General features: G+C 40.1%; 3 protein-coding genes across 5 annotated transcripts; 2 read left to right on the top strand and 1 right to left on the bottom strand.

The window, feature by feature from the left end:
* The first annotated feature begins 13,864 nt into the window (after nucleotides 1-13,864).
* On the top strand, nucleotides 13,865-36,997 carry Psmc6 (proteasome 26S subunit, ATPase 6). Its single transcript, XM_048429996.2, has 14 exons — nucleotides 13,865-14,022; nucleotides 14,818-14,897; nucleotides 14,990-15,029; nucleotides 15,589-15,641; nucleotides 19,210-19,277; nucleotides 19,710-19,824; nucleotides 22,629-22,716; nucleotides 25,328-25,389; nucleotides 25,472-25,595; nucleotides 25,938-25,999; nucleotides 29,005-29,125; nucleotides 29,235-29,315; nucleotides 34,353-34,424; nucleotides 36,508-36,997. The coding sequence occupies exons 1-14, from the start codon at nucleotides 13,896-13,898 to the stop codon at nucleotides 36,624-36,626; spliced, it is 1,212 nt and encodes a 403-aa protein (XP_048285953.1). The 5' UTR covers nucleotides 13,865-13,895; the 3' UTR covers nucleotides 36,627-36,997.
* Nucleotides 36,998-38,842: 1,845 nt separating this feature from the next.
* On the top strand, nucleotides 38,843-73,465 carry Styx (serine/threonine/tyrosine interacting protein). Its single transcript, XM_048430056.3, has 11 exons — nucleotides 38,843-39,190; nucleotides 46,671-46,703; nucleotides 47,946-47,999; nucleotides 51,331-51,428; nucleotides 57,813-57,873; nucleotides 58,790-58,826; nucleotides 61,603-61,642; nucleotides 61,714-61,764; nucleotides 64,955-65,027; nucleotides 67,363-67,456; nucleotides 70,225-73,465. Exons 1-11 carry the CDS (start codon nucleotides 39,134-39,136, stop codon nucleotides 70,296-70,298), a joined length of 672 nt encoding a protein of 223 aa, XP_048286013.1. The 5' UTR covers nucleotides 38,843-39,133; the 3' UTR covers nucleotides 70,299-73,465.
* A 714-nt stretch (nucleotides 73,466-74,179) lies between these two features.
* Nucleotides 74,180-86,566, bottom strand: Gnpnat1 (glucosamine-phosphate N-acetyltransferase 1). 3 transcript variants are annotated; one of them, XM_048430059.3, is made up of 6 exons: nucleotides 86,469-86,566; nucleotides 82,119-82,286; nucleotides 80,539-80,601; nucleotides 79,053-79,180; nucleotides 78,279-78,340; nucleotides 74,180-75,249 (listed from the first exon to the last, which is right to left on the bottom strand). In XM_048430059.3, the coding sequence occupies exons 2-6, from the start codon at nucleotides 82,270-82,272 to the stop codon at nucleotides 75,102-75,104; spliced, it is 555 nt and encodes a 184-aa protein (XP_048286016.1). In that variant the 5' UTR covers nucleotides 82,273-82,286; nucleotides 86,469-86,566; the 3' UTR covers nucleotides 74,180-75,101. The 3 variants fall into 3 exon arrangements, with proteins under 3 accessions (XP_048286016.1, XP_048286015.1, XP_048286017.1); XM_048430058.3 differs by having other exon boundaries at nucleotides 86,464-86,552; XM_048430060.3 differs by lacking the exon at nucleotides 80,539-80,601 and having other exon boundaries at nucleotides 86,464-86,552.
* Between the last annotated feature and the right edge of the window lie 16,666 nt (nucleotides 86,567-103,232).

The raw sequence follows: 103,232 nt of genomic DNA, 5'->3' as shown, positions 1-103,232 counted from the left end.
ATCCTGATTGCTATGTAAATAACAGCTATTGTTTTTTTAATGAGCAAAGCAAGAAGTGGCTTGAGCCAGTCTTTCAAAATGGAATCTGAAGGCATCTACAGGAAATTCAGTGCCTAAATCATTTCCAGCATGAAACACACAAGAAGAAAGAAATGAAAGAAAATGATATCGCCAAGGAAGAATGACTAAGCAAAACCTTAGACTTGGTACCACACGACAAGACTCTTTTATCTAATCTTTCCTGAACACAAATGTCATATTGTCAGGCCTTCCTTGCCGTATGATTAGAACTCTCTGAGTGGGAAGGCCTAGCCACTTAGGCTGTCTTTATGTATAGTTCCTGAACAAGCAAGCTATGGATTATGGTCTGACATCACTTCTTAATTTCCCATTCCTGTCTCCACCCCCACTCTGGTTTCCAGGTTAGCAGTCCTGCTATGCCTCTTTAAGTGGCATTATCACTAAACCCAGCCACAGTTTTCCAGGAAATATAGGCTACCTTTCGGCAGTCCTAATTTCTCTCTCTTCAAATTCAATGGACCATATTTTTTTGCTTTTGTTTTGGTTTTTTGTTTGTTTGTTTGTTTCGAGTCAGGGTTTCTCTGGGTAGCCCTGGCTGTCCTGGAATTCACTCTGTAGACCAGGCTGGCCTTGAATTCACAAAGATCCGCCTGCCTCTGCCTCCCCAGTGCTGGGATTAATGGCGTGCACCACCACTGCCTGGCTCAATGTACTATGTAGGAAAGCTCTTCATGACTTCCTCTCCTTTGTGTGTCCCACCACATAGCTCAGGCTAGACTCCACCATCCTCCTTCCCCAGGCTGCCAAGTGCTGGGATTACAGGCCATCGCACCCTGCTCTCCTTATAGCTTCCTGATTCTGTTTAACTATAACTTCATGGTCTTCCCCCGCAGTCCGCCTTTAAGATGTGGCCCCTCCTTAGGATCCCATCTATCTTTTAGGATCACCGCACTCTCGTCCCATAGTTCTAAATGCTTTCTCCACACTCCAGACCCCCAAGCGCATATTTCTAGCTCAGATCTCACCCGTGAGCTTTTCAGTGGTCTATTGGACGAGAACGTTTGTGGCCGGGCATCTGGAAAGCAGAAAGATGCTTTGGGCTTCTCTTTGTTTATCTCTCACATCCTTTTGATACGCCTTGCCTGTTCTCCACATGCATCTTCAAATTGTCTTCTCTACTCTCTTGAGGAAGAACTGAGCTCTGTTCCTTATTGGTTTTTTTTTTCTTTTTCTTTCTTTTTTAAAAGCGGTTTTTTTTCTCTTTTCCTTTTATTTACTTATTTGTTTATTTATTTTTCCTGAAACAGGGTTTCTCTGTAGCTTTGGATCCTGTCCTGGAACTAGCTCTTGTAGACCAGGCTAGCCCTGAACTCACAGAGATGTGCCTGCCTCTGCCTCCCAAGTGCTGGGATTAAAGATGTGCAGCGCTGCCGGGCCTGTCCTTATTCTTTCTCACCTACTTTATTTCCTCATTCTCCTAACTAATCAACTAGCTTGTAGATTTGTATCCACCCCCCACCAAAAAAGAAAAAAAATTCTTCACCCAAGGCCAGTTTACAAATTACAAATGTAAGCTTTCTGGTGGGAAGTTAAGTTCGAGCCCCTTAACCTGACATTCAAGGTCCCTTATGACCTCCAGCTTTGTTTCCAGCATTTCTCTTTAAATTGGTGAATTGTTAGCAGTTTCCCCCCCAAAGGCCTTGTCTCAAGTTTTACATCTTTTCTCACTTGAAATGAATTTCCAGACTTGTCATTTTCCTTCTGTCCTATGTTTCCATAATTGTTCTTACTATATGGGATGAAATACACCTGTTGATGTATAGGTTTTCTGCATTCATCAAAAGGTAGAGACCTTGACTTGATAATTTTAGCCTCCTCAGCCCTTATTGCTTAGGAGAGTGTGTGTTTCACAAGATGACTCCAGGGTGAATTGACGAATGTACAAGTAAATTAAACAAATAACAAATCTAATGACAGCTTAAGCTATCACAGGACAATGTGTTGTTTAAAAAAACAGATTAGAAATTCCACAGGAGTGGCTCTGAAAGAGCTACCTAGGACAGACAGGGCCTGAGGAAACAAGCTCCACCAGGAGCAGAAACCAGGAGCAAATCCAGTCCCAGAAGCCAACCCAGTCCTGGGACACTGGCTGTCCAGGATTGAGTCAGAGATCTGACTCAGAGTCAGCAATCTCCACCAGAACTAGAGTGGGACAGAACCTAGGACAGAGAGCAAACAAGCTCCACCGGGAGCAGAAGCCAGGAGCAAATCCAGTCCCTGGGAGCCAACCCAGTCCTGGGACATTGGCAGATCAAGACTGAGCTAGCAACCAGATCCAGAGTCAGTGATCTCCACCAGAACAAGTCCAACTCCAAGCCAGGGACTTCTGCAGAAGGGGATCCAGAACAGGATTTACAGAAACAAGGCAAAGCCAGCAACCTAGGACAAAGCAGGCCTGAGAGAGCAAACTGCAAGGGAGCAGAGCAAAGCACAGGAGCACTGAGCTGTCTCCAGGAACACAGAGTGACCAACGGGGTAACTAGAACTGTGACACTGACTGTACCATGAGGAACAACCATCTGAGCTTTGGATTCCCTGGCACCTAGAAGATTATTCAACAGAATCTCAGACAGCCCCAACCACGCCTATCAGAGGAAAAGATGAGTAGAAAGGTAAGATCACTCAATACACCAACAAAGAGCAACACAACAATCTAAAGACCCTACAACAGCAAGACCTGAACAACCAAATATGGATGAACCAGAAGAAAATGACCTAAAAAATAACTTCAAGAGAATGTTTTTTAAAAAGATTTATTTATTTATATACATTGGTGTATTGCCTGCATGTGTGCCTATGTGAAGCTGTCCTCAGGTCCTCTGGAGATGGAGTTACAGACAGTTGTGAGCTGTCATATGGGTGCTGGGAATTGAACCCTGGTCCTTTGGAAGACTAGCCAGTGCTCTTAATCCCTGAGCCATCTCTCCAGCACCCCCAAGGGAATGTATGAAATTCTTAAAGATGAAATGAGAAAGTCCCTTAAAGAAATTGAGGAAAAGACAAAGAACTGGAAGACATCAGGAAATCACTTACAGAAAAAGAAATCAAATATATGAAAGAAACTATTCAGGACTTGAGAACTGAAATAGAAACAATAAAGAAAACACAAGCCGAAGGAATTATAGAAACAGAAATCATGAGAAAAAGATCAGGAACCACAAACACAAGCATGAACAGCAGAATACAGGAGATGGAAGAAAGAATCTCAAGTGTTGAAGATACAATAGAGGAAATAGACTCATTAGTTAAAGAAAACATTAAATCTAACAAAAGCTTAATCCAAAATATCCAGGAAATAAGGGATACCATGAAAAGAACAAATCTTAAAATAATAGGTATAAAAGAAGGAGAATAAGTTCAACTCAAAGGCACAGAAAATTTATTTAACAAAATCATAGAAGAAAACTTTCCCTACCTAAAGAAAGATATGCCTATGAAGATATAAGAAGCTTACAGAACACCAAATAGACTGGATCCAAAAAAAAAAAAGTCCTCTCGCCACATAATAATCAAAACACTAAATATACAAAGTAAAGAAAGAATATTAAGAGCTGCAAAGGAAAAAGGCCAAGTAACAAATATAAAGGTAGACCTATCAGAATTACACCTGACTTCTCATTGGAGACAATGAAAGTCAGAAGGTCATGGTCAAGCATTATGCAGATATTAAGAGACCATGGTTGCCAGCCCAGACTACTATACTCAGCAAAACTGTCAATCACCATACAAGGACAAAACGATATATTTCAGGACAAATCTAGATTTCACCAATACCTAGCCACAAACCCAGCCCTACACAAAATACTAGAAGGAAAACTCCAACCCAAGAAAGCTGGCTACACCAACAAAAGCACAGACAACTGATGATCTCATAACAGCAAATCCCAAAGAAGAAAAAGAAATGCACAAATTAACATCACCAATGATGAAAACTAAATTAACAGGAGATAGCAATCACTGATCATTAATATCCCTTAATGTAAATGGACTCAATTTACCTATAAAAAGACACAGGCTAACAGAATGGATACGAAAACAGAATCCATCCTTCGGAAAACAAGAAACACATCTCAACCTCAAAGACAAACATTGTCTAGGAGTAAAGGTTGGGGAAAAAATGTACTAATCAAATGGACCTAAGAAACAAGTGGGTGTAGCTATTCTAATATCTAATAAAATAGACTTCAAGCTAAAATCAGTCAAAAGAGACAAAGAAGGTCATTTCATATTAGTCACAGGAAAAATCCATCAAGAGGAAATTTCAATACTGAAAATCTATGCCCCAAATACAAGGGCACCCTCATATGTCAAAGAAACACTTTTAAAGCTTAAATCATACATTAAACCCCACACACTAATACTGGGAGATTTCAACACTCCCCTCTCACCACTGGACAGGTCAGTTAGACAAAAAATGAACAGAGAAATAAGAGAATTAACAGATATTATGACTCAAATGAACATAACAGACATCTATAGAATATTCCATCCAAACAGAAAAGAATATACCTTCTTCTCAGCACCTCATGGAACCTTCTCAAAAACTGACCACATACTCAGTAACAAAACAAACCTCAACAAACACAAAAAAATTGGAATAACCCAATGTACCTGTACCTATCAGATCACCATGCTTTAAAACTAGAAGTCAACAGCAAAACTAATTCCAGAAAACTCACAAACACATGGAAATTAAACAATGCTCACCCGAATCATCAATGGGTCAAGGAAGAAATAAAGGGAGAAATTAAAGACTTCCTAAAATTCAATGAAAATGACCACACAACATACCAAATTTATTGGACACAACGAAAGCAGTGTTAAGAAGAAAATTCATAGCACTAAACACATACATAAAGAAGCTGGAAAAATCCCACGCTAGTGAATCAACAGAACATTTGAAAACTTTAGAACAAAAAGAAGCAAACTCACCTAAGAGAACTAGATGGCAGGAAATAAAGTGAGAGCAGAAAAAAACAAAATAGAAACAAAACGATACAAAGAATCAGTGAGACAAAGAGCTGGTTCCTTGAGAAAATCAACAAAATAGACAAGTCTTTATCCAAACTAACAAAAAGGCAGAGAGAATATCCAAATTAAGAAAATCAGAAATGAAAAGGGGGACATAGCAACAGACACGGAGGAAATACAGAGAATCATCAGATCATATTTCGAAAACCTGTACTCCACAAAATTGGAAAACCTAAAGTAAATGGACAACTTTCTGGATAAATATCATTCACCAAAATTAAATCAAGTCCAGATAAGCAAATTAAACAGACCTATAACTCTAAAGAAATAGAAACAGTCATCAAAAGTCTCCCAACCAAAAAAAGCCCAGGACAAGATGGTTTCAGCACAGAATTCTACAAGACTTTCAAAGAAGAACTAATACCAATACTCCTCAAATTATTCCACACAAGATTAACTCAAAAATCAGTAGCCCTCCTGTATACAGATGATAAAAAGGCTGGGGAAGAAATCAGAGACTCAACATCCTTCACAATGGCCACAAATAGCATAAAATATCTCAGAGTAACTCTAACCAAACAAGTGGAAGACTTGTATGACAAGAACTTTAAATCTTTGCAGAAAGAAATTGAAGAAAACACCAGAAAGTGGAAAGACCTCCCATGCTCTTGGGTAGGCAGAATTAATTCAGTAAAAATGGCAATCTTACTAAAAGCAATCTACAGATTCAACACAATGCCCATAAAAATCCCAAAAAAAATCTTCAACAATCTCAAAAGAACGGTACTCAACTTCATTTAGAAGAGCAAAAAACCCAGGATAGCCAAAACAATCCTACGCAATAAAAACTTCTGGAGGCATCACAATCCCTGACTTCAAACTCTACTACAGAGCTACAGTACTGAAAACAGCCTGGTATTGGCATAAGAACAGACAGGAGGACCAATGGAACAGAATAGAAGACCCGGATATCAATCCACACATCTTCAAATACCTGACCTTTGATAAAGAAGCAAAAAAATACCAAATGGAAAAAAGAAAAGCATATTTAACAAGTGGAGCTGGCATACCTGGATATCAACATGTAGAAGAATGAAAATAGACCCATATCTATCACCATGCACAAGACCCAAGCCCAAATGGATCAAAGACCTCATCATAAAGCCAGCCACACTGAACCATATAGAAAAGAAAGTAGGAAGTACACTTGAACACTTTGGCACAGGGAGCCACTTCCTAAATTGAACCTCAGCAGCACAGACACTGAGAGAAACAATTAATAAATGGGACCTCCTGAAACTGAAAAGCTTCTGTAAAGCAAAGAACACGGTCAACAAGACAAAACGACAGTCTACAGAATGGGAAAAGATCTTCACTAACCCCACATCAGACAGAGGTCTCATCTCCAAAATAAACAAAGAACTCAAGAAATTGGTCATCAAAACAACAAATAATCTAATAAAAAAAATGAAAAACAAACCTAAACAGAGAACTCTCAACAGAGGAGTCTAAAATGGCTGAAAAACACTTAAGGAAATGTTCAACATCCTTAGTCATCAGAGAAATGCAAATCAAAACAACTCTGAGATTCCATCTTATACACGTAAGAATGGCCAAGATCAAAAACATTGATACAACTTATGCTGGAGAGGTTGTGGGGAAAAGGGAACACTTCTGCATTGTTGGTGGGAATGCAAGCTGGTACAACCCCTTTGGATGTCAGTGTGGCAATTTCTCAGAAAATTAGGAAACAACCTTCCTCAAGACCCAGTAATACCACTTTTGGGTCTATATCCGAAGGATGCTCAATCGTGCCACAAGGACATGTGCTCAACTATGTTCATAGTAGCTTTGTTTGTCATAGCCAGAACCTGGAAACAACCTAAATGCCCCTCAATCAAAGAATGGATAAGGAAAATGTGGTTCATTTACACAATGGAGTACTACACAGCAGAAAAAAACAACAACAGCTTGAATTTTGCAGGCAAATGGTTGGAGCTAGAAAACATTATTTTGAGTGAGGTCACCCAGACACAGAAAGACAATTATCACATGTACTCACTCATAGGTGGTTTTTAAACATAAAGCAAAGAAAGCCAGCCTACAAACCACAATCCCAGAGAACTTAGACAACAATGCAGACACTAAGAGAGACTTACATAGATCCAATCTACATGGGAAGTAGAAAAAGACAAGATCTCCTGAGTAAATTGAGAGCATGGGGACCTTGTTGGAGGGCTGAATGGGGGGAGGGGAGAGGCAGGGAGGGGAGCAGAGGAAAATGTAGAGCTCTATAAATAGGATTAAAAATTTGCTATTTTCATCGTTCATAATTACAACATCTAAAAAAAAAAAAAACCAAAAACAGATTAGAGGAAATGCTGTAAACTGAAAAGACAAGAAGTGAATTGCAGGCCATTAGAGGACAGCAATAATTTTGGATGAGGGTGAGAACACAATACGATTAAAATTAACAGGAAAAAATTTACAAAGAGGTATGGATGTAGGAAAATTATGGCAAACTCGGACTTCAATTACTAGCTTATTCAGTATGTACAGCCACTCAAGCTCATTCAGAGAACATCTCAAAGCCAGACAGTGCAGTGAAGAGTTGCTACAGACTCAAAGACTATTGACTCAGAACGGTTTAGGGAAAAGATGGAAAATTGTGAACCAAACAAAAATGGATTTGTGGAGACACTGTTAAGCTCCACCCAGCACACCTGCAGGGTTCAGCTTAAGAGAGCACTTACTCACTTCCCACTCCCCTCATCCTACTCAACCTTTATCCAGCTCTGGAGCCAGCCCTGGCTGTAGAGTGCCGCCCTGCCTCGAGACAAAACAAACAGAAGAAGCTAGGCATATAACAGACATAGAAATCTTCAAACTTGGAACCTAAGAAATGGTTTTACAGTTAAGCCTGCATACTGCTCTTGCTGAGAACCCCACTTGGTTCTGTACATCCACGTCGACTGGCTCATAGTTACCTGTAACTCCACTTCAAAAGGTAAATCTGATCACACAACAACTTTAAAATTAGCAATACTCCCAGTTTGAAAGTTCAGGACTCTCAGCATTACAAAGTTCCCCAATATCTGACCCCACCTACTTCCAGCTTCATTTCTAATACCTTTCTCTTTAAAACAAAGGGTTGCTACTAATTATCCCATTTAAAAAGGTGAAGAGGGGCTTCACACATTAAGAAACAAACATTTAAGAAGTGATATAAAAAGGCAGAGGGAGAATAAATAAAATGAGAGGGCCAGGGAGATGGCTCAGTGTGTAAAGGCTCCTCCCACCAAACTTGAAGGCCTGAATTGAGTGCCCAGGACCCATAAGACAAATGAACTAGGGCACCACACACATACACACACTTACACACACAATAAATAAAATATAATTTTAAAAAAGAGAAATGAAGTCAGGCAGAAGTGGTGCGTGCCTTTAATTCCAGCCGAAACAGGCAAATCTCTGAGTTTGAGGCCAGCCTGGTCTACAGAGCGAGTTCTAGGACAGCCAGGGCTACACAGAGAAACCCTGTCTGAAAAAAAAATGACAAGAGAGAGGGGTGGGAGGAAGGGATGGAGATGAAACGAAAAACTTAAAGAACAGAATCTAATCACCAAGTGAAAATATGAAGACAGAGAGAATGATCTTAGAACTAAGCAACAAGAAAGACAAACTGGAAGGATGTTGACTACCTAGACTCAGGATCCACTGGGTACCCAGCGTATGGACTGGAAAATGTCTCTATCAGAACCAGCGCTTAGAGGGAAAGGCCAGAAGCCTGTTTCCTTATAGAGAACCGAGTATCAGAACACTCTAGAAGCCATAGGACAATGAACCAGAACCTTCAAAATCTTGACAGAATTATAAACCCAGATAGACTGTTAATCATATTTGAAGGCTGACTTAAGATGTAACTTTTTTTTAAGTCAGGCGTGGTAGACAGGTGTGCAACCGTGGTCCTCTGGGAAGCTGAGATAGAAAGTTTGAGGCCCGGTGTCATGGTGCATGCCAGGAACACCATAGTGTAGGAGACTAAAGCTCAGGGATTTCAGAAAGTTCCAGGCCAACCCACACCATGTATCAAGACATGTCTAGCTCTCTTCCACTTGAATCTTTGTAGCATTTTTGAAGATTCTCTGCATTTAATACTTTGATGAAAGCAAGAACTATGGCATACTACTGTTTGCTGATTTAAATAAGGATATTTCTCAGAAGCCTGGGAACTTAGTTTACATTCCCACCTAAGCATCGTGTTGCTTAGCAACAGACACATCTGTTTAAGGGCACTGTGGCAGATATTTGGAGTACATGTATGGGATGAACACCTTTTAAACACTTGAGAGTGTACTGGTCACCCATGGCATATCCCAATGGTCCTGGCTATTGTCAAGTAACTTAGGAGGCTGACGTATGAGGAATTATTTGAGTCCATGAGTCTAAGAAGAGATACATCCTGGGGGGGCATAAAAAACATGGAACAAGGGGCTGGAGAGATAGCTCAGCGGTTAAGGGCATTGCCTACTCTTGCAAAGGTCCTGAGTTCAATTCCCAGCAACCACATGGTGGCTCACAACCATCTGTAATGACGTCTGGTCTGCAGGCATACACACAAACAGAATATTGTATATATAATAAATAAATAAATATTTTAAAAAAACATGGAGCAAAACCTTGGGGGTCACATGTGATATGTGAGCCAAAGTAGTTGCTACTTGCCTATCTGGTACTATCTCCTGATTTCTCTCTCTTTTTTTTTTTTTTAAAAAAAAGCAGTTTCTATTGTACCTATCACTATGCAACAATTTACTCCCAGATTTAGTGACTTTAAACCACAAACATTTCATCTCACAGTTCTGCTGGGCCAGCAACTAGGAGCTGATGATTGAGCTGAGCTATGTGACTCAGTCTCGTGCTGTTGCAATCAAGAGTAAGGTTGCATTCTTCTGAAGTCATCCTAGGGCTGGACATCTTCAGACAACAATTCACTTGTATGACTGTTGGCAGGAGGCTTCGGTTCCCTGTTGACCTTTCTTCCCATGTGGGACTTTCTGCTGATGTAGCCTCGTGGTATCGCAGCTGGCTTCCCCCTGAGGGAGTGACCCACGGGAGAGTAGAAAAGAGGCCCAGGCTCAGGAGGTGTATGCTGGCTGTCACATCCACTTTAATCATCAGGAGGAAGTCACTGGTTTGGGGAAGAGGAATTAGGCTCCATTTTCTAAAGTAGTAAGTGTCATGGCTATGTACACATGCTAAAATCATCCTACCCATCAGTACTAAATTATAGGATGCAGATTAGAAGACTATGTGTGATTTATGAGGTCTTAAGTCTGTTACTTAATTTAAACATTTAAACATTTTTATTTAGTATTTTTTACATATGGGTGTTTTGCCTGCATGTATATCTGTGTACTATGTGTATGTGTGCAGTACCTTTGGAGGCATGAAGACAGTATTGGACCCCCTGGGGCTGGACTATAGATGGTTGTAAGCTGCTATGTAACTGCTGAGAATTGAACTCTGATCCTCTGCAAGAGCAGTCAGTCCTCTTAACCACTGAACCGTTTCTTTAGTCCTCTGTTATATTACTATTAATGACTCTCAAATAAACTAAGACTATCCTATATTTTCATATTCCTTCTATTTTACTCTGATATTTAAACTTCTTTGAGTATTTGTGACATTTCTTAGACTATTTTTGAGATTTATTCTTCTAATCATGGTGTGCGTGTGTACATGTGTGTGCGTACTCACATTCATGCACATGCATGAATGCAGTTGTCTGTGGATGCCAGAGGAGGACAGCAGATGCCATGGAGCTGGAGTTACAGGATGTTGTGAGTCACCGGTGTGGATACTGGGAAGCAAACTTGGGTTTGCTCTTAAGTTGCTGAGCCAACAAAACTGTGGGATGTAACGTTTATGGTTCAAAGTACAGTATATACTTCTGAGACATCTCTTCAGTACCTAGACATTTTTGTTAAATATTTCTGCTCAGCAGTCACAGTGATTAACATACTCATTTACATATTGTCTCTATAAAAGTATACATCAATTCATTTGTGGGATTACTGTGGGAAATTAGAACTTTGCCAAATGGGTAAGAGAAAAAAGAATCAGGAGTTGAAAAGGTTGAGGAGAGTGATGTTAAAATTATGCTCCAATTTATCCTCATATCTCTTATTAAAATCAGAGAATAAACTTGTACTGTATCTTATGTGAATGAATGTTTTGTCTGCATGTATGTCTGTGTATGTCTGTGCACCACTAGCATGCCTGGAGCCCATGGAAGTCAGAAAGGGGCATTAGATGGAACTAGAATTATGAAGAGGGTTGTGAGCCACCATGTGGAGGCTTGGAATTGAACCCAGGTCCTCTGGAAGAGTAGTCAGCTCTCTTAAACACTGTGCTATCTGTCCAGCTCCTGTGAGCATATATTTTTGTTGAACTGTTTTGAGTTGGTCTGCCTTTCATACTCTGCCTTGGTTTTTCTTTTCCTTGATGCTAGAGTTGACATTTATTGGTATGGACCCACTCATTTGATGAGAATAGTTATATAATGGGGTGGGAAAAAGGACTTCCCATGCCTAAGTTATCTTTGTTTATTATCTACTTCAAGAATCATATTTAGAAAAACTACAACAGAATACTAACATAATACCCACACCATCTTATTCTATTAAATTTGGAGGCCTTTGTCATTTGGGGCATTAATTCATATAATGCTGTATGTATTTATAAAGCATATTCATTTATTTTTAGGGTGCTGGGTATTAAACCCAGTTATATGCTAGACAAGTGCTCTATTAATGTTATACTCCTGGACTGAGAATAACAATTTAAAAGAACACAATACCACATGCCCTATGTTGGATTAATATCTTTAGTTATGTTGTCTATTTAATATTGATGATGACCTTCTAAAGTATGTACAATTATACTGATTTTACAAAAATATCACCCCACCACCACAGGAAACCTAGTCCTAGCAGACTTCAAAGTTCCTCCCTCAGTCCCTGCAGAAACTTGATCTTGTGTTCCTCATCTATCCCACCTCCTTCCACTCCTGCCGCTGTCCTTTCACTACTAGAAGTGAACAAGTTCTTCTCGACCTCAGGACCATCCATGCCTTTGCTGCTTTTCCTGTCCAGAAGACTCTCCAGTTGGTGGCATGGTGGCATTCTGATCTTAGATGTGTTCAAAATTCAGTCTCCTCCTTATCCCATAACATCCCTTTTATTTGTAGCATTTATTACTTTCAAATAATTTTTATGATTTATTAATTGCTTCTGTATCTGTACATTTGGGTTCTCATGCCACTTTTAGGTGGGTTCCATGAATTCAATTCAGGTCACCAGGTTCCCATGATAGGCACGTTGGCCCACTGAACCGTCTCTATGGACCCTACTCAAATCAACTTTAATCTCTTTAACAGATCATAAGCAGACCAGTACTCTGAGTGACTGGAAATTACCTACTTCTGCACACGCTGAGGATATCAAAAGGCTGTATATGTAGAGTGTTTTTATTATTTTTAGGGTGCTGGGGGTTAAACTCAGGCCTAGGCAAGTGCTGTACCAACGTTATACTCCCAACTGGCAAATAACAACTTAAGAGATAAAGAAAGCTCAGAGGATAAGCAAACTTGTTACTCTTTTTTGTTGTTGTTTTGTTTTTCGAGATAGTGTAACAGTTCTGGCTATTCTGGAACTCACTCTGTAGACCAGGCTGGCCTCGAACTCAGAGCTCTGTCTGCCTCTGCCTCCTGTGATTAAAGGCGTGCGCCACCACCGCCAAGTGTATTCCTTGCTCTTGGCAGAGAATCTGGGTTGGAGTCTCAGTAGCCACATAGCGGCTCTCACAACCCTCTGTAACTCCAGTTTCAGGGGACCATGCGGCTTCTTCTGATCTCTTTTGGCACCAGGCACATATGTGGTGCACATACATACATGCAGGTAAAACATTCATATGCATAAAATAAAATAAATAAGAATTAAAAAAAAATCACGGCTGCTTGTAATTCCAGTGCCAGTAGGTCCGACGCCATCTATTGGCCTCTGTGGGCACTTGCAGTCGTGTGACATAAACTCTCACAGGCGCGGGCGCTCACACACACACACTCACACACACACACACACACACACACACACACACACACACACACACCACACATATTATTTGGGAAAGAAAAAGGCTGTATCTGGAAATGTAACCAGTTGGAGGAGTGCTTGCTTAGCATGCAAGAGACCCTTGGATTTGATTTCCACCGCACCATTAGGAAGCAGGACGACCAGAGTTCAAGTCCTCAGCTCCAGGAAGAGTACGAAGCCAGCCTGGGTTATAAGAAATTGTGTCAAAAAACGAAAGAAAGAAAGAAAGAAAGAAAGAGAGAGAGAGAGAGAGAGAGAGAGAGAGAGAAAGAAGGGAGGGAGGGAGGGAGGGAGGGAGGGAAGGAGGAAGGAAAGGAGGGGAAGGAAGAAAGAAAGAAGAAAGGAAGAAAGAAGAAAGAAAGAAAGAAAGAAAGAAAGAAATATTGTGACTTCCTCTTCTTTTTCATTTTATTACAGAGCCTTTGGCGGTTCCAGGAAAGCAGTGACTTAATACCGAGGCCAGTCAATAGCGGCGCCCGGCTTTTCCCACTCTGGCCTGCAGGGGACGGTGCGGCCGGAGGCCTCTTTCTGTGCTTTCTAGGCTTTCTGCCGCTCCCGGAGCCCCAAGAAACGACACGGTCACCGAGAGCAAGAGGCGAGCCAACCGGAAGGGGCGGGATCACAGCGGATCCCGCCCTCGGACCGCCTCTGCACCCTCGCCCCGCCCCCTCCCCCGCCCGGGCTGCCATGGCCATTCCCGGCATCCCCTATGAGCGGCGGCTTCTCATCATGGCGGACCCTAGAGATAAGGCGCTTCAGGACTACCGCAAGAAGCTACTAGAGCACAAGGAGATAGACGGCCGTCTTAAGGAGCGTGAGTGAACCTTTCCACACTCTCTCATGCCTGGACCCACTTCCGTCTCTGATAGAGCGGAGGCTTCCGCGGAGCCCGAAAACAGAGCGCCCGGCTTGGGAAGGCCTGAGTCCAGGGCAAGGCGCTTTGTCATCCCGCCCTGAACTGGGGTGCAGCACAGCCTCGACCGTGGAAATGGCCAGCTCCCGGTCCAGGTGGCGTAGGGAGTAGTCACAGTTTTGAGGTGGAAGGGGAGGGAAGGACCAGAGGAATGAGGATCAAGTGGGCTGGGGACATTATCCCAGGTGCAAGGAAAGTAGAACTGGAGTCTCGGGACTCGGGGACGGGAAGACGCTTGGGTCAAAGAAGCTCCAGCAGGACATGGGACTCACTGAGCCGAAAGCCAGTCTTGAAGCCTTAAAGAAAAAGGGTCCAGTGGCCGTAATAACCTTTCGTCTTTCCTCAGTCTTTATACTAGGTGCCTAGTTCTCCCACCCTGAGACTTGCGTTTTGAAAAGCCTACATGCATAGTTGAGTTATATGAAAAAAGACCGCAGTTTATATGATTCGGTAAAGAATTGCGTTGGTTGACTTTAGTATGGACAAACATAGAGTAAGCCAGGTGATCCCGTGTAGCAGTGAAAGATCTGATTCACGGATTCTCATTTAGTTTTGTAGCAATCCGGGGGTGGCAGAATGTCATATTTTGTAGTTTGGTACAGTGGGTATGAAACCTACATAAAGTGAACGATACATAAGTAAACATTTTAACACAGTTATTGTTTAATTAACAATGTTGACATTTTATTATTTCAGTAAGGGAACAGTTAAAAGAACTTACCAAGCAGTATGAAAAGTCTGAAAACGATCTGAAGGCACTACAAAGTGTTGGGCAGGTAGGTTATAAAGTTTGAAAGTGAATGAGTAGTTTGCCTTTTTTTTTTTAAAGCTGTTGACTGAAGGTAATGTGATTTTTTTTCTTTCATAGATTGTGGGTGAAGTGCTTAAACAGTTAACAGAAGAAAAATGTAAGTGGGTTAATTTACTAATTAGTTAAAAAGCAAAAACAAAAAGACTCAGTCCCTTCCCAACTTTTGAAATGCCTATTTTGTCTTGATTTTTGAGATCAGGTACTATGTAGCTGTGGATGCAGCTGACTATAGAACAGGGTGGCCTTGAACTCATAAGAGATCTGCCTGCCTTTGCTTTCCCAGTGCCAGGATTAAAGTCCTGTACTGTCATGGGAAGCTATTTTAATTTTTGTTACATTTCTTCTTTTGTGAAAATGTGTGAGGATGCATGTTCATGTACTGCAGCACACATGTGGAGACCAGAGGACAACCTGTGGGAGTTGGTTTTCTTCTCTCACCAATGAGACCCAGGACTTGGACTCAGTCGGGTCAGTGGGCTTTATTTGATGAGCTATCAGGGTCGCCCTGCAGTGCCTGGTCTAGTGACAGCAGTGCAAAGTCGGTGGTTCCTCAGCTAGATTTCGTGTTTCCTGTTCTTGGAGGTCAGAGGTAAAACTGTACCCACCATAAATATATCTGTTTTCTAACTTTGTTTTTCAATGTGTTCTTCTTCTAGTCATTGTTAAAGCCACAAACGGACCAAGATATGTCGTCGGTTGTCGTCGTCAGGTAATACTTGGTGTTCGTAGAAGGCTCTGTAACAGAAAGGGTGTTTACACATAAGTTCCTTAGTTCTTGAGATAGGCAGGTCAGGCATTGTGCCCATAACTCCCAATGGTGGTTTGTTCACACACAACAAATGATTAGCAAAGCCTGGGTTCAAGTCAGATTTTGCTCCTGGAATTTCTTCTTCCCTGCTGTTTCATGTTCTTAGACAGATATGAGTACTTAGAAATCAAAGCATTTTATAATTTGAAAAATGCTTTAATATAATGTCTTTCTTGAAGAGGGTTAAACGTGTTAGGCTACCTGTGTTTTACATTTAAATATTCAAAAATGGTACTTATAGACTCTACAGTAGTTAATTTTATAGGCGGGCCTTTAGACCAGAATAGGCAAATTGGGTTTTTGTTTGTTTGTTTGTTTTGTTTTTTTTTTTTTGAGACCGGGTTTCTCTGTTAGCTTTGGAGCCTGTCCTGGAACTAGCTCTTGTAGACCAGGCTGGCTCCGCCTGCCTCTGCCTCCCAAGTGCTAGGATTAAAGGCGTGCACCACCACCACCCAGCCTAGAATAGGCAAATTGAAATACCTTTGAATTTCATTTTGCAGACATTAGACAGTGCCAGCAAGTAACTGAGAGTGATCCAGTAGCATCTGCAGTTTGCACACCATTCTGTTCTTTAGGAACTGTTTTAAGCATTGACTTGAAGACTCTGAACATTTCTCATATTGAGTTTATGCTTTCATTGTTGGTTTTGTTTTATGCAACTGTATCTTGCTGTGTGGCTCATGTTAATTTTAAACTAGCAATACTGGTGCCTTGGTCTTCTGAGTGCTAGGGTAACATATGCCACTTTTCCAACTTCAGGTTTTAAAGCATTGATACAGCATGACTCCAGAACAGTATTTAACATTGAGACTGAATCTAATGTTAGGATTTCAGTATATAACTGAATAGTATTCTAATCAAATCGTATAAGTCTGGGGGCTGGAGAAATGGCTCAGCAGTTCAGAGCTGCTCTTCCAAAGAACCCAAGTTTGGTTCCCAATACCCACAAATGGGCCCACAACCATCTGGAACTCCATTCCCAAGGGATCTGACATCCTTTTCTGGTCTTTGCAGGCACCAGGCATGCATGTGTTAACACAGCGTACATGCAGACAAAACATCCATATACATAAAATAAACATTTAAAAAATATTACAGGCAGAGAGTCAGGGTTGTAGCTCAGTAGCAAGATGCATGACAAGCATGTGAGAGGCCTGTGGTTCAGCCCCTAGTAATGAAAATGTATTTTTTGTTATGTCCTAATTAGGAGGGCTTTTGTAGTCCTTTCAAGGCTCTCGAGATGCCAATATTTGGCATTACTCAGCTATTTCTTGATTGTATTGAAGTAGCTTCCTACTGATTACCTCTCTTCAGGTACACCTTATAAAGACTTTTTTAAAGCTGGGCAGTATGGCACACACCTTGTAATCCCAGCACTTGGAAGGCAGAGGCAGGCAAATCTCATGAGTTCGAGGCCAGTTTGGTCTAAAAAATGAGTTCCAGGACAGCCAGTACTGTTACACAGAGAAACCCTGTCTCGAAACAAACAAGCAAGCAAACAAACAAAAAAGAAAAAGGACTTTTTAAAAATGCTCAATCCATTAAATTTAGTGTTTTGCCTATTTTTACTTTTGTGTGTGTGTGTGTGTGTGTGTGTGTGTGTTAAGTGTGTGGTGCATGCATATAGAAAGGCAGTACATCATTCTCTGTGTTACTGCTTTGAAACAGAGTTTTATATAGACCTGGAAGTCTTGGCTAGTCTGGCTGGCCAATGATCTTGGGATCTGCCTCTCTCTACCTACCAACTTTAGGTTAAATCAGCAGCCGTGCCTGGCTTTTTACAGAAGAGAGGTAGACAGTGCAAGCTGAGCCATTTCTTTACCCCTTACTTAATTTTGAAATGACTAAGGTAACTCCACTCTCTCCTGGTGTTATTTTTGTCCCTGCCTGGTCACTTCTCAGCCTTCCACCCCTAACAGCTACCTTGACAGTGCTTCTGGGACTGTCCACAACCTTGACCATGGTCCAAATATGATTATATAGTGCCTGGAAGATACTGATGGACCTTGCAAAAGAAGCAGATGTTACCAGGCAACTCCAAATCCCACACTAATTCGCCTCCACACACCTCCAGCACTGATGTCATTAAGGTTTTGTCTCTAAAAATGGTGTACGCTTGAGCTTGGGCATCAAGAAACTTTCCAAACATGAGAGTCAGTTCTTGGTCTCGCCATTAATAAAGGACTCAATACTTTTAATTGATTTAGTCAGTGTCAGTATCAGTTAATATCTTGCTTGGGTCATTTCAGTTTTAATGAGCATAATCTCCTAAATTTGTAGCTCATTGTAAAGTCTTATACAAAGTAAGTTATGATTTTGAAAATGTAATGGCAAGCAATTTTGAAACTATTGGAAAGTAACCTTTTTTTCTTTCTGACAAGTGATATCTTATGTATAATGTGCATTAGTTGAATATAATGTCCAGTAAGTTACCATGCAAAGGTGTGCTGATAATTTATTCAACCTGATGTACTCAATGTAAGGTCTGTTGTGTACAAAGATGAGGTAGTTTGAGTTTTTGTTTTGTTTCTGCATTTGTTAGGTTTTAGTTATGGTTAGTTTTGGTTGGGTTTGGGTTGATTTTGGTTTTTTGACACAGGGTTTCTCTGTTTGGTCATGGCTATACTGAAACTCCTTCTGTAGACCAGGCTGACCTTGAACTCAGAGACCCTTCTGCCTCTGCCCCCCAGGCCTGGAATTAAATGCATGCACCACCACCACAAACTTGCCTTCCTTAGTATGTTGATGAAAATCTCTTGAGAGGAAACAATGGCTTTTCTTATCTTTTATGATTATGCATGTACATGTTTCCTTCTAGAAGATTTTCAAAATATATTTAATAGATACACTTACAAGCTATTTCCCTTCCTCCCACCCAAATGTTCACTAAGGGATTTTTTTTTTCCCCTGTAATTGTTCTGGTACCCGTTCCCAAAGTAACTTTTTTTGTATAGATTTTGAATCAAAATAATGAACAAAATTATATTAAGTAATGAGCCTTGAGAATAAAACCTCAAAATCTATCCTGTCTTCAAAATCATGGCTACTTCAATGGATAAAGACACTTGCCGCCAAGCCTGACCAGATGAATTCAATCTCAAGAACCCATGGTAATGGTAGAAGGAGAGAACCATTTCCTGCAAATTGTCCTCTTTCTATATATGCACACTATTGTTTATACATATGCACATACATATAAATGTAAAAAAAAAGTTTAAAAACCTAAAAAGGCAATTGTTACCCCAGGTTTTATGTATTGGTGATCTCTGACTTCACACTGAGTTTGCACAAAGGACATCCTTATAAGGGTCACATAGAAAGAACTTCAGAATTACTGCTTTATTAGTTCTTCTATTGACAGGGCATTTATAATATGCTATTTGGGTCTTTTGTGATATATTAAAGTATATACGACTTTTGAATGTTGAATTTTAACTGTTGTGTAACACTTTTTGTTTTATAAAACTAGCTTGATAAAAGTAAGCTGAAGCCAGGAACGAGAGTTGCTTTGGATATGACTACACTCACCATAATGAGGTGGGTTTCTTATTATTGTTTACTTTGCGCTTCATTTTCACAGGGAAGATTTTCTAAAAATCCGTGATTTGTGGAGTCATCAAATGTTTTACTACTTCTCACTATTTACTTACTTCCCACTAAGTTGAATGTTTTTTGTTTTTGTTTTGTTTTATTTTTTTCTGTTTTTTCAAGACAGGTAGCTTTGAAGCCTGTACTGCCTGGAACTAGCTCTTGTAGTCCAGGCTAGCCTCAAATTTACAGAGATCTGCCTGCCTCTGTCTCCCAAAGTGCTGGGATTAAAGGTGTGTGCTACCACCACCTGACAAGTTAAATGTTTTTAGAAGGTACTTACTTATAGGTGCTTGTATAAATAAATTATTTATATTTACTATGTAAGCAGAGAGAAAATAAGTCTTTTGAAAGAAAAGTACCCAATTTTTTTCATTTTAGGTATTTGCCAAGAGAGGTGGATCCTTTGGTTTATAACATGTCTCATGAGGACCCTGGAAATGTTTCTTATTCTGAGATTGGAGGGCTATCAGAGCAGATTCGGGAGTTAAGAGAGGTGGGTGTTGTGTTTCTTTATCTAAGACTACTGCACTACTGCTTTTAGGATACCTGAAGAGAGAGACGGGAAACTCCAGCTGGCAGTAAAAGTGACTGTCTAGCTAGAGGCATAGCTGGTGCATATTATTTTGGAGATGTTTGGTGTTAGGGAAATTTCTTTTATGACAAAAGAGAGAAGAATGTAGGGGAAAGTGGAGAATAACTGGTACAATCTAATGCCCTTGCCATTTATAGTTCTCAGTGTCTTTAGTGTACTTGGGTCAGAGCTTGTAGGGCAAAGCACTCTGTGATTTTTCCATAAAGCCAGTAATGTTAACATCTCAGTCCAATAGGAATTATTGTTACCTTTGCCGTAGCATTTACATTTTTTATTTTATTTAAACTGTTTTTTGCTCTTTAAGAAAATACTGGCTATAGAAGTGATGTAAGTTTTTATTTTTCTTTTTTTTCTTTTTTTACTTTTTTGGTTTCTCTGTGTAGCCCTAACTGTCCTGGAACTCCCTTTGTAGACCAGGCTAGCCTTGAACTCAGAGAAATCTACCTGCTTCTGTCTCTTGAGTGCTGGAATTAAAGGCAAGAGCCGCCACCATCAGACTGAATTTTTAAGCTTTTAAGTGATGAATCAGATTAGGATTTCCTTATCTCCTAACCCAGGAAGTTACATTGTTTTCCTGATGCAAGCCTAAGTAGGAATGACTGAGAAGGGTTGGGAGTAGTTCTTGGATAGGTAGTTCATAGTCATTCATAATTCTTAGACCTCGGCTCATTACACTTTCTGAAACAGTTATTAAAGTGTAGGCTTCTTGGGCTGTTAAGATAGCATCTCCAGTAAACATGCTTGCCCTACAAGCTTGGTAACCTGAGTCTGATCTCTGGGGTACAGCTAAAAGAGAAGGTAAAACTGACTCCATAAAGTCCTCTAGTGTGCTGTGGCATGTGCACCTTTGTGAAATCAAGTTTTTCTTGACAATATTTGAGGAAACACTAGCCTGATTAGAAAATCAAAGCGTACCCTGGTGTTTGAGCTAGAGGAAGGAAGCTGAAGGAAGAGGAAATACTTTTATGAAACTTGCCTCCCACCAGTGCCTTGCTGCATTTCCTCTGCCAAGGAGTAGGATTCACACACATATGCTTTTTATCCTTAGATATTTTGGGATGTTGGTTTTTTCCCACACTTTTGTATAGCACAAATAATAAAAACCCAGAGACAGATACTGGGGTTCAATCTGAACATCAGAAAAGCAAAGCAGCCAGCCACTGACTCTTCTTACCTCTACCTTGGACTGAAATGGGCAAGCCTGCCTCCATGAATCCTCAGACTGAGACTGAGACTGAGTCTGAGATCCTGTATTTTCCTGTTTTATATTCCTCTCTAGTGCTGGGATTAAAGGTGTATATCACCACCACCTGACCTCTATGGCTAACTACTGTGGCTGCTGGGATTAAAGGTGTTTGCCACTGTCTGGCCTGTGTGGCTGACTAGCGTGGCTGCTTTGCTCTCTGATCTCAGGCAAACTTTATTTATTAAAACACAATTAATATACCACTCTACTTTTGTTTATCCTAACCATGCTTTACTCCCATGGTTCACATGGACTTTATCTCCTGTGGTTGGTCAGATCCTCTGCTTCCTCCTCTTCCTCCTCTTCCTCTTCTTCCTTTTGCTCCTCTTCTTCCTCCTTCCTTTTCTTCCTCTTCCTCCTTTCTCTTCTTCTTCCTCCTTTTCTTCTTCCTCCTCTCCCTCCCACTCCTCCTCCTATTTTCCTTTCTCCTTTCCTCCTTGGAGACAGTATCTCATATATCTCATGCTAGCCTTTGATTCACTGTATCTGAAAGTTACTCTGAACTGCTGGTCTCGCTGCTTTCACCTCCCTAGTGCTGTAGATGAGGTTGTAGGCACTCACTGGCACACTTTGGGGACAAACCCAGGACTCTTCCAACTGAGTATATGTCCAGTTCTTCATTTTTCTTTCTGTGAATTAACGAGTAAGAAATAGAACTGTTTTTGTTTTAGGCTGTGACACAGTGCCAACAAAGGAAATTTTATATATTTTCTTTCAGTGACCATTTATGACATCAAATCATTCCTTATTTTGTGATTATTTGCATTGTACTCTGTAAATTATTAAAGTTTTTCTTTGCTGATTATTATTATTATTACTGTTTTGTTTTTTGAGACAGGAATTCTCTGTATATCTCTGGCTGTCCTGGAACTTGCTTTGTAAACCAGGCTGGCTTCAAACTCACAGAGATCTGTTTATCTCTGCCTCCCAAGTGCTGGAATTAAAGGTTTGGGCCACTACTGCCTGGCTATTATTTTTTTAATACTAGCTATTCACCTTAATACTGCCCATAGGGCAGGGAGGTGTTCCACCACTGAGCTGCACGCTAGTTCTTTCTCGCTTTGTCTTCTGAGACAGAGTCTTGGTATAGTACCCACTCTGGACTTGACCTTGCGGTCCTCCTACACGGTCCTTCTTCAGGCATGTGCCACCAGGCCCAGCTTCTCTGATTTCTTTATAGTGCAGTTTTTACTGAGGTGAAATGTGAACCTGATAAATGCACAGGTTTTAAGTATGCATTTCTAATAAAATTTACAAAGTATATATCTGTGTATAATCAAATATATAGCCTGCTAAAACCAACCATTTTTTAAGTTTTTAGTTTTAAGACATCGCTATCTTAAATAAACCCAAAACTATTTAAATCATCTTATAGATTAATAAACATTGTATCAGACTTTAAATATTTTAAAATATATTAAAATTTTACTGTTTAAGAAATGTGCAACTTCTTTTTCAGGTAATAGAATTACCTCTTACAAACCCAGAATTATTCCAGCGTGTAGGAATAATACCTCCAAAAGGCTGTTTGCTATATGGACCACCAGGTTGGTATCAAATTATCTCTGCCTCATTAATAAATGAGTAGGTGAAGGAATGAAAAAGTGGTAAGATAGGAATTTAATGTAGGCAATCCCAGTCAGGCATGTGGAGTCACTCTGTGCCTTGTCCCAGGCCATGTAATTCTATAGACGATAGTCCTTAACTTCAGTTCATGGGTATGAATGTTCCCGAGACGAGCAGCTTACAGAGACAGTTTGATAGAGCCTTCAAAATCAGAACTAGTGTCATCAAACTAATACATTATTTGGCTGTTTCCTGGTGTTGGCCTCGTAGGTAAAGTTGCATGCAACAGTTGTGGTCGTCCCTGTGCTTGAGTACCACACACTTGCAGGGTCAGCAGAGATGGCGCTCTCACTAGAGGGGCAGAAATTATTCTATTACATTTTCAGGTGGGAAAGCATAAAGTATGTCTGGACAGTCGCATGCTGAGAAGTAACTGTTTTTAGAAAAAGCCTTCATTTAGTTATTTGAATGCCGTCTAAGTGAGAGGCTTTACTTTACCTGAAAGGGCAGTTTGCAGACTGTGGTGACTCGGACTGCTTGGTGCTTACTGGTGATTAGATATTGATTATTTAGCCTACAGTTTTTTGGAATGATTGAAATGAGTGGTACAAACTGTTCAGTCATAAAATTTGAGATCTCAAGTGAACTTAGAATTTTTAAAAAGAGTTTATTCTTAGGAATCTGTGTGTCTTAGGGTTTCTGTTGCTGTGATAAACACTATGACCATAAACAACTCAGAGAAGAAAGGGTTTATTTCAACTTATAGCTCTCAGGTCACACTGGGAAGTCAAGGCAAGACTCAGACCTGAAGGCAGGAGCTGACACAGGGTGAAGGAGGGTGCTGCTTACTGACTCGCTCTTCATAGGGCTAATGTAGCCTTCTTTTCTTCCTCCTGTTTTGGTTTTTGGTTTTTGGTGTTTTGTTTTGTTTTTTGTTTTGTTTTATTTTTGAGACAGGTTTCTCTGTAGCTTTGTCTGTCCTAGAACTTATTCTGTAGACCAGCCTGCCTCTGCCTCCCAAATGCTGGGATCAAAGGAGTGTGCCGCCACCACCCAACATAAATAATTAAAAACAAAAATTGTTAGCCAGGCTGTGGTAGCCCATGCCTTTAATCCCAGCACTTGGGAGGCAGAGGAAGGCAGATCTCTGTGAGTTTGAGGCTAGCCTGGTCTACAAGAGTTAGTTCCAGGACAGGCTCCAAAGCTACAGAGAATCCCTGTCTCAAAAAAAAAAAAAAAGTTTAGTATGCATAACCCATATTGTAAGAATATTTTTTTATTTATTTGTAAAGTTCTGTATTCATTATGCCTAAAATTAGAAAATGAGATGCTGTCACAACTATTAGAACGGCTGCTTTCAAGGAAGGAGTGAATGCTGAATGAATGCAATGAATAGCAAGTCTTGGCGAAGATATGGAGAAAGAGAAATTCTATATTACTGATAAGAATGAAAATTGATGCAGCCATTTTAGGAAACAGTATGGGGATTTTCAGAAAATTAAAAATAAAACTGCTCTGTGACCTAGCAACCAGTGTGCAAGGCAACTGGAGTCAGGATCTTGAGGAGACATTTGCACCCATGTTACATTATAGTATTATTCACAATAGCCAAAGCAAACCTCAGTGTCCTGAATCAGCCTGTGAAAGGAGAAAGACAGTGTACATTGTGTACACAGTAAAGTATGGTTTCATCTTCAGAAAGAAGTAAATCCTGTCGTTTGTGTCACCTTGGATGAATCTTGAAGTGATGCTAAGTGGAGTGAGCAGGCCCAGAAAGACAAATACCCATGTTCTCTCTTGTTGGGAGATTGTTGAGAGTTGGAATTGGAGAGAATGGTTTTATTTTAGAGGGGCTGCGGAAGACGATGATTGAGTTTACAGACGATTACAGAAATATAATGATTGTTGTATTAGGTATTTCTAGGCTGATAGAAGAATAAGCTGTAATTGTTCCCATCACAAAATAAACTTATGAGTTAATAGATAATGTTAATCAGCTTGATTTAATCATTCAGCAATGTATACTAGTGGGTTCTTTGGGGTTTTTGTTTTTTGTTTTGTTTTGCCTGACAACTATAAAGTTGTCAGACCCCCTGGAACTGGAGTTACAGGCAGTTATGAACCTCCATGTGGGTGCTGGGAATTGAACCTGGGTCACATGGGAAGAGCAACCAGTGCTCTTAGCCACTGAGCCCCTAGTGTTATATTCTTAATGTTTGCAGTTATTTCCAAATTAAAATCAGGAGTGATGATATCTCAAGTTAAAATTATAGTTTTAATATTGCAAGTAAATTACTTTAGAATTTTAAAAGGAAATTCTATTTAGGATTTAGCTTAAGTTTTAGAAAATTTACTACCAATAGGATTATGTTGTTTTATGTGTCTGTGTGTCTCTGTGTATGTGAATGCTGTATGTGCGCTCAGGGAAGCCAGTTCTAGAAGTGGAGTTGCAGGTGACTATAAGCTGTCTAACAAGGTGCTGGGAACTGGACTCTGGGCTCTTTACCACGGAGACATCTTTCCAGCTCCAAGATGATGATGTTGAAAGACTTTTAAAAATGCTTTTAACTCAATGATATTTGATATTTCTAGGCACTGGGAAAACACTCTTGGCACGAGCAGTTGCTAGCCAGCTGGACTGCAACTTCCTAAAGGTAAGGGGAAATTCTTTTATACTTATTGAAATGAAATTTATTTGAACTGTCTAATTTATATTACTATTTTTCTTTTAATCAGGTTGTATCTAGTTCTATTGTAGACAAGTACATTGGTGAAAGTGCTCGTTTGATCAGAGAAATGTTTAATTATGCCAGGGACCACCAGCCATGCATCATTTTTATGGATGAAATAGATGCTATTGGTAAGAATGACACCTTTTAAATTTTTTCTTAATTTTTTTTTGTAAGTATTAGAGGAAATTGTTTAAACCTGAAAAAACCTCCTGAAAGAACCATAGCAGTAGTTATGACTTGTACAAAGTTGGTGAGTGGGTATTCTCAGAGTACCACCTGCCTGAATAGGGCTTCTCAGAGGCTAAAGAGTGTGACCATTTTTAGTAAATTAACCAGAACTATTCCAAAGTCATTCCTCACTCAATTTCCACATAATATTTTAACCTGAGTACTATTACATTCTGTTTTATTAAATGATGGGCACAAAGCAAAAGAATAATGTGTGTATATTTCCAAATTTATTACTTTAGGTGGCCGTCGGTTTTCTGAGGGTACATCAGCTGACAGAGAGATTCAGCGAACTTTAATGGAGGTAATATTTGGTATAGAGGATATAAATACACACACACACACACACACACACACACACACACACGTATGTATATAGAAAGTTACTCTTTTTGTTTTGTTTTGTTTTGTTTTAAGACAGACTGGCCTCAAACTCACAGAGATCCACCTGTCTCTGCCTCCTGAGTGCTGGGATTAAAAGTGCGCCACCACTGCCCGGCTAAGTTACTTATTAATGAAAAAGTGAAGGTTGCATATTTGAAATTGAAGTGTATATAACAGTTTAGATGAAGAATTAAACATGAAATTTGTAATGCTGCTAGTAATGAACACTTTCATATGTCATAATCCCTAATAAGAATAATTACTGGTCTGTTGTTTGGGACAGTGGCTCAGTAGGTAAGAGTGAATGCTTTGCAAGTATGACCTCCATTAAAATCCCTAGCACTCATGTAAAAAACTTTGCTTGGCAATTGTGCACATTTAACGCCAGCATGAGGGGTAGAGACAGGAGAACTGCTAGGATTTGCTTACCCAATTACTGCCAGTGTAACTCCAGATTCAGTGAGAGATTCTGTTTCCAGGGTGTAAGGCAGAGAGGAAGAGGAGTATGCTGATATCCTTCCACAGGTGGCCTCCAGAATGACCCCAGCACACATAAATATACATCTACACACATGCAGCAAAGGAGGACGTGACTGTTGCTGGAGAATAGGGAAAGACAGGAAAGGTTGACAGTGGACACCAAGTAGACAACAGCAAGCAGTTTTTTTGTCTGTTGGGTTGGGGTATCTCTAAAGTCAAGTAATGTCTATTTCAGAACAGTAAGAAAAATTAGTGTTTTTACCATGAAGAAATGATGAGTTAGGAAACACGTTTGTTTCACCTGATTTAAGTATTATACATGTGTGCATATATTAAGACATGGTACCATATAAATGTGCAGTTTTATTGTTAAAGAGGGAAAATGAGGGGCTGGAGAGATTGCTCATTGGTTGTTCTCCCAGAGGCCTCAGGTTCAATTCCCAGCACCCGTATGGCAGCTCCAAACTATCTGTTACTACGGGAGATCTGACACCTTCACACCAGTGCACATGAAATAAATTCAAATGTTAAAAAAAGAACAGGAAAAATGAAGAGAAAAATTGATACTGAAAAGTAAAGTTATTGGACTGGGTGTGGTGGCGCACACTTTTAATCCCAGCCTTCAAGAGGCAGAGACAGGAGAATCAGCCTGGTCTATAGAGCAAGTTCCAGGATAGTTAGGGCTGTTACTCAGAGAAGCCCTGTCTTGAAAAATCTAATAAATAAATAAAGTTATTTGCAAAATTGTACCTGGTAAAATTGCACCATTCTATAATTTTTTTAATATATCAGCTATTCAAATGTACAAATTATATCATTTCTTAAGCATATGATTTTGTGTTAGTTTGGTGATGGTATGAGTAACAGGTATTAAGGTTATCAGCAGTAAATGTGTTACATTTATGTGTGGCTGCTCTTTGCTCTTTATTCTAAGACTGTGGCAACTAAAATAGATTTTTAAAAACTATTTTTTATTCTTTGACAACTTGGTACATACATAAGGTATATCTTTATGTCTACCCTTACTTCTTCATCCCCACTCCTTCCAGCGCTCCCTCACCATCCTACCTTTATATTCTCTTTTTTCTTAATAACTGAGATCAATTAGTGCTTCCTGCTTAATTGACAACGTACTAGTTAGGGGCGACACTCTTGAAGAAAAGTAACTCCATTTCCCAGCTGTCATCAGTTACCAGTAACGCCTCATGAGCTCACCAATTGTGTAGGAATTGTTGACTGGCTTAATCTTGGGCAGGTAATCTCAATTCTATTTCATATCCAGAAGATCCCATTCTCAGGCTCTTCTACCCCATCTTTCATGATGGTGTCTGAGCCTGGTGGGATAAGCTAGTTTTAGTAGTGGAGAAGATAGGTGATGAAAAAGCAAGATCCCATTGCTGCCAATGAAAACTAGGCAGCACAGGTCATTCATTTGATTTTAATTCTTCTTTTTACTGTAGTCTTTGAAAAATCAATTTTCACAAATTATGATTTATTCAGATGAGCAGTTTTGCTGTTGCATTTTTAGACAGGCTGTCTTCTGTGTAACCTGACTAGCTTGGAGCTTTTTTGTTGTTGTTGTTGTTGTTGTTGTTGTTGTTGTTGTTTTTCGAGACAGGGTTAGGTTACCCAGTAGCTATGGAACCAGTCCCGGAACTTGCTCTGTAAACCAGGCTGGCCTCGAACTTGCAGAGATCCGCCTGCCTCTGCCTTCTGAGTGCTGGGAATAAAGGAGTGCGCACCATTACCCGGCTAACGTAGAACTTCTAAGGACCAGGCTGACCGTGAATTTATGACTGTTTATATACAATATTTTAAATTTAAACTACAGACTTAGAAGCTTTAAATTGGGTCGTAGGAGTACAGTACAGTTGGTAAAGTTCTTGGCTAGCAAGCATGAAACTCTGTGTTTGGGCCCTAACTCCAAATAAACCACTTTAAGTAGCCCATGGCTGTAATCCAGCTCTCCTGAGGTAGATTTAGGAAAACCAGAAGTTCAAGGTCATCCCTAGCAACATAGTAAATTTAAAGCTAGCCTAGGGTACATGACACTATTTTTCAAAACAAAAACCCAAACCATAAGAAATACTTTAGAACAACACAATAATTAGTGTTATTCATATATGATAATGTTATCAACTAGCAGGCATTGCCCGTTATCCAGTTATTTTTTGTTGTTTGTTTTGGTTTGGTTTTTGGAGACAGGGTTTCTCCATAGCTTTGCAGCCTGTCCTGGAGCTCACTCTGTAGACCAGGCAGTCCTTGAACTCACAGAGATCCACCTGCCTCTGCCACCTGAGTGTTGGGTTAAAGGTGTGCACCACCATGACCCAGCCTAGCTAATTATCTTTAAATAATTTTATTTTACTATTTCATTAATTTTTGTGTGTAGGCCCACATACATGCATGTATTTGGTAAAGTCTGTCTCTTGATTTTTTATTTAGTTACTAAATCAAATGGATGGATTCGATACTCTGCATAGAGTTAAAATGATCATGGCTACAAATAGACCCGATACACTGGATCCTGCTTTGCTCCGTCCAGGAAGATTAGACAGAAAAATACGTGAGTCACTGTTTTGTTGGTCTATGTCAGTTTTTTCTTCTCACCCACCTTCCTCTCACCTTCTTAAACCAACAACTGGACTACAAAGTCATTTCTTGTCATTTTTCAGATATCGATTTACCAAATGAACAAGCAAGATTAGATATATTGAAAATTCACGCAGGCCCTATTACAAAGCACGGTGAAATAGGTAAGAAAGTTGAATGTTTTATTTGTGTAATACATCTAGTGAATGAATCACTACATCTAGTGAATGAATCACAGCACTATGGGACATTACTCTTGGTTTACTGAACCTAGGTTTGTTTATGGGTGGTTTTTTCTTTTCTTTTCTTTTCTTTTTTTGTTTTGTTTTTTAAAACAGGGTTTCTCTGTAGCTTTGGAGCCTGTCCTGGAACTCGCTCTGTAGACCAGGATGGCCTCGAAGTCACAGAGATTCACCTGCCTCTTTCTCTGAAGCGCTGGGATTAAAGGGATGCGCCACCACCACCTGGCTTTATTTATGGTTTTTTGAAGACAGAATTTCTTTCTGTAGCCCTGGCAGTCCTGAAACTCACTCTGTAGACCAGACTGATCTTGAACTTTGAAGTCTGCCTGTCTCTGCCTCCTGAGTGCTAAAATTCAAAGCATATGTCATCACACCCAGCTTGAGCCTAGTTTTACACCAAATAAACATGGTAGTTTTAATTGAGTAAGTTTTTGCTGAGATTATAGTGAATGCTAGGAGGGGGAAGTGCTAAGAATGTCATGGCACTGAATGAAACAAATTCTGGCCTTTAGAAAACCTTGTTTATTTCACAAAACAGATGAAGTAAGTGAAATACATTGCAGATTAGATGGCAATAGATGGTGTGGAAAAAAGTAAAGCAAGGAGAAGGAGATGGGAAGTGTCGGGAGATTTTGAAATGGAGAAAGGTAGACTGAAGGCTTTACCAAGAAGGCCATTTATTCATTCACTTGGTTCATTCATTTATTTAAGTGTTTGCATGTGTGTCTATGGGTAGACATGCACACCTGAGTACAGGAGCCCACAGAAGACCATAGGTGTCCGGTGTTGGATCCCTTAGAGCTGGAATTACAGGTAGTTGTGAGCTTCCTGATGTGGGTTATTAGAATCAAACTTGGGTCTTCTGCAAGGGTAGTGTGTGCTCTTAACTTTTGAGCCATCTTTCTGGTCACCAAGGAGGTCATGTTTAAGCTATGACTTGAAAAGATGAGTTAACTAGACATGGATACTCAGGGAAGGCCCATAAGCAGATGGGGACCTGGCACATCCAAGGACCAAGCAAGAAGCTAGGGGCTCTAGAAGAGTAGGGAGCTGTGAGTAGTAGTAGAAACCTTGGAAGTGATGGTGTGGGCCAGACTGCAGTGCCTGTGACGGTCATAAGGTAGGAACTTTGACTATTAATCACTGTGCTGACCTCAAATTTAGTTTGTTCTTAAAGGTTGTATAGCTGTAATAGTACTGTGTTTAAAAATGGCTACTCAGTTTCTCTTTCTAAGCCATTACTAACAGGTACATGTTTAATTTAATTTGAAAGCTGGATTTTGTTTTTTGCTTTCAGTATTACTCGTGGTCAGTCTTGTTTCATCCATAACTTCTGCTACCTGTTGCATGTTTAACAAACAAATGAATTTTAGGCATACCATTTCATGTATGAATATTTCAGTTCACATAAAATTGCTTTGATAGCCTGCTGGGGACAAACTGGAGAATAACAAAGAAATAAGATGTGATTTCAGTAAGTCAGATAAAAAATGGTGGTGATGTAAAGGTTTTCCTCACAGATTTACTGAGATATATATAATTACAGTCCTTTAAAATAGTGAGACTTGAAAGTCATACATGATGACACAAACCTGTGATGCCCACACTTGGAAAGTGGAGGCAGGCAGGCAGGTCAGAAATTCAAGATCATTCTCAGCTACAGGGTGAGTTTGATCCAGCCATAGCTCCATGAGTCCTTGAATGAGCCAGGCATTTCATCAGTAAACAAAAAAGACTCTGGATTTAGTTTATGGAGGTAAGATGTCAGGACGATACAATGTCAGATGCAGACTACAGAAAGAAGCAGGAAAGACTTAGGTTTAGAGGGCTGGTGAGGTGGTAAAGGTGCTTGCTGCCAAACCCAACAACCTGTGATTGATCCAGCACTGTATGGTGGAAGGAGAGAACCAACTCTTGCAAGTTCTCCTTTGACCTCCACATGGAATCCTTGGCATGGACATGCATATTATCAGACACACATAATAGAATAAGTAACCAGGTGATGGTGGCGCATGCCTTTAATCCCTGTCCTTAAGAGGCAGAGGCAGGCGGATCTCTGTGAGTTCCAAGACAGCCTGTACTATGCAGAGAAATCCTGCTTCAAAAAAAAAAAAAAACAATAAATAAGTAAACAAATAAATTCTTTCTGTTTGTCCTTTTGCACAAAATTCTTGTTGACTTCTGAATTAGGGGAATCTAATATAATTGGTTAACAGCTTTTAAAACCCTCTAGAATGGGCTGGGGGCGGGTAACACAGCTGCAGATTGCTTATCTACAGTGCTTTAGGTTCTAGGTTCAATCACCATTGCCACCAAAACAAGAGAATTTCTTAGAGCCAGGCATAGTGTCACACAGCTTTGATCTTAGCACTCTGGAAGCAGAAACAGGAGGCTCTCTTGAGAATTTCAGGTGTGGTGAGTCTGTATAGAAAATTTCATACTTGCCAGGGCTACAAAGTAAGACCCAAGACCCCGTCTCAAAACAACAAAGGAAAACCCTTAGAATTTAATGGTTACAAATAGCTACAAATAGTTGACAGTTACTGCTCACTGCTCATTTCATTGTTCCTTTGAGGATATTTTTTTCTGATTTTCGAAACAGGGTTTCTCTATGTAGTTATGAGTCTGTCCTGGAATTTGCTCTCTAGTCCAGCCTGACCTTGAACGCAGAGATCCGTCTGCCTCTGCGGCCCAGTACTGGGATTAAAGGTGTGTGCTACCACTGCCTGGCCTCTTTGAGGATTTTAAGTTGGAAAGATTGATGTAAACAAAGGATGCCAGTTTCTAAGTAGCTTCTACAAATACTGATCTCTCTTGGTGTTAGATACTGTGTTATCCTTGGGAATCCTCTCAGGAAGCTTATGGTAACATGAATATGATCAAGTGCTAACTAACTAATCACCCAGAGATTGCACATAGAGATTGATCTGCCGTGCATTGCCTGGCAAAGGTGTCCCATCGTTCATTCATACCAAGTAGCCTGTGCTCTGTAGTTTTCCTCACTTATCTATGTCAGGCTCATAACTAGCACAAAGCTGTATCTCTTCAGGTCATGTCTGTGTTGTGAGGAAGTAGAGATTTCACTATAACTGTTATTTCAGGTGATACAACTTGGAGTTAGCAAAGAAAATCAGAAAGCTAATAAATGCTTTCTTAAGCATTTAAAGTTCTTATTTTGATAAAATAATGTCTGCTGTTAGTACATTTTACATTTAATCTCCATAACTAAAGTATATTCCATTTATTGTTACTGTTTTATATACTTATTTTATGTGTATATGTCTGTGCACATGTGTGTATGTGTGTAGAAATTAGACGGTTGTTAGATGCCCTGTGGGTACTGAGAATTAAACGTGGGTCCTCTGCAAGGTCAGTAAGTGCTCTTAACTGCTGAGCCTTCTCACCAGCCACCAAAGTATTATGTTTTTATTGTTTGGGCAGTGACTGAACTCAGGACTTTAGAAATGCTTAGGCATGCAGCCAGGCTTGGTGGCGCACACCTTTAATCCCAGTACTTGAGAGGCAGAGGCAGGTGGATCTCTATGAGTTTGAGGCCTGCATGGTCTACAGAGCGAGTTCTAGGACAGACTCCAAAGCTGCACAAAGAACCTCTGTCTTGGGGGATGGGGGGGTTCTCTGTTAGCCGGTGGTGATGGTGCATGCTTTTAACCCTGAGAGACAGAGGCAGGCGGATCTACGTGAGTTCAAGGCCACTTGGTCTACAAACTGTGTTCCAGGCCAGGCCACAAAGCTACACAGAGAAACCCTGTCTTGAAAAACCTAAAAGAAAGAAAAAAATGCTGGACATGTACTCTACCATTGAGCCATACTGTACCCCTCAGAATTTTGTTAGAGTATCATTTTCGTGTGTGTGTGTATGTGTGTGTGTGTGTGTGTGTGTGCTTTGTATTTTGATCATATTCACCCCATTTCTCTTGCACTTTTCCCACCTTAACTGATTCCACCTCTCGATTTTATTTATTTATTTATCTATTTATTTATTTATTGAGGCAAGGTTTTTCTATATAGCCCTGGCTGTCCTGGAACTCATTCCACATACCAGGCTGCTGGGAATAAAGGCATGTGTTATCATGCCCATATGTTTTTATTATTTTGTATGTATGGTTATTTTATGTGTATGGGTGTTTTGCCTGCATTTATGTCTGTGTACCATGTGCATCACAGAAACTAGAAGGAGGAGTTAGAGTCCTTGGAACTAGGGTGCTCAGAATTAGGTCCTCTAGAACCATCTCTCCAGTCCCTGACCCAGTGTTTAATTATGACTGTCTACAAGAGTATGGATGCTTTTCCAGTGGTTAGCCACTCAATAAAATGTCTTTCCCTCCTCCTTAACCATTAACTACTTATATATATTCTCAGCCAGGGGTATTCTTGTGTGTGTTTCGGGTTGTTTGAGCTGAGGTCTGTTGTTGTCCATCTGGCTTGGAATTTGCCTTCCTGCTACTTTTCCTAAGTCTTGGGGTTGATTACAGGTGTGCAGCAGGTTTAATGAGTCATGGCTTTGTAGTTACTTCAATTTTTTACTACTTAAAGCAGGTACCTTCAAATCTTTTTTTTTTTTGGTGGTTGTTTTTTGTTTGTTTGTTTTTGACACAGGGTTTCTGTGTGTAAGAGCCCTCGCTGTCCTGGAACTCACTCTGGAGACCAGGCCTGCTGCCTCTGCCCTCCAAGTGCTGGGATTAAAGGCATGTGCCACCACTGTCCGATTTGCCTTCAAATCTTGACATTTTTTTTACTAAAAATTCAGATGTATGTCTTCTTGATTTTGGTTTATTTTGCAGCATTTTTATTTAGTTTTAGTTGTTAATGTTGTAAAATAGTAGCAAGTGTAATGCTAATCAAATTCAAATCAACTAGTCCATTTAAAGTTTCTCTGTGGGCAAAAATAAAGACTGAGTCTTTATTATTATCTTGTTAATTTCTTTTTTTCCTATACAGATTATGAAGCAATTGTAAAGCTTTCCGATGGCTTTAATGGAGCAGACCTGAGAAATGTTTGTACTGAAGCAGGTAAGAGGACAAAGCATATTTTACCATCTCTAACAATGTTTTGTAAGTTTATCCTGCACCATTTTTAGGATTTCAGTGTTTCGTGTTTTGTTTTGCTTTTGAGACTTGATTTCAAGAAGCAGAACAGAACAGCCCAGAGGAGAAAGTACCACTGTAGTAGTTGATCTTGATTTCTGTAAGGGGCCTTAGGGAAACCCACAGGATTCTTATGAGGATTGTGTGGCTAAACGTGGAGCCTAGCACATTTATTTACTAGCATTCTTCTCCCATTGGGCAGAATCTGCCCTTGGGGTCATTATCTCCTAAGCACTTCTGATTCCTACAAGCATGCTGTGGGAAGACTGAAAGCCTGTGGTCCTGCAGTTTGTTTAAGATGAAGTTTTAAGATACAATTCTGAATTTTTTGATTCTAGTTTTATTTTTGGTAACAAGATACTTTGAAGCCCTACCTAGCTAGCTAGAATCATTTGGTTTTTACTTTCCATGCGGAATATCCACACCCAAGACCTGTGTGCTATCATTTTTGTAGTTACTATCTCAGTGATAATAAGTCAGCTCACATATGACTTGAACTACCTAGGATAATTTGTCATATTCCAGAATCTGTATCAGATTGCATTATTACCAAGGATGGTTTCAGTGAACCTGGAGTCAAAAGCAGCACTGTGATTTTTTTAAAGGCTGATGCTATCAAAGTTTGATAGATGCTTTTTTTCTCTCACATTGAAAAATGTTTTTGCTTTTTCTATTTTTTAGCTGATTGATGGAAATTGCACATTAATAGGAATCGTATATTTTTATACATGTATATATCGCATAACACTTAGATTAAACGTACATGTCTCCTCAAGCATGTAACCTTTCCTTTATGGTGAAAACACCTTGAATCCTTTGTTCTAACGTTTTGAAATACATAGTAAGAGGCAGTGCCTCTCCCTCCCAAGTGCTGGAATTATAGACTTAGAGCACACAGTGCTGATGGTTGAACCAGCCTTTTATAATCCAGGCAGTCCTTCACTGACTCCTATCCCCAACCTCAAGCCTTGCTGAATGTCAGATATTCATTACCAAAATTATTGGGAGTTGGTTTAGTTTTTGCATTGCTGGAGATCAAACCCAAGGCTTTGGGTATGTTAAGCAAACATCTGACTTGTTCCACATCCCTAGCCTAGGGGTTTTGTTCTTCTGGAGAATCGTTGCATATATTATTAAGAGACTTCAGCCTAGAATGTGTAAGTCTTGATAGTGTTGTGTGTTTGGAGAGGGCCTGGAGAGATGGCTCAGAGGTTAAGAGCACTGACTGTTCTAGAGGTCCTGAGTTCAAATTCCCAGCAACCACTTGGTACCTCACAACCATCTGTAATGAGATCTGGTGCCCTCTTCTGACATGCAGGCACACATGTAGACAGAACACTGCATACATAAGAACTCTTACAAATAATAAAATAAAAAAAAAAACAACAACAGAATTACCTTAGAGACTGGAGAGGTGACTCAGGTTAAGAACACTGGCTGCTCTTTCAAAAAAAAAAAAAAGAATTACCATTGGACATATGCAATCCAGATTTTTGTTTTGTTTTGCTTTGTTTTTGTTTTTATGAGACTGGGCTTTGCTGTATTTTTGGAGAGACTGTCCTGGAACTAACTCTTGTAGACCAGGCTGGCCTTCTGTCCCTCCCAAGTGCTGAGATTAAAGGTGTGTGCCACCACTGCCCAGCTGCAATCCAGATTTAAATATTCAGATAATTGCATTATCTGCTTCATTTTAAAAGTATGCTACTCTGCTTGCGGAAATGATTTGAATGAAGATAGCGTATTTTAGTAAGGTAGCACTGCTGGTCAGAAGTAGCAGATCTATACAGCTTCACAGTTATTCCTCAGAGTTAAGATTAGATAGTTTTCTTCCTCCTTTCTTTTTAGAGCAGGTCTTGATAGTTGCCTGGGCTATTTTCAAACTTGGAATCCTCCTGTTTCAGTCCCCTAGTTGCTGAGATTATAGGCATGTGCCACTGTCGTAACTTAGTTTTCTTATGGATCTGTAATTCACATATGATAAGCAGCAAATTTGTTTTGTTTTCTACAGGTATGTTTGCCATTCGTGCTGATCATGATTTTGTAGTTCAGGAAGACTTCATGAAAGCAGTCAGGAAAGTGGCTGACTCTAAGAAGCTGGAGTCTAAACTAGACTACAAACCTGTTTGATTTGCTATCAGGTTTTTGATGGCTGCATGACAGACATTGGCTTAATGTAAAAATAAAGTTAAGGAAAATAATGTATGTATTGGCAGTGACCTCATTAAAAGTGAATAAACATGTATGAGCAACATAATAGTATGTAATTTAGTAATTCTTTTAAAATTGATACAGAAGAAAGTTGTATGTTAATGTTGCATTTACTGCAGCACAATTTACAAAAGATATGTTGAAGCTTTTCATAATTGCTTTGTGAGCATTTTGTACAACATTTAAATGATTTGAGATAGTACAGGAGAACATTTCTTATGACTTATTTTATATTTTGTTTTCCTCATCCTGATAAAATGGAATAAAATCTGTTTTAGTTGTCCTATTTATATTCTTGTCTTTTCTAAGAGCACATTTATTCTAGTCTTTCTGATTCAGTAAGTGAATGATTTGAGAGCCTGAATGAAATTGAAAATTGAAATGGGCTTTGAATTTTTTTAAAACAGTACTCACAAAGTTCACAAAATTGTCTTGTATACACATTATATGTGTGCATGTGGGTACATACATGGGAACATACATACATCTGTATCTTCCAGGAAGTACTTACTCTTTACCTACTGCCATTAGCCTATTTGATAGTTAATTTTAACTTTTTTTATGATTAGAAGTACTGCTTATAGTTCATTTGGTAATGTGAAAAAATAGTTTTCTTTTTCCAGTTATGGTCTGGATCCAGGAAAAATCTGTATTACAGAGATACATAATTTTGCAAATACATGATTTCCAGAGATGGATTATTTCCTAGGCTCACCCATGGTTTCTCTACATATCTGTGGGTGGATACCAGTCTGAGAGTGTCTACTTTAGGAAATGTTAATGTCAGAAATGTTTAGAAGTTCTGTTACTTCCACACAATTCTTTCTAATTTCATGTGGCAATCAAAGTTACATAAGGAAATCATCATTGCCTAAAGATTGAGATTATTTATAGTTAAAGGATTGTTTAAACAAAGATATCAAACTTCAGTTTCATAAATACCAAAGGACCAACCATAAATGACCTGTCTAGCTACATAATACCCCTTTCGTTTTGAGTAGGATCTCACTAGATAGCCCTAGGTAGCTCACCTAGCTAGGAAACACTCACTACATGGAATAGGCTAGCCTCAACTCAGACTTTCTCCAGCCTCTGCCTCCTGAGTGCTGTGATTCATTCATCACCATACCTGCCATTTGATTACTTTTTAATTAAAAATTACTCGCACAGTATTCTTGCCTTTTATAGTTTTTGGAGCTGGACAATAGTTTATGTAGTACTAGAGAACATGGAACACTGGCCAATAAAGTAGGCTGGCCATCTACTTTATTGAACAATTCTATTTCTGGATCCATTTCATAAACAAGATGAAGAGAATGAGAGGACATCTAAGTTAAATACCCGTATGGCCTTTCCACTTTTTCTAAAGGATGAGTTTTAATAATAGTAAGTTCCAAAGTCTTTAGAAAGTATTCTTAAAAATATAAAAAACAGCAAGACTGTTAGTTACACACCTTGCAGGTAGTGAGACCAAAGGTTCTCCAGAAGTTATAGTTGGCCTGATGGTATCCTTTAATCCCAGGACTCATGAGGAGACTGGATAGATTTATTGTGAGTTTAAAGACGACACAGTGAGATCCCAAGAGAGTATATTCCTAACCTTTAAAAATTTAACTCTAACGCACGTTCCGCTCATGGCACAAACACACATACCCAAGCATGTTATATGTTGAAATTTAATTCAAAGGGAGAAATCTTAGTGAGCTATCATTTCTGGTGACTTTTTTTGTTTATCATTTTCAGGATTCTCTGAGTTGTTACACTCCGGAGTTTCCTTTAAATTGTTTTAAGGAGATGGGTATCTCGTTTTCTGCATAGTCTAACATGGATTTAAACTGAACTCTTCCGGTGTGGGTTATAACTTCCCTCACAAATTGGGCGGGCAGCCTCCCTTCTGAGTGCTCATCTGGGAAGTTCAGCCTAGCCGGCCTGACAGCGGACGGCCTTCTCCCGGGACCTCCCCTCTCTTCCTCCGGCTGCGGCCCCGCCCCGCCCCGCAGGAGGCCCCGCCCCCCGCGTCTGCGCGCTCGCGGACGGGCGGGGCGGAGGCACGCTGACACCTGGCGGCGGCGGGGGCGGGCCGTCGGCGAGCGTGGGCTGGGATTGGCTGTGGCGCGTGGGTGGGGGCGGGAGGAGACGGTTATGGGCTCGTGCCTGGGCCGGATCCCGGCTGTCTGAGGGGCGCGAAGACCTGCGGAGGGAGACGGCCGCAGCATGGCGGCCGGCAGCACGTCACCTTGCCCTCTGCCTTCCTGTTGTAGCCGTCCGGACACCGTGGTCCGCGAGTGCTCGCTGTGAGCCCGCCGCGCGTCAGCCCGCCGTCCGCCCGCCCGCCTTCCCGCGTAGCCTCCGCCAGCCCAGCCCGGGGGCCGGCCGGGCGCACCGCTGTCCCTCGCGCCGCGCCCACCCGCCGGGGCCCTGGGACCATGGAGGACGTGAAGCTGGAGTTCCCCTCGCTCCCACAGTGCAAAGACGACGCCGAGGTGAGCGCCCGCCCCGTCACAGGCCGACCCGGTACTCCGGCCGAGCCGTGACTGGCCCTACCATCGTAGACGTTTCCCTTTCCCTTTGGGGGGCATCCGTGAGGTCCTAGTAGAGTATCCAACCTGAAAAGTATCCCTGACCTCTCGCCTCCGCGTTGGGGATTTACTTGAAGATAGACTCATTTTTGATTGCCAAAGCAACACGCTGTGGAGTTGTTTTTAATCTGAGCTTGATGTTAAATTCACACGCGGGACACAGCCCCACGTGTGGAATAGACCGGAGGCGTGAACTCTGGAATTGCACCCTCGTAATAGTTCCCCAAGTTACAAAAAAAAAAAAAAAAAAAAAAGTCACAAACCTAGCTTTGAATTTTAAAACTTTTAATCACAAATCTTGCCCTAGGAGGCAGTTTACTGTTGAGAGCAAATTACTTTTACCTTCTCCCGATTCCATAATTCAGGGTTCTTTTTCACACCACCTTGATTTTTCTCTACCTACCACTTGCAGAGATTTTCCCCTCCTTTGTTGTAATTTATGGTGTCAGAAACAATTAACTAGGAGTTCAGTAGAGGCTGTTAGTAACAAGACAAGGACTGTTAGCTGTGATACTGAATAGGATCAAGAAAGGATTCTAGAGTTTTGTTTGTGTGTTTTGAGACAGGGTCTGTCAACATAGCCTTGGCTGTCTTGAAACTCAATATGTAGAATAGGCTGTGCTCAAAGTCACAAAGATCCACCTGCCTCCCAATCCCAAGTAATGGGATTTTAACCGCGTGCACCCTTTCATCCCTCCAAGTGCTTAAAAGGTATTTGGAGGGGAACTTATTTCCACAACTTGGGAGGTGGAAGCAGAAAGATCAGGAGTTCAGGACAGGCTTGGTTTGTATAGCCAGTTTGAGGCCAGTTTGAGTTACATGAGACCCTGTCTCAAAAAAGTAATTGCTTTATTTTGGATTGAGTTTATGCCACATACTCAATTCTCTTGAATATCTTCATTTGATGCTTACTTTTTTGGTGTTTGTTTTGTTGTGGTGTTTTTTTTTTTTTTTTTTTTTTTTTTTTTTTTTTTTTTTTTTTTTTTTTTTTTTTTTTTTGTGTACATGGTTTCTATGTAGCTCTGGCTGCCCTGGAACACCCAGTGTGCAGCGGTCTGATCTTAAACTTTTTTTTTTTTTCTAAGACAGGATTTCTCTGTAGCTTTGAAGCCTGTCCTGGAACTAGCTCTTGTAGACCAGATTGACCTCAAACTCACGGAGATCTGCCTGCAACTGTCTCCTGAGTGCTGGGATTAAAGGCGTGCGCCACCACTGCCTGGCATGGTCTTAAACTTAAAGAGGTCCACCTTTCTCAGTCTCCTGAGTCCCGGTATTAAAGGTGTGTGCCACCAAACCTATTTTTTTAAAATGATTTTTAATTTTAAGACAAGGTCTTATGTAGCCAGGCTGGCCTGAAAGTTGCTGTAGCCAAGGTTGACCTTTAACTTCTGATCTCCCAAGTAGATAACAGGCATTTGGAGAATTCTCTCTCTTATTTGTAGTAGTGAAGCTTGAGATAGGAATATATTTTAAGTTGAATCATAAAAAAGAAATTTGCACTTTTTTCTTTAACATACAGTGATGTGAATGAGGTATACTTTTTGTCCTCAAAAATAGTAATTTCAGTTCTGCAAGCAGTTTCCCTTGTGATAGAACATGATGGAAGAACACACAGTCTTATGACCTCCACTCAGGCATTGTTTGGAACCACAGACACAGATTGAGGTTTACTTAGAATAAGGGTTATATCCAGGTATACCACAGTACACAATGACTTTACAGTCTTGACTCCTGGTTCTTTAGGCTTTTTAAATACATCTTAATTCTTCCCTCTTAGAAATTCTCGTTTAAATTTTTTTCATATTTTATTCTGTTTATAGTATATTTATTCCCTGGGAAAAACTGTAACTTCTTACTGGGAATAATAACTTTTATCTGATTAACAACATCAATTTACTATTTCTCAGTGATATATGTAAAGCATCAAGAACAATCAGCATTTTCTTCCACGTAGAAAACCAAAATTTCAAACCAAATCCTGCTTTGGTAAAAGTGAAATTCAAGAAAGGAGATTTGAAGTTGAATGTGGTAGTGTGCACTTTTAATCCCAGTATGCTTTGCTCTTGAAGCAGAGGGCAGGCAGATTTCTGCCAGTTTGAGACTACCCTTGTCTACATAATGAGTTCCAGGACAGCCAGGGTTACACAGAGAAATGGCGGGGATGGGGATGTTTAACTAGGCTGAAGTTTAGGCCATAGTTAAAGTTTTTTGTTTTTTTTTTGTTTTTTTTTTTTTTGAGACAAGATTTCTTTGTATAGTCCAGCTCCTCTCACAGTTCTCTTTGCCCCAGACCCGTTTAATATCCCATACTACTGTAGCCCTTATTTATTTTATATACCTACCATCATAAAATTATTGCACTTATTACATTTTTGTTGTATTTTTTCATGATAGGCTGAACCTTCTATAAGGGGATATGGTTGCATGGGGTCTAGAGTTTGAGTCCCCAGAGCTCACTAAAATCTAGGGAGATGTGTGATTTCAGCACATGGAGCTGGAGAGATGGGATCCAGGAGCAAGCTGGCTAGCAAGTGGAGTCAAGAGTTCCAAGTTTAGCAAGAGACCCTACCTTAATAAATAATGCAAAATAGTCAGATGGGCACACACCTTTAATCCTAACACCCAGGAGTGATGGATGTGGTTGATCGGTAGTTAGAATTAACCAGACTAGATTAATATAAAAGATTCAGCTTTAATAAACGGAAGAAAGGAAACTTACAAAACCAGGATTCCAGGGATCCAGGAGGCAGGGATCAAAAGGGCAGAGGCAAGGGCACCTGGGTGTTTTATCTGTTTTCTTTGGCCCCAGGGGGACACACCCTAAACAGAATGTGATTGGCTGAGCTTCCCCATCACAGGAGTCTGAGGCAGGCTGATCTCTGAGTTCCAGCCCTGCCTGATCTACATACTAAGTCCCAGGTTAGCCAGGGCTACTCAGTGACCCTGTCTCAAAAATAAAACAAACAAATAGATAAATAAAATAAATAATTAGAAAATAAAGAGCAACTGAGGAAGACACTAGATATCAACTTCCCACCTCTATACATGTACACATACACACATGCTAAATTGAAGGAGCTCAGGAAAGTCCACCCCAAAATAGTACTGTTTGACATACTGATAACTTTGAGATATAAAAACAGCAGATGTAGAAGAGGCTTTCTGAATGCCCCTTAGTTGCCTATAGATACAAAATGAATTTAATTCCTTCTCAGGACGTTTAATAAATGACAGAAAATAACTTACATAAGAAAAGAAGTAGATACCATACCAAGACTTATCACAAGCCATCACCTGATCTTCTAAGAGTCCATGCATATCTGTTTGTGTCTTTTTCTTAAGGATACACACACATACAGGTCTCAAAATTCTTCCTATCCTACCTCAGACGCCCAAGTGCTATGCCTGCAGGCATGTACCACCATAGGCTCCTAAATGTCACTTGTGTTAGATGATTACCCTGTGCACGTAGTAAATTTATCCTTTTTCTCTTATTAGTCTATTTACTATCAGTTTATTGCATATTCTCAATTTTTATCATACCCTAGAGCAGTAGTTCTCAACCCTTTGGAGGGGGGTCACATAGCAGATATTTGCAATTCATAAGAGCAGCAAAATTACATTTATAAAATAACAACGAAATAATTTTATGTTAGATGTCACTGCAACACAAGGAACTGTTTTAAAGGGTTGCAGCATTAAGGCTGAGGACCAGTGTTCTAGAGGATAGTCTTCCCTCTTCACACAAGTACCCCTCAGAAGATCTGGACACTTCTATATGTGCTTCTGTTTTGTTTCTTATTTATTTTTCTCTTTTTGGTTTCTCAAGACAGCGTTTTTCTGTGTAGCCATGACTGTCCTGAAACTAACTCTGTAAATCAAGCTGGCCTTGAACTCAGTACCACCTGCTTCTGCTTCCCAATTGATGGGCTGTGCCTCCCTGGCTTTGAAGAGCACTCTTATGCATTGTGACAAGGATGCTGAAGTGTAGCTCTCCACAGTGGACAGCTTCTGGCATGAGAGTGACTAGGAAAAGACTCAGTTTTCTTTTTTCTTTTTTTGGTTGAGACAGGGTTTCTCTATGTAACTTTGGAGCCTGTCCTGGAACTTGCTCTCGTAGATCCGGCTGGTCTCGAACTCACAGAGATCCAGCCACCTGCCTCTGCCTCCTGAGTTCTGGGGTTAAAGGTGGTGTACCACCACCTCCCGGCAAGGGGCTACTGGGAGTTTGAGCATGTTCCAGTGAGTATATAGACAACACAAATTGGACTTGTGTTTTGTTTTCTTCTTTTGTAGGGGTTGATCATAAGGTAGGGGGTGGACCTTGGAGGACTGGGAAGTGAGTGTGATCAGGGTATATAATGAGAAATTTACTAATCTATAAAAATAATACATAAGGGAGTTGGGGATTTTTGTTTTGTTTTGTTTTGTTTGAGACAAAATCTCACTATGCAGTGCTGGTTGACCTGAACATTGTATAGACCAGGCTTGCTTTGAGCTCATGAAGATTCACCTGCCTCTGTCTTCTGAGTGCTGGGATCTGCCATGCCCAGCTTGGAAGAAATCTTTAAAGTTTGTAAAATCTTATCTGTGTGCTGTTGTAGGAGGAGCAGGGCCCCTTGTTTGTCCTGGCTGCCCGAAATAATCACACAGAAATTGTAATAATTACTTCCTGGCCCATTATTTCTTGCCTCTTATTGGCTAACTCTCCCATATTAGTTTAACCCATTTCTAATAATCTGTATATCACCACAAGGTCATGGCTTACCAGGAAAGATTCTAACCAGCGTCTGTCTCAGACAGGAGAATCATGGCGTCTTCCTGTCTCTGCTTTTCTTCTTCCCAGAATTCTGTTCTGTCTTCCCCACCTACCTGAGTTCTGCCATATCAGCTAGGCCAAGGCAGTTTTCTTTAATAACCATTGAAAGCAACACAAATACAGAAGGGCCTCCTACACCAGTGTGCATAAGTGGGTACGCATGTGTATTCACCCACAGTCCTTTATCGCTTTGCCTATTCTGAGCAGGGTCACTGTCGTGAGTATGGTGCTCATTTTCTCTTGGCAAAGCTGAAAACCAGGAGACCCAAGCAATCCTCCTGTGTCTGCCTACCTCAGAGCTGGAGTTACATGAATTGGTGGGTTTCCTGGCCTATGACATGAGCACTGGGATCAGAGCTCTGGTCCTAATGGCTGAGGCACCTTTCCAAGGATGCTTTTATGTGGCATTGCCTTCTGTTTATTCCTGTTGGTTTTCTGAGCTTTTACACTGGTGGTTAAGGTACTGTGTTGCTAATTTTTTTTATCTGCATGACACAAGCTATAGTCATCTGAGTAAGCATGCTGAGCAATTATGAGAAACAAGCCAGTAATTAACAGTCCTCCATAGCCTCTGCATCAGCTTCTGCCTCCAGTTTCCCATCTAGTTTGAGTTACTGCCTCGGCTTCCCTCAGTGGACTATGACTCAGGATATGTAAGCCAAATAAACTGTTTCCTCCCCCAAGTTGCTTTTGGTCTGGTGTTTGATAACAGCAATGAAAACCCTAATACAGACATACTTTTGAATTTTTCCTATCATGGCTTAGTCTAATTCTTTTTGTTATATAGTGTGTCATTTTAGCTAAGTGCTCTGTTGTTGTTTAGTTGGTTTTCTTGAGAGGTTTCTGTGTGTAGCTCGACTGGCTGCTCTGGACTCATCCTGTAGACCAGGCGGGCCTCAAGAGATTCGCCTGCCTCTGCCTCTCATGTGCTGGGATTAAAGGCATGTGCCGCCATGCTCAGTTTAGGGGCTCTGTTTAGAGTACAGTATATAGGTATTAAATGTATAACTCAAGGAGTTTTGGTTGGTACACTGTACTCATTACGACTGGCTACTGCTGTATCAAGATTGAAGAATATATCAGTATAGAAAGGTATCATTGAGACTGGAGAGATGGCTCAGTGGTTGCTGCTTTTCTAATACTCTTGGATTTGATTGCCAGCACCAACATGACAGTTCACAAACATCTGTAATACTTTCAGAGAATCTAACACCCTCTTCTGGCCTCTGAGGGAACCAGGCACACAGTGGTACACAGAATGCAGGCAAAGCACTAAGACAATGTAAGCAAAAGAAAATAAAACTAAAAAAGTGTCCTATATCTGTTCAGACGTACTACCAGGCAGATTGTACCCTGATTTCTGTCACCAAAGATATCTGCTGTAGGGGTGTGTGTGTGTACACAAAGCAGCCCTGGTTTATTCATTGTGTAGATCAGACAGCCTTAGACCTTTCTGGCAGTCCTTTTACTTCTGCTCTCTAAATTCTGGGATTGTAGACATATGTCACCATACCAGGCTATTTTTATTTATTTGCAGTTCTAGGGTTCAAACTTGTGTCCTCATGCATGTCAGCCAAGTTCTACCACTGAACTCTTATCCAGTGTTGTAAAATGTTTTCAAGTTTAATGTAGTTTGTTTTTAGGGGGTGCAACTCTGTGGTAGACAACATGCCAAGCATGCATAAGGCCATGGGTTTGCTTTCCCAGTACCACACATGCAAAGGTATAATGTTTTTAAACTCTGTATTAAAAAATTACTTATGCTTAATGTCGAATTGGTTCTCTGATTTCATCTGTTCGTGGGTGCTGCTGTGGAATTCAGGTTGTCAGGTGTTGTTGGGGTTTCTGTCCTGCCCGGTTCCCACAATCGTTAAGTCCCAAAGACATCACACAGATGTCTACAGTAGTTATAAACTGATGGCCCATTAGCTCAGGCTTCTTATTAACTCTTACAACTTCTATTAGCCCATTATTCTTATCTGTGTTAGCCACGTGGCTCAGTACCTTATTCAGCGAGGCAGTCACATCTTGCTTCTTCTGTGGCTGGAACAGGACTGCGGACCAAGCTTTCCTCTTCCCAGAATTCTCCTGTTCTCATTGACCCGCCTGTGCTTCCTCTCTGGTTATCCCACCTATACTTCCTGCCTAGCTATTGGCCAGTCAGCATTTATTTAAAATATAATTAACAGAATACAGACCATTGTCCCACACCAGTCAGATTTGAGTGTGGCAAGCACCCTTTACCAGGCTAGCCATCTTGCTGGTCATGAATCTAATTTTTTGGTCACATTTATGTGGCACTTAAAAAAACATAGCGTTTTGTTGTTGTTTATATTGTGTGTGTGTTTGTATACATGTATGTGCTTGAGTTGTGTTCTTGCATGCTCAGAGAGCATTTGGAGGTCAGAGGATAATTTTCAGGATTCCGGTCTCTTATTGCCTGGGTTCCAAGGATCAAACTTAGATTATCAGACTTGAGTTATCTTATTAGCCTGTTGATATTTTTCATGCTTTATTTATTTATTTATTTATTTATTTATTTATTTATTTATTTTCCCTTTCAAGGAGTGGACTTATCCTATGAGACGAGAGATGCAGGTATGACACCTTTTACTTTATTCAAAACAGCCCCCTTATTATTAAATAACTCTTACTTTACAAAGGAGATCTGCTGCCTCATGATCTGTAGGTTTGTCATATTTACCTAGTTATGAATATTATATAATGTATATATGCATTATGTGCCATTTGTGTCAGTAAGATTTTAATATGTGAAATGAATCTCTCTTTGATTAGATTCAGGGTCAGAACAATATATGGATGTGCTTAAGGAGTCACTGCTTCTCCCATTTCAAAATGAAATGTTTGGGTCTGGAGAGATGGCTCTGTGCTTAAGATCTCTTGCTGCTCAAGTGTCAGCTTTCCTACTGAATTTCCCTCTCTCAACCCTCATGTTTTATAAAACCCCAACTCTGCCTCAAACATGGAGAGAGATAAAGGCTCCCTTTTAAACTTTTAGCCATATGTGAGTATATATGAGAACTAACTTGATGGTATGAGGAATGTAAACATAAATAAAATGTGATTTATACTTGTTACGCTGTTGGGGCCATTCCTATCATCTCTGCACTCAAGATGCTGAGCAGGAGGACTGCCTGGATTTCAGGGTGAGCCTTAGAAGTCAGTGGGCTCAGTGCTGTCCATGGTGATTAATTATGGTTGGTTTTACTTTTGTTTACTGGGATAACATTTGGGTCCTGTTTCATCTTGTGCTACTTGTTTTTGAGGGGAGGACAGGGTCTGAGTGTGAGTTCCTGCTGGCCTGGAACTTAATCTGTAGCCTGCCCAGCTCAAACTCAAGATCCTCCTGCCTCAGCCTCCTATGTGCTGGGATTATAGGTATGTTCCACTGTACTTGCTCTTGTATTGCTTTTGTTTTGATCAAATAAAAGTTAGTGTGCATGTAATTCTAAAAGGAGGATTTTTCTTTTGTCTTTTTTTTTTTCAAGATTATAGCAGAGGGTAGAAGCTAGAGAGGTCTTATTAATGTGAACTTCAATAATATTATGTGCTTATTCTATCCAACCTTTTTATAAAAAGCACTGTAGGATCTCAAATCTCTGGCTTTTTAGAGTGAAATTTAAATTTGGAGCATCTCACTTGGATTCATAAAGGCACACCTGTGTTTCTCATACCAGTTTGCTAAATGTGCCTGGCAAATGCTCCCTGAATAAAGTTTTAATCAGAATATTGCAAAGCCCCTGCATGCACAGACAAATCCAGTTATATGTTATGCATTTACTATAGATTTATGTTTGACATAAGTATTTTTTCTTCTAGGAAGTTTTGCCTGGATTGTTCTTAGGCCCATACTCTTCTGCTATGAAAAGCAAGGTATGAACTTTAGCTTAGGTTCTCCAAGAGGCTTTAGTAAACCAACTTTTTATCAGGTAAGTTTTTAACGGTAAGAGTTTTAGACTAGGGAACATTTATATACAACTGTGTTCATACTACTTGTACCCACTTCCAATTTTACTAAACCATTAATAGTTTTGAAGTGAGCCAGATGGTGGTGGCACATACTTTTCATCCCAGCACTTGGGAGGCAGAAACAGACAGATCTTTGAGTTTGAGGTCAGCCGGGTCTGCAGAGCAAGTTCAGTACAGTCAAGACTACACAAAGAAACCCTATCTCAAAAAAAAAAAAAAAAAAAGTAAAAAAGGAGTGTTTCACCATAAATTACAAGTGAGTTTTTATAATTTATTTTTCTCATGAAATCTGTTTTGTTGTTGGGTTTGTTTTTGATTTTTTTTTTTTTTTTTGAGACGGTTTCACTGTCCTGAAACTTGCTTTGTAGACCAGGCTGGCCTTGAACTCACAGAGGTCTTCCTGCCTCTGCCTCCTGAGTGCTGGGATGACAGGCATGCACCACCACTATATTTTCCAGTCTACAATCTTTAGTAATTTATTTCCTATCTTAAAAATGTCACATCTTGGGGAGATTGCCAGGGGAGAGGGCGGATGTGAAGGGACAGGGAGATGAGTGGGATCAGAATACATGATGTGAAAGACACAAAGAATCAGTGAAAGTTAAGTAAATAAATAAATGTTATGTCTGTTCTTGCCAGACATCTTCTAAAAATATCAGATACATGCATGCAAAGTATCAAGTAGGAAACAGAGCATTTTTTAAATTTTATCAAAATAAGAGTGCATGTTTTGTAGTTAAGTCTTCTTTTAGAAGACTGGAGTCTGAGGATCATTTAGTTAGGAAAGCATTGTCCTGTAGACCCTACAAATTAGAAATTGACTTTTTCAGTTGCTCAGTTAAAATCAAGAGGGGTGTCTTTATTTTAGTATATAGTGTTGTTCCTGCCACCTTCTAAGGGATTCGTTATATGGATTATGGGAATGATACTAATTCTTTTTGAGTGTTACACAGTGTGGAACATTGTGTAGCAAGTATTTCCCCAAGGATTTGCTGATTCCAAAGTCAGTATAGTTCAGTCTGATACTTCCATGAAATAGTTTTCAGAATCATCTTGAAATTGGGAGATTCTTGACAATTGAGGTGGCTAACAAGGAAGCTTGGAAAGGGTAGGTTGTATAAAAGTGAATCAGCAAATAGAAATTTGACTTTCTAGAAGATAGTGTCAGCAAAGCTGTTGCCCCAGTAATATAATGTTGATCAAGTGCTGGATGTACCCTTATTAAAATGTATAATTATGCCTAATAATCGGTTTCACTGACATTTGTGTTACATGTGTATAAACTATTTTGATCATATTCAAACACCTGTTATCTTCTCCTTTCCCCCACAGACTCCCATTAATCCTTTTCCCAACTCATGTGTTTGTGTATGTCTATATATCTCAGAATTACCTTAATATAGCTCAAATTTCTTCTCATACCACCTCCAAAAAAGTACCTTTCAACAATAAAAAGTAATAACAAGGATAAAGAAACCTAGAGGGATAAATTCCTTTTTCAAGATTGATTTACTTAAGGCATTTCTCTTACTACATTCAAACACCATTTAAATAAAAGAGATAAATTCAAGTGCTTGGTAACCAGTGATCTATTTCTTTTTATAATTTTTGTCTATTTGTATATAAAAGATAAGATCATAGTTTTTTAATATAAATACATCTGTTGGAAGGTATAAATTTTTTTTTGCTCTTACATTAGAATTTCATTCTGATAAGGTTTGCTTTGCTTTCTCTAATGTACTTTCAAAGCTTTTAAAGGAGATTTCTTGCTTTGCTTTTCGTTTTTTGTTTGAGACAGTGTCTCATTATGTAACTCTAGCTGACCTTGAACTTGCCGTGTACATCAGGCTGACCTCTCTCCACTGCTGTGTCATAGTTAGGGTTTCTTTTGTTGAGACGAAATACCAAAACCAAAAGGCAAGTTGGAGAGGAAAGGGTTTACACATCAGCGTTGCCGTTCATCACTGAAGGAGGTCATGCTATCCCTGGGTTGTTGGTCCTGGGTTCTATAAGGTGGGCTGAGCAAGCCATGGGAAGCAAGTCAGTAAGCAGCAGCCCTCCATGGCCTCTGCATCAGCTCCTGCCTCTGGGATCCTGCCCTGTTAGAGTTAATGTTCTGACCTTCTTCAGTGAATTAAGAAATGAATGTTGAGGTAATTTTGGAGGTTGTATACATGTAAATATAGAAGGTTGGATTATTATTAATCCTATCAAACATTTCTAAGTAATCCATTAAACACTCCTGCTTATATCCCAGCATATACTTAGAAAATACAAAAATAACTGAACTCTGATCTATACTATCAAAGTTTGCTTTCAAATTTAACATTTAAGACTTTGAAAACCGCTGGACAGTGGTGGTGCATGCCTTTAATCCCAGTTCTCGGGAGGCAGAGGCAAACAAATCTCTTGAGTTTGAGGCCATCCTGATCTGCAAAGCAAGTTCCAGGACAGCCAGGACTGTTAACACAAAGAAACCCTGTCTCAAAAAAAAAAAAAAACCAAAAAACAAAAAGCAAACAAACAAAAAAAGACTTTAAAAACCCTATCGTCTTAGTCAGTTTGGACACCTGTGATAAAGTAGCAAGGCATGAATGACTTGCTGCCTACATTAGTGCCGGCATCACACAATATGCTCCTGGGAGCCTGGTTTGGGCTTTGAACAGTGTCTCCTTGCTTTAGTCACATGGACACAGAGTGAGCAGGTTCTTTTCTTTGTCATATAAAGGTTATATTCTGACATGGGATTTCCATCTCATGGCCTGTTTAAACTAAGACTTTATAGTACACTTTTTTTTCTTTCTGTGTATAATTGTAACTACTCAGGTAAAGGTAGTGTTTTTCTCCATTCTCACATAACAGAACTGAGCCACAGAGCCACAGGTCATGGGCAGAGCTGGGATTTCTAGCTTAGGTTCTCACGATTCTAAACTCAATGGTTTTTGCCATGATTGTTAATAGTACTGGCTTCTTGACAAGTTATCTTTAAGTTCTCCTCAAGCTCTAGAGTTAAACATAAATAATGCCCATGCTAAATTCTAGAGAATAGTTTAATGTGTTAATCTTGAATCATTGAATTGTTTATGGATCTTGTCAGGTCAATTACCATAAAATTTGTTTTCATCTTCTGTAGTTAAGGAGTAGATAGGAGTCTTGTCTGTTGTCAAACTTCTGTGTTAGGGTGAGGTGATACTTTCTTTGTGTTTTAAACTATTATTTCTTCCCTTTTTTATAGCTCCCTATATTACAGAGACATGGGATAACTCATATAATTTGCATACGGCAAAATATTGAAGCAAACTTTATTAAACCAAACTTTCAACAATTATTTAGGTAAGAATTATTGCTATGATTTATAGAAAAATGTTAAGGTCAAAACATGTAATGTTTTATTATTGTTACTGATCTTTGAAGTGTTAAGGATTGAATGCAGAGCCTCAAGGATGCTAGGCAAGCATTCTGCCTGTCCTGTAATGTCCTTGTTTCAAGTTTGTTACACAATATAACTTTCCTTTGTACCCACCTATTTTGTAAATATCATCTATATGGAATATATTTTAATAGAATTTAAAATATTTAAATCATGTTCCTAATTCTAGAGGTTTAAAAAGATGTATAATAAAACGTATGTTTCTGTACTCTTATCTCCTAGATAGTCAGCCCCCTTCCCCAAAGGCATCTACTGTTATTTCTTCATTGTGTGTCCATTCAGAAACATACAGGCTAATTCCTATAGATAGGGCCGTTTTACTAGTTTTTTGAGTCTGCTCCTCGCCCCACTTCCCACTCCTATTTACACATGGCAGCAGTCAAGGAACAACCAAGTTTAGACTTGGTCTTTTGTTCACAGAAGCGTGTGCCAGGTTGGCCCTCAGGCTTTGGGGCATTCCCGGCCATAGGAGAATTGGGCTTACAGATGTGAGCTTCCAAGCCTAGCTTTACTTTTCAAGATACTGGATATTTTTGGTTTGGTTTGGTTTTTGATTTTTTGAGACAGGGTTTCTCTTTGTAACAGCCTTAACTGTCCCGAACTCACTCTCTAGACCAGGCTGGTCTCGAACTCAGAGGGAAACGTCTGCGTCTTCTTCCCAAGTGCTGGGATTAAAGGTGTGTGCCACCACTGATCTGGCTCAAGACACTGTTTTTAATTATGTGTTTTTCTGTGAATGTGTACACTGAGTGTAGATACCCCCGGAACTGGATTTAACAGGTGATGGTTACCTGCCAGATTTGGATGTAGGAAGCAAATTGAAGTCATCTTTGAGAATAGTCTATTGTCTTAACCACTGAGCCATCACTCTAGCTCTCATACCTAGCTTTTTAAAAAAAATTTCTTATTTGCACTTCAGGGCAGGCCCCATGCCCAGGAATGGCCCAGGAAAAGTTGGCCAACACGTGTGCTTTTTGTTTTACTTTGTTTCACCTTGTTTTGTCTTGTTGGGTTTTGTTTATTTGTTTTGATTCTCATTTTTTGCATATGTGGGTGTGTGTGCGCATGTGTCTATTTTTAAAGAAAAACCTTTTATATGTATGGGTGTTTTGCCTACATTTATGTCTGTGTATCAGTTGTGTGCTTGGTGCCCATGAAGGCTTGAAGAGGACATCAGATCCCCTGGAACTGAAATTACAGGTGTGAGCTGCTATGTAGATGCTGGAAATCCAACTTCAGTCCTGGAAGAGAAGCCAGTTCACTTAATAATAATTAATACCTAATTTTTAATACTTAATAGTAATTAAGTGTACTGTTTCTCTAGCCCCCACACCCAGCTTTTTATATGGTGGATCTTGGAATTTTAACTCAGGCCCTCACAGTTGCATGGCTAGTGCACTACCCACAGAGCTATCTCTCCAGTCTCCCCCAAACCCACTCTTTATTTTTTAAAATTTTTTTGAGAACAGGGTCTTATGTAGCCAAGGCTGATCTTAAATTGAATGATCCTTTTTCCTCAGCTTCCAAAGGCTTGGGATTTTATGAACACTGTACCCAATGCCTTGTTGTGCATTTCTATGTTTGCAGATTTTTTTGTATATTCATATGTCTATATAACATGTAATAATTATCATTTAATTTATATGTAAATATACTGATAGGGTAAATTTGTAGAATTGTATCTGAGAATATGAGCACATTGCATTTTAATAGGTTGCAGACTACCCTCCAGTGTCATGTGTTAGTTTACATCTCACCATCAGGAATGAGTGACTGCTCTCTTAGTGCTTCTCCGAGACAGCTATAAAACAGGAAAGTTTGTTTCCAGTCTGCCGGAGTTAAATACCTTTTCATACAGTTTTAGCTTTCTCATTTTTATTTATTTATTTATTTTAATTTTTTGGGACAGGGTTTCTCTATATAACAGCCCTGGCTGTCCTAGAATTTGTGTTGTAAACTAGACTAACCTTGAACAGAGATCCACCTTTCTCAGCCTCCAGAGTATTGTGATTAAAGGTATGTGCTACCATCACTCAGCTTCTCATTTATCTTACTGGTAAGTGCAGAATAACTAATGGTCTTAATATTGGTTATTTTAGATTCATTTAAAAATAAAGTTGGGCTTAGTGATTCATGCCTATAATCCTACCACCAGGAGACTGAGGCAGGAGGATTATAATTCAGTACCAGCCTGGACTCCATACTGAGACTGACTTATAAGACAAATAGTATAACAGTAATAAAGACTATATTACACATGCTAAAGATATAAGGTAAATGAGCCCCTTGATTATTGGGAGAAAAGTATTGCCAATGTTTTCTTTAATATTTTTGTAGAAATACCCTGTGTCTATATAAAAGTATTTGTTAAAGATATCTTCTTTAACTTGGAATATGTAAGCCAAATATTAAAAATATCTTAATGCTTGTTTTACTGGTTGTAAATATGAATATAACTTATATACATAGGGCACTCAAATGTATGTGCAGCTAATAGAATATTACATAATTAAACAGGAGGGAAATAGACATGTGTGTTGATCTTAGTGATTTCAAGAACAAAGAAGGGTGCATGTAGTATTTAAATAGTTAAAATATTTATACTTTATTTATATAGGTATTTTGCCTGATGTATATCTGTGTACCATGTGTATGCCTGTGAAAATTAGAAGAGGGCCTTAGATCCCCTGGAACTAGTGTTACAGTATGAGCTGTCTTGTTGGTGCTGGGAATCAAACCCAGGTCCTCTGCAAGAGCAGCCAGTACTCTTAATTGCTGAGCCATCTCTCCAGCCCCAAATTTATTTATTCTTTTTTTTTTAAATTTATTTATTATGTATATAGTGTTCTGGGCACCAGATCGCATTATAGATGGGTGGAGCCATCATGTGGTTGCTGGGAATTGAACTCAGGACCTCTGGAATAGCAGTCAGCTCTCTTAACCTCTGAGCCATCTCTCCAGCCCCAAGTTTATTTATTCTTATATGTACATTGAAAACTCCTGAATCAACATGCTTGAAGCTTGAATGGCTGCTTTTGAGAGGGGAAAGTCATGGTCCAGGATAGTAAGGAATCTGTTTTTCATCCTATACAATTTTCCACTGTTAGAATTGTCTTTTTTTGGGGGGGTGTCTTTATTTTTTAATTTTGTTTTTATTTATTTTTGTTTGTTTTTTTCCTTTTTTTCTTTCTGCAAGTTAGTATGCTGCCCAGACACAAAATTGATCTTCCTGCTTCAGCCTCCCATGGGTATTGCTGGATTGTGCTGTACTATTAGAGAAGATTAAAAATTTAAAAAAACTCTCCTCAAGATGAGGTTTAGGTTTTTTTGTATACCACTATCCTTGAACTCAGATTTGCCTTCCTCTGTCTCAGAGTTTAAAGCCATGGGCACCTAGCCAAATTTGTAAATATTGTTGCTTTGTTTTTTCTTTTTTCTTTTTTTTATTTTAGAGTTGTTTTTAACTGTGAGGAATGTTTGCTTCTTACATTTTTAGGCATGCAGGAAATGTCTGACTTATTGCAGTTTTAGAGTTGGGGGTATTGATGGCAAGATCCAAAAAGAGCAGGGAACTAAAGTGACCTGGGTTAGGGGTGGTAGATAAGAGCTGGCTGTGAGCTGGGTATGTTCCCTGTAAAGGCTTCTGTCCTGGTATTCACTTTGTCTGCAGCTAGGGTGTTGATGGTGCTGCCTTCCTCCTGTTTTCAGGGAGCAATTGTGCAATGATTAGGAGGAGCCTGGGATGTACAGAGCAGCGACAAGAAGGCTGTTATTAAGTCATATGTCATTCTGCAGTCCTGGGGAAATACTTCAGAAAGTGGACATTCCCCGCCCTGCCTAGACTTTCTAGGATGTTGATAATCGTACTGGTTGCTGATGTTTGAAATGGCACCATGGACCCGTCAAGTAGTGTAGGTCACCACTGTTGTCAGACCCTTGTGTGTACATGGACTTCCCCTTGATCTTGACCTTTAACATCTCTTGGTTAAGACATGAGTTTTTTGAAGTTGTTACCTTTAAAAGGGTCATTGAAACCCCATATTTTTAAAAGCCAAAATGATTTATAATAATGATTACATAATTTAACTACAGTTTGTCGTTAAACATAAAGTGATGCTGAATAGTTAAAGTTAGAAATTTTTGAAAACTATACTAAGCATAGCATAATGGTGGCACCTTATTTTGATTTCTAGCATAAAATTCCAGGATGAAAATTCCCTTAGCTGTTTTTGCTTTACCGAAGATGACTGGTTGATTCAGTGTTTCACAAAACTTGTTTTTTAAAAAATATATTATTTTTGCTGGGTGGTGGTGGCGCATGCCTTTAATCCCAGCACTTGGGAGGCAGAGGCAGGCGGATCTCTGTGAGTTCGTCAGCCTGGTCTACAAGAGCTAGTTCCAGGACAGGCTTCAAAGCTACAGAGAAACCCTGTCTCGAAAAAGAAAATGTATTATTTTCAATAATATGTAGATGTGTGATTATGTGCATGTGAGTGCAGGTGTCCTTGGAGGCCAATGGCATCCAGTCTCCCGGGAGTTGAAGTTAGAGGCAGTTGTAGGCTACCTGATGTAAGTGCTGGGAATTGAACTCAGCTCCTCTAAAAGAGCAGCACATGTTCTTCACTGCTAAGTCGTCTCTCTATCCCCTTGTTTTGTTTTTTGAAACTAGGATCTTAGTAGCTCAGGCTGGCCTGGATCTTGACAGTCTTGCTGCCTCGCCCCTCCCCCCCCCACCAAATGTTGGAACTGCAGACTGAGCCACCATACCATTTTGTTGTTTAGCTCCCTCTCCCTCAGTCAAACATTAAGCTTCCTTTGAAATGTCCTCAAACCTTCAGAGGCAAGGAACACTTTCAGAACTCTAGAGAACCATCTTCTGCTCTGAGGAGTGAATGTACTTTTTGTACTAATTTTCTAGATCCTCTTGGAAGCTCTCTTTACTGCTTATGGTTTTTTTTTAAATATATTTATTTATTTATTATGTGTACAATATTCTGTCTGTGTGTATGTCTGCAGGCCAGAAGAGGGCACCAGACCTCATTACAGATGGTTGTGAGCCACCATGTGGTTGCCGGGAATTGAACTCAGGACCTTTGGAAGAGCAGGCAGTGCTCTTAACCACTGAGCCATCTCTTCAGCCCTGCTTATGGTTTTTGCTTTAACTAGATAAACATTTTATACTGAAATTATAGAGGCTGTGTTGCACGGCTTTAGATATCCTCAGGCAACATAAATTTATGGCACGGTTCTTTGGTATATGATACTTAGAAAATTATTTTGTACTTTTTTAATCAAAGCATTATCAGGAACTGGAGAGATGGCTCAGTGGTCAAGACCACTGACTGCTCTTGCAGAGGACCTGGGTTTGGTTCCCAGAACCCACATGGTGGCTTACAACCTTTGTAACTTGAATTTGAAGGGCATACATGTGCGAACATACATACACATACAGGCAAAACACTCATACACATAATAAAGTCTTTTTAAAAAAGTAATTATCAAACCAGGCAAAAGGCGTAAAGTTTGGGAAGAAGATGTGGAGTCTCTATTTGGGAGTAATGTGGGGGTCAGAGAATGAATATGCTCTAAATATATTGTATGCATATATGAAATTCTCAAAGAACTAACAAGAATATGAAAAATAATTATAAATCTTCACACACTAAAAATATTGGCCAGACAGTGGTGGTGCACACCTTTAATCCCAGCACTCGGGAGGCAGAGGCCAACCTAAACTACAAAAGCTAGTTCCAGGACAGGCTCCAAAGCTACAGAGAAACCCTGCTCAACAAGCAAACAAATAAACACACAAAACCATATATAGAAGTGGAGCTCACAGATTAAGTATAGTTTAAAAAGTCATATTGGGGGCTGGAGAGATGACTCAGCAGTTAAGATTATTGACTGCTCTTCCAGAGGACCCAGGTTCAATTCCTAGCACCCACATGGCAACTCACAACTGTCTGTATCTTCCAGAGGACCCAGGTTCAATTCCTAGCACCCACATGGCAACTCACAACTGTCTGTAACTCCAGTTCCAGGGACCTAATGTCTATGGCAAAACACCAATGCACATAAAAAAAAACTTTGTTTTTAAAGTCAAACTTTTAATTAAACATTACATACATGAGTTGCTTGCATTGAAGATTAATAGAAATGTAATTGAGGATTATAATTTATATTTTTTAATACAGAGATAGGATGTTATTTATTTGGGATTTAAAGCATCAAGTTTTTGTATGGAGATTTATCTGAGAGTATACTTATCATAAATATTTTTTTTTCAGATATTTAGTTTTGGATATTGCAGATAATCCAGTTGAAAACATAATACGTTTTTTTCCTATGGTAGGTATAAATATTTTAATATCACTTAAGATTTACGATTTAGACCTCTTAATTTAGATTCTAAAACTACTTCTACTTCATTATGACTGAAAAAAATGTAGGTTTATTTTAAAGACAGTAAATTACTTAAACCTTTAAAAGTATCACTGAGGACTTTTTATTTTTATATTTATTATTGTGTGTTGCCTGAATAGATGTGTGTGTACCACTTGCATGCAAAAGACCTCAGAAGTCAGAGTATTGAATCTCATAGAACTGAAGTTATGGATGACTATGAGCCAGTTTTGGTGCTGGAAATCAGCCCCTGGTCTTCTGCAGGGGCAGTGAGTGGCAAGTGTTAACTGCTTAACCATCTCCCAGCCCCCTCACTGAAGTGTTTTGTTGTTGTTATTTTAATTGTATTACATTTTATGTATGTGTGCTTATGCATGAACACAATTGTGTATGCCATGTGTGCGTATGAAGATCATAGGGCATAGGGAGTCTGTTTCCCCACCATGTGTCCTAAGATGGAACTCGGGTCAGGCTTGGTGGTAGGTGGCTTTATCTGTTGAGTCATCTTACTAGCTTAAAAGTTTTGATTTTTAAATATTTTAAAAATCTTTTTTAAAGATTAGGTCTTTCTTTGTAACTCAGGGTGACTTTAAACTTGAATCTTTTCAACTCAGCCTCTTTTTGTTTTATTATATATGTTTATCTTTTTTGTGTGTGTGTGGTTTTTCGAGACAGGGTTTCTCTGTAGCTTTTGGAGCCTGTCCTAGAACTAGCTCTTGTAGACCAGGCTGGCCTCGAACTCACAGAGATCTGCCTGCCTCTGCCTCCCGAGTGCTGGGATTTAAGGCATGCGCCACCACCGCCCGGCTATATGTTTATCTTATTCTATGTTTTACTGTAACCTGTTGTCTCTTGCCCACAGACTAAAGAGTTTATTGACGGAAGCTTACAAAATGGAGGTAAATATATTTTCTGTTATTAAAAGATTTATTTAGGTTAGGAGTATTTTGTCTACACGTATGTATTTGCACTACATGCATGTCTGGTGCCTGCAGAGGCTAGAAGAGATCACATGATCCACTGGAACTGGAGTACAGGCAGTTGGAAGCTGCCATGTGGGTGCTAATAATCGAACCTGATCTTCTACAAGAGCCACAATGCTCCTAACTACAGAGTCATCTCTCTAAACTATAATGTTTGTTTATTTTTAGGAAATTATTTTGTTGCAGTTATCTTTTGGTTGATAGTTTTTTGAAATGTAGGATAGGAGAATTCTATTTTTATATGGTAGACAGTTTTTTGTATTTTCCAGCTACTTCATCTTGTTAAACCTTTTAAAAATTTTCCACCCAGCTACTTTCAATTTCTCTCAATCTGTTGTATTGTGTGCATAATTAAAATAAAGACTTGAAAACTAATAGCTAAGTGGCATGTACATGATATAAAATATTTAAGGAAGACTCACTGCAGCTTGACGTAGCTTTGGTATATGTCTGAACTCTGCTTTTATCTCATAATTAACTTGACGTAGCTTTGGTATATGTCTGAACTCTGCTTTTATCTCATAATTAACTTGACGTAGCTTTGGTATATGTCTGAGCTCTGCTTTTATCTCATAATTAACTTGACGTAGCTTTGGTATATGTCTGAGCTCTGCTTTTATCTCATAATTAACTTGACGTAGCTTTGGTATATGTCTGAGCTCTGCTTTTATCTCATAATTAACTTGACGTAGCTTTGGTATATGTCTGAGCTCTGCTTTTATCTCATAATTAACTTGACGTAGCTTTGGTATATGTCTGAGCTCTGCTTTTATCTCATAATTAACTTGACGTAGCTTTGGTATATGTCTGAACTCTGCTTTTATCTCATAATTAACTTGACGTAGCTTTGGTATATGTCTGAACTCTGCTTTTATCTCATAATTAACTTGACGTAGCTTTGGTATATGTCTGAGCTCTGCTTTTATCTCATAATTAACTTGACGTAGCTTTGGTATATGTCTGAGCTCTGCTTTTATCTCATAATTAACTTGACGTAGCTTTGGTATATGTCTGAGCTCTGCTTTTATCTCATAATTAACTTGACGTAGCTTTGGTATATGTCTGAGCTCTGCTTTTATCTCATAATTAACTTGACGTAGCTTTGGTATATGTCTGAGCTCTGCTTTTATCTCATAATTAACTTGACGTAGCTTTGGTATATGTCTGAGCTCTGCTTTTATCTCATAATTAACTTGATGTAGCTTTGGTATATGTCTGAGCTCTGCTTTTATCTCATAATTAACTTGACGTAGCTTTGGTATATGTCTGAGCTCTGCTTTTATCTCATAATTAACTTGATGTAGCTTTGGTATATGTCTGAGCTCTGCTTTTATCTCATAATTAACTTGACGTAGCTTTGGTATATGTCTGAGCTCTGCTTTTATCTCATAATTAACTTGACGTAGCTTTGGTATATGTCTGAGCTCTGCTTTTATCTCATAATTAACTTGACGTAGCTTTGGTGTATGTCTGAGCTCTGCTTTTATCTCATAATTAACTTGACGTAGCTTTGGTATATGTCTGAGCTCTGCTTTTATCTCATAATTAACTTGACGTAGCTTTGGTATATGTCTGAGCTCTGCTTTTATCTCATAATTAACTTGACGTAGCTTTGGTATATGTCTGAGCTCTGCTTTTATCTCATAATTAACTTGACGTAGCTTTGGTATATGTCTGAGCTCTGCTTTTATCTCATAATTAACTTGACGTAGCTTTGGTATATGTCTGAGCTCTGCTTTTATCTCATAATTAACTTGACGTAGCTTTGGTATATGTCTGAACTCTGCTTTTATCTCATAATTAACTTGACGTAGCTTTGGTATATGTCTGAGCTCTGCTTTTATCTCATAATTAACTTGACGTAGCTTTGGTATATGTCTGAACTCTGCTTTTATCTCATAATTAACTTGACGTAGCTTTGGTATATGTCTGAGCTCTGCTTTTATCTCATAATTAACTTGACGTAGCTTTGGTGTATGTCTGAGCTCTGCTTTTATCTCATAATTAACTTGACGTAGCTTTGGTATATGTCTGAGCTCTGCTTTTATCTCATAATTAACTTGACGTAGCTTTGGTATATGTCTGGACTCTGCTTTTATCTCTTAATTAACTTGACGTAGCTTTGGTATATGTCTGGACTCTGCTTTTATCTCTTAATTAACTTGATGTAGCTTTGGTATATGTCTGAGCTCTGCTTTTATCTCATAATTAACTTGACGTAGCTTTGGTATATGTCTGGACTCTGCTTTTATCTCATAATTAACTTGACGTAGCTTTGGTATATGTCTGAACTCTGCTTTTATCTCATAATTAACTTGACGTAGCTTTGGTATATGTCTGGACTCTGCTTTTATCTCATAATTAACTTGACGTAGCTTTGGTATATGTCTGGACTCTGCTTTTATCTCTTAATTAACTTGATGTAGCTTTGGTATATGTCTGAGCTCTGCTTTTATCTCATAATTAACTTGACGTAGCTTTGGTATATGTCTGGACTCTGCTTTTATCTCATAATTAACTTGACGTAGCTTTGGTATATGTCTGAACTCTGCTTTTATCTCATAATTAACTTGACGTAGCTTTGGTATATGTCTGTGCTCTGCTTTTATCTCATAATTAACTTGACGTAGCTTTGGTATATGTCTGAGCTCTGCTTTTATCTCATAACTAACTAGTTTTTAAACTTTTTCAGGAAAAGTTCTTGTCCATGGGAATGCAGGAATCTCCAGAAGGTATGAAGGTAGACAACCTTGGATCTTGTGTTTAGTTATGAGTTGTTTTCTAATTGTTTCTCTGTCTTCAGTGCTGCCTTCGTTATTGCATACATCATGGAGACATTCGGGATGAAGTACAGGTAAGTGAGTATACTCAAACCTAGTAGTACTTCACTTCACCTAAATGAACTTAATAGAAATAGTTGGGAATTTACAGCTAAATATTCCTTTTTGAAAAAAAATATATAGTCATAATTGATTAGACAAAGCTGGAAAACTTGTTGAGAATTTGTTTGTCTCAGTTTAAAAACTCTTGGTACAGATTTTGGTGTTTATTTCAATTGATGCAATACTAGATGTGATAGAATATGCCAGTAATCAAAATACTCAGCAGACTAAAGTAAAAGGATTACTGTAAATTCAAGCCAAAGCCTGGACTGCATAACCAAGGCTATAGATCAAGACTGTGTCTAAGAAAAGAAACTTAAGTCACACACTTTTACTAAGCAATGAATTAAAAATTAATTAGAAGTTGTCTGTAGCACTTGTTTATAAACAAAGCTGGTATGGAGTATTACCTTTCTTGTGAAAGAAAGCTGGAGATCTTGTCCTGTCCTTGTTAATAAGTCTGTATTACTTCCAAACTGAAAAGTTTTTCCTTATTTGGACTAGAGAAATGGCTGAAGACCTGGTTCAGTCAGTACCCCGGTGCCCTCTAGCTGTCTGTTAATAATTTCAGGGGATTGAATACTTTTTTCTGCCTCCTGCAGGCTCCACACACACATAGATGATGCAGACAAAGCTCTCATACACATTGTTTTTAAGTAGTTGCCTCTGATAGATTTTAGGAGTGTGGAAAGCATTGCTTTCAGTTATATACCCATTGATGACCCTACCAGGCTCTGATACATAGTTCCAACTCAGGGTCACACACTGAATGGGTCTGTTGTGTGACAAAACTTTTCTTGTGCAGATGCAGTACACACATCTACTTACCTCAGGTGTGGAGCCCATGACAAGTCAAAGTATGGATATTACCACAGCCCAGCTTGGTGAACCACTGAATTTTATTGGGGTTACTGACAGAAAAATGGGTGAGGAGTTACTTAAAGAAGAAAAATGAATCAGACAGCTGCATCGCCAAGCCCACCCCTGCTGTGGATTAATGCTCTTGTACACTGTAAAGATTTGTCACTCATACTGATTTAATAAAACACTGATTGGCCAGTAGACAGGCTGTTTAGGCGAGGCTACCAGACTAGGAGAATTCTAGGAATAGGAAAGGCAAAGATGAAGTTGTCAGCCAGACACAGAGGAAGCAAAATGAGAATGCTTCACATGTGGCTTGGTGTGGATATGGCACCTAGGAATAATGAAATAGGACTGTGGTTCTGTACTCAGAACTCTTTTGAGGCCCTGTAATTAGAATGAATCCATGTTAAATCCTTTAACAAGGATTCATTGGAAGGCAAATCTGCTACCAGCAACCACAGTAATTCCAGCACCAGTAGCGTATATTAAAAGTTGCTACAGTTAAAAAATTCATACTTGGATCTTGGGAGCTTGTGGCAGTCCGCGGCACCCCTTTGATAACTCTTAGCTGGCACCCAAAGTGTTTACCTTGAAAAAATTAGAGTGTTCAGAGATTAAGTGGGAGGTGTGGGGATTCATTTCAGCCAATAGCCTTTTGAATACTAACCCATTAGGGCGTGATCTGAGGTACTATAAGCACAGACAGGAAGCAATATTGCTCTCTCGGGTGGTGGTCAGAGATCTGATTGCAGCTGCTAGCACACACAGAGGCACACAGAGGACTGCCATAGCTCTCTACCTTGTTGTGTTACTCAATAAATAAATAACCACCCCCTTTAGCTTACAGGCTTTTGTGGGCTTGCTTACGCATGACAATACACCCCAGCCTGGGTGACAGCTCACAAAAGCTGGAAATCTTTAACACACTGTATAGGTTGGAGAATATACTTTTCATGTGACTTAGTTCTTGTCTGTAAACCTTTCAGGCAATTTAGTAGTTATCAGCTTCTTCAAGGCAGTTTAGCTTGTCTGAAAGTGTCTCTTGAGTGTTCTTTACTCTTTGGAGCTAGGGGCTTGTCAATCTGGTCAATTTCAAGAACTTCCTGAAGCTATTGAGTTGTTTGCTTTAGTTTCCCTGCAGGAAGGAATGTTTCAACCTTGGAGGAAACTGTTACACAAATAGGGTTGCAACACCAAAAGTGATTAATCCCTGAAAGGGATTTGCAGACTGAAGAGGCAGGGTCCAAAGCCCTAGAGGGGAAGGGTGGGGGGTTGATAGGGATGGGCAGGTGATAAGAGGGTTGGGGGGGGCTTGTATACATGTGTGAAATTGTCAAAAATAATTGATTGATACAGTTTTTAAATATTTGAATACAAGTGTAGATGGAGGCTGTTCGTTTGTTCTTGGTTGCTCAGACCCAAAATAATCACACAGAAACTGTATTATTTGCAATAGCTTAAGCATATTTCTAGCTAGTTCTTATATCCTAAACTAACCTATCCTCATTAATCTTTGCATCACCATGAGGCTGTGGCCTACCGGCAAAGTTTTCAGTGGGCTCCGGGGAGGCTTCTCCCTGACTCTGCCTTCTTTCTCCCAGCATTCAGTTTAGTTTTCCCTCGTACGTCTATTCTGCCCTATCACAGGTTAAAGCTGCTTCTTTATTCATTAACCAATAAAAAGCAACACATACAGAAGGACTTCCCACATCATATAAGTACTTGAAAAAATATTTAGCATACATCAATAGACTACATTTGGTAATTCTTTTTATTTGGAATCTTGTCAGTAATATTCATCATCTCTTGATTCCATTGTGCTTACTATTAGATGTCACATGAAGCTTTATAACACAAGGCAATTAATTACTCATTTAATATTTGAACATGTGTCAGGTATGCCACATGCACAAAGTGCTTTACACTTCTCTCACCTTCATTGTAGTCCCCCCAAATCAGTATTATATTATCTATTTTACCAGCAAGAAAAAGTGGTGCAAGTTCCCTGTGATAGGTGGTAAGCCTGGGAACTGTGAATTTAGTTGACCCAGCTTCTGTCCACTACAACTTACTACTTCTCTATATTATTAAACTGTATGAATATGATTTCCTACTTAGGCAGAATTTTTAGGTGGTTTTTAATGTTGTAGTTTTTATCTGCTGTATTAGGGACTGAACCCCAGGGCCTTGCATAGCTAAGATCTATCCTCAGCCTTAGGGGAAATTTCAAATAAATTCTTAATGAATAAAAAATTTTTTTCATGACTTTCCTTATATTAATTTTACTTCTGTTTTCAGAGATGCATTTGCTTATGTCCAAGAAAGGAGATTTTGTATTAATCCTAATGCTGGATTTGTCCACCAACTTCAGGTAATAACTCTCTTTAAGGATTGAAATGTCTATGCATCTTAGGTATAGAATTTTATTTTGTAAATACTTGATATTACTATAATTTGACTAAATTGATGATTGCAGTTTGCATCTTTATTGAAATGTTCTTTTGGTTTGGGTTTGGGTTTTCTGAAATAGTTTCTATTATGTAGCCCTGGCTGACCTGAAACCCTCTATGTAAAGTAGACTGGCCTCAAACTTACAGAGATCCACCTGCCTTTGCCTTCTGAGTATTAGGATTAAAAACATATACCTCTTCACCCAGCCCTTTTTTCTTAAACTGGTCTTGGTGACACATGTCTGTAATCCCAGCACTTAAGACACTTGACGCAAGATTGTTGTGAATTCAGCCAAGCTTGGACTGCAGTTGGAGTTACCAAGAAAATGGGTTAAAAGTACATAGTTAAATACAAGGTAGAGGCCAGGTGGTGGTGGTCCACACCTTTAGTCCCAGCTCTCATGAGATAGAGGCAGGCAGATCTCTGTGAATTTGAACCCAGCCTGGTCTACAGGGCAAATTCCAGAATAGCCAGGACTACACAGAGAAGGACTGGGGAGATAACTTACTAGGTTGAGGTGCCTAATAGCAAAGAACCAAATTGTCCTGACCTTCACACACACACATCAAATGTGTTTCTTTCTCCAGTAAGTCAATTTAAATAAATGAATGAATGCAAATAAAAAATATATACAAGGTAGAAAATGTGGTGATTCCCCATCCCCCAAGTTTTACAGTCCTGAAAACTGCAAAATGAAAGCTAGTCACTACATAGTAAGTATATGAGCTCATTTTTCTGTTTTTTTTTTGTTTTTTTTTTTGCGCCTTGCACAAAAACATTCATTTTACAGTATATTTTTGTACTTGAAAAAGTAGGGTATAATATGATAAATAAAATGAAAATTTAGCATTGTGGAAGAATAAGATGTAAAGTTAAGTCCTTTTAATAATATATCTTGAAGAAACCAAGTATAATGTCATATGCTGTAATCTCATTTAGGAAGGAGATACAGGTATATAGAAATTAAATATATTTGAATAAATATGTTTAAAATAATAACATCAAGCATATTTCTGTAATGCAGTCATTCGTCACAGAATGTTTCCATGCATAATGGGCTGCATATACAGTGGTCTCATATGACTACAGTAGAGCTGAAGGTATCTTATTACATAATGGCCTTGGAGTCATGATACCATTTTAGTGCAGTGTGTTACTTTTTTTTTTTTTTTTATGTGTATGGATGTTTTGTCTGCATGAGTGTCTTTGTAGCAGGTATGTGCCTGGTGTCCTCGGATGCCTTGGTACTGAGTTAGAGATGGTTGTGAACCACCATATTGGTGCTAAGAACTGAACCCCCAGTCCTCAGAAGGAACAGGCAGAACTCCTAATCACTAAGCATCTCTCCAGCCCCCACAACTTGCTACTCTTGGGTTTGTTGTGATGCTGGTAGAAACCTGCCATAGTTGACACTCTAGTGGAGGAATGCTTTCTTATGGGAAGGTCATTCTGGCTAATATCTTCAGTGAAGACTGTAGAGAACACTGAAGGCAACTGCCAGAAGGAAGGTGACCAGTTAAAAGAGGTATTCAGAGAAGTCAAGAGAGAATAATACTGGGAGCTGTAGTGAGATGGTTTAGTGAGTAAAGGCACTTGCTACCTGGCAGTAAAGCCAAAGACCTAATTCTGATCCCAGGAATTCATGTAAAGAGAACCAGCTCCACACATTTGTACTCTATCCTCCACGTGTGTGCTGTAGCAAGCATGTCCCCACATGCACATACATACAAACAAGAATAATAAAAAAGATTGGCTTAAACAAAAGTGGTAGTGGAGGGAAAATAGATCAAGGTTTACTTGAAAGTGTTGATAGCTTGGTAGGACTTGTTACCTGATGGTTATAGGTTCTGAGGGTATGGAGATAAAGATGGATCTCTGTTACCTGATGGATATAGGTTCGGGGGCGGGGGTGAGATGAAACCCAGTCTTCGAAAAACAAAAAAGATTACAGATTTAAATTTTAAGGCCCCTCTACCATTTGTACTAAGTTTAACATAGAATTAGACCATTATAGCTAATGCCCCAGTGGTAGAAGATATATCATCTGTCTGTCAGTGAGCTATTGGCACTACATAATTTCTAATTATCAGTAACAGACAGTTACCAGATAGGGATTGTGAACCTTCGTTCCTTTTGTGAGAATATGGTACCAGTCTTTTGACTGTAACTTAAGAATACAAATATCTACCTAATCATTGTTTGGTGTATTTAAGAATATAAATGTATGTCTGAACTAATTAAAATCTTCTTATTAGGAGTATGAAGCCATCTACCTAGCAAAATTAACAATACAGATGATGTCACCACTCCAGATAGAAAGGTCCTTATCTGTTCATTCTGGTACCACAGGTAAGGGTGTTTTCTTTTTCGGAAATTGAAGGTTAATGGTGGGGGGAAGTAGTACTACTGGGCAATCTAAGTTGTTTAGAAACTTTTAATAAGATTTCAGAAGGATTAGCTTTCTAGTAATAAACAATGAGTGTACCTCTGTTCATAACTATAATTCATAGCCAATTACAGTAACCATTTGAAGATCACTTGGTTTAATTTTCTGTTAAGTTGTATATAAAACTATATTTGAAATTCAATATTGTAGCTACTGTGAGCTACCTCAATTTCCCACTACTACTATTTTGAGTTTTTGTTTTTAAGCTTTATTTTTTTAAAAATATTTATTTATTTATTATGTATACAATATTCTGTCTGTGTGTATGCCTGCAGGCCAGAAGAGGGCACCAGACCCCATTACAGATGGTTGTAAGCCACCATGTGGTTGCTGGGAATTGAACTCAGGACCTTTGGAAAAGCAGGCAATGCTCTTAACCTCTGAGCCATCTCTCCAGCCCCCCTTTAAGCTTTATTTTATGTCTATGAGTGTTTTGCATATATACATATACATACACACACACACACATACACACACACACACACACATACACATATACATATAAAATCACCATGTACATGCCTGGTTTCTGAAGAGATAAGAAGGTGGCAGCAGATCTCTGAAACTTGAGGTATAGGTGGATATAAGCCACCAGGTAAATACTAGGAACCAAACCTAGGTCGTCTGCAAGAGTAGCCAGTATTCTTAACTGTTGAGCCATCCCTCCCCCGCAATAGTTGTTTTGAGACTGGGTCTATGTAGCACTGACTGTCCCAGAACTGACTATGTAGACCAGGCTGACCTGAAACTTAACCTAGTGAAATGACTCAGTGGGTTAAAGTGCTTGCTTCTGGGAGCAGGAGAGATGACTCAGAGGTTAAGAGCACTGGTTACTCTTCCAGAGGTCCTAAGTTTGATTTCCAACAACTGCATGGTGGCTCACAACCATCTATAGTGGAATCTAATACCCTCTTCTGGAATAAAAGCATACAAGGTGTGTATATATAGATAGAGCATTCATATACATAAAATAAATTTAAAAATCTTTAAAGAAAAGAAAAAGAGCTTGCTACTGAAGTTGACAACCTGTCTGGTCTCCTGAACCTATATGGTATAGGTGAAAACTGCCCCTACCTTCCAAGTGACTGAATTAAAGTTAAAAGCCACCGTCCCCAACTACTACTTTGATCTCTCCTCTAGTTTTAGAATAACTCACATCCACTTATTTCTTAGTTAATAGTCTAAGCAAACTCTCAATTTTTTTTTGATATTTCCAAGTTCTTGCTACTCATTTGTAACTGTTCTTGCTGAGCTGGCATTTAAGCACAAGTCCAGAACACACCTTTCAGGCCAGATGTTCTTTCTTGGGCTCAGCTTCCCAGATATCCTTGACTCTTTAATTTTGACCCTCTTTCTAATCACTGTTTAAACACTATAATATTTGTCAGAATCTTTAAAGTACACTTCCTTCTAAATAGTACTTTAAAGGCTAGTTAGGGCAACACAAGCTTTTTGCTAGATTATCCTGGTATATTCTGATTCTGTACATTGTACTCAAATTTATTTTCTTATTTGTAATGATGTTTTTGTTTTGCCAAAGACTTCATTGACTATTCTTACAGAAGTGTAGATGGGGAAATCCAAAATGAGCATGCCAGTTTAAGAGAACCCTAATGGTTCTCATGTAGAGCCACAGGCAGCAAAGGTAATAAATATGTAGTAAAAACCCTTCTGACTTTTCAGTTTGTCTCATTGCTCCTCTTTGTGTCTACACTCCAAAAAACTAAATGGATGGTCTTCTGTAGTGTTTTTCTTACTACAGTGCATAATATTCCTCTTCCCTGTTCTCACACATAGCTTAGACACCATCTCCTCAGATGAGGCAGGGTAAGTGCACTCTTCTCCAACCCCCAGGTGTAGAGTCCTGGAGAAATGCATTACTTTGCCTGTTGAGCCTTAGGCGTTGCTTTCCACTTTGACTGTATTGATACTATATTTGCATCTTTACTGATCTTCTAGAGAAGAATAACTTGTTTAGAACTTGTGATCTAAATTATATTATGACTTAGCACAACTCTAAATCTAAGGCCATGCTGTTGTTAGTCACAGAACACAGCTAGCTGCTGGCTCAACTGTTCCTTCAGGTTCCCCTTCATAAGACTCCTTTCTGAATGTAACTACAGGCATGTAGAGAATTCTGATTCTTTGTGGGATGTTTTTGTAAAATTGACTCTGGTGTAGGGAATAAATCAGAATTTTTAATCTGCTATATACTGTCCTTGCTCTTAAACCATAGGTCTGGAATGATAAAGCCACAGCTTTAACAGAAAGTATTTTCAACTGCTCTCCTTCATACAGCAACTCTATGAACATAAAAACTATATCTAAAAATCATAGAAACACAAACTCACCTACTAGATGTGGTGTCCTATGACATGTTAATGTTGCCTAAAAAGCATAAAATTGATGGTAACCAGATTTAATGTACTACTGACTCTTGAAATGTTTTACTTTTCATGCTATTTTAAAACTAATGTTTATTATGTGCAATACCCAAGATACTGTTACTAAAGTAACTTTATTCATGATACAACAAAAAGAGTTTACTAAAGTTTGCTATAAATTCAAGCATGAAATTTTTGTAATACTTATGTATAATATCACTTAGTGGAAAAATATATTTTGGCTCCCTGTAGTATCTGAACATGAATTTTCACTTTATATCACTCAGGTAGTCTGAAGAGAACACATGAAGAGGAGGAGGATTTTGGAAACATGCAAGTGGCAGCTGCACAGAACGGCTGACTCTGAGCACTGTCACACAGATGTGAATTTCTGTTTAGAAAGGAGGAGATCCTAGTGATAATATTGTAAAGTGGTAAAAACACAAATAGTTTCTTTTCAATTATATGTTGCTTCCAGACATGTTTCTCTGCAACTTGTTGAGCAACACTTTTAAGATATTGGACTTCTACAGTAGATGGCGCTGATGGGTGATGGGTTTGCTTTAAAATAACAAAACAAAACAAAAAAACACTTTATGGTTTTTTTATAAACCAAGAATTTTGGACTTGCAAAAAGGTATTATTGCAATAATGCACTTTTCATACTTGAAGTTTATTTGTATGATATAAAGTTATTACTTTAAACAAAATGCAAGTTAGGGGGATTTGTTTATAATTTTTGGATAATTTATAACAAACAAATTTCCTAATGTTTCCTAAAAGCTCATTTTGTGTTATATATATTACATTTAAAGTAATTTCAATTTTCTGATGAAGCCTCTTACAGAAACAGTAACAAAATGTAGAACTTTTTCACATTTTTTAATATAATTCAGCAACTTAATTACCATTTTTTTAAACTTCTTGGTCCCTTATTTTTAAATCATGATTTTAGCCAACCATCCTACTTTACTAATTTAATCTAATTAATACTCCTTTCCCATTGCCTTCCTTATTGTAAACAAGAAAAAAATTGTAATGATGAAAGAGGTCTTACTTATTTTCAAAAATAAGGATAGTGTTATATTTCCACCTGCTGTTTTTCTTTTTGCTGTTTGTTTAAGTCAAATGTTGACTTGGTCTTTTTAGAGTTGCCTAGCCCTTTTCACCTTTGTCCAAGATGGTTCAAAGTAGACTTTTAAGAAACCAAACCAATGTAGCACTGTTTCTTCAATATGAAACCCCCAAAAGAAAAGTGCCTTGCATCAACCAATTAAATCCTCATGACCTCTAAATTAGATAGCAGTATAAAGCTATTAACATTTTTTGTAAATTTTTTTGTTTTTAAACCATAAATTAAACTAAATCTGTGAAGCTTGAAGAAAGTAAATTATTTGGAATAATATGAGACATTTACTTCATTTCATGTTGTCTTGCTTCTGTGAGGTTCTTAAGCTGACTGCTTTGAAAAATCATTGGATAAAGCAGTTTGTGGGTGGCTTCAGGGTTTTGTAAATTACTGTTTTAATTTGTTCTTAAATTAGTTCAAATTTACCCCATAATTTGCAAAGTCACTTTATGGCTCTTTAGTTTTCCATGTTTTTATCTATTTGTATAAAAGTTGTTCTACAAAAAACATTTTGCTATTTTAAGTGTGATGTTCAGAAGAGAGAAGTGTTTTAACCTTCTGTGTTTGATGACTTTAGGGTAGCACAAACACAGATCCTTTGTAGCTCACAGTCCTCTCTCGAGGTGCTTTACTGTTGGGAATGATGTCTACATTTCCAGGGTACCATGCACTATGTGAGATAGCGTGTTAGTTTCTTTGCTGTCCATCTTACGGTGTTAGAGTACAGAGAAGGCTCTGTTCTGCACAGTGGGAGCCGAATGTAAACCAGAAGTACTATTAACTAGACTTAATTTCTCTTTGGATTTCGCATTCCACCCTAAAACCAGCATTGTGATCCACTGTTCTCTTGTGTCACTGCTATGGTGGACTAGTGGAGTCAAGATTATATTGGGTGTTCAAAATTCCTGTGTACACATCATCACTGGAAAGGTCAACAGAGTTCTCTCACAGTCAACTCAATCTATGATTCATTGAACAGAAATTGTGCTTAAAGTAATCTCCATAAAAATGATTTTTCAAGATGAGACATTTGAAATAATTTTTTAAGTTTCATAAAAATACATATTATATCTCTTTAAGAGTTTGACCAGAATTATAGGTTATTGATAGTCATTTATAGCTGATAATTTGTCATTTTTCTAACCTGTCATTTTTTATGTTCTCACATAAAGTGCCTATCCAGCACGATATACTGGAGACAGTCTCAGACATGAGAGACTGCTATCACGTTGAGCACAGTTGATGTGAACAAATGAGGTTTGTTCTTTCATAAGAAGCCTACAGTTACTGTATTTACTAAGTAGCTGTCTTAGGTTCCATTTCCAGTGATGTTTTGTAACAGTCAGCTATGATAAACTTAACCAATCATGTCTTATTCTCTAGACAAACTTAATGATTCACCCAGTTTCAACATTAATATGTAATCAGGGTTCAGAATTAAGATTTTTACCAAAACATAGGGAACTTCATTACTCCCCTTTTTGAAAGTTTTGAGACAGATACTGAACTTTGGAGTGGGGTGTCTTCTTTTATCTTAACTGGTTCATGTTAATTTCTTGTCTATTAGATGTTGACTTGTACCAACTCTGTAGTAGGAATGTTCAAGTGTGATAGCTTTGCTACCAACTTTGAACCACTTGTAGAGCAGAATATTCATTTGCAAGGGTATGGGGTTGTGCTTAATCTCAGTCTAGAAGTAATGTCAGAAATGCTAAGCATGCCCTTTGTAAGAAACCTTAAGGTTCCTAATTGTTTAATTACTATGATAATTCAAATTAATTAGAAGTATTTAAGTGCAATCTTGAATTATGAAGTTGAGATGTATATATTAGGATCTCAACTTGATGTAAAGTAAATGAGCAGTTACCTGACGAATTTTTTTTAAATAACAGGTTTAATCCATAATCCTAAAGCATAGCTTCACTTCAGTATTTGTTATTTTTGTCCATTCAACAACACTCCAATAAGGAAATGATAGGAAATAGCTGAGACTTACTCAAGGATTTTATTTATTTTTTTTTTAATTAGTAAGATAAGTTTCTAGAGTCTTGAGTGCTGGATATTCTTTGTCTTTCCCATTCATGGCAGCTAAAATAAAAAAAAATCACTCAAAATGTTCAGGTTTACATGTTAAGCTCTCACAGGGAGCAGCCATACCTCACAGTTCAAAGTGTTTTCTCAGTCACATGATACTGACATGTAATTGCAATTTACTATGCAGCAAAAAATGATTCAAGAAGAATAACATACAGTGTCTAGTTACCTCTGTATAGGCATTGCTTACGTTACTCTGCTTTTAACATTTGTACTCAGATAAAATGCTTCTGTATGTATAGGAATGTCACAGATGCAAGATGCTGCTAGCCTGGGCACAAAGTATTAAAATTATTTTGTGAAGACTGGTGGTTGTATTAAAACTGCTGTGCTACTGTACCTCAACAAGTGATTGAGAAGCTCCCTCATACTGCTTAGGCCTCAAAACGTCTTAGCCTTCTGGGTAAAAGTAGCCCAGCTTTACTCCCACAAATTAAGAAGGGTGAGTGAACATTTAATATTGAAACTGTTTTCAGTTGGTGACACAATGCAACTGTTTCTGTAAAGGGGGGTTTAAGAGAAAACCTCAAAACTCCATGGTATTATTAAAACACTAACATAACATCTTAACATTAGACCTCAGAGTCTAATGGTAAGATATAGAATACGGTATTCAGTTTTCCATTGAGGACAGGCTTATTTAACATGGGTAAAACTTCATGAAAACTATTTTCACTAGTGATAGGTCACTAGTGGTAGGTCACTGAACCAACTGTCAGAGGTAAAATCTGTCCCTCTACACTTAAAAGTATTTCTATTCTGGAAAGTCAACTAATGATTAGAGGGAAATCCAGATCCAATGGAAGTAACCCAAAAATACATAAAACTACACTGTTATGAGCCATTTCTTAACCTCAAAGACTCCAGCCTATTGCAGTGATGCATGCCTGTAATACAAGCTCTCGGAACATGCATGGAAGTTCAAGGTTCTTTCTTGTACTACATAGTGAGTTCCTGCTAGTCTGGGTTACAGGTCGCCCTGTCTCAACAAACAAGAAAAACACAAGATTCTAATGAGATACTATTCATATAAACAAGTTTAATGTAAATAACATGGAATGCAAAAAAGATTAGAACAATTGTTAATAAAGTGTCTAATTCTACCTTTAAAAATCATTAAAATAAATAAAACATGACAATGATCAGAATAATAATACCATTATAATCATATAAATAGAAAAGCTACTGTTTTTTAAGGATGGAACAAAGATAGTACCACACTTTTTTTTTTTTTTCCAACTCAAAAGCTTCAGATGCCCATGATATGGAAACCAGGGTGAAAGTGCCTCCACTGAGAGCTGCTCCCCCACTGATGAAAGAACCCTGGGTCTCTAGACCTGCCCTTGGATGATTCTAACATCACTTGACAGACGAGACAGGTGGTGCATTATCTGCACAGAACTACACCAACACTTAGTAAAATAGTTATTTAAACTGTTGTACCTTGTCCAAGTTGTGTGGAATATTAGGATCAACAATGTTTAGATGTGCAAATAAGTACCTAGTTATAACAATAGATGTGTCCAACTCCCTATAATGTGAGAAATGTGATGTACCCTTAAGTCTATTTAGGTATATGAGGCAAAAATAATTTTATGTGATAAAAGCCTTATTCAATATATATACATATATTTAAAAATGAGCAGCACAGAGCAGATACAACTCTTTACTACCCATACTCTTGACTACTTCAGAAATGAAGACAAACTTTAGAAAAATACAATGCAAGAAAAGATTCAAGTTGAAAATATATTCCTTTGGTTAAAAACCATCCCCTTTATGATTATTTGTATTCTTTTAACGCAGAGCAGTCGCAGCAGCCACAGGCAGGCTCTTGTGTCATGACTACAGTTGCTTCCAGTCTAGAAGGTATGGGGCTCACTGGGCTGCAGCAACAGAAATGAACGGGAAAGCCCTGGAGCATTATCTTGACGGTGTTCTTTACTTTAGGTACCTCCGACACATGTAATTTTCTTCAGACACTGTATAGCCAAACTTTTGGTAGAAGCCAACGTTTTGTGGTAGACATTCAAGGGTGATCTTGTAACAGTTCAGCTTCTTGCTTAGCAAGGTCAGAGTTGATAATAACCTGAAATTTTGAAAAGGGAAGTGTGGGAGACAGTATTAACCAAAATGGGCCTTGATGGTGACACAGATTAGGGTTATACAAATAAAAGTAGCATTTACTCAGTATTCCCTTACATACACAAATTAAGCTGATAAGCATTTAAATTCCAGAAACATTTTTATTTTGTTTCAAACACAGTTAAACTACTAACTAATTCAGCCTACACCTCTTTTTTTATTATGGGAGGAGGGGTACAAGTACAGCATGAATGGAGGTCAGAAAAGGACAATTTAGTGTAGTTTTCTCCTGTAGATGGGCTCTGGGAATCCAACTCAGGCTTACCCTACAAGTGCAGTCACCCTCTCACCCATCTCGCCAGCCTCTAAACCTTTTTTTAAAAATAAATTGTAACAATTTATGAGGTGCTGAAGAAATGATTTTCCAGAGGACTAGGGTTCAATTCCCAGTACCCATACAGCTGCTAACTGTATCTCCACTTGCAGGTGATCTGTTACCCTCTTCTGGCTTCCTGACTTCTACAGGCATCAGACACGCAAGTGATTCACAGACATATCCAGGCAAAATACCTATATGCATAAATTTTTTACAAAATTCACACAAAGGGCTACAGAGCTGGCTTAGCATTAAGTTAAGAACATTTTAGCTGCTCTTGAACCTGACTCCTGATTTGATTCCCAGCACCCACATAGTAGCTCACAATCATTTGTAACTCTTGTCTTAGGGCATCTGAGGGCACCAGGAACACACGTGTAGGGATATATATGCAGGTCAAATACCCACTGAAGTAAAGTAATTTTTTAAAAAAGACTTTACGTATGAGCCTAGGTATAGTGAGTGGCACACACTTGTGATCTCATTGTTTGAGAGCCATGGCCTGCATTATTTTTAGGAAAGGCCTCAAGCTGGCTGTGGTGGCACACCCAAAGGTGAAATAAAGTCTGAAATTGAAGGTCATCGTTTTCTATAGCAACATGAGACCATAAGTCAAAAGACAAACCCCAAAATACCTTTGTCTCAGGGACTGGGGATGTAGCTCAGTGATGAGGATTGCCTAACATGCAGAACAATTTATGCCCTGAGTTCCCATCTAACACTGTAAGAAGTTGCACATTAAGGTACTTTTGTTCTAAGTCTATTTCAACTAAACACTTGCCATGTTCACATAAAATGAGTATGTAATAGCTATAGTCTTGAATGATATAGCCTTGGCTGGACATGGGCATGCCACCATGCCAAGCTTCTTTAATCATTTAAAAGCTGCTTTTTAATGAAAATGTAAATCAGATAAACTCAAGATTGGTCTGAATAATACTGTAGACATACTATTCAGAAACCATCTTACAAAGCCCAAGGAATCAAAATCCGGCATTAAATATATGATCTAAGCTGGGCTGTGGGGTGCACACAGTAGGCAGAGGCAGGTGGATCACTGAGTTCAGGCCAGCCTGGTCTACAAAAACTGAAAAAGAAGAAAGAAAGTGATCTAGCTGCTCTAAGAGATTAAAAACACCAAAGGTGCTAACTAAAGGGTTTTCTCCTGTGTGTATACTTAGACAGATCCTGTCATACAGCCCAGGCTAGCCTTGAACTTGATGTGGTCTTCCTGACTCAGCTTCTTGTGTGCTAATTTTATAGCTAGATACCACCAGCACATCTGCCTTTCATGTTTTAATAATCAATTCTTTTATCATTTTTGAAAAACTTTCTAAGATTTTGGGTAAATGGATTGGAGGAATGGTAAAAGCTGTTATGTAGCTGTTGTGTTATGTAGTTATGTATTATGTAGCACAAATTCTAATTGATCTTAGTAAAACTTAGAATCAGATATTAGGGGATGAAACCTGAGAGATCAGAAAAGCAGAGTAGACAGCCACTCTACCAATGCTCATACTGAAGGGGCAATCCTGTCTCTATGAATCCTCAGATTGAACCCTCAAGATTGCATCTGAGCTCCTGTCTCCTTCCATAGCTCCTCTCCGTCCAGCTATATCTCTTCCCGTCTCCACCTCCTTAGTGCTAGAATTGAAGGCATGTGACTCCCATATACTTGGATTAAAGGTGTGAGCCAACATTGCCTGGCTGTTGCTCTTTGATACTGAATCAGTCTACTATATAGCCCAGGGAGGCCTTGAACTCAAAGAGATCCTTCTGCCTCTGCCTCCCAAGTACTGGGATTAAAGGTATGACCACTGTCTGGCTTCTTTGGCTAATTAGTGGCTTAGCTCTGCACTCCGATCTTCAGCCAAGCTTTATTAAATTACAAACAAAATATTACTATACTGATAGTTCATACAGTCAAGTATTACAAATACCTAGAATACTCTGATACATACCTAACTCAGATTATATTATATTTAAAGGGAAATTCTGCTTATAACTTGGCTATAAACCTATACAAATATTAAACATTCCCTTTGATTTTAATCTGACAGAGGCACTGGGTACTCACTGTAACTTGTAAGTGCTCAAGTCTGAGAATGCTAGTATTGAAAGTTAAAGAGGTTACTTTTTATAAGCAAACACTACTCCAGAGGCTGAGGCAGGAGGGTCACAAGTTCATAGCCAGACTGAACTTAATGAGACACTTGTCCCAAAAAGAAAAAAGCTAGGCAAGGTACACACTTTTAATCCTGGCACACCTTTAATATCAGCACTAGGGAGGCAGAGGCAGGCAAATCTCTGAGTTAGAGACTAACCTGGTCTACAGAGTGAATTCCAGGACAACCAAGGCTACACAGAGAAACCCTATCTTGAAAAAACAAAACAGTGTAGAGAGGGTGCTACTAACGACAATGCAGTTCAGTCACATGTTACTCTTGGTAAACATAATATGTTTTCAATTCTCAAACTCTGGGGTGAAAGCAATAACAATCTTTAATTTTTCATTAAACTCAGTCTAAGATAGAGTGAGAATGAGTTCAGAATAAATGAAGATCAGAAATAATCAGGAAAACCTTATGAAATAATTTTCTTGGCAAGAGACCAAACTGGGACAGGCCATCCAGTTTGCCAGGGTTGTGTGTACTTACAGTTTGCCGAGCTGCTTCCCTCTGCATGCATCACTAACAACGACGTCTTCTACCCTCCCTCTCTGCAAACAAGCACAGTTGGACAAGATGAGCCTTCAGCCTATTTTCCACTAAGCTAGCAAGTAAGAGTTACAATTCCAGTCTTTATTATAGCTCCAATCCCAATCACCATAATGTAATCTTGTCATAAAGATAGTATTCCAGCTTGTTGCTTAGTAACAATTTACCAATTTCAAGTGCAGAAAACAAAACCAATAACCCACAGAGTGCTTTATTTAGTTTTTGTTTTGGGGGACAGGGTTTCTCTGCAGCTCTGGCTGTCCTGGAACTCACCAGGCTGGCCTTGTCTCCTAAGTGCTGGGACTAAAGGTGTGCACCTTCACATTTCTAAATGACCCCCCCCTTTTTTTTTACATTCAGAAAGAGAAAGTATGAGTCAATGTGTGAGAGTGTATATGTGTGTGTAGAGGGAGGGCATCTGTAGAGGTCAAACTACAACTTATAATTGTTGTCTCCTTCCACTATGTGGGTCTCAGGGATGGAACCTTGGGTGGTTAGGTTGAGTGGCAAGTACCTTTACCCCTTGAGCCACTTCACTGGTTCATCTATTTGATTAGATTATAACTCACAAAAATGTCAGAAAAGTGTCTTCTACTAAAGAATTCCAGCAATGAAAAATTACGGGAAAGCTGATTTTGCTAATGAAGCTTCCAAGTTGGTTTCATTAGAAATCATCTGTGCATTTTACTCATAGACATTAATGTGAGCACATACCTTAGCACATGAATGGATAAATTTATGTTCTATTATCAGAGTTGCTGTAGCAACAATTTGTCCTAGGGTCACATCTTCCACAACTGTAACATAGTAATCCCCAGACTTCTTCATATGCTCAAAAGATTCTGTGAAAATGTCAAAAAAAAAAAAAATGTGTTAGATAGTGAACATTCTATTTTATTAAATTCAAGAAAAATACTAGGCTTGTCTGACTTCATCTTTAAATATTAAGCTGTTTTCCCACAGGGCTTTAGTTTCCACTTTTTTAAAAAAAAAACAAAGCAAGTGAAATAGACTGTACATAAGATATTTATTTATTTGTTTGTATGGAGACAAGGTGTCACCATGTTGCTCTGGCTATTCTAAAACTCACTGTGTAGACCAGACTGGTTTCAAAGAAGAGACCCATCTGCCTGCCTCTGCCTCCCAAGCTCTGGGATTAAAAGTGAACACTACTACACCAGGCTAGTTTAAACTTATAAAAGTACTTTTATTTATTTAAAACGCCGGGAAGCAGAAACACCAGCAATCAGCACCGAGTGGTCCATACATTTAAAGTCAGCTGTTGTTAGAGCATGGGGAGAGCTTGTCCTCTGTGCCGGAAACACACATATAATCTGGTAGCAAAGTTAAGACTCGGGAATATTTTAGATGAACAACACTATTACAGATAAATTGTGTATGTTGCTGTTTCTGTGACTAATTAAAATGTCAATATCTGCCAATTTAATTTATATTTATTTAAAATTAACAAAGATATTCAAGGAACAAAACTGCAGGGTTTTACAAGAGCCTTTTATATCCACAATCCATACATAGTCTTGGCTTCAAAATATTTTGACTAAACAGTTTTCCATTTGTTTTTCAATGTTTCATGATTACATATTTGTTCTTTTAGAAACAAGATCTTTGTTTGCTTTGAAAGCACCTTACAAAGATGACACAGATACGTCCCCACTTAAGCAGTTTTTCCCAAGTTGTACAGCAAGTGGAAGCAAAGCTACGTTCCCACACATAATATTTAGTACTTTAAACTGCTAGAAAACGACAGCTCTCATCTAACCTGATATGTATGCAAACCCAAAGTTTATCTTTTTGTTTTGTTTTTCAAGACAGGGTTTCTCTGTAGCTTTGGAGTCTGTCCTGGAACTAGCTCTTGTAGACCAGGCTGGCCTAGAACTCACAGAGATCTGCCTGCCTCTGCTTCCTGAGTGCTGAGATTAAAGGCGTGTGACACCACTGCCCAGCTAAACTCAGAAGTTTAAAAGTTTAACATGGTAATGAAATTTCTGTGCTTAACATAATCACACAGAAGGAGATAACTACAAAAGGAAAATAAAGTGGTCCCCTAGTAATTACCAAGTCATTGCAAACATTCACATTCTATAAATGAGGATGGCTAGTTCATAACCTTCAGCTCTTTGAATGACTGGGCACTGGACAGCATGCTAACCATTCAGACAAGGTACACTGTGGTACTTACTCATGAACTGCTCGGGGCTGACGACGCCAGTCTCTGTCAACTGACCCAGCACCTTAAAAAAACCTAGTTTTAAAACATTTTAAGTCAAGAGAAAAGTAAAAGAAAGATTAAAATATGAAAAGCAAAATGTTCGCTGGATGGGTTAAAGGAAATTACTTTCTCAAAACGCCATAATTATGTTCCCATTATAATCTTAATCAAGTTTTGCTGATTAAACCTGAAATTTCCCACAGATCCTGTTGTATCACATATGTAGCACTGTAAGACATTTTCGTACTAGCACCTATTTTTTTACAATCAGAATAGCAAATAACAGCCTTCAACAATATCTGCCTGCATAAAACTAGAATTATGCAGACCTTAATATCAATAATTACAGAACCTGCATATACACTGTTCATTGCTATTTAAGTTTTTTTTTTAACAAAGGGATACTGCATTTTCCTAAATACTTAAAGTGCAAGATTCTCACCTCCACCACATATCACTTGTAAGCTAAAGTGCAACTAAAAACACTGTTGAAACAACTTTATAAATTTCTAATTGTACAAATGCTAATGTAGCTGGGGCATAGTGGTGCATGCCTTTAATCCCAGCACTCAGAAGGCAGAGGGAGGCGGATTTCTTGTAAATTCAAGGCCAGCCTGGTCTACAAAGTGAGTTCTAGAACAGCCAGGACTACACAGACCCAGTCCTTAAACAAAACAAAAACAACACTAATAATAATGCTAAAAGTACATTTAAAACTTTGAGTCTTAATTTTTCTACATGCAGTAATTCTGACCAATGTTACTTTCTTCAAATACCCATGAAGAAGAAAATAGTGAGGTAAAATGTTGATTATTTTTTTATTACCAAAGTTCCAGAAAATTATTTTGTCTAATTTAGATAGTAAAGAATTAGGGGCTGGAAAGATAGCTCAGGGGTTGAGAGCACTGGCTGTTCTTCCAAAGGACCCATGTTCAATTCCCAGTGCCTACATAGCAGCTCAAAACTGTAACTCCAGTCCCAGGGGACCTTGACACTCTCACAGACATAAATTCAGGCAAAATACTAATGCACATATAAATAAATTATCTTTAAAAAATTATATTGTCCTTCAATTTGTCCAAGGAATGTTATTTCTGACTGTCTAGCTTCTTGGAGAAAAACTCTTACATGTGTTTATACATTATAACTTCATTTTTGTTTTTGAGACATCTTTTTGTATTTAGTTATTTTAAATAAATCGTAATAATATCTGGCCTCCGTGATACAAACCTATTACAAGTGAGTGCTCCAGTCATTTTAAGTACAAAATCAAGTACTGTTCTTTTATTTTTTTTTAATATTTTATTTATTAAGTATACAGTGTTCTGCCTGCATGTATGCCTGCTGGCCAGAAGAGGGCACCAGACCCCATTATAGATGGTTGTGAGCCACCAAGTAGATGCTGAAAATTGATCTCCAAACCTCTGGAAGTGCTCTTAACCTCTGAGCCATCTCTCCAGCCCCTCAAGTTCTGTACTAAGTTAGCATCATGCTTATGAAAAATGCATCGATTTCTAGTCAGGTTTTGCAAACTAAAGTTGGGGCGATACCTTTATTCAAGTCAGCAGTACAAAGAGGCCTCAAAACCAAGCCTTCTCCAGGATTCTTTGGAGAGATGGCTGGAGAAAATGTGGCTGTATTCTGACTCCAGTCCACTTCTTCAAGCAGACTTGGATCGAACATAGGCGTTTCATCGGGTTTCATCTTTCCAGTAAAATCTAAAATAAAATTTCAAATGTTAAGAGGCTTTATTAGTTTAAAAAACAAAGTGTGCTTGATAAGAAAGTTAATTTCATCACATAAGTGAATTTTATAACATTATACGTGCTATTTTACTTTAGCTACCTAGAGTCTACAACAATTTTACTAACAGATGGAAAATGGATTACCATTAGGGGTGAAAATAATGGATGAAATCAGAAACAAAACTTTAAAACTCCATTTTCCAGAAGGTCCTTGAAGACATTTTATCCTTGTGGACTGATGCTACTAGTGTAATGGTTCTCGACCTGTGGGGCAGGGGTGGGGGCTGTCAAATGACCGATCATAGGGACCGTATAACAGACATCCTGCATACCAGAGATTTCCGTTATGGTAACAGTGAAATTACAGCTATGAAGTAGCAACAAAGATAATTCTATAGGTGGGTGTCCCCACAACACAAGGAACTGAATTAAAGATCCCAGCATCAGGGAGCGTGAGAACCACTGCTCTCTAGTAGAACACCGACATCTTGTGGACCCTCATGTTTGTACAATTGCAATCTTGCATCTTACTGCTAGGCTCCCCATTATTTGGCATCCCCATCAATAAAGACTCACTTGAGCATGTGACCTGTTTGTTTTATATGAACCATGAAAAACGTAACTGGAGAATTATTCAAATTACTTCATTATTCTCTGCATTCTTAGCCATGACAGACACCGAGTGTCTGCATTTTGTTTTCATGACTGCTTTCTTTTGAAAAGCCTGTGTTAGCTGCTTCTAAACAGTTTAAGACTAATCAGTGGGTTTTTGTTTGTTTTGTTTTTCTCATGCTGTGCAACAGACATAGTGGTGCATGCTTGTAATACCAGAACTTCAGGCACTGAAAGAAGGGTTTTAGGCCAGTCTGGGTACACTGTGGGTACTGCCTCAAAACACACATGACCAATGTGATATTGAAACTCTGTCTCAGGAAAAAGAATTATGAAGTGATGATAAATTTAACCAGCTACTAGTTTCAGTTTCCTGTACATTTAACTAGTGGTCCTACTATTAAGTGACTAATCACAGATATGTAATATTAATTTGATGAGTAGTTTATAATTAATTCTTAAATAAGCAATAAAAGATGTATCCTGATTTACCCCCGGATAAATAAACAAATCAGGAAGTAGACAGGAACTTGCTTCTGGGTAAACAGAAATAATAAGGCAGAGACGGCCACACAGGTGCCAATGTGGAGGCTACCAGCTTTAATGTTCGCTGTTTCCACCAGTAAGCCCTGCAACTGATTCTGCATGTTACCACAGTTACACCACTGATTCTGCTCTGCAGAAGGATGTCACCTTGTCAACTACTAGATCAGCAGAGCTGAATCCGCGCACTATTGTCAACTACTAGACCAGTACAGCCGAATCCCCGCACTCTGCTGTATCCGGAGTCAGAACAGCACTTGCAATCTCTAGTTTGGAAATGAGAATTTCAGACTAATCAAATGTATAAAAGCATTCTTGACAGAAATAACCCACTGTCCAGGCACCAAGAAATTACTATCGTGTTCTTTTAATACGCTGTTTACAAAACAAGCAGCTACATTTGGTTCACTTGAACTCTCTTCAACTAGTAAAATCCTGTGACAGCCAGAGAAAGGGGAAGATGTTGGGAAAGGGAAAGCAAGATGTGATTGACACCAGATCCCCGAAGAATTTTAAAGAACTAAATAGGTTATTAATAATTGATTTTCAGACGGGCGATGGTGGCGCACACTTTTAATCCCAGTACTTAGGGACAAGGTCAGCCTGATCTACAGAGTGAGTTCCAGGACAGCTGGAGATACACAGAGAAACCCTGACTTGAAAAATCAAAAATAAATAAATAAATGATTGATTTCCAAAAGAAATGCCTTAAAGGCTCCCAGATAAAAGCTATACGCTCACTGAATTGCACAGCTGAAGCTCAGTCTCATCACAAAGTAAAACCTGCAGCTCCCAGGTACCTGAACACGTGGCGACTCTTAGGCCTGCCCAGGGAAGGCATGCAAGCTGTGCCCTCCCCCACCCCTGTGGCCTCACTCTGTAGTTCTGCCCCTGCCTCCCTTTATCCCTTGCTAAACTGGTTCATCACGCATGCTGAAAAAGCCAAAGGCCAGAGCTCAAAGAGCAAGTAGAAAAAGGTAACTTGTGATTGGCACAGTAATTTCTAGCCACATTGTGCTGGTCAGCCACCCGTGTCCAAAGGCAGTGGGTGAGAAAGCACATTATCTATACGGAAGCCACACAAATGATGAAGGAGGAGAACTAAACAGCACAACAGAATCACCACTTTCTAGGAAGAGGGATTCACCGTGTAGCTTAGGTTGCCCTCCCACTCTTTGTTGTATGTGTTGTATGTGTGTTGGGTACATGTGCACACATATGCCTTTGAGTGTGGAGGCCCCATGTTGACATCAGGTGTCCTCAATCACTTCCACTGTGAACTGAAACCAGTTCTCTCCCAAACCCTGAACCCACTTTTTAGGTTGGTGTGAACAGCCAGTTTATTCACAGGATCTGTCTCCTGATGCTGCAAGCACAAGCCTTCCCTACTTCCTTAAATGGGTTCTAGCAATCAGTCAGAACTCTGGTCCTCAATCTTGCATTGCAAGTGATTTACCCTCCCAGCCACCTCCCCAGCCTACCTCCCACTCTTGATTCTGCTTCCATGCTCCCCATGCTGAGGTTACAGCAGTGTCCCACCATGCTGGACTCCTTACACAACTTTAAATCCCTTTCTAGCACCCATTACTAAACGGATGAGGACAGTCATTGGTTCAATTAAACACTAAAGATCTAATAGTCAAACTCCTTTTAAAACAGGATTTTAAAAGACCTCAAACAGGAAAAAGTCTATTTTCCTAGTCATAAAGATATGATTCATGCCTCATTGCAAGCTAATAAAAATTCAGATGAGGTGGCAAACACCTGTGATCCGGTGCTAGGAAGGCTGGGTCATGAACAATGGAATTCAAGGCCAGCAGGGCTATCACAGTGACACCTGTCTCAAAAAAAAAAAAAAAAACAAACCCACACATAGAAAAACTAATAAGGATTGGAGTATACATGAAAAAATTCTTTTTAAAGTTGGTTTTTAAAAAGCCATACACCAAACTTCATTTATAATAGTATCGAGGTTTTTATTTTTTGTTTTTTTCCACCCAACGGAACTTGGGTTTGAACACCAAACTTCATTTATAATAGTATCGAGGTTTTTATTTTTTGTTTTTTTTCACCCAACTGAACAATTTCAAGTTTGGCTTCCCAGCCTCTGAGTGAGACTGGATACAAATGGGGAGCAGTTGCTCCCAGGAAAACAAAAGGAAGCAACAAGTAGTGAACACTGAAAACCAAGAGTTACAGATTTCTAAATATGATCTATAGCCGTATCAAAATTTCTGTGATAGGTGACAGGTAGGTAGAGCTCTTCAATGTTTGAAGTATTTCCTGATAGTATATTTGATCTACTTCATCTTTTTATCTCCAATCTAGTTGGATAGTTGGAGCATGGCTTTCCCAAGACTAGCCCACAGGTGCCTGTGATGAGGGTCTTCCCGTTGTCCCTCTGAGCTCCACAACAGAAAACATACGACAATCTTTGCATCACGGTATCTGCTTCTACGTGGTCTACCTTTCTACGAATTCTGCCTTAAAATACCTCAATTTCCTGAGACCCATGCTTGGATTAATTAAGGGGTGATTATCCCAACAAAACGAATCCCCATTTTATTTTTACATTAACAAATTTTGTGTTTGCCTTACACAAACATTAGTTCCTACACGTAATAGAAATCACATGGCGTTTGTAGCGGTACAAATCCCAGGTCCCCCACCCCAGGCTTCAGACAGTCTGAGCAGGTGGGGTTCTTCAGAGCCGGAGTGTGTCGTTAGCAGCTCTGACCGCTGGACCAGTAAAAGGGACCCCGGTGTTAAGCGCCCTTTCAGAGCAAAGGCGGCAGACAGGGCGAGGACTGTCCCCAAGTCCCATGCCACGAACAGTTCGGTTCCTAGGCCATACAGGATCCTGCCCGGCCGGACCGCGGGCCACCATGCTTAGGCGCCGGGCTCCTGGGCAGGGGCGTCCCGGCCTCCGCGGTCTGCAGCCTCAAGGCGGCCCCAAGCCCGCCCTTCCTCCCGTCTGAGCCCCGAGTCGCCTCACCACACCGAAGCGATCCACGCTCCCCTCCAGGCGCGTCAGTCTCCCGGCCGGTCACAGCGCCGCATCCGGATCCGGCTTCAGCGCCAGCCCCACCCCCTCCCGCACCTCCCCCCCGTACCCCTTTCCCCCCCGCGCCGCAGCCGTAACGGCCTGGCCAAACGTGGCAGAAGCAGCGCCTCCGCCCTGCCCCGCCCTCACGCACGGGCTGCGCGCGCGGAGGCCGAGCCACGCACACCACTCCCGGGCTCCGGGGGCGCGGGGAGGGGCGGGGCTACGGGAGGGGCGGGGCTATGGGGCTCCTTGGCGACTCTGAGGTGTGGAGCTAGGACCAGGCAAGGCTTGCGTCACCGGTTTACCTTCCAGGCGCGTCCCTAGCTAGGTGCAAGCTTGTGCCACTCACTCCTTACCTGAAAATAAATTTATAGGAGTTTAAGCAGCGTATTACGATGGCTCCTGTGGGTTCCTTTGATTCAGAGCCCTAAGGCCCATTAGTTCCCTCTGTCCTCTCCCTTCACATGCAGTCCATTAATCAGGACTTCGGTTGCTTACTGGGGATCACGGCCTCTGATTCCCAAATATCTAAGACAGGGCTCTTGTCTTCTAGAAACTCGAGTTGGGGCCACTCATCCTCCCCCGTCTGGACTGTTCTTTCATTTCTCCATTTTTTTTTTTTTTGAGACAGAGTCTCTCCACATTTCAATGACTGTCTAGAGGAGGCTGGGCTGGGTCTTCTCTGCCTCCCAAATGCTGGGTTTAAACACGCATGCCACCATGCCTGGTGAGCATGGTGGGCCCCGCAAGTGCAGCACTGCATCATCTCAGGAGCATTTCAGTTCGCTCTGGGGAAGAAGTGGCTCTGGGTTCTCCAGACAATAACGCGCAGATGCGGAGGCCAAGCCTCTGTAGAAATCATCTGACAGTGCGCTTGGCCTGTCATGTCAGTAGCGGGAAAACTGAGAAATATGGCTTATGAGAAGAAAGACAACCCTTCTGTGGGCTCCCACCTCTGAAGTGTTTTTCCTAAGTACCATTTGACGGTGAGGAAGCAGAGATCTGGAGACCCTAACTGCTTTAGAAAGTCACACAATTGGTAGCTCTTGTTAAAATTATAAGATATTTAATCTCAAGGCATAGGTTCAAAAGGCACAACGGATTATCAACAAGAGTTGTAGTTTCTCTCATTTTGAGATTTAAATTTAAAGGTTTTGTTGTGATTGTTGTTGTTGCCAAGATTAGCCTCGGCTACCTGTGCCATGTCTAAAAGCAAACAAGTACCTGGTACGGTAATGCAGGCCTTTAATTCCAGCACTAGAAAGCAAAGGCAGACAGATCTCTGAGTTCGAGGCTAGCCTGGTCTACACACAATGAGGGGACAGCATAGTGACCATTGTGTTTTGACATTGCAGACCACACTTCTCCAGCACATTTTAACTTTGATTTTTAATGGTTCTAACTATTAATGCCTTTCCCTTTGAAAATTTTGTGTGGACTTTAATAAAAGATGAAAATGTATAAAATGGTAGCCTCTCCTAAACAAAATAATTCTTTGGGGAAAAAATCCCCACCACCTTGGAACCAGAAATACAACTGTGCCCCCTAATTACACCAAGAGCAGGAAAGTTGGAGATTTATCAGGCACACCTAAGGGATAAAATGCCTACAGTTCAGAGCTGAGGCCATTAAGTGAAGGAGCAAAACAAATTCCATTTTAAAAAAGAACTCCAGTTTAGACAGGACCTAACTAGGAGGGTGAATGCAGTCCAGCAAAGTCATAAACATTCCCAAGAAACTGTGCTGTCCTGGTCTGTGGGGATCCACACGTGTTTGAGATCCGCCATTACAAGATGGCGCTGAGAAGCGTGGTAAACAAGATAAGCAATTCTATTTTTGGCGCGAGTCTTGCCTTAGTTTGCCTAGCAACAGCTTTACACCAATCCTAGCCTGACTAGTGTCCTGTTAGGGGGGAACATCTTTTCAGCCTGCATATAAGCCGCCACTCCTCCCAACTCGGGGCCCCTCACCTCCAGCTCTCCCTCAACCAAACAGGCTTCATTAAAAGCATGATCAGAGAAGAATCCTCATGTCGGTGGTCTTTCTTCCCCTGCTGGTCAGGGGGCGCGCCACAGCCGGTGCCGAAACCCGGGACCGCAGCTGGTGCCAGAAACCCGGACACGGGACTGAGCATCTAGCCGACACCTGTGAGGGGCCGAAGAGGATTCAGAACTCTACACGCGAAGCGGACGACATCAGTAAGTCCTCTCAGGTATGTTGGTGCTCTGTTTGTTATTTTGCTAACCCTTGTGGTCTATTTTTGTTGTTTTTGGCTGCGGTGTGATGAACCTGGAAAGGAATGTCTTTGTTGGGTGTAGAAATCGAAGTAAGTCCGCTGTAGATAAAGCGGCTTTCGACTGATGCCAAAAACCTCTTAAATAGTGGGCAGTACAGAGTCTGTTGAAACAAAGGGGTTTAAAGATTTCTACGAGTACAGTTCAGGCCATCGTCAAGGACATAGATAAGACTACACCGTGGTTTGCCGTCTCTGGCGATCTCACCCTCAACTGTTGGGAGAAACTAGGCAGAGACCTTGAGAAAAATGATCAATTAGGCAGAGGAACGCTCCCCTTGTGGAGATTGGTACATTCGTGCCTTAAGGAAGGGAAAAATATAGAAGTAATTAAGCAAGGACGCAGGGTACTATCAGAACACCAGGACAGTTTATCAAAAGCAGAATCAAAAGGAGAGGATCAAAACATGCACAAAAATAAGAGAAAAAGGAAAAAGGCTAGCCAAAAAAAAAAAAAAAAGGAGAGGGAAGAAAAGAACCCTCATAAAGAAACAAAAAAGGAATAATATTAAGAAAAAGCCTCCAGCGTCCTTATATCTGGTGCTGGAAGAATTTGCCTCCCTCGAGATAACGGACTCAGAGGAGGAGGATGAATTAACTGAGCAAGAAGAGGAGGATTTGGAGGAGGCAGCTACAAGTTATGAGGAGGAGAGGTATGATCCGCCAGTAAGGGGCAGACACGGGGCTAATGGCGCCTTCGGCTCCGTATTCTGAGCCGGCTCCACCCCCTTATTGCCCTCCTCAGAATAAATGCCATTTTATTGGTGGGAGAACCTGGTCCCGCCTTGTGGCTGCTTTTCCAGTATTTCAAGATCCTCAAACAAATACCAGATATCATGAGCCCATTCCTTATAAGCAGCTCAAAGATTTGGTAGAATCATCAAAGACATATGGAACAAATGCCAGCTATACACTCACACTCTTAAGCAGGTTAGCCAATCAGGCTATGACTCCTTCAGATTGGTGGGAAGTCGCTAGAGCTTGCCTTTCCACAGGACAATATTTGGATTACAGATCAATAGTTACTGATGCGGCTCATGGGCAAGCTTGAGTTAACGTATAATAATAACATATAATAATAAATATATATAAATATATATAAATAAATATATATATAAATATATTATAATAAATAATAAATAATAATAAATATATTATAATAAATAATAAATAAAGGAGAGGTCTCTGAAAATTTGACAAAAATTATACAAGGACCTAATGAGCCATTCTCAGACTTTGTGGCGAGAATGCTTAAAGCTACAGAAAAGATTTTTGGAGATATGGAGCAGGACATGCCTCTAGTTCAACAGCTAATATATAAACAAGCTACCAAAGAATACAAAAGAGCCATTACTCCATGAAAAGGAAAAAGCTTAAAAGCTTGGTTAAAAGCTTGTAGAGAAATTGGTGGACCATTGACCAATGCAGGCTTAGCTGCTGCAGTTATGGCTGCCACTCGTAGGCAAGAAAACAATACAGGAAGTTGCTTTACATGTGGACAAAATATTGCTAAAAAAACAGCAACAGACAGACATGCTCTGTTTAAAAGCAATTCCATCTAATTCTAAGGCCTGCTTTAATGACACAGGCAAACAAGATTTGCTCTTTGGAACAGAGACATGCAGGTCTCTAAGTTCAAAACCAGCCTACTTCCAGTACTGATTGTGCTGAATTTTTACACTGAGAGTTTTTAATACTCTTAAATATTAATTTGGGAGGAGAGTTTTGTTTATGTTTTTCTAGAAATGCTGACATACATCTGGGTGCCAGCAAGACCAACAAGAAAAATAAAAAAAAAAAGATGACCCAATGGATGCTAAATGTCCTGCTATGAAAGATTCATATGGAGACAGCAGAGATGACCTTCAACCTCTTATCTATGTTTTACCCCCTATCCTGCTACCCTTAATGATTCCAAAGCTATATCAGCCTTATTAAATGGAAATTGGTCCCAAAAACTTAAACAGCTTCAAGCTAATTTTACGCTTAAGATACACATGCTTAACCAGACAATAATAAAAGTTGTTACATTGGGACAGTTTTCTGATTGGTTAGTAGCTACATTCACCTATTTTAAAGAATGGGTTGAAATTGGCATGTTCGGCATGATAATTTTTGCAGGTCTGATACTTGTCTTGTTCCTGCTCTGTAGGATGCTGCGTGTTAGGAAACAGGAGAAGGTTGCAATTGCTCGAGCTTTGGCAGCTTTGGAAGCCGGCCAGTCCCCCCAAGCATGGATCAGTATTTTTCAGGACCTCTAATCCAGTGCCCTTGCACCTGGAGGCCTTGTTGCCATTACACCCAGAGGGACTGGATGACCGGTTGGCGCCGGTCAGAGGCTACTACGGGTAGCTTACACCTGAGAGTACACTGATCAGATCCTATCAGGGGGATATGATGCTAAACATATAGGTCGCCCTCAAAGTTACCCTATCCCTGGAAAAGAAATGACAATATTTTTCAGGGCAACATCCACTATCCCCAGCTATGACTGGTACATTTTCATTCGATTTAAAACAAAAGGGGGAAGTGTGGGGATCCACACGTGTTTGAGATCCGCCATTACAAGATGGCGCTGAGAAGCGTGGTAAACAAGATAAGCAATTCTATTTTTGGCGCGAGTCTTGCCTTAGTTTGCCTAGCAACAGCTTTGCACCAATCCTAGCCTGACTAGTGTCCTGTTAGGGGGGAACATCTTTTCAGCCTACATATAAGCCGCCACTCCTCCCAACTCGGGGCCCCTCACCTCCAGCTCTCCCTCAACCAAACAGGCTTCATTAAAAGCATGATCAGAGAAGAATCCTCATGTCGGTGGTCTTTCTTCCCCTGCTGGTCAGGGGGCGCGCCACACTGGTCAAAGTGACCCCCCCCAGGGTACCCAAACAACATCTGTTTACATCTGCTTGCTTCAAAGTCCTTGTAGGCACCTGATTAACCACTGTTTTGCCCTGCGCTTAGCACAGGGTCAGCAGATGTCTGGAGGATGTAACCAGGGGGACTGTTGCTATCCCTTAGATACTAATAGCCTATACAAAGCTAACAGCCTTCAGCTGTTACCTCACCTTTAGCCAACTGTAATACAGGATAAGTAATTTTGTATTTTGAGACTGTAACCTTGTGACTGCTTTGTGTAGACGCGGTCCTTCTCCCTCCATCTGCTGTATCAGACTGTGAGGCAGAGGACCTATGCTAGCCCGTACTTAATAAACGAAACTTTGCTTTTGTATTCAGAAGTGTGGCTCCTTGGTGGTCTTCTTGGGGGTCCTTGGACTCAGGCACAACATAAAGACAAGACTTTCATTCAGAAATACAGAAAAATCAAGATGGTAAGGTAAAATGGGGAAAGAGGAAGACATCAGTGTTAAGTATTTTCTTAGATGCCAAACCTCTCCACTGACACAAATAATCCTCATCAGACCAAATTAAAAGATGCCCAGGTTTAATAGATGAGAATACTCCCCAGGTGGCTCTGGGAAAACATGGAGAGGGGAAGAGAGAGAAGAGGACACCACGGGTAACCCGGAGACCACGTGTTCATTCTCTGGGGGCAGTTTAAATAGCTTGTGGGAGTGTTCTTGACCCTCTCTGGGGAGGGGTCACTCCTGCTGTCTGGGCCAAGACCAGCTTACAAAGCACTCTCCAGACAATGCCAACACCTGCACCAGCTCCAGGGATTTCACCATTGCCTTCTGATCTCTCTCAAGAAACAGCTGCCTGAGATCTCCAGGATGACAGTAAACCGGATGCCTCTCCAGCTATACCTCTCGCTGAGCGTGAGCCCACCAACTCCCAGCTCTCCCCACTCCCATGTCACCCCATGCCCGCAGGAAGTAGCCTGACTTGAGCCAACACCCCTTATCCAAGGAGTCTAACATGTTTGGTTGAGGGGTTTCACCTCAGCTCGCTGGCACCCCTTTATCCAAAATGTCTAGAGTGTTTGGTTGGAAGCATCACCTCAGCTCCCTGGTACCCCTTTATACAAAAAGTCTGGAATATATGCCTGGGAGCTTCACCCCAGCTCCTGGCATAAGCTCCCTTCCCTGGGAGGTGACTCAGTCCAAACACCACCTCTGAGAAAGCCTACCAAATGGTGACCCCTCCCTAGAGAGGGTCAAGAAAGCCCACAAACAGTAAGCCCTCCCTGGGGAAGGTCAAGAGCACTCCCTCAGACTATTTAAACTGCCCCCAGAGAATGAACACGTGGTCTCCGGGTTACCCGTGGTGTCCCCTTCTCTCTCTTCCCCTCTCCATGTTTTTCTGGGGTCACCCGGGGAGTATTCTCATCTATTAAACCTGGGCATCTTTTAATTGGGTCTGATTTCATCTGATTGGGATTATTTGCATCGGCCGAGAGGTTTGGTGTTTAAGAAAATACTTAACAATCAGGCCCTTCCCTTTCGGGAGCCTGTGAGGGGAATGGCCCAGACAGTAAGACTAAGGCACAAAGGGACACACTTTGGGAATAGTTCAGTGCTTATCCGCCCCTTTGAGGAATGAACATTACTCTTAAATTGTAGTGTATTGTCTGATCTCCAGGTCAGGCATTTGGATTAGGATCTCTACCCGCTCAGGGGCTTGAGGAAAGCTCCTGCTTGGTAAAGCACTCATTCTCCTTGTCTCTGGCAAAAAGAACTTTGTGGCCCTTCTGTTGACACTTGGCTGGTACCTGTTAACTCACGGTCAATGCTTCCTCAAACCCTATCTCTAGTAACACTCTAGCTTCCCCCCATCTAATTCTATTTGCAACTATAGAGCATAAAAGGTGTATTCTTTTTTAATAAACGCTGCTGGCGGCCATCCCAATTCACCCTCAGATCGTGTCTATACACCCCCACCCCAGCGAACTACACACATCCTCCTTAGGACCGGAACTCCCACATCAGCACAGGGCAGCCAGGGCTACATAGAGAGACTCTGGCTCAAAACAAACCAACAAGAAGAAAATGTATAGTTCTATTTATTTATTCATTCTTACTGTGTATTCCAGGTTGGCCTTGAGCTTTGGCCTCTCCCCAGACCTCATTTGCAGTTTAAAATGAGGTTTCTCTGGGTGTGATTTGAGTATAAATCTGAAAGGAAGTAAGCCTTGTAAATACCGTTAGAGAAGGAACATTCCAAAGAAACAAAATTATTAGAGTTTGGACTCTGATTTAGGAGTGGAGCTTTTGCTTGTCTAACGTGCGCAAGACCCTGGGTTCAATGTCAGAACCAAACAGTAAAATATAAATTAAAAATAAAACAACAGCAAAACAACTAGAGATGGTTAAAGCTACATTTTGCCTGTTTTATCTAAAAATTCTCATGGAAAATTTAAGTTCAAAAAATAACTGTAAAAAATTTTTTTTGTTGTTGTTGTTTTCAAGACAAGGTTTCTCTTTGTATCTCTGGTTGTCCTGGAACTCACTCTGTAGACCAGGCTGGCCTCAAACTCATAGAGATCTTCCTGCCTCTGCCTCCTGAGTGCTGGGATTAAAGGCGTGTGCCACCACTGCCCGAATCTGCAAAATTTTTATAGAGCTTTTGTCTGCATTTTAGGATATGGCCAGAAAGTTTATAAAAATTAACAATACTTTAACCCCCTCCATTTTTTTTTTTTGTTTTATTTCAAGGCAGGGTTTCTCTATGTAGGCCTGGCTGTCCTGTGGACAACTCTGTGGTCCAACTCACTCTGTGGACCGGGCTGGCCTTGAACTTGCAGAGATCCTCCTACCTCTGAGTGAGTGCTGGGATTAAAGCCACTGCCCAGCTCAAAAACTTTTCTGAGTCATATATTTATGACTCTTCTACTTTTAAAATGTTCTTACATGATTTGATTTCTGTTGTCATGGAAATCAGCTACATCACATAAACATTTGGTAACTTCCATCATATTTGGCTAAAACAACTTAGAGGCTCAGAGCTAGAAGCGGATGACGGCGGCCGAAAATGAGATCCGCCCGGGCTGAGCCCCGAGTGTTGGCTCAGCTCCCTGAACTGACTATCCTGTAGAATAACTCCCAGATGCACAGGGAGTGTCCTGGAAAGACCACTCCTGAACTACTCAGTGCTTACGGGAAATGGTGGCAGGATGGTCACTTAGAACTCTTGTCACAGACATGTTTTTACCATCAGTAAGACAACTAAGGCATGGTGTCTGAAGAAAACACCACTTGTTGAGGACTTGTACTGAAACAGCTGTGGCAGGCAGGGTGGGTTGGGCGGGGCATGGGAGAGAATCAGACAGGGTGAGTTCATGACACCAGCAACACTAAAATCCGTTTGGTTTGCATTATGCAGTTTACCCTAATTAGAATCCGTTTTGTATGAGGCAAAAATCTCTATTTGGAGAATGTTGTCACCTTCAGAAGGAACAGTTATTATAGTAAGCTACCATCTGGCTGTGGGCAGTTTTAGGGTTTAGGATGAATGGTTTTCATTGGCAGGACAGGCTTTGATGTCAAACAGAGAAAACACATGGCTTCATGGTGACGCAAAGTCATCCAAACTCCCTTGAGAAGAGAAGTAGTAGTTTTAGTCTCTGAACCTTAATATTATTTTCCCATTTGAAAAAAAGAGAGAGAGAGATAGTCTTTATTATTCAGGTTCTCTAGACTCACAGAATTTATGGCATGAGTAGATATATGATTTATATATTTTATATTTATATTATCTTTATTAGTAATATATTACTAATATTATAAATTATCTGTATTTTATATATTATATTTATTAAATTTATTTACAGATTTATTTTATATATCTGTATAAATATATATGATTTATTGTAATGGCTTACAAACTTTTCCAGCTAATCCCACAATGGCTGGCTGTGAACAGAAAGTCCAAGAGTCTAGTATTTGCTCAGTCCCACAAGGTTGGATGTCGCAGTTGGTCTTCAGTATATGTTGGAAGCCCGAAGAAGTAGGTTCTAGGGCCAGTTAAGGAATGGAGGTACTGTAAGGTGAGGGCAAGCAGGGAAAGAGCAAAAGCTTCCTTCTTCTATGTCCTTGTACAGACTTCCACTTCCGAAATAAGGTTTGGTCCAGATTGAAGGTACGTCTTCCCGCCTCAAGATTTGAATTAAAGGCTTGTGTCTTCCAGCTTTCAGATCCGGATCAAAGGCATATGCCTTCCTGCCCCAACATATGGATCAAAAGTGAGTGTCTTCCTTACTCAAAGGTCTGAACTAGACATGGATTCATCCACTCCAAACCAAGCAGAAAATTTCTCACAGGTGTGCCCTCCATTTCTGGACGTAGTTCATTCCAGATATAGTTGAGTTGACGACCGAGAGTAGCCATCACCACAGTCTATCTTCCTTCTATATTTTACTGCCAGATTCACAACAAGAACACAAGCCTGGTCTTTCTAAAGAGAAACACAAGCAAAAGGAGAAATAAAGACAAATAAAGGGTCAACTGGTGGTAATGCACGCCGCACCCGGGAGGCAGAGGCAGGCGGATCTCTGTTGAGTTCAAGACCAGCCCAGTCTACAAGAGCTAGTTCCAGGACAGGCTCCAAAGCTACAGAGAACCCTGTCTCAAAAAACCAAAACAAACAAACAAACAAACAAACAAATAAATCCAAGGCTGTGAAAACCGTGTTGCTGAAAACTGCCGTGTATATTATTTAGTCTTTGTCCTCAACCCATGGCTTGGAAACTCCTACATGCCTCCTAATTTTCTGAGAGACAGACAATAGGAGCACACTTTGTTGCAATTTGGTTCTTGTATAAACTTTCTAAAATCTTGAAACTTCAGGGGGATGTTATCTACCAGCTCCCTTTAGCTCACACCTGAATGTGTTCTAATGAGATGACATATGACATGATATGAGACTGATAGAATAGTTCAGCATGGAGCAGGTTTCCTGGGTGCCCCAGTACTTACAGGATGACGGGTTTGGAGGTTTCAGCTCATTCAACCACAGGAAGCGGGGCTAGGACCTGGACTATTGCTCTGTTACACCTTTTAGATAGGAGATTGCTGAGCTTCTGGGCTTGAAGGGCTATCCAGCCCAAGTCCAGGAGGACAAGAGTCTGACTGCTCAGAAAGCTCCCACACATTGTTCCACGTTACTGCTCGAATATAAGCGTGTGAAATGCTTTGTCTCAGCAGGCCATGCTGTCTGAGGAAACAGTAAACTGCAGGGGCAGGCCCATCTGAAGGATGTCTGAAAAGACTCGGGACATGGTTTGAAGGCTGAGGCTTATCCATGGTTGTTTCTCTGTGCTTCTTGTCTGCCCCAGGATGGGAGAGCAGCCCCAACACACACTCCTGCTGCTATTACATTCTCAGGCTTGGCGGTGAGTGTGTGTGCTGAGTCATCCCAAGGGGTCAAGGAAGCACTTTACCGCTTCTCTTTGGCATCCAAATTGCCAGCATGACCACTCCTGGTGTCATTATTAAGTAAAATAAAATCTACTTGAACGCAACCACTGTGACTCCATGGCTATGGGGCTGACAAGGAAGAAGGGTCTAGCTGATTCACTTCCAGGGCAGACTTGGGTGGCATTGACTTCGGAGACTATCACGCACATAATATACTGATAGTGTGTTACAGTATCAATCAGGGTACAATTTAAAACTTATAAAGTGTTTGTTTATATTTAGAATTTTCTATTTAATATTTTTGACCATAATTAACCAGAAATAGCAGAAACCTCAGGAAGACATCAGCATTCATCAAGAAAATGAAAAAACTCTTGGAGGGGGAGGAGTACACTTGTGATCCCATCACTCCGAGCACAGAGGCAGAGGATTGCAAGTCTGAGACAAGCCAGAGGTACCTTGTAAAATACCATCTCAATAAACATTTAACTAACTAAACAATAAAACACAAAAGCAAACAAAGCAAACCAAATTGGATGGCACATACCTGTAATCTTATTGTTTTAGGGGTGGGGATGGGAGGATCAGGAGCTCACGGTTACCCTTGACTACAGTAGAGTTTCAGGTCAGCCAGGACTGAATGACGCCAACACCATGTCAAACCAAAGAAGCCAGGCACAGTGGTATCTGTACATCTCTCATCCTCCCTATGAGAGCCAGAAGCAGGGTTGCTGCAATTTTGAGGCCAGCCTGATCTACATAGAAAGTTCTAGAGCTAAGTCCTGAGATCTTATCTCAATATCTATACCCTGTGTGTAAAATTTGAAAGAAGGAAAACGAAAAGACAACAAGCTGCCCAGAAGAACATAACGACTGAGGTGGCAAAGCCCTCCAGCAGAGGGAGGATGCTGTGTGGACAGGAGATAGGTCCAAAGCACGTGGGCAGAGGGGCCTGGGCAGAAGCTGCAGACTGTTTTCAGTGAGATTAGGCAGGTTCCAGTTTTATAAGTCTTCTGTCCTTTAGTCAGGGGAGCTCTGGCAAGGATCAGGGCTTAGAAAGGAGAGTCAGACCTAAGATGGAAGAACCACATAAAATGGCTTGATAGTGTTGATGTCAGCAATTGTTTAGTCTGTCAGGACTGCTCTCAAGCCTGCTAGACAGAAACCTTTGAACTTGTGTACCTGAACACTCAAAACTCACCTACTGGAGAATGTTTAAAGATGATTAGTTCTCTCTTGTAGGTTTTATAGTTAGTTGGTCTGTATCAGACTCCCTTTTTTTTATTTTTTTTTAAATATTTATTTATTTATTAAGTATACAATATTCTGTCTGCATGTATGTCTGAAGGCCAGAAGAGGGCACCAGACCTCATTACAGATGGTTGTGAGCCACCATGTGGTTGCTGGAATTGAACTCAGGACCTTTGGAAGAGCAGGCAGTGCTTTTAACCTCTGAGCCATCTCTCCAGCCCCTCAGACTCCCTTTTATCAACAGCTCGCTGATAACTGGCAGTAATGGGTACCAGAGTACACAGTGATCCATAGACTAACAGCTCCCATTCAGTGAGCACAGGGCAGTTTTAGATGGCGCTTGGGCCACACAAACTCGCTTTTGTTATATCGATTACTTTAATGCTGAAACTGAGACTCACCAAACTAAGAAACTTGGCTAAGACCACAAAAGTAATAAATAACTGATTGGGTTTCAAAATCAGGTCTGAAAAAAAAAAAAAAACCACAAAAGCCAACCTCCAAAACCAAGGCTCTTTGACAATGATGCCTCTTAGAAGAAAGGATTAAGATTCTTAAATCTCTTCTCAGCCATTTATTTATTTTTTTAAAGTAGGTCATATAATCACTTGGTCCATAATTCAACAAATGCATACGGGTAGAGGCTGAGTGTGGTGGTACCCAGCTGCCATCCCAGCACGGAGGGGGAGGGCGGGGGTGGGGTGGGGGAGAGGCTGATGGAGGAGGATGGCCTCCAGCCTCAGGCCCACCTAACTGCACAGGGAGACCCTGTCTCAGCCAAAACTACGCAGAAAGTGTTGCGCTGCCCAGATTGTGACCCCCAAGGAGACCACCAAAAACCAGAGAGACCGGACTGCAATGAACAAGGTTTTATTGCCAGTGTGATACGAACTAGTTGGGAACTCATCTCCAACACCCCATTGCAGCGAGGTAGGAAGGAGTTAAAAGGTCCCGTTGCAGGGGTGGGGGTTTTAAAGGCAAAACTACAAGCAAGCCTTTCAGAGCTGCTTTGGCACGGGTGCGAGGTCTTCTGCTCTTTCCTATCCTGCTACATTAGCTTTGTTTTTAGAGCAAGGTCACTCTGCCATCTTTATCACCAGGTGGCTGGCTGAGTATCCTTGTGCTTTGGAATTTCCCGGGTTTGGGGTGGGTGTGGGGGGTGGAAAGCACTGTCTTTCTGGAAACGAGAAGCTACTCTGTGTTTTTAATTTTAACACGTTCTGCTAGGAAATTCCTTCTTGTCCCTTTGAGAATAGGGGTGAGGGTCCCACAGAAAGTAGGTGCGAAGGAGGTGGCTCAGGCAGCAAGAGCCCTTGTGGTGCGAAGAGCCTGGGGACCTGCTTTAAGCTCTCCAGAACTCACACAAAGGCCAGCTGTGGTCCTGCAGGGGCTGGGGGCAGGCTGATGGTAGGGCAAGGCAGGCACCGGAGGCTGGCTGAGGTCAGCTGATCTCTAGCTCCAGCGTCAGCGAGACTCAGTCTCCAGAGAGTAAGCGGACAAGTGACAGAGCTGGACGCCACACGCCAGAGAGAAAGAGACAAACAGCAATTTAAACAGGCACAAACCTTACACACACGCCCTCCCTCCCACAGAACCCTCAATACAAATGAACATTCAGTCTTAACTGCTTTTCCTCTCCCTCCTTCCCTCTCCCCATCCCTGCGCTTCCCTGCGTCCTCAGCTCCGCTTCTCCTCTCCCTTCTCTCTGTTGCTAAAGCTTAAACCCAGGCCCTGATGCACGCTGCGGGTGAGTGCACTACATTCCCAGAGCGAAATCTATAACGTGCCCACAGTCACCAAATTTCCTTTTTCGGGGTGTACTAATAATACCCAGCTGTATCTATCTAAAAATGTTTCTTTTAGATGTAAATATTGTTTCCTTCTTAACAGAAATGTATGTATACACTAGATACCCTTGGTTTCGTTCCCTCCACCAACATATTTTGGAATTCACAGCTACAGTCTCACATCCAGGTTAGCCAGTGTTTGAACCTTTCATTACTGTACATCCTGGTGAATGTTTAGCATTCAGATGCACTTACTGTTCCCCCAGCCATGCTTATTTGTTTCTGACAGAAGAAATGAGAAAGAAAACGGCCGAGAATAAAGCGGCAAGAGGTGACATGGCTCTTCATCAAAGACCTCCCTTCTTTGTGTTCTTGCCTTGCCACAATTGTTGCCTTCAGCTACAGTTTCCTGGTGTGTGTCACATAGCCATCGCCTCTGCTTTCTCCTTCCAGGTTCTTTGTAAATACTTGCACTAGGAATGTAAGCGCTTACCTGGTCCTTTAGCAGTGCGGATCATCTGGCTCCTAGCTCCAGGCTGAGAGCCGCTGCTACAAACATGACTGGCCAGTCTAGACCCTGAGCTCCAAACCTTACAATCCCAAGGTCTCTGTCCCATTATACAGTATTTGATTGCATTCAATCTAATGGATTTCATGGACTGCGACTTTCATGTGGTAAGTTACAGTATAAAATCTTGAGGACTGGGCTGTAGAGATGGCTCAGCTGTTAAGAGCACTGGTTGCTCTTGTAGAGGAAAAATGGTTCAATTCCCAGAACCCACATGGTGGCTCAAACCATCCATAACTCTAGTTCCAGAGGATCTGTCGCCCCCTTCTGACCTCTGTAGGTCAGAAGCATGGATTTGGTACAAAGACATATATGTGAACGCAATTCCCATACTCATAAAATAAAAATAAATGTTTCTTTAAAAAAAAATCTTGGGGGGCTGGAGAGATGGCTCAGTGGTTAAGAGCATTGCCTGCTCTTCCAAAGGTCCTGAGTTCAATTCCCGGCAACCACATGGTAGCTCACAACCATCTGTAATGAGGTCTGGTGCCCTCTTCTGGCCTGCAGACATACACACAAACAGAATATTGTATACATGATAAATAAATTAATTAATTTAAAAAAAAAATCTTGCGGGCAGAGGCCCCATTTCCCCTCACTATGCTGAAGCCAGGCAGGTATGTATTAATAGATGCCAAAGAACAGAGGATAAATTGATGAGCCTAATGCTTGCTTGTGCCTTGACAGAGGCGGCTTCTATTATAACGTCCAACACACTCCTACATCCACGTCTCGGTTAAAGCAAGGGAGATGCCCACTTTGCAGCGCCCTTTATTCCTCTCCCCTCCTTCTCCTGGTTCAAAATCAGAGCCAGAAGAGGGGAGAGGCTGCGCGGCTAGGGCAGGTAGCAAATATCCATTCTGGATGGTTTGTTACATTTTTATCAGTTTATTTTGTGTGCACGTGCAAGCATATACCAGGACACACATGTGGAGGTCAGAGGGCAGTCCGTGGATCCTCAGATTTGAACTCGTATGTTCAGGTTGACCACCTGCTGAGTCATCTCACTTGCTCCAGATGTAGGTTAGCAAACCCCTTTTCCTTTTAAAGGAAAAGATTGGGCCTCGTGGCCCAAGTTTTAATCCCAGCATTCAGGAAGCAGAGGTAGGCAGGTTTCTACGAATTCAAGGCCAGCCTGGCCTAGCCTGGCCTACATAACAAGTTCCAGGCCAGCCAAGGCTACATAATGAGGCCCTATCTAAAAAAAACCAAACAACAACAACAAAAATAAATGAATAAATTAAATAGAAAACGAAAGAAGACAACTCTTCCATTGTTCTTTCTATATCTTTTAATCTTTCTTGCTGTGATGGTAACACATAGAAGGCACATAGAAGGGTGACCCTACTGCCAGGATGTAGGGATTGACCTTGGGCTCCTAGCTGCTAAGCAAGGCCTCACCACTGAGCTCCATCCTCAGCCCCCTTTTACTTTGAAAGAGTTATTTGTGTGTGTCTGTGAGTGTGTGTGTGTGTGCCAGGTAATTTATACACCCCACACGTGTCTGTGAGCCCACAGAAGTAAGGTGAGGGGAACTGGAGGTAGAGACTATTGTGAGTGTAGAGGACAGAACCTAGATCCTACTCAAGAGCCTTCTCTGTAGATCCAAACCCTCTTTATACCTCTTAGTTTAGGATAGAGTCTCACTCTGTAGCCCAGAAAGGCCTTGCATTCCTGAGTCTCCTGTTTCAGCTTTCTGAGTAGCTGGGATCACAGGCCTACTCCAGCCACCACATTTTCAAGGGCAAAGTCTAAGAGAGAGAGAGAGAGAGAGAGAGAGAAGACATGAGCACCAGTGACTCAGAGGCAGAGTCTGCTTTTGCCTGCCCCAAAGGTTTTACTTGGCTGAAATTATTCCCCTTTTTGTTTTGTTTTTGTTTTTGTTTTTGAGACAAAGTCTCAAGAATTCTAGGCTTGCTTCAGACTCATTCTATAGGCAAGAATGACCTTGAACTTCTGATCTTTTTGCTCCATTTCCAGAGTGCTGGAATTGCAGATGTGTCACGATGCCTCTATGATGCTGAAGTTTGAGCCTATGGCCTTGTCCATGCTAGGCAAATTCTCTGCTACCAAACGGAACTACATCTCCAATCTACTACCTCAGCCCTTCTTCTTCTTCTTCTTCTTCTTCTTCTTCTTCTTCTTCTTCTTCTTCTTCTTCTTCTTCTTCTTCTTCTTCTTCTTCTTCTTCTTCTTCTTCTTCTTCTCCTTCCTCCTCCTCCTCCTCTTCTTCTTTTTTGATCTTCCTGCAAAATTTTCTGAGAAAGATTCTGGTCTTATGATGTTAATGTTACCTAATAAACACATCAATGTTCCCTAATATTTTCTGATTTATTAGCTCTTCAAACAGAGTGGTCCTCATTATTTTTCCTTAGGGTTTAGTAAAACACAGATTAAGGTATTCAATCCCAGAGTTCCTCATTCAGTAGATAAAGTCTTTTTTATTTGTTGGTTGGTTTTTGTTGCTTTGTTGTTGTTGTTTTTGTTTTTTCAAGACAAGGGTTCTCTGT

The sequence above is a fragment of the Myodes glareolus genome, chromosome 12, assembly GCF_982192425.1.
Source record: "Myodes glareolus chromosome 12, mMyoGla1.1, whole genome shotgun sequence".
Taxonomy (NCBI): Eukaryota; Metazoa; Chordata; class Mammalia; order Rodentia; family Cricetidae; genus Myodes; species Myodes glareolus.
Note: the sequence above shows the minus strand (reverse complement) of the source record. Positions and strands in the feature narration are given on the sequence as shown.

Coding starts and splice junctions, on each gene's coding strand:
- Psmc6 (XM_048429996.2), top strand. CDS start 13,896: ATGGCCATTCCCGGCATCCCCTATGAGCGGCGGCTTCTCATCATGGCG. Junction 15,642..19,209: donor TCGTCGGTTGTCGTCGTCAG/GTAATACTTGGT, acceptor TTATAAAACTAG/CTTGATAAAAGTAAGCTGAA. Junction 19,825..22,628: donor AGATTCGGGAGTTAAGAGAG/GTGGGTGTTGTG, acceptor CTTCTTTTTCAG/GTAATAGAATTACCTCTTAC.
- Gnpnat1 (XM_048430059.3), bottom strand. CDS start 82,272: ATGAAACCCGATGAAACGCCTATGTTCGATCCAAGTCTGCTTGAAGAA. Junction 79,181..80,538: donor CAGCCCCGAGCAGTTCATGA/GTAAGTACCACA, acceptor ACATTTTCACAG/AATCTTTTGAGCATATGAAG. Junction 75,250..78,278: donor GGGAAGCAGCTCGGCAAACT/GTAAGTACACAC, acceptor TCAAAATTTCAG/GTTATTATCAACTCTGACCT.
- Styx (XM_048430056.3), top strand. CDS start 39,134: ATGGAGGACGTGAAGCTGGAGTTCCCCTCGCTCCCACAGTGCAAAGAC. Junction 48,000..51,330: donor CTTCTGCTATGAAAAGCAAG/GTATGAACTTTA, acceptor CCTTTTTTATAG/CTCCCTATATTACAGAGACA. Junction 61,643..61,713: donor AATGCAGGAATCTCCAGAAG/GTATGAAGGTAG, acceptor CTCTGTCTTCAG/TGCTGCCTTCGTTATTGCAT.